At 44.7% G+C, this 109,248-nt stretch overlaps 1 protein-coding gene across 2 annotated transcripts; it reads right to left on the bottom strand.

The window, feature by feature from the left end:
* Positions 1-9,422: 9,422 nt before the first annotated feature.
* LPAR3 (lysophosphatidic acid receptor 3) lies at positions 9,423-64,379 on the bottom strand. 2 transcript variants are annotated; one of them, XM_029061946.2, is made up of 4 exons: positions 64,231-64,379; positions 56,576-57,332; positions 10,249-10,556; positions 9,423-10,115 (listed from the first exon to the last, which is right to left on the bottom strand). In XM_029061946.2, exons 1-4 carry the CDS (start codon positions 64,291-64,293, stop codon positions 10,065-10,067), a joined length of 1,179 nt encoding a protein of 392 aa, XP_028917779.1. In that variant the 5' UTR covers positions 64,294-64,379; the 3' UTR covers positions 9,423-10,064. The 2 variants fall into 2 exon arrangements, with proteins under 2 accessions (XP_028917779.1, XP_028917780.1); XM_029061947.2 differs by having other exon boundaries at positions 10,029-10,556.
* Between the last annotated feature and the right edge of the window lie 44,869 nt (positions 64,380-109,248).

Here is a 109,248-nt window from a genome sequence, read left to right as displayed (position 1 = left end):
TAAGACTTTGAAGTGGGCGGGAGTAATTATCAGATATGAGGAGGGAGGGCGTTCCAGGCCAGAGGCAAGACATGGGCAAGAGATCAGCGGCGAGATAGATGAGATCAAGGTACAGTGATAGGTTGGCTTTTGAGGAGCAAAGTGTGCAGGCTGGGTTGTAGTAGGAGAGTAGCGAGGAGAAATGAGAGGGGACAGGGTGATTGAGGGCTTTAAACCTGATTGTAAGGAGTTTGTGTTTGATGGAGAGGTGGCTGGGCAACCACTGGAGGCTCTCCAGGAGTGGGGAAGCATGGACTGAACAGTTTTGTAGAAAAATGGTTCTAGCAGCAGAGTGAAATACTGGCTGAAATGAGGACAGACAGGAGGCAAGAAGTTCAGCAAGGAGACTGATAAAGTAATCAAAGTGGGATAGAATAACTGCTATCAAACATGGCCATGTCTTCCCTATCCCTCTCTTGACCCACAACTCTCTCCAGTTACTCCCCTATCTCCCTCCTACCATTCCTCTCCAAACTCCTTGAGCGAGTTGACTCCCCCGCTGTCTTAAGTTTCTCTCCTCCAATTCTCTCCTTGACCCCCTCTAATCTGGCTTCCATCTCCTTTCCTCCACAGAAACCACCCTTTCGAATGTCACCAGTGATTTCCTTCTTGCCAGATCCAACGACTTCTACTCCATCCTAATGCTCCCCAACCTCTCAGCTGCCTTCGACATTGTCGACCATCTCCTTCTCCTGGAATCATTATCCAATTTCAGCTTCACTGACACTGTCCTCTCCCGGGTCTCCTCTTATCTCTCTGGCTACTCGTTCTCAGTCTTTTTTGTAGGCTCCTCCTCTGCCTCCCATCCCCTAACTATGGGAGTCCCTCAAGGGTCATTTCTGGATCCCCTTCTATTCTCTATCTATGCCTATTCCCTTGGAGAACTCATTTGGTCATATGACTCCAAATACTATCTCTATTTGGATGACCCCCAAATTTCCATCTCCAGCCCTGATCTCCTGCAGTCTCCTGCCTTCAAGACTCCTCTGCTTGGGTGTCCGGCTTTGTCTTCAAACTAAAATGTCTAAACAAAGCTCCTTATCTTCCCACCCAGACCCTATCCTTCCCCTGACTTTCCCATCACTGTAGACGGCACCACCATCCTTCCTATCTCACGAGCCTGTTACCTTGGCATTATCCTTGACTCCTCTCATCAACCCATATATTCAATCCATCACCAAATCCTGTCGGTCCCTCCTTCACAACTTCACTAAAATCCACCTTTCCTCTCCATCCCAACTGCTACCACATTAATCCAAACATTTATCCTGTCCTTCCTGGATTACTGCATCAGCCTTCCTGCTGACCTCCCAGCCTCCTATCTCTCTCCACTCCAGTCCATACTTCACTCTGCTGCCAGATCATTTTTCTACAGAAAGTTTTAGGCCACTTTTCCCGAGAACCTCAAGAACCTCCAGTGGTTGTCCATCCACCTCGACATCAAACAAAAACTCCTCACCATCGGCTTTAAATCACTCAATCACCTTGCCCCCTCCTACCTCACCTCATTACTCTCCTACTACAACTCAGCCCACACACGTCACTTCTCCGGTGCTAATCTTCTCACTGTGCCTTGATCTCATCTGTCTCGCTGCCAACCTCTCACCTACTGCCTGTCTCTGGCCTGAAACATCCTCCCTCTTCATATCTGGCAGGCAATTACTCTTCCCGCCTTCAAAGCCTTATTTAAGGAACATTTCCTCTATGAGGCCTTCCCTGATAAGCCCTCTTTTCCTTTTCTCCCACTTCCTAATGTGTCTCCTTGACTTGCTCCCTATATTCATCCCAACCCTTAGCCCCAGAGGACTTGTGTACATTTCTGTAATTTTATATTTATTTACTTATTGATATTTACATCTGTCTTCCCCCTCTAGACTGCAAGCTCGATGTGGGCATGGAATGTGTCTGTGGTATTGTAGTATTGTACTCTCCCAGGCAATTAGTACAGTGCTCTGCATACAGTAAGTACTCAATAAGTACAATTGACTGACTGACTGTTTGGATTAGTATGGTAGCAGTTTGGATGGAGAGGAAAGGGTGGATTTTAGCGATGTTGTGAAAGTTGAACCGACAGAATTTAGTGATAGATTGAATATGGGGGATGAATGAGAGAGATGAGTCAAGGTTAAGGCCAAGGTTATGGCCTTGTGAAACAGGAAGAATGGTGGTACTGTTTACAGCGATGGAAAAGTCAGTGGGAGGACAGGGCTTGGGTGGCAAGATAAGAAGTTCTGATTTAATAATAATAATAATGTTGGTATTTGTTAAGCGCTTACTATGTGCAGAGCACTGTTCTAAGCACTGGGGTAGATACAGGGTAATCAGGTTGTCCCACATGAGGCTTACAGTTAATCCCCATTTTACAGATGAGGTAACTGAGGCCCAGAGAAGTGAAGTGACTTGCCCACTGTCACAAGGCTGACAAGTGGCAGAGCCGGGAGTCGAACCCATGACCTCTAGCTCTGAAGTCCAGGCTCTTTCCACGGAGCCACGCTGCTTCCCCATGTTAGACATGTATAGATTGAAGTGATGGGACACTTAGATTTAGACATGATTTAGACATGTTTAGTTTGAAGTGACAGGAGGACATCCAAGTAGAGATGTCTTGAAGGCAGGAGGTAATGCGAGACTGCAGAGAGGGTCAGAGATTAGGGCTGAAGATGTAGATTTGGGTATCATCTGCAGAGAGGTGCTAGTTGAAGCCATGGGAGCGAACTAGTTCTCCAAGGGACTCGTTCTAGATGGAGAATAGAAGTGATTGAGGGACTTGAGGGATCCTTGAGGGACTCCCATTGCTAGGGGGTTGGAAGCAGAGGAGGAGCCTGCGAAAGAGACTGAGAAGCAGCAGCCAGACAGATAAGAGAAGAAACAGGAGAGGACACTGTCAGTGAAGCCAAGGTTAGATAATGTTTCCAGGAGAAGGGGATAGTCGACAGTGTTGAAGGCAGCTGAGAGGTTGAGGAGGATTAAGATGGAGTAGCAAACGGAGAAGCAGTATGGCATAGTGGATAGAACATGGGCCAGGGAGTCGTGGGTTCTAATCCCAGTCTGATGCCACTTGTCTGCTGTGTGACCTTGGGCAAGTCACTTCACTTCTAGGGCTCAGTTGCCTCATCTGGAAAAAGGGGATTGAGACTGTGAGCCCCACATGGGACAGGGACTGTGTCCAACCCGATTTGCTTGTATATACCCCAGTACTTAATACAGTACCTGGCACATAGTAAGTGCTTAACGAATATCATAATTATTATTATTATTATTATTTATTGTTATCATGGGGTAGAGATCACTGGATTTGGCAAAAAGGAGATCATTTGTGACCTTTGAGAAAGAGGTTTTTGTGGTGTAAAGGGGATGGAAGCCAGATTGGAGGGCGTCAAGGAGAAAATTGGTGGAGAGGAACTTGAGAGTATGTGTGTAGACAACTCACTCAAGGAGTTCGGAGAGAAATGGTAGAGAGATGGGGCGATAACCGGAGGGAGGGGTCAAGGGAGTGCTTTTTTTTAGGATAAGGGAGATATGGGCATGTTTGAAAGCAGTGGGGAAGGAGCCATTGGGGAGTGAACAACTGAAGATGGTGCTTAGGGAGGGAAGAAAGGAGGGAGCAGTTGTTCTGTTTAAGGTGCAAAGGGATGGGGTCTGATGCACAAGCGGAGGGGGTGGATTTTAAGAGAAGGCAGGAGATCTCCTCTAGAGATACTGCTGGCAAAGATTGGAGAGTTGAAGAAGGAGCTGGAGGAAGGAGGGACTGGGGAGGGGCAGGGGAGATTTTAGGGAAATCACTCCTGATACTTTCGATTTTCTCAATAAAATAGGTTGCCAGGTCATTATGGGGCAAGATGGGAGGCTTGGCGGTTGGTTATGAGAAGGGAGTTAAACATTTCCAGCAGTTAAAACCAGGGATTCATCAAGAAGGAATTGCTGTCACTTCTATAAATAATATGGCTGTACTTTGTCTACCTTTCTTGACAAATGACCTAAAGAGCAGAGTGCATGTTGTACCTTTCAGGACTTTACTGGAGTTTTTACTGGCTGTATTTTTGAATCATGATTTTTATGGCAGTATAACTGCTCTTTGTAAGATAAATAGACTAATGTATCTAGATTACTGACCTGTGATTCACTGGGTACACAATCCTGGAGAAGCAGTGTGGCCTAAATGGAAAGAGCCTGATCTGGTAGTCAGAGAACCTGGGTTCTAATCCTGCTTCTGCCACGTGTCTGTTGGGTGACCTTAGGCAAGTCACTTAACTTCTCTGTGCCTCAGTTACCTCATCTGTGAAATGGGGATTAAATCCTTCTTCCTCCTACTTGACCGTGAGCCCCATGGGCCTGAATCCAACCTAATTAACTTGTATCTATCCCAGAGCTTGGAATAGTGTTTGGTACAGTATTTATTCTTATTATTTTAGTACCCACTAAAAATCTGGCCTTGGTTCAGGACCAATTCCCCCCCGACTCGTAACTGCTACTGTGGACCGATGTTTCCACTAAAAAAAGTGTAATCAGGAACCAATTGTGCCTGAATTCAGGGGACTTCTTGTAATAGTATTTATTAAGAGCTTACTATGGGCTAGCAATCAATGACATTAATTGAACGCTTACTCTACCTAGAACACTATACTAAGTGCTTGAGTGTTCAATAAATTAGGCACAATCCATGCCCTTTTGCTATGTACTGTGCTAAACACTGGGGATCACCTTATTTATTTTGTTTATTTTGTTTAATGAGATGTACATCACCCTGATTCTATTTATTTGCCATTGTTTTTATGAGATGTTCTTCCCCTTGACTCTATTTATTGCCATTGTTCATGTCTGCCTGTCTCCCCCGATTAGACCGTAAACCCGTCAAAGGGCAGGGACTGTCTCTATCTGTTGCCGACTTGTACATTCCAAGCGCTAGTACAGTGCTCTGCACATAGTAAGGGCTCAATAAATACTATTGAATGAAAGAATAATGGAATCAGACACACATCCTTATGGACCACTGCTTCTGCTGTCTACTGCAATGTCTGCCTCCTCTATTAGGCTCTTAAGTTCCTTGAATGAAAAGATCGAGGCTATCTCCTCTATTTTACTTTCCCAAATACTTAATATAGTGCTCTGCACATAATAATGGTATTTGTTAAGCGCTTACTATGTGTCAAGCACTGTTCCAAGTGCTGGGGTAGTTATAAGATAATCAGGTTGGACACAGGCCCTGTCCCACATGGGGCTCCATTGTTCTTGTCTGTCCATCTCCCCCAATTAGACTGTAAGCCCATCAAACGGCAGGGACTGTCTCTATCTGTTGCCGACTTGTTCATCCCAAGCGCTTAGAACAGTGCTCTGCACATAGTAAGCGCTCAATAAATACTATTGAATGAATGAATGAATGGCTCACAGTCTTCATCCTCATTTTCCAGATGAGGGAACTGAGGCCCAGAGAAGTGAAGCAACTTGCCCGAGGTGACACAGCAAACCAGTGGCGGAGCCAGGAGCAGAACCCTGGTCCTTCTGCCTCAGGTCCAGGCCCATGCTCTATCCACTAGGCTATGCTGCCCTCAATAATTACCATCAATTAACTGATTGAGGACACAATCTCTGTTCTGCAGGGGGCTCAAAATTTAAATAGCTGGGGGGGCTCAAAATTTAAATAGCTGGCAGCATTCCATATCACACCGGCAGGGACATCGACTCAAAGCCCTGGTCTAGAGGGTGGCACTTTCAGGCTTTCTCTGTTAAGCTCTTGTGCTCTGAGGCAGACGTGGCCTCAGGCAGGATATTTTCAACACTGAAGATGGCTTACCTAATGACTAATGCCATGCTGTACCTTCAAGGATGAAGAGTTGGAACTAGGAAGCCGATGCTTGTTCTCTCCCTTGCCTCAGGCATCTTCAACAAAAATACGTTTCTTCACATCCCAGCAGGTTCCAGGCCAAACTGAGGAATACAGTGTCAGTGCATGAGTCCACTCCCATCTTTCTTGGCACCATTTCCTTCCAAGTGTCTTTTACCATATTCCACCCGCTGTCCTGGCTATATTCTCCCGTTTCCACTACCCAACCCCTCACAGTGCCTAGCCATTCTGAGTCTTCGTTCCCCTCCAGGTTACTCATGTGCTTATGCCCTCTTCCAAAACATAGCAGGGCCTGGGCTGGGGTCTCTGGCCACCTCAAATCTTCCTAATAAAGTCAGCAGGGCTCAAAGCTTCCCCAGAACTCCACTCATCCAATATGCCTTCCCTAATTAATTCCCAGAATCTCACTTCATATAACATTAATGGACTGTGTCAGGGCGCTATACTAAGCACTTGGGAGAGCACAATGCAGAGTTAGAAGACATGCTTCCTGTCCACAAGGAAGCTTACATTCTAGCATCTACGGTCACATTAACCCATCAGCCACTTCTAGTACTTTTACATTTCTTAAACCTCCTCATAGCTCCATTGTGTATATAAAATAATTGTAGTTGAATATTTTTATAGGTTCAACTGTACATTCATTATTTATTTTATTTACTCTAAGTACTTTAATACCCCTCTCAGGGTCTCACCTGGAGAGTTTCCAGTAATCTCCCACTCTTGACTACGGGAGGGAAAATCAAGCAGAGGCCTATCCGTTCCAGTCCTAACTTGGCCAGAGGCTAGCGGGTGGAAGGCAATCAGCTACAAGTCAAAACTCACCTGTGCTGGGCAGCAGTGATCTGGGAGAGAGTCGAGGGTGGAGATTCAAGTTTACTGTGCGGAAGAAGGCCATGGTAAACCACTTCTGACCAAGAAAACTCTCCGGATCCACTAACAGAACGATTGTAGATGGAGGTGGGGCATTCTGGGAGAGACACATCCATGGCGCCGCTGTGGTTCAGAGACAACTCAGTAGCATAAGACACTTAGTTTAATGTCCATCTTCATTAGGATAGAAGTGCCATGGTGTCAGTTGTTTGGAACATCCCAAGCACTTAATACAGTGTGTTGCCCATTGAGGTTGGGGACACTATGCACCGTGTATTACCCTCAGAGTGTGCTCAATAAATACTGCTGCTACTGCTGCTGCTCCTCCTGGTTCTAGAGTTGAAAATTATTTCTGAAATGGGTAGAATTGAGAATTTATCTGGAGTACCAATAGATGGATGCCAAGTGGATTCCAGCCTGGCTTCTGAATTGTTGACTGTATCAGGAAGGATACCCAAGTCATTCCACCCGTCACTGGGCAGGGATTGTCTCTATCTGTTGCAGAATTGTATATTCTAAGCACTTAGTACAGTGCTCTGCACATAGTAAGCACTTAATAAATACTATTGAGTGAATTCCACTGGATTCAGGCCCCCAGTTAGAATTGGGAGCTGGAGACAGAATACTGTTCACCTCACCTGGGCTTATTTTTTTTTCCAGTTCAGAACCTGTCCCGAATCCAGAACCACCAAGTTGTGGAGGACTTGACTCCTGTCACTTCCCCACTAGAAAGCCACTTCACTTGTATGGGAATCAATTGTTTTTGCTTTCTTGGCCAACTTGAAGACCAGGATGAAAACTCTAAACCTTCCACCTCACAAGCAAGAAGGCTCCACTCCCACCTTGGCAATGTGTCCTCCGGGAGACACCTCCTTTTCTCTCCTCATCTAACTTTACGATGAGGCTGATGGGCAGGCGAGGGAAACTGAATCACTCAAACAAGGACATGTCTGCAAACTTTATCGTACTGAACTATCCCAAGTGCTTAGTGCAGTGTTCTGCACACCACAAGCGCTCTGTAAATACCACGACTGACTGAAATCGTAATGGCTCAAAGATGCAATCTTTCCTCCTCCTCCCCACTTTAGGGTTAAAATGTATTAAAAACCCAAGCGACCTTCAGTTAATCTGGTTCTGGTTCATATTATCTGCTATTGTTATTACAGAACAATAGGGCCTCTGGGTGTCTGTGGAATAGCAGTGGCTTCGAATTTAGTTTGGGAGATTTTATTAGGCAGCTCCTGCAGATGCTGGGAGGAGAATTCTTCCCCAGATTTTGCCCCATACTTACAGTGATATGATTTGATATTATGAGTGTTCATGTCAAACTGTTCAACTTCAAATTTCCTCTGTCTCTCTCGGTATATTGCATATGTACAGGTTATGTGTATATATCTATATATGTAAATATGATTTTACCCCATTTTTTTTGCTGAATATATACATTCCTCTCTTAGATACTGCACTTTGAATCCTCTCCAGACACCAACCTAAATATGATGCCTCTGCTGCAGAGGAAAAAAAAGGTTTGTTTCCTCAAAATAAAACATTTAAAGATCCCTTAGTGGCTATTCAGGGACTGGAATTCAATTTCCATTCTCCACCCTTTGGCCAGCTGGAGCTTTGAAATACCTATCATAAAGCATCCAGAGAATGCACTCTACGGTAAACTGGATTTTTCATTTGCAACAGAAATGTGCTGAAGTTAAACCAGGATTTATTTTATTATTTTTTTTTTAATGGGAAGACAACTGTATCATTCACAAAAGAGAAGAGAATTGGGTTTTTTAAAGAAGACTTTTAATGTTTTTGGTAGCTTTGAAGATGAGCTTCAGCACAGATTTCCACAAACACTGTGTGGGGAGGGGGTCTAAATCCTGAAACTGGAATACCCTCATCCCTTGATAAGGCCCTCCCCTCTAAAAGCATCACTTTTCAACTCGTTTTTCACACCAAGCCAAAGAAGTACCCTTTGCACAAAAATCTTACATCACAATGGCAAAAAATGTAAACTTCTTCTGCAAATCACATAAATACTACAGTATCTGACTCAAAAGTCATTATTTATAATTACAATGCAACCTAACGCTTTACACCTCAAACTTATCTGTTGCCTGGGTTTGAAATGCTACATTACTTTGTAACATGGAACCACTGTCCACTTTTGTTCTAGGAGGAAAACAGTTCTCGATTCATCCCTGATCAACAATAAAGTCCACAGGTAATAAGAACACTAGAGAAATAGATCTGCCTCCCATGGTAAAATATGAGAAAGGGAAAGAAAGCAGGCCTCGATAGCCATTCGCTTGTGACCGTAACCATCACGGCAGGCCCAGGAGCTCGAGTCAGGAATGCGCATTTAATAATTAATAAGAATTATGGTACTTGTTAAGCGCTTACAATGTGCCAAGCACTGTTCTAAGCGCTGCGGTAGGTACATGTCAATTTGGTCAGACACAGTCCCTGTCCCCCACGGGGCTCATAGTCTAAGTAGGAGGGAATAGGATTTAATCCTCATTTTACTGATCAGGTAACTGAGGCTCAGAGAAGTGAAGGGACTTGCCCCAGGTCCTCCGACTCCCATCGGACACGGGGATGCCATCAAGAGGGTCTCTGCAAGGAGTGGTATTCGACTTGTTCATCAGCAGTGACTCTTGTTTTTTTCCTCTTTTGACTGCCACCCAGCACAGAAGCCTTATTTTGTAAAAAGATAATTTCAAATTCATAATTATCTTACGTGCATCCCCCCACGTTACTTTGAAAGAACCACAGGGTCTTTTTGAGAAATGTGTAACAGTTGACGTCCAGCTATCTTTTGGAACCTAGAAACCAAAATGTGCTTTCAATTAAAAGAAGAAATTTGTACAGTGGGTCCACACTGTTTTACTGTAGGGTTCATGTGGTACTTGTAGCTGCTGGAACTGGTTTCTTTTAGTGGGGGGTGGGGTTGAGAGAAAAAAAATAATCAACATCGAAGCATTTTTTTAAAATCAAAAAATGCATGCAGAAAGAATTACATGGACTTTGCAAGCAGACGTATAACACGATTCAAATGCTATTTTTTTTGCCTAGGCACCATGCTTCTAGGACAAAACAAGATCTGGGCAGTTAACCTTTCTAGCAGGTTAAGCACTGGTCCACTCAGTTGTCGCGCTTCCCCGCTGTCCGGAGAAGAGGCTTCCAAGTGCCTGTTTTTAGAGCACGACGTTCATGATTTGAAACTACTCTTGCGGCTGGCATCGCTTCGCGGGGCGCCATCTTCGGATAACACCGTAGTCGAGTTCTGGTACAGCCCAAAGTAAAAGATCTCTTACAACGATTGGCCAAAGAGACTCCCTTTGATGGGGACAAGTGTCACGCCCTAGAGATAAAACACAGAGGTTGGTTGGTAGGGGGAGGGAAGTCCAGAGCCCACCAGTCGATCGTACACGTCGAGCGCTCACTGCTGCGGAGCTCCGTACCGAGCGCCACTACGAGCTGCTTTTGGTACACACCGTCCCTTGGTCGATGCTGTCTTCCATGTACTGACTGGTGGTGTCGTTGCTCCTGCTGTGGACAGTGGACGGGAGGCGGGACGCCTGCCTCTTCCGGGCTTTGTCGGCGGAAAAGCAGCAGATCATCTTCCTCATGGTGCTGTACATCTCGTCGTCCTTGTAGGAGTAGATGATGGGGTTCATGACGGAGTTGAGCAGGGCCAGCAGGAGGAACCACCGCTTGACGTGCTGCACGCCGCAGTGAGTGCAGTTCAGACCATCCAGGAGCAGAACCACTAGACCTGGGGTCCAGCATACCACAAAGGCACCTGCAGAATGACAGCCACAGAGGGTTCATTCATTCGTTCATTCAATCGTATTTATTGAGCACTTACTGTGTGCAGATCTGGGTTCAGATCTGCATCTTATTTCCCTGCTGTTGGCACGGTCTAGTGGATAACAATAATAACTAATAATAACAAACACAAGTATTTGTTAATAATAATGTTTGTATTTGTTAAGCTGTTACTATGTGCAGAGCACTGTTCTAAGCGCTGGGGTAGACACAGGGGAATCAGGTCGTCCCACTTGGGGCTCACAGTCTTAATCCCCATTTTCCAGATGAGGTAACTGAGGCACAGAGAAGTTAAGTGACTTGCCCATAGTCACACAGCTGACAAGTGGCAGAGCTGGGATTCGAACTCATGACCTCTGACTCCAAAGCCCGTGCTCCTTCCACTGAGTCACTATGTGCCAGGCACTGTAATAATAATAATGATGATGATGATGATGATGATGGTATTTCTTAAATGCTTACTATGTGCTAGGCACTATTCTAAGCCCTGGGATAGTTGCAAGTTAATCGGGTTGGACGCAGTCCCTGTTCCCCATGAGGCTCACAGTCCCAATCCCCATTTTACAGATGAGGGAACTGAGGCACAGACAAGCCAAGTCACTTGCCCAAGGTCACCCAGCAGACACTGTAGTAAGCTCACTGTAGTAGCATTGTGGTGGACAAATCGGGTCGGACACAGTTCCTGTTTCATGTGGGGCTCGCAGTCCCAATCCCCATTTTACAGATGAGGGAACTGAGGCACAGAAGGGAATTGACTTGCCCGAGGTCACATAGCAGACAAGTAGAGGAGCCAGGATTAGAACCCATGACCTTCTGACTCCCAGGCCCATGCTCTATCCACCACGCCACGCTGCATGGGGCTGGGAGTCAGATGGACCTGGGTTCTAATCCAAGCTCTGTCACCTGTGGGCAAGTGGCTTTGCTTCGCCCCTCTAGACTGTAAACTTGCTGTGAGTGGGGAATGTGTCTGTTTATTGTCATATCATACTCTCCCAAGCGCTTAGTTTAGTGCTCTGCACACAGTAAGCACTCAATAAATATGATTAAATGTTTAGTGAATTCTCTGTGCCTCATTGACTTCATCTGTAAAATGGAAATTCAGACTGTGAGCCCCATGCGGGACAAGAGACTGTGTCCAACCTCATAAGCTTGTGCTTGTCAGTGCTTAGAATAGAATAGAATACCACAGTGCTTAAAATAGGGCTTGACACATAGTAAGGGCTTGACACATAGTAAGCGCTTAACAGATAGCATCAGCAGCAGCAGTGGGGAAGCAGCACAGCATGGGGAATCAGTAGGGCCCAGAAAGAGAAAGAAAGAGCCCAGGCCTCAGAGTCAGAAGACTTGGGTTCCAATCCCAGCTCTGCCCAGTGCTTGCTGTGTGACCACAGTTTCCTCAACTATAAAATGGGGATCAAATACATGTTCCACCCTCTACTTAGACTGTGAGCCTCATGTGAGACAGGGTCTGTGTCTGACCTAATTGACCTGTATAATAATAATGTTGGTATTTGTTAAGCGCTTACTATGTACAGAGCACTGTTCTAAGCGCTGGGGTAGATACAGGGTCATCAGGTTGTCCCACGTGAGGCTCACAGTTAATCCCCATTTTACAGATGAGGTAACTGAGGCACAGAGAAGTTAAGTGACTTGCCCACAGTCACACAGCTGACAAGTGGCAGAGCCTGGAGTCGAACTCATGACCTCTGACTCCGAAGCCCAGGCTCTTTTCCACTGAGCCACGCTTCAGGACTTAGAACAGTGTTTGACACAAGTAAGCACTTAAATACCACACAAAAAAGCACAGGCCTGGGAGTCAGAAGGACCTGGGCCCTAATCCCAGCTCTGCCACTTGTCTGCTGCATGACCTTGGGCGAGTCATTTCACTTCTCTGTGCCTCAGTTACCTCATCTGTAAAATGGGAATTAGGTTGTGAGCCCCATGTGGGACAGAGACCTCGTCCAACTGGATTACTTTGTATCTACCCCAGTACTTAGAACGAGTGCTTGGCACACAGTAAGTGCTTAACAAATACCACAATTATTATTATTACTATTATATGCTCCAAATAGCCTTCTTCAAATGCATTCTTTAGTCTGGCTATGAGAGAAATTTGCCAAATTGAAAAAAGAAACACTGCCAAAATAAGTTTGATCAGGCACTGTATTTCATAAGTTCTAAGTGAAATAGTTCTGAATGTCAATAAGGAGAAATAGAACATTGTAGAGCTTATACTTAAATTCAGGCAAGTTTATTTGCTGGACCTACTCAAAGAGACAGTCATACTACTCAGAGAATAAGCACTTAGCCGTAGCAGCATGAACTAGTGGAAAGAACATGGGCCTGCAGAGTCTGAGGACCTGGGTTCTAATCTCTGCTCCGCTACTTGCCTACTGTGACCTTGGGCAAGTCACTTAACTTCTCTGGGCCTCAGTTCCCTCATCTGAGAAATGGAGATTAAGACCATGAGCCCCAGGTGGATCGGGGACTATGTTCAACCTGATTATATTGTGTCTACCTCAGTGCTAGTACATCGCCTGGCACAAAGCAAGAGATTAACAAATACCATTAAAAATAGCATTTCAACAATCTGACTTTGCCTAATTAACTATGTGTGGTTTCTGTTAAGCACTTGCTATATGTGAAGCATACTATTAAGCACTGTGGTAGATAGAAGGTAATCAAGTTGGACATATTCCCTGTCCCACAAAGGGCTCGCAATCCGTGCAGATGGAAAACAGGTAATGAATCCCTATTTTACAGATGAGGAAACTGAAATATAGGGAAGGTAAGTGACTTGCCCAGGGTCACCCAGCAGGCAAGTGGCAGAGTGGGGATTAGAATCCAGATCCTCTGGCTCCCAGGCCCATACTCTTTCCACTAGGCCACACTGCTTCTCTGGTGCTCTGTTGACAAAGATGATCTGTTGAGTTACAGAGAATTTCCTGGTATTATGAAAGACTGATTCCATCGTGGCTTCCAGGGAAGAATGTGAACTTCCTATTTCTTGACTGTTTCTTTAAAACTCAAAGAGAAAGGGGCTAAACTCCCAACATAACCCGCTTGAGAGAGAGGAAGAACTGAAATTGGCATTGCTTTTTCAAGTGCAACCCTAAAAGGGAGATGCTTTTCTTCTTCAGGTTTCCATGGTCACGTCTCAATTTTGGGGACAGATAGCTAAATTAGCTGCCAGAAAAGATGCTTTGGCTCATTTACTCTTGGAACAGTTCAGTGACGTATCCGTCTACATGGATGGAACAGTGGCCCTTGCAATTTCACTGCATAACAACATAAATACTTTAGCCCTGAGGGAAAAAGAAATCTGGAATGGCTCAGTCAATTTCTACCCAATCCCACAATACAAATCATTTTTTAATCTAGAGGGCTCCTCTTTGAGACAAGCATGATATGGTCTGAGAAAGGCTTACCATGCACTACAGCCGGAAATGATTTTAGTACTTCTCCAGCCTAACTCAAACACTCTCAATTAGGAGACCCTGACCCCTTACAGCCATCCAATCAATGTAGACAGTGTTTGTCAATCAACCAAGAAGCAGTAAGCACTTAACAAATACCATAAAAAACACCCAGCAATTTTTGAGCACGTGTTTGCAGAATACTCAAAAGCTTCAGCTTTGAGGATATTTGATGGGACAATTGTACTGATTTACACCGAACTAAGATTAAATGTAAAATGAATCATTGCCACCCTAAATTCAGAGGCTTCAAAGGAAAACATGTGTACAAGTTGGCCAAGATCTTTGGCTAGGTCTCCAAAGGCCCAGGTCATCATGGCTGAACCAGATTCTCAAACAGAATACTGGCTAAAGATTTGATCAGTATTACAATCTGGGAAGAATACCAACAGAAAGAGGCAATTAAGGCTTACAGACTGCTATTGAAAGCCATTCAGGATTAAGGCTGCAAATACAAAACTTGATTGTCTGATTACAAAAAAACCCACAACAAACTACTTATAATGCGCTTGTTAGATGGATTTCCCTAAGAATGTTGCTCTGGAGTAGGGGACGGAAAGGTTTTTATGCCAAATAACCACATATTAATTCACTCTAGCCTCTTTTTTCACACCAGGTATAGCTTAAGTAGTAAGACAGTGATTTCACCACATGGAAAACTTTTTTCCAGCTGAGACCCAGACAGGAACCCATGAAGGAGTAGGGAAAGAGAGCACATAGTAGGACTCAAACAACAGCCAAGTGAGCCTTCTTCCTTTCTGTGTCACCTATACACTTGGGTCTGTGACCTTTAAGCACTTTGATATCTCCCCCTGCCAATATATCCTTATATCCGAGTAGGAACATGGCATAGTGGAAAGAGCATGGGTCTGGGAGTCAGAAGGTCATGAGTTGTAATTTCGGCTCTACCGCCTGTCTGCAAGTCACTTAAACTTCTTTGTGCCTTGATTACCTTATCTGTAAAATAGGGATTAAGACTGTGAGCCCCAAACAGTGCTTAGTACAGTGCTTGGCACATAATAAGTGCTTAACAAATACCACAATTAATATCATTATTATTATATCCTTATACTCTACTGCTTTCCCTATCTGTAATTCATTTTAATGTCTGCCTCCCTCACTAGATTGCAAGCTCCTTTTATATATATATATATAGTATATATATATATATTTAATATATTTATTGGTATTTAATTTATTATTAATTTATTTAATATATTTAATGGTATTTATTAAGGGCTTACTATGTGCCGGGCACCGTACTAAGTGCAGGGGTAGATACATATCAATCATGTTAGACTCAGTCCCTGTCCCACATTGGGCTCACAGCCTTAATCCCCATTTTACAGATGAGACAACTGAGGTACAGAGAATGAAGTGATTTGCCCAAGGTCATACAGCAGGCAAGTGGTGGAGCCAGGATTAGAAACCAGGTTCTTCTGCCTCTCAGGCTCGTGCTCTATCCGCTAAGCCAAGCTGCGCTGTAAAAGTGCTAAGGGTAAGGATTTACTGGGTGAACATTCAAGAGAAAAAAAAGATGTAATCTCTGACCTCATTTGAGTTTACAGTTGAATGCTGGAGAAAAGGCATAAATTGTCCAATGAACCACACCAAAGAGCCCCTGGAGTGTAGATGGCCCTGAGAGGGAATCTCTGCATCATTTCTGGTCAAGGGTGGGGCTCATTAGGATTTCCTATGATTCCTCTTCCAGGTCAAAAAACCAGGGACTTTATTTTCTGTGCCTCTTCAAGATATTCCCAACCTGCCATTTTCCCCAAAGTGGTATAACTGGACTCTCCCCACTTGGCTAATTTCATAATATCTTTGCACCTCATAGAGGTCTTCCCTAACTAAGCCCTTCTTCCCTTTTCTCCCAGTCCCTTCTGCGTCACCCTGACTTGCTCCCTTATTCATTCCCCCCTCTCAGCCCCAAGCACTGATGTACACATTGGCAATTCTATTTGTTTATATCAGTGACCATCTCCCCCTCTAAACTGTAAACTCATTGTAGGCATGGAACATGTCGGTTATATTGTACTCTCCCAAGCACTTAGTAGAGTGCTCTGCACACAGAGCGCTCAGTAAATACTATTGATGGACCGACTGACTCACAGGCTGAGCAGAGTTCGCTGAGAAGCAATGGGGTCTGATGGACCGAGTATGGGTCTCAGGCGATCTAAGTTCTAGGCCCCTTTTAGCCACGGTTCAAACAAACCGAGAAGTCTGTCAACTAAGGATCTCAGCTGTTGGTCGTTGGCCCAAGAGGCAAGCCCAGTGGTGTTCCGGGGGAGAAAGGATTAGAAAAAAGCAAACAAGGGCAGGGCATTTCCCTTAGTCCTGGTCTACAATCCAAAGCAGAGTGTTGAGCAATTATATATGTGCAGCCTACAGCCAAACCAGATAATTCCAGCTTTGAAGAGGAAAAAAAAAATAATTACATAATAGGACATGGAAAACAACTAGTGGACTAGAGTAACCCCAAAGGAAGAGGGAAGGAGTAGAATATTTCTCATTCAGTGGCCTGACTTTCTTATCCGGAAGTCATCAGCCAGTGCTGATTTTCTCTACCCGGCGCTCTACCCGGCCTAGACCAGCATGGCGTAGTGGATAGAGCACAGGCCTGGGAGCCACCTGGTCATGGGTCCTAATTCCGACTCCACCACTTATCCGCTGCACGCCCTTGGGCAAGTCATTTCACTTCTTTGGGCCTCAATTACCTCAGCTGTAAAAAGGGGATTGAGACTGTGAGCCCCACATGGGACAGGTGTTCAACCTAATTGCTCTTATCCAACCCAGCGCTGAGTACATTGCCAGGCACATAGTAAACGCTTAACAAATACCGCAGTTATTATTATTTAAGAGTGACCCACTTGGGAATTTTAGTTCGGATAAATATTTCAGTAAGACATTGATTTTTTTGGCCTTTGCAGTGCTACTTGGCAACACAAAACATTAATTTGCTGCCTGAAATGTTGATATGCCTAATCAGATCTTGTGTTGTGAGATGCAACATGGCCTGGTGGAAAGACCACCGCCTGGGAGTCAGATGACTTGGGTCCCAAACCCAGCTCCGCCATTTGCCTGCTGTAGGAGCTTGGGTAAGTCATTTAACTTCCCTGTATCCCGGTTTTCTCATTTGTAAAACAGGGGAAAAATACTTTCTCCTCTCCCTCTTAGACTATGTTTCATTGTCTCTTAACGACTGTGACCAACCTGATTATCATCTATCATCTATGTTTAGTAGAGTGCTTTGCACACCCTTAAGGGCTTAAAAATGCAACTATTATTATTATTGTACTGTCCATGATTTGGGACACGACTTCATATATGAAAATTTAATTTCCAAACGTTTGGTGGCATAAGTGCCACGAAAAAGCCTTGTAAACAATAAATTGTTTTTTAAATGGGATTTTTGGTGGATGTATTATATAGACCTTGCCTCAGCAGTAAATGAGTAATGTTCTCAAATAGGAGGTCATACTTTAAATATGCTCAGGATCAAAACAATCTTACCACCCCAGTCTGTTATTCTTTGTTTTTTAGTCCAAGAAAAAAATACCAGCGCAAAAACGATAATACTAACCTCACAAGCCACAAGGGCTGCTGACTAAAATAGAAAATTACATCTCTACCCAAAAAATGACACTGTGGACTCAATCCCGAAGAAATTTTAAAGAAATCTCCACATTCTTGTGTTTAAAATAAGAAGTATCCTTGGTCAGGAGGATGAGTAGATACTACCAACCATACATGTAGTTCAACATTAATATTTGTTCAATCGATAAACTGAGAAATAATTAATTTTCAGGTTGAGTATATACAAATGTTTAATATGCATGGTACTTTAATAAAGATCATTAACTTACAGTCATTAACTCTGATGAATAACTTTGTGTTCTAACTTAAATATTAAATCGGAAGCAGTGTGGCCTAGTGGATAAAGCATGGGCTTGGAAGCCAGAGGACCTGCGTTCAAATCCTCGCTCCACTGCTTGCCTCCTGTGTGACCTTAGGTACCTTGCTTAACTTTTCTGTGCCTCAGTTTCCTCAACTGCAAAATGGGGATTCAATATATGTTCTCCCTCCTACTTGACTGTGAATCCCATGTGGCACAAGAACTGTATCTGGCCTGATTAATTTGAATTTACACCACTGCTTAGAAGAGTGCTCGAAGCAGAGTAAGGGCTTAAATAGATATTATTAATATATATCTACATATATCTGTAGATATATTTCATATTTTAAATGTAGGATGGATGCTGAGGGACAATGATGATATTGTAACCAGCCTCCTGCTGTCACTGTGGAAGAAGACATTGGGTTGGACAGGGCATAGAGAAGCAGCATGGCTTAGTGGATAGAGAACAAGCCTGGATGCCAGAAGGTTGTGGGTTCTAATCCCGGCTCTGCCACTTGTCTGCTATATGACCTTGGGCAAGTCACTTAATTCCTCTGGGCTTGGTTCCCTCATCTGTAAAATGGGGATTAAGACTGTGAGCCCTATGTAGGATAGGGTCTATGTCTAACCCGATTATCTCATATCTATCAGCGCTTAGAACAGTGCCTTGCACATAGCAAGTGCTTAACAAATACCATTATTATTACTGATCTGATCCAAGTAATGACATTTATGGCCTTATGTCTTATATAAGGGGAAGCAGCGTGGCTCAGTGGAAAGAACCTGGGCTTCGGAGTCAGAGGTCATGGGTTCGACTCCCGGCTCTGCCACTTGTCAGCTGTGTGACTGTGGGCAAGTCACTTCACTTCTCTGGGCCTCAGTTACCTCATCTGTAAAATGGGGATTAACTGTGAGCCTCACGTGGGACAACCTGATGACCCTGTATCTACCCCAGTGCTTAATACAGTGCTCTGCAAATATTAAGCACTTAACAAATACCAACATTATTATTATTATTATTACTATTATAAGAATTAGAAAAAACATCGTTACATTTTTTTCTTCACAATCCACGATATTTATTGAACACTTAATATGTGCAGAGCACTGTATCAAGAGCTTATAAGAGTATACTTCAACAAAATCCTTGCCCGCAAGAAGCTTACAAAGAAAACAAGTTCACAAAGCAAGGAAGTTTTCAGTCTCTGTGCACAATAATGCCTTTCAAATGGAAAGATCAGAGGAACGTGAGGCTTTGTAAATAAATCATGATTCATTTAACATTGCAGTAGCCAGACTCGCCACTTATGACGCTACTAATTTCATACACTTGCCATGAGTTAGTGGTCAGATCTGGAAAATAGCAAATCTTGTTGCCAAAGGTTATGGTTTAAGACTTAGCGGAAACGTAAGTCACACCAGAACTGTAGCTCAGACTTAATTCTAGGGCTGGAAACCGTAGACTGCATAATTATCAACACAGCCTCCCCTCTTGAAGAACTTTACATAGAAAACCAACTAACAAAACCTTTCTACCAAGCAAGTGGTAGAGTCAGGATTAGAATCTTTTTCTTTATAAAAAAAAACGGTATTTGTTAAGTGCTTACTATGTGCCACGTACTGTACTGCACGCTGGGGTAGATACAGATAGTCTTTGGACACAGTCCATGTCCCAAATGGGACTCCATTTTGCAGATGAGGTCACTGAGGCCCAGGAAAGTGAAGGATCTGCCATCTTCAAAACCCTTTTGAAATCACATCTTCTGCAGGAGGCCTCCTCCAATTAATTTCTAAACTCTCAGCTTTATATCCCCTCACTCTCATTTCAGCACTTCGTAACATCTCTGCCCTTGAGTGTTCGCCTTCCCCAACTCCTCAGAACTTACGTACATATTTTTATCCTCTATTTCACCCTCCTATCTGTTATTTATTGCCCTCCATCCCTCAAATCCACCAGACCACAGCTCCACCCGCCTTCAAAGCCTTCCCAAAATCCCTACTCCTTCCCAAAGCCTTCCTCAAATAATTCCTAAATAATTCCCAGGTCAGGCCAACGACTATTCTGAGTCCTCTGTGTACTCTCCTTCTATCCCCAGCAGTGTGGCTTGGTGGAAAAGCACAGCAGTGAGAGTCAGGATGCCTACGTTTTCATTGAGAAGCAGCGTGGCTCAGTGGAAAGAGCACAGACTTGGGAGTCAGAGTCTAATCCCGCCTCTGCCACTTGTGAGCTGTGTGACTTTGGGCAAGTCACTTAACTTCTCTGTGCCTCAGTTACCTAATCTGTAAAATGGAGATTAAGACTGTGAGCCCCATGTGGGACAATCTGATTACTTTGTACCCCCCGAGTGCTTAAAACAGTGCTTGGCACATAGCAAACGCTTAACAAATGCCATCATCATCATCCCAACTCCATCAGCTGCCTGCTTGTGTGACCTTGGGCAAGTCACTCTACTTCTCTGGGCCTCAGTGACCTCATCTATAAAATGGGGATTGAGACTGTGAGCTCCATGTGGGTCAGGGACCGTATTCGACACGACTGACTTGTATCTACCCCAGCGTTCAGTACAGTGCTCGGCATATAGTAAATGCTCAATAAATACAATTGATTGATCCAAGGGCAGGGCAGGATCAGGACTGGAGCTGTAAAGAAAATTACAATACACGAGGATGCTCCTGGTGCCACCACATTCAAACTTATTGCAGGCTCACCTCCTCCAAGAGGCCTTCCCTGACTAAGACCTCATCTCTTCTTCCACTCCTTCCATGTTGCCCTTGATCTTGGATTTGCTCCCTTTATTCACCCCTCCCTCAGCCTCCCAGCACTTACGTCCATATTTATTTATACCAATATCTGCCTCCCCCTCTAGACTGTAAGCTTGTTGTGGGCAGGAAATGTGGCTACCAACTGTATTATACTGTACTCTCCCAAATGCTTAGTAAAGTATTTTGCACACAATAAGTGACAGAAAAGATGTGATTGCGTTTGTCACTGAAGTTTGTCTCTGTGTCAAGCTCACTGGGAAGTTTCAATTATTTGTAGCTGAATTGTACGGTCCAAATGCTTAGTGTGGTGCTCTGCACACAATAAATAAGCGCTCAAATAATACGATTGAATTAATGAATGAATGAATGTGTCAATAAATAGGGCCAGGTTCTCTGACTCTGAGCCACTAGGCCACACTGATGGTTGGTGGTTTAGATGGTTTAGAAGAAGCGTGGCTTAGTGGAAAGAGCCCGGGCTTGGGAGTCAGAGGTCATGGGTTCTAATCCCGGCTCTGCCACTTTTCAGCTGTGTGACTTTAGGCAAGTCACTTCACTTCTCTGGGCCTCAGTTACCTCATCTGTAAAATGGTGATTAAAACTGTGGGCCTCACATGGGACAACCTGATCATCTTGTATCTACTCCGGCACTTAGAACAGTGCTTGACATATAGTAAGCCCTTAAATACCATAATTATTAATTACAAATAGGTTCTGTTGCCAAGGGAAAGAAGGAGGTCAAATTGGAAACATCCCAATTGTAGCTTGGTGAGGGAATGATGATGAGAGCTCTGTATCACTCCTTTCTTATAATATAACCTTTTCCTATAAGTTAGCTCACACTATTTACCAAAATTTATTTAACATGGTGCTATCTTTAATATTTAAGTTTTATAAATTTTTCAGGCTACAAAAATGGTAGTTTCCCAAGTGATTTGCTGTTAGAAAGAATTATGTATCGGAGTAGGCGATGCAAGTTTTCTTTCCAACTCAAGTCTGCAGCCGGTCTTAAAAACCACCCTCCAGAAGCTCAATTTCTATCTGCATCTAGGCCAGAACTCACTCAGTCTCCATGTCTCTGTGCCAGACAAACACACACACACACACACACACACACACATTTTTCTGCCCTACAATTCCACTTGGGGGAGAAATACAAGAAGTAGAGTGTCAAGGAGTGTCAAGGAGTGTCAATACTATTGAATGAAAAGGAGGAAAGAGTGTACTGGGATCCTGAAGTTTTACCAGTAGGATTGCTGCTGAGCAACTGCTATTTATAGCTGGAGAAACTGAGGCATGAAAAGATTCAGGATTATGCCTTGAGTCAAAAATCAAACCATGACCTTTTCCTGGGGCAGAAACAGGAGAGTGTAATGATATAATAAGAATGATAATTGGGGTATTTGTTAAGCATTACTATGTGCTACGCCCTGTACTGAATACTGGGGTAGATTCAAGTTAATCAGGTTGGACACAGCCCCTGTCCCACATGGGGCTCACGATTTAAGGGGCAGGAGAACAGGTGATTCTAAGGGAAGTAGTGTAGTCTAGTGGAAAGACCTCGGTCCTGGGAGTCAGAAGACCTGTGTTCTGATCCTGGCTCCACCACCTGCCTGCTGTGTGACCTTAGGCAAGTTTCTTAACTTCTCTGTGCCTCAGTTACCTCACCTGTAAAATGGGGATTCAGTACCTGTTCTCCTTCCAACTTAATCCGTAAATCTCATGTGGGACAAGGACTGTGCCTGACTCAATTACCTTGCATCTGCCCCAGTGCTTAGAACAGTACTTGGCACATAATAAGCACTTAAGAAATACCATCAATAACAGGTATTTCATTCTCATTTGACAGATGAAGAAACTAAGGCACAGAGTAGTTAAACCCACGGTCACCCATCAGGCCAGTGACAGAGCTGGGATTAGAATCCAGGTCTCTGGCTCCCAGGCCCATGCTCTTTCTGCTAGGCCATGATCAAATCAGTCATATTCATTAAGCACTTACTGTGTGCAGAACACTGTACTAAGCTCTTAGGAGAGTAAAATCAGCGTGGCTCAGTGGAAAGAGCCCAGGCTAGGGGAGACGTCATGAGTAAAAAATCCCCGCTCTGCCACTTGTCAGCTGTGTGACTGTGGGCAAGTCACTTCACTTCTCTGTGCCTCAGTTCCCTCATCTGTAAAATGGGGATTAAGACTGTGAGCCTCATGTGGGACAACCTAATGACCCTGTATCTACCCCAGCGCTTAGAACAGTGCTCTGCACATAGTAAGCGCTTAACAAATACCAACATTATTATTATTAAAATACAACAGAGTTGGCAGACATGCTCCCTACCCACCACAAGCATACAGTCTGGAGAGGGAGACAGAAATAAATAAATTGTAGATAAGTACAAAAGTGCTATGGGGCCAAGGGTGGGGTGAATAAAGGGAGCAAATTCAAGTGCAAGGGCAACACAGAAGGGAGAGGGAGAAAAGGAAATGAGGACTTGGTCGGGGAAGACCTCTTGGAGGAGATGTGCCTTCAATAAGGCTTTCAAGGCGGGGAGGGTGATTGTCAGATACAAAGAGGAAGGGGCTTCTAGGCCAGAGACAGGATGTGGGTGAGAGGTCGGCAGTGAGATAGATGAGATTGAGGTACAGTGAGAAGGTTGACATTAGAGGAGCAAAGTATGGGGGCTGAGTTGTGGTGGGAGAGTGGCAAGATGAGGAAGGAGGGGACAGCGGGATTGAGTACTTTCAAGTTGATGGTAAGGGGTTTCTGTTTGATGCAGGAACCACTGGAGGTTCTTGAGGAGTGGAGAAACATGGACCGAACCTTTCTGTAGAAAAATGATCCGGGCAGCAGAGTGAAGTATGGACTGGAGCAGGGAGAGACAGAAGGCAGGGAGGTCAGCAAGAAGACTGATACAGCGTGGCTCAGTGGAAAGAGAACGGGCTTGGGAGTCAGAGGTCATGGGTTCAAATCCCAGATTCACCACTTGTCAGCTGTGTGACTTTGGGCAAGTCACAACTTCTCTGGGCTTCAGTTACCTCATCTGGAAAATGGGGATGAAGACTGTGAGCCCTACGAGGGACAACCTGATCACCTTGTATCCCCCCAGCACTTAGAACACAGAGCTTTGCACATAGTAAGTGCTTAACAAATACCAACATTAGTATTATTACTCAAAGCGGGATAGGATAAGTGTTTGGATTAATGTGGCAGCAGTTTGGATGGAGAGGAAAGGGCCGATTTTAGCAATGTTGTGAAGTGGTGAAGTTTGATGTAGCGTTACAGTTGAGGCAGGAAATCCTGATGCGAACAACAGATGAGAGAGAGAGTGTGTGTATTTGTGTGTGTGTATATACACGCCCGTGAACGCATTTGTGTGGGTGAGGATGTTGAGACCATGTCTACGTAAATTGGGGAAAAGCACATGTTCCTGTGCATGTAAACATGGGAGAGACATAAAGGATGAGTAAATTTTACCAAAGGTGATTCAGATGGGGAATATACAAGACGGAGGAAAGGTGGGAGGGGGAAGCCGGAGGGTGTAAAAAGGGAAAGTCAAAAAAGGGAAAAAACTCTTGGGATGTGATGTAGTCCAAAACCCTGAGAAGGTTCCTTGGAGCTCAGCTACTTATTTCTATTTGTAGACCCCACTTTCTTCACCCCACCCTCGGCCCCACTGAGGGTAGCACTGACAACTGGGAGGCTGTGGAAATAAATCTCCTTCATGAGAAGTGACAATAAACTGAGCCGAGGGGGGCGGGCCGGGCAGGAAGAGAGGGACTTGGGGGCAGGGGGAAGAGAGTCATGGGGTCTAATCGCGACTCTGCCACTTGTCTGCTGGGTGATCTTCGGTAAGTCACTTTATTCCTCTGTAAAATGGGGATTGAGACTGTGAGCCCCATGTGGGACAGGGACTGTATCCAACCCGATTTGCTTGTATCCACCTCAGCATCTAGTACAGTGCCTGGCACATAGTAAGAGCTTAATAAATACCATAATTATTACCTATGGCAGTCCCCACCTTGACGTGAATCTTTATCAACAAGGCCTGGGTGCTATTCACCAGTGTTTAGATGCCAGAGTAATTCAGACATGATGAGGTTCTCTAGTGATCAGTGATCTCATTTCATCCTCATAATATCCCCGTGAGGTAGAAGAGGCAACTATTATTAATCTTAGTTAAGTGATGAAGAAACTGAGGGTCAGAAAGGTGAAGTGACTTGGTCAGGTCATTCGACAAGGAAAGCGCCAGATCAAAACTAGAACTCAGATCTCCTGACTCTCAGCTCCATGGTCTCTCCATTAGATCATCAGCAGAGAATGCCACCAGATGGCATATCCCAATCAATTTCCAAATTGAATTTTTATATCAATGTAACAAATGAACTCATTCGCCAATGGCTCACTGTGATGCTTACATACTGGCTAGATTTGGTAATCAATGATATTCATTGAGCAGAGCCCTGTACTAAGCACTTGGGAGAGTACAACAGAGGTGGTAGGTATGGTCCCTCCCCACGACAAGCTTATGGTCTAGATGGGGATTTATTCCATTTTTACACTGTGGTGGAAGTCCCATCTTGTATGTGGTTCACAATCTTAAAAGGTAGGGAGACTAGATATCTTATCCCCATTTTATAGATGGAAAAAAAGCTCCAAGAGGTACAGTGACTTGCCCAAGTTTACGGAGTGGACCAGAGATGGAATCAAAATACAGGTCTTCTGACTTTCACCTACACTTAGGGTTCTTCTTATTAGTATTATTATCATTATTAATATTAATTATATATTACAATGGCATTATTAGATCATTAACATTACTTGTATTAATTATAGCATTAATAATAATGATTATGTTAATAATAATGGTACTTGTTAAGAGCTTACTAGGTGCCAAGCACTGTTCTAAGCACTGGGGTAGGGACAAGTTAATCAGGTCAGACATAATCCTTGTCTCACATGCGGCTCACGTTCTCAATCCTCATTTTACAGATGAGGGAACTAAGGCCCAGAGAAGCTAAGCAACTTGCCCAAGGTCACACCGCAGACATGTGGCAGAGCTAGGATTAGAACCGAGGTCCTTCTGAAACCCGGGCCCATGCTCTATTCACTAAGCCAAACTGCTTGATTAGGAGGACCTATGGTAGCCACTGTGGGCTAGAGTCACCCATACGGACTACCATGTTTGACACATAGTAAGAACTTAATAAATACCATTTAAAAAAAGATTGTACCTGGCGAGTTTCCAGTACTCTACCAGTTTTGGCTATGGGAGAGAGTGTCAAGCAGAGGCCTACCCATTCCGTTCCTAGCTTGGGTAGTGGCTAGCGAGTGGAGGGCAATCTACTATGAGTTAAAACTCACCTGTGCTGGGCAACAGTGGCATGGAAGAGAATCGAGGGAGGAAACTCAAGTTTACAGTGCGGAGGAAGGCAGTGGTAAACCACTTCCGTATTTTTACCGAGAAACCTCTATGGACACACTACCGGATAACTGCAGGTGGAGTGGGGAGTTGTGGGAGAGATGTGTTCAACTTGACAGTGTAAGACAAGCTTTTCATCCTCTCCTTTTTCTTTCTTCATTCTAACCAAATTCTACCCCTTAGCTCCCCATCTCCTAGCCCACGAAGGCAAAGAAGCAGCTTTATCCTGGTTGTGCCATAATCTCACCAACCTTCCTTGACCATCACTGCCGTCCTCTTGCTGCCCCACAGAAACTGGGAATCCTCCCCTCTACACTACTGAATTCTTAGCCAGGTGGCCATGCTGTCATCACTCTGTCGTCACATGGTGTCCCATCAACGATACCCCATATTGATAACACCGGGGGTGCTACGTATTAATCAACACCGAGAAAGCCTCCCAGTGTCTTGTCTGACTGGGAACATGGATCTCTATGTTCATTCATTCACTCAATCATATTTATTGAGCACTATACTAAGCTCTTGGGAGAGTACAATATAACAATAAACAGACACATTCTGTCCTCCAGATGGAAAGGTTAAAATGTCCCGCCCCAGCATATTTCCTCCAGAGCCTCACCACGGAGCTCGACAAACACTAGAAAAGTGACTCACAAGTGGTGCCGAACTCTCTGGAGTCTGTTATACAGTTGTAAAGTAAGTGGTGCAAAAACAAGCTCAGAAAGGCGCGCTGCACGCACAGCAAGGGAAGTCTGCCCACACTCCAACTAAACTTGGACAAATCATTTTCTAGGCCTTTGGTCGTCCAAAGGTTAGACCTCGGAATAATTATGGTACCTGTTAAGTGCCAGGGTTGATACAAGTTAATCAGGTTGGACAACAGTCCCTGTCACATGGGGGCTCACAATTTTAATCCCCATTTTACAGATGAGGTGACTGAGACCCAGAGAAGTTAAGTGACTTGCCCAAGGTCACACAGCCGGGATTAGAACCCAGGTCCTTCTGCCTCCCAGGCCCATGCTCTATCCACTAAGCCACGCTGCTTCTGGGAACTGCTTGATCTCCTCAATTCATAGAAATCCTCAGGGCAGACTTCCCTTCGCTTCTAGTAGAAGCAGAAGTTATGCAATTAATAATAGTCAGCTCTGCCCAGAGGAAACAGATACCGTAATTAAGAGTCACACTGTCCAGAAAGCAATCCAAAGAGACTATAGATTACTGGCATTAAAAACAATGCCTTTATTTGCCCTTTTTCTGTCTCAGATTAATCCAAGGAAGTTTGGCCAGAGAGTTGATTGTAAATCCAATTTTATACACATTTGCTAACCCCATCATCCAAAACACAACCTTCTCTGGTGCAATAAAGGCAGGTTGGAACAACTCACTGTGTGTCTTTCATGCAAAAGAATGGGAAATTATGTTGTGACTTGCACACGCTGGACTTGTTTCTTGCCTCTTGACATTCGCACGTTAAAATGAAGCATCTCAACAAAGCAACCCTAGATTAAGCTAATTTTTTTCCCAGAAAAAATGGTCTCTGTTCTTTTTTGCTTTTTCACTTCAGGTAAACTAGGCATTTCAATCAATCTATGGTTTTTACTGAGTTTCTTACTGTGTGCAGAGCACTGTACTAAGCACTTGAGTACAATACAACAGAGTTGATTACTAAATTACATTAATAAATCAAAATGTGAAAAACACTAATGAAAACAACTCCATAAACTATGAATCAAGGGTAATAATGAGCAACTAAAACCAAAATGATATTTGTATTGAGATCAAGACCCTTCCTAAAACCTTTCTTTAAATGAACACTTACCTCTAAACTAGAGACCAGATTATTTACTGTGAGCCCTGTATGGGACAGGGTTTGTGTCCTAACAGGTTACCTTGTAACTAAGCCAGGGTTTAGCACAGAGCAAGTGCTTAAATATCCGTTATCTACATTTATTGGTCAAAATTGTGAGAAATGGCTATACTGAGATGGTAGCTTTGAAGAAATTCCTACCAAAAGAAGATCACCTTAAAAAAGTCTTTCAATTTAAATATTAGTGCCAAAAGGATTTATTGAGCCTGACAAAGAGTCTATAGTATATGTGTCTAAAGCAAAAGAAAAGAAGATTATCTCTGCTCTTGAGAAACAAAGGACAGGCAAAAGTTAATGAATATAAACAATAACGTCAATTTTTTTTACGGTATATAAATACTTACTGTATACCAGGAACTGTACACAGTCCTTGTCCGACATGGAGCTCACAGTCTTAATCCCCTCTTTACAGATGAGGGAACTGAGGCACAGAAGTTTAGTGACTTGCCCAAGGTCACACAAAAGATAAGTGGGTTTCCAACTCAGATCCTTCTGACTCCCAGGCCCATGGTCTAATCACTAAGTAATGCTGTTTCTCATATTATATTCTGTTTCAGTCCTTTAACTGGGGTAAAACCTTGGGCAACTTGCCCCCTTTAGGAAGTAAGGAAGGTAAAATAAATTTTAGTTAAAAGGCAGCAGGTTTGAGGGAGACAAACTTCCTTCCCTTCCTTCAGCACAATCCAAGTGTGACAGACAATGAATGCCTCTCCTCAAGCTGATTCAGAGACCAGGATGGGTTGGTGATGTGCTTCATCCAGTTTTTGACCATTTCTGCCCCTGGGTGGATTTTATAAGGATTTCCTAGATCCTCTTTCCAGCGTCATAGAACAAAAGTCAAGACCTCCCACATGACTTATCGACATGCCCTATTTTTCCCCCCCCAGAAAATCTTTCTACCCAACAGGCTTGGCAAAGCTTCTTTTGAAGAAAAGTGGTTTAAAGTGGAAAGGTGAGAGAAACAAAGGGGCCGGGTTGCTTGGAGAATCGTGGTGTCAGCAGCACATTCTCCCCCTTTTTTGTAATGGTACTCATTAGGCACTTACTATGTACCAGACACTGTACTAAGCACTGGGATAGAAACAAGATTAATCAGTTAATCATCTTTATTGAGTGCTTACTTGTTCCAAAGCACTATACTAAGCACTTGTGAGGGTGTAATATAACAGAGTTGGTAGACATGTTCCCTGCTCACCATAGGCATACAGCCCAGAGGGGGAGACAGACATTAATGTAAATAAATAAATTACGGATATGGACATAAGTGCTCTGAGGCAAGATAATCAGGTTGTCCCACATGAGCCTCACAGTCTAAATCGGAGGGAGGAGGAGTTAATCCTCATTTTAGAGATGAGGTAATTGAGGCACAGAGAAGTTAAGTGGATAAAGCACAGGTCTGGGAGTCAGAGGACCTGGGTTCTAAACCCCGTTCCCCAACTTGTGTGCTTTGTGACCTTGGAGAAGTCACTTAATTTCTCTGTGACTCAGTTACCTCATCTGTAAAATGGAGGTTAAGGCTATGTGCCCCATGTAGGAAAGGGACTGTGTCCAACCCGTTTAGTTTGTTTCTACCCCAGTGCTTAGTACAGTGCCTGGCACATAGTAAGCACTTAACAATTACCACAAAAAAAGTAATCAGTAACATTTTGTGGAGACAGCAGTTGTGCAGCAAACAGAAAAACATAAACTCACAGATTTTCTTTTATCCCCAAACTCTCATTCTATGAACACAATGTTCCCTTAAAGAGGAACCTCTTGTCATCCCCGATTGAAATAGTACCCTCATGAATCGATAAAGGAGCAACATAGTTTAGACAAGATTGGACTGGTCATGACTCAGCTCCACACCCGACCACCATTTAACAAATCTCAAATTGCTGCATGTTTCCATCTCTCCACCAACTAGACCGACACAGATCTCTTATTCTTCCTGAAAACAACTCCGGGAGGGAACGTGAATGACGAACTTTGAGCTCCTTGGAAGAATGATACTATGAAAGGTTAATAACAATGATGATGGTATTTGTTGAGCACTTACTATGTTCCAGGCACTGTATTAAGCGCTAGGGAGTATACAAGCAAATCAGGTTGGGCATAGAACCCGTCCCAAGTGAGGCTCGTAGTCTTCATCCCCATTTTACAGATGAGGTAACTGAGGCACAGAGAAGTGAAGTGAAGTGACATGTCCAAGGTCAATGGTGGAGCCAGGATTAGAACCCATGACCTTCTGATTACCAGGTCCGTGCTCTTTGCCCTACTCTATGCTGCTTTGGGTTTTGATAATGATAAAAATAGGAACCTTTATATCTCAGGGCACAATCCAACTAGTCCCCCATTTTTCTTCTCCCATTCTTGTTCTTTTCTTGGAACGGTTTGCCTACACCTGATAGTTCAGCTTCCTCTCTTCCAGCTCCCTCCTTAATCTTCTAAATGGAGCACCAGCACGGCCTAGGGGAGAGTGCCCAGAATTGGGAGTCAGGGGATCTGTTTTCTAATCCTGGTTCTCCCACTTGCTTACTGTGTGGCCTTGGGCTCACCTGACTGACTGAACTTTTTCTTTCTCTGCAATCTCATGCTTCCTCCTTCCACCCCTCCACAAGCACCTCAAGGTCAATTTGTCCTCACCTTCCCCTCTAAATCCTCTCTTCCACCTAACTTTCCTATCTCAGTTGACAATAATAATAATTATGATATTTGTTAAGTGCTTATTATGTGCCAAGCACTGTTACAACCATCCTCTCCATATCTCAAACCAGCAACCTTGGCATTAACCTTGTTTCATCCCACTCATATAACCCCTATATTAATCATCATTGTGAATTTGTTAAGCCCATACTATTTGGCAAACACTGTGCTAAGGGCTGGGGAGTGTAGGAGGTAATCAGGTAGGACACAGTCCCTTGTCCCACATGGGGCTCCAAGTCTCAGAGGGATGGAGAAGGCGTACTGAATCCCGACTTTACAGATGAGGGAACTGAGGCACAGAGAAGTTAAGTGACTTTCCCAAGATCGCATAGTGGGCAAGTGGCAGAGTTGAGATTAGAACCCAGCTCCTCTGACTCTCAGGCCATGCTCTTTCCACTAGGCTACACTGTTTTAGTCTATCAGCAAACCCTGTCGGTTCTTCCTCCACATCTTCAGAATCTACTCCTTCTTCTCCATCCATGCCACCATAATCGCCCAGGGGCTTTTTGTATTCCTGCTTGACAACTGCAACAGCCTTCTCACGGATCTCCCAGTTTCTCCCTTCTCCAGTCCACATTTCATATATTTACATATCTCTATACCTTATTACTTCTTTCTATCTGTTATTTAAGTGTGTGTCCATTCCTCTAGACTGTAAGCTCCTCGAAGGCAGAAATCATGCTTACTGATTCTTCTAGACTCTCTCCAGAGCTTAGTACAGTCTTCTGCACATGTAAGCTCGAGTTCTCTGTGGGCAGGGAATGTGTCTGTTAGTTGTTGTATTGTACTTTCCCAAGATTTCACTATAATGCTCAGTAAACACGAATGAATGAATGAATGAGTAGGTGCTTGATCAATACTATCTCTTGAGTTGTCTTAAAAGTCCTCATCAAAGAGGCACTATTGAGCAGAAAAGAATAATTGTGATATTTACTAAGTGCTGACTACGTGCCAAACACTGTACTAATTAGATGGACGATAATCACATCAGAAGATAACATCAGACACAGCCCCTGCCCCACAAGGGGTTTCAGGACTAAATGCAATCCATCTCATCTTTAATGGAAGAATTCCACCGCTAAGACCAAAGGCCAGTGGCCCTTGTTGTGCCCTCTCCAAAGAAAAGCAGATGTGCTTCTCAAAGAAGAATGTTGTTTAGGAAAAGATATAACCAAATGTTTCAACACTGGGCCAGGATTTTGCGGTGTAAGTATTTCGTGCCTTGCCAGGGTCATTGTCTTCTGCTCTCAAGACTGTTTGGAACACCGGCCTTGTCTGATGAAAACAGTAGCCAGTTCTCCCCAAGGGAGCTCAAAAATGTTAAAAGTGTTACGCAGCCTCTCTCTGTTTCTCCTCCACTATAAAATCCAAAGGGCCTAGTATTATGATGGCCATTGCCTTGTTTAAAACTATCATTTTCACTTGAAATCTTCATGGGAAGAGAGAGTAATCAGCAACTTTCTATAACTTAAGTGATACCTTCTTCGGTACTATTTTTGAAAGGAATGGAGCTGTTTTTGTGGTCTTTTTTCATTGAAGTAGAGAAGAAATTGAAAGAGAACCCTGCCCCTTTTATCTGTAGTCAATCAAATGCTTGCTGAATATAACATTATTCTAGGCCACCTGGAGATCATGATTGTAAATAATCTGCTCTCTGATCCCAAGGAGTTTAGAGAGTCAGTCGGTTGGTCAATCAATTATATTTACTGAGCATTTACTGTGTGCAGAGCACTGTAGTTAGCGCTTGAAAGAGTACAACGTAACACTATAACAGACACATACCCTGTCCACCGAGAGCTTACAGTCTAGAGTGGGAAACAGGCATTAATATAAATAAATAGATTAAAGATATGTACAAAAGTGCTATGGGGTTGGGAGGGAGGATGAACAAAAGGAGCAAGTCAAGGGCGACGCAGAAGGGAGTTGAAGAAAAAGAAAAGAGGGCTTAGTCAGGGAAGGCCTCTTGGAGGAGATGTGCCTTATTGAAGGTGGGGACAGAGTCACTGTCTGTCAGATATGAGAAGGATGTTCCAGGCCAGAGGCAGGATGGGGACAAGAATTTGGCGGTGAGATAGACAAGTGAGAAGGTTGGCATTAGACAAGTGAAGTGTGCGGGCCGGGTTATAATAGGAGAGTAGCAAGGTGAGGTAAGAGGGGGAAAGCCTAGTGACTGTTTTAACGCCAATGGGAGGTAGACGGGCAACCACTGGAGGTTCTCATGGAGTGGGGAAACACGACCTGTACATTTTTGTAGAAGCAGCATGGCTTAGTGAAAAGAGCATGGGCCTGGGAGTCACAGGACCTGGGTGCTAATACCAGCTCCGCCAAATGCTAGCTGTGTGGCCTTGGGCAAATCACAACTTCTCTGTGCCTCAGTTTCTTCAACTGTAAAATGGGAATTAAATCCTACTCCCTACTTAAACTGTGAGCCCCACGGGCCTGATAAACTTGTATCTATTCCAGCACTTCGAACAGTGTTTGACACATAGGAATCACTTAACAAATACCATTACACCAAAGCAAACAAAACGATAAGAAGAAAATGGGACAAGGGGCAAGAACAAGAGTTGTGCGTAAAATGGAAAGAGAAACCTACAGCCCCCAAGGGGATGAAGCTGTCACTGAGAAGCAGCATGGCTTAGCGGGAAGGGCACTGTCCTGGAAGTCAGAAGATCTGGGTTCTATTCCCAGCTCTGCCAGTTGCCTGCTATGGGAAACTGGGCAAGTCACTGAACGGCTCTGTGCCTCAGTTAACTCAACTGTAAAATGGGGATTAAATATCTGTTCACCCTCCCCTTTGGATTGTGAACTCCATGTGAGTCAGGTGCTGTGTTGGACATAATAATAATAATGATCGTAGTATTCATTAAGCACTTAACTATGTGCCAGGCTCTATACTAAGCTCTGGAGTGGTTACAAGTAATTTGAACTGGACACAGTCCCTGTTCCACGTGGGCCTCACAGTGTCAATCCCCATTTTGCAGATGAGGTAACTGAGGCCCTGAGAAGTGAAGTGACTTGCCCAAGGCCACATAGCAGACAACTGGTGCCATCGTTCTTGTCTGTCCGTCTCCCCTGATTAGACCGTAAACCCGTCAAAGGGCAGGGACCGTCTCTATCTGTTGCCGACTTGTTCATTCCAAGCGCTTAGTACAGTGCTCTGCACATAGTAAGCGCTCAATAAATACTATTGAATGAATGAACTGGTGGAGCCGGGATTAGAACCCATAAACTTCTGACTCCCAGTCCCGGGCTCTATTCATGGCTGCTTCTCATGGCTGTGCTTCTCATGACTTTTAATGATTACTGTTATAAGTGCTTGACATACTGTAACTGCTTAACAATTACCATCATCACAAAAGGTATTTCTCATGACTTCTAATGATTATTGTTATAAGTGCTTGACATTAACAATTATCATCATCACAAAAGGTACAAGCCCTATACACAGCATTTGGGGGAGTACAGTACAACGGAATTGATAGATGCGTTCTCTGTCCCCAATTAAGTGCTAACTATGTGCCAAACCTTGTTCTAAGAGTTGGGATAGATCCAAGTTGGTTAAATTGGGTGGAGTCCCACAGTCAAAGTTGGAGGGAGAACAGAACTGAGGCATAGAGAAGTTAACTGACTTGCCCAAGGTCACACAGCATGCAAGTGGCAGAGCTGAGATTAGAAGCCAGCTTCTCTGACTTCCAGGCCCATGTTTTTCCCACTTGCCCCAGAACCTTACAGATTTCTCTCTAGACTATAAGTGCCTTGCAAGCAGGAAGAGTGTCTACCAACTCTGTTTTACTGTACTCTTCCAAGTGGTCAGTACAGTGCTCGGTGTACACAGCTATCTTACTGTTAAAGGCTCTCATAATATCCCGGCTGGATTATTGTGTCAGCCTTCTCTCTGATCTCCCTTCCTCCTCTCTCTCCCCGCTCCGGTCTATTCTCCACTCCGCTGCCCGGTTCATCTTCCTGCAGAAACGCTCTGGCCCCATCACTCCCTTTCTTACAAAACTCCAATGGTTACCTATCGACCTCCGCATGAAACAAAAACTTCTCACTCTAGGCTTCGAGGCTCTCCATCACCTCGCCCCCTCCTACCTCTCCTCCCTTCTCTCTACTGCCCACCCCGCACGCTCCGCTCCTCTGCCGCCCACCTCCTCACCGTCCCCCGTTCTCGCCTATCCCGCCATCGACCCCTGGGCCACGTCCTCCCGCTGTCCCGGGATGCCCTCCCTCCTCACCTCCGCCAAACTCATTCTCTTCCCCTTTTCAAAACCCTACTTACAGCTCACCTCCTCCAAGAGGCCTTTCCAGACTGAGCTCCCCCTTTTCCCTCTGCTCCCTCTGCTTCCCCTCTACCCCCCTTCACCTCCCCCTCAGCTAAGCCCTCTTTTCCCCCCTTTCCCTCTGCTTCTCTCCCTCTCCCTTCCCCTCCCCTCGGCACTTTACTCGTCCGCTCAACTGTATATATTTTCATTACCTTATTTATTTTGTTAGTGAGATGTACTTCACCTTGATTCTAGTTATTTGCTATTGTTTTAATGAGACCCCTTGATTCTATTTATTGCCAATGTTTTTGTCTGTCTGTCTCCACCGATTAGACTGTGAGCCCGTCAAAGGGCAGGGACTGTCTCTATCTGTTACCGATTTGTACATCCCAGGCGCTTAGTACAGTGCTCTGCACATAGTAAGTGCTCAATAAATACTATTGAATGAATGAATGAATAAATACCAATTAATACCTCTTGTGCAACCTTCAGGTAATCCATGCCTCCTTGAAGCTTGGTCAGTCAGTAAGTCAATTATATTTTTTGAGGGCTTAGTGTGTGCAGAGCAGTACTAAGGCCTTGGGAGGGTACAATACAATAAACAGACACATTCCCTGCCCACAACAGAATTACCATCTAGAGGGGGGTCTTAGTCACTCATGAGAATGTCAGGAGTAAAGGATTTATTCTGAGAGAAGAGGAGGACAATAAAGGTAGCATTCCTTCAAGAACCAGCTGTTGAGTATACATGACTGCTTGATCACCTTTCAAGCTCAAAAATCACATCTGGCATGGGTTGCGGATCCTTGCTATTGTTCACCAGTTCTCTCATTTGAGCAGTATCTTAGAAGAAATTCTGTGGGGGGACTAAAAGGTCTAAACTTCGTTTCAGCTCTCCCTAGTGGATAAAGCACAGGCCTGGGAGTCGGATGGACTTGGGTTCTAATCCCGGCTCCGCCACTTGTCTGCTGTGTGACCTTGGACAAGTCACTTCACTTCTCTGGGCCTCAGTTACCTCATCGGCAAAATGGGATTATGGCTGGGAGCCCCAAGCGGGACATGGACTGTGACCAACCTGATTAGCTTGTTTCGATCTGAGTGTTTACTTCAGTGCCTGGCACATAGTAAGTGCTTAACAAGCACCATAAAAGAGATTAAATTAAGAGGAAAATGGAAACAATCAAGTACCGACCAAGTTCTCTGACTAAAGCGACATTAGATAATTTCATCCTACAGCTAAAGGAGGAGACCCGAAAAGTAAGAAGCCAGTTGCTCTCTTTAGAATACAAGGTACCCCTGGTTTTTGCTCTTGCAAAGTGAACTGCAACAAAACCCAGGGAAGGGAATCTCTTCCTATCACTATATACACCCAGATTTAGCTATACGAGCTAGTGAAGGTGCATGATTTGTTGGTGAAAAAGATTCAATTTATTTTATAATTATGAGGAGGAGGGAAAGAGGGGCAGGAGGAGGGATGGAAAGAGAGGAGAGGTTAAAAGCAAGGTAGAAAGAAGTCTTCCTCCTCAGAGAAGCAGCGTGGCCTAATGGATAGAGTACAGGCCTGGGAGTCAGAAGGATCTGGGTTCTGTACAAGAAATTTTGTGGAGGGACTAAAAACTTTAAGATTCAGTTCCCTAGTGGATAGAGCATAGGCCTGGGAGTCAGAAGGATCTGGGTTCTAATCCCAGCTTCGCCACTTGTCTGCTGTGTGACCAAGGGCAAGTCATTTCACCTATCTGGGTCTCAGTTACTTCATCTGTGAAATGGGGATACCAGGTCTACCTCCCACTTAGACTATGAGCCCAATGTGAGACAGGAACTGTGTCTGACCTAATTCACTTGTACCTACCCCACCGCTTAGAACAGCGTTGGGCACACAGTTGGTGCTTAACAAATACCATTAAAAAAAACACCCAAAAAACTCTGGAAGACTTCAGTTTGATTTCACAAATTTAGGGTTTGCAAAGTGAAGTGCAACAAAGCACAGGGAAGGGAATCTCTTTCTAACGGTATATACACCCGGGCTTAGCCATTTTATTTTGAGATATACAGCAGTAGCTGCCATTTAATTCCATGGCAGCTAAATAGCCAACAGGTCCTGGGCCAAAGTCCCACCCAGTCTAACCCCAGAAGTAACTTCTACCCTTTAATCAGCTCTGGCTTGTTCATACTGAACCAAGAGGAAAGCACAGAGGATGTAGAAAGTGTAGCCCTAAAGGATAAAAACTACAGAATCTCCACCCAAGACTTCAGCTCTGCCACTCATCTGCTGTGTGGCCTTGGGCAAGTCGCTTCACTTCTCTGGGCCTCAGTTACCTCATCTGTAAAATGGGGATTAAGACTGGGAGCCCCATGTGGGACAGGGACTATGTCCAACTCAATTTGCTTGTATCCACTCCAGTGCTTAGTACAGTACCTGAAAAATAGTAAGCGCTTAACAAATACCATCATTATTGTGCTTCCAGGACTTTAGTGCTCAGGAGAAAATCACTACAGTCAATCCTCAATGACTAATACCTCTGCAAAGGCTCATTAGTGCAACTAATTAGTGCTTCTTTCCACTTCTCCCACTCCCTTCTGCATCGCCCTGACTTGCTCCCTTTATTCACCAACCACCCCCAGCCCCACAGCACTTACTTATATATCTGCAATTTATTTATATCTATTAATGTCTGTCTGCCCCTCTAGACTGTAAGCTCATTGTGGGAAAGGAATGTGTCTGTTTATTGTTATATTGTACTCTCCCAAGGACTTAGTTCGTGGCTCAGTGGAAAGAGCCTGGGCTTCAGAGTCAGAGGTCATGGGTTCGACTCCCGGCTCGCCACTTGTCAGCTCTGTGACTGTGGGCAAGTCACTTAACTTCTCTGTGCCTCAGTTACCTCAACTGTAAAATAATAATGTTGGTATTTGTTAAGCGCTTACTGTGTGCTGAGCACTGTTCTAAGCACTGCGGTAGACACAGGGGAATCAGGTTACCCCACGTGGGGCTCACAGTCTTAATCCCCATTTTACAGATGAGGTAACTGAGGCACAGAGAAGTTAAGTGACTTGCCCAAAGTCACACAGCTGACAAGTGGCCGAGCTGGGATTCAAACCCATGACCTCTGACTCCAAAGCCCGGGCTCTTTCCACTGAGCCACGCTGCTTCTCATAATAATGGTATTTGTTAAGTGCTTACTTTGTGCAAAGCACTGTTCTAAGCCCTGGGGGGCTACAAGGTGATCAGGTTGTCCCATGTGGGGCTCCCAGTCTTAATCCCCATTTTACAGATGAGGGAACTAAAGCACAGAGAAGTGAAGTGACTTGCCCAAAGTCACACAGCTGACAAGTGGCGGAGCCGGAATTCGAACCCATGACCTCTGACTCTCAAGCCCGGGCTCTTGCCACTGAACCATGCTGCTTCTCAATGGGGATTAACTGTGAGCCTCACGCGGGACAACCTGATTACCCTGTATCTACCCCAGCGCTTGGAACAGTGCTCTGCACATAAGAAGCGCTTAACAAATACCAACATTATTATTCAGTGCTCTGCGCACAGGAAGTGCTCAATAAATATAATTAGTGTTTGGCACATAGTAACTGCTTAACAAATTACAATTACAAATGAATGCTAAGGTATCTGGATGGGAGGCCTCACCTAACCATACCAATGGACTTTGAGAAAGGACTGAAAAACAACTGTTCCCCCAAGAGAGAGTTGATGTGCAATCCCAGTAGTCAAACCTTGGGCTCCCACTAGGCTGTAAGCCCCTTGTGGGAAAGGAGTGTGTCTGTTATATTGTTGTGTTGTACTCCTCAAGAGTCTTGTACAGTGTTCTTCACACAGTGCTCAATAAATATGATTGACTGTTTCAAAGTACTGTGCTGAGAAGCAGCAAGGCCTAGTGGAAAGAGCCCGGGGTCTGGGAGTCAGAGGGCCTGGGTTCCAGTCCCAGCTCTGGAACTTGCTTATCGTGTGACCTTGGGTAAGTCACTTGAACTTCTCTGTGCCTCAGCATTCTCTTCTGTCAAATGGGGATTTGATACCTGCTCTCCCTCCTATTTAATCTGTAAACCCCATGTGGGACAGACACTGTGTCCAACCAGATTACAAATAAATAAATAATTATGGTATTTGTTAAGCGCTTACTATATGCCAAGCATTGTTCTAAGCGCTGGGGTAGATACAAGGTAATCAGGTTGTCCAATGTGGAGCTCAAAGTCTTAATCCCTATTTTACAAATGAGGTAACTGAGGCACAGAGCAGTTAAGTGGCTTGCCCAAGATCACACAGCAGACAAGTGGTGGAGGCAGGATTAGAACCCACGTCCTCTGACTCCCAAGCCCGGTCTTGCCACTAAGCCATGCCAGAACTAAGAACACTGCTTGGCACATAGTAAGTGCTTAACAAGTACCAAAATGAAATTAAAATTATCATCACCTCTAGACCATAAGATCAATGTTGGCAAGGAATGTGCCTAACAACTCTGTTATATTGTACTCTCCCAAGTCCTTAGTAAGGTGCTCTGCAAACAGTAAGGGTTCAATAAATATCATTGATTAAATGAATGATCAGTGAATGATTGATCATCTCCAGGGCACTCAGAAATTACATTTGCTAGGCCCACTTCCCCATATATCATAGTGTCTGACTTTTATCAGAATAGAAGAGACCACCATAAATAATAATAATAGCAATGATATTTGTGGTATTTGTTAAGCACTTACTATGAGCCAAGAATTGTATTATGCATTAGGGCAATAATTATGATGGCATTTGTTAAGCGTTTACTATTTGCCAAGCACTTTTCTAGGCACAAGATACTCAGGCCCCTGAGGTGCTCACAGTCTAAGAAGGAGGAGAAGAGGTGAATCTCATTTTGCAGATGAGAGAACTGAAGGACAGAGAAGTAATTTGCCCAAGGTCACACAGCAGACACGGGGGACACATCTCTAATTGGAACATTATTCCTAGAGACAGGTCATTCTTCAATCAGTCAAAAAATGGTTTTGATTTGGCGCTTATTGTGTATATAGCACTGTACTAAACTCTTGGAAGAATACAATAGAGATGATAGACAAGGTCCCTGCCCTCAAAGAGCTTACAATACATATCTTAAGTATGTTGGCATTACTTTAGACTTCTGAAGTTTAAAAATCTCCATCTGATCAATCACCCACATTTCCTTTATATCTTCCTAGTTTGCCCAGAAGCAGTCTTTTTAAAAACATTCCTGAACAAAACCTTCATTCCACACTTTCTCAGGAGTACAATTAATAATAGGTTTGTAATTTACAAGTCGATTTCACTGTGTTCCCTGGTGTTAACTTGAATTATAATGTTTTTTTCTTTTCAGACCACACCAAATTATTTTCCATTCTCTAATTAGGATTTATTTGTGCCAGAGAAAACAAGATTTAAAACAAACTCAAAATGACTAATTTCAAACCACCAAAGTAGTTCTAGTTAAAAACACATCAAAACCAATTTCAAGTAGAATGACGGGAAGAAAAATGTATTTACTGAACAAAAGCATCTCTGCCTCTATTGAAAGCACTGAGGACTTGATTCTATTTATTGCCATTGTTCTTTGTCTGTCTCCCCCGATTAGACTGTAAACCCATCAAAGGGCAGGGACTGTCTCTATCTGTTACCAATTTGTACATTCCAAGCGCTTAGTACAGTGCTCGGCACATAGTAAGCGCTCAATAAATACTAGTGAATGAATATTACCCCTTTCAAGACCTGGGTGTAACTGTTAGGGTCACACAGTAAAAGGAGGCATTAAAATCAATTTCACTTTCATTAGCTGAAGAAATCTGTGTCACCCCAAAATGCTTTTCTGGCTGGCAATTCAGCCAAGATTGCTTTGGCCCTCTAGGTTGTTGGAAGCTCTTTGAGGGCAGGAATTGTGTCTTCTAACTTTACTGTACTCTCCCACACGCTTAGGACAGTCCCTCTCATTGTGGGCAAGGAACATATCTGGCCTCAGTTCCCTCATCTGTAAAATAGGGATCGAGGCTGTGAGCCCCACGTGGGACAGGGACTATGTTAAACCCGATTAGCTTGTATCCAACCCAGTGCTTAGTACAGTGCCTAGCACAAGCTAAATGCTTAACAAACATCATCATCACCATTTATATAATTAAGCTACATGAAGAGTGGGTATTTCCACTATACCTAAATGAGAAAAAACAGGATTTCTTTTACTGGAAGGCCAGAACAATATGCTCATATTCCATAAATAATAGCAGATAGGAGCAGAAGTAGTGTGGCCTATTGGATAAAGCATGGGCCTGGGATGAGAACAAAGATAATGAAAATGAAAATCTTACCATTGTTTTTCTAAGTTTTAAGGAAAACAAGCAACAAAATTAAAACTCATACATTATGACTCTAGAGGCCAAATAAAAAACGGAGGCACAGAGGAGTTAAATGACTTGCCCTAGGTCGCACAGCAGTCATGTGGCAGAGCCGGTCCTTCCGACTCCCAGGTCCGTGCTCTATCCACTGTGCCACTCTGCTTTTACTCTCCAATTCCTCCATCAGCAATTTTTTTTAATGCCTGTCCTGCACCCCCTCCAAACTGTAAACTACCTTGGGGGCAGGGAATGTGTCTATTAAAGCCTCTATACTGTCCTCTCAGAAGTACCTGGTTTTGTCACTTGTCTGCTGTGTGACCTTGGGTAAGTCATTTAACTTTTCTGTGCCTCAGTTAGCTTATCTGGAAAATGGGGATTAATACCGTGAGCCCCACGTACAACATGAACTGTGACCAATCTGATTAGGTTGTACCTTTCCCAGCATTTAGTACAGTGCCCGACACATAGTAAGTGCTGAACAAAGGCCTTGGAAAAAAGCTCCTAGTACAGTGGTCAGCACACCATAAACACTCAATAATAATAATGTTGGTACTTATTAAGCACTTAATATGTGCCAAGCACTGTTCTAAGCACTCGGGTAGATACGGGGTAATCAGGTTGCCCCACGTGAGGCTCACAGTCTTAATTCCCATTTTACTGATGAGGTAACTGAGGCACCGAGACGTCAAGTGACTTGCCCAAAGTCACACAGCTGACAGGTGGCGGAGCCGGGATTAGGACTCATAAATACCACTAATTAATTGAAAGTTGGTTCCTTTTCCTCTCTTTAAATCACTTGTTTTTTTGTTGGGGGGGGAGGTTAAAATCCCTGCTCAGAGATGGAAGGAGAAAGACTAGAGAAATAGTGTCCTTGGGGGCCACAAGAAACAATTCTATTTACTCATGTATCACGCTGTTCAGTTCTAGAAGGAGAGCTTCCTTCCCATAGTTGCCATTTCAAAGTTATAGAACATATCAAGAAAGTGGCTCAAACTAAAGTGTTCCGTCTGTTAACTACTTCAAGACAAATGGTACTAAATTCCCACCAGCCAAACAGAATGGCTTGTATTGTTTAGACTGTAGGGTGACAAAATGAATCAGTCACTTACCCTGCTACATCTCTCCCTAATAGCACGCATCAAAGCTCCAAGCCTGCTTATGTGACTCAGTGTTCCTTGGGGCAAAACTCAGCCGCCTGCAGTTTCTAAAACCCTGAGGCTATTACAACGGATAGCATCTAAGATGGAATCTCACTTTCACACTGCTAAATTCTTCTTACAAGGCCACAGAAACTCCGAGTACAAATGTTTCAGCTGAACTCGGGGTCTGGGCCAACTTCCCGGTCAGCCAAGATAAGACAAATTCAGGAGCCTTTGTTAGAGAGCCTTGGGTGGAAGTTGAAGCCTGAGATGTACTTCTGATTTTTTCCCTAAAAACATTTAACCTTTCTGTGCCGGGGTTTCCTCCGTCATAAGACGGAGATCACGGTTTGTCAGTCTTCAGTGAATCAGCAATGTGTGTTGAGCACTTAATATGTGCAGAGCACTGTACTAAGCCCTTGGGAGAGTACAGTAAACAGAATTAGCAGACACTTTCCTCCCTCATAATGAGTTTACACGTGGGACATGGGGAAGACATTAATTTGAATAATTTATAAAAAATAATTTAAAGATATGTACATAACTGTTATGATGTCTTCCTACATGGTAGGGACATTGTGGGGATTGCTGTTGCAGTAAATGGCTTCAGCTCAGGGCATGGAAGGCCAGAATGATATGTTCATAGTCCATAAATAATAGCAGATAATAGCAGAAGCAATGTGACCTAATGGATAGAGCATGGGTCTGGGGTCAGAAGGACCTGGGTTCTAATTCTAGCTTCGCCACTTGTCTGTTGTGTAACCTGGGTTGTCACTTCACTTCTCTGTGCCTCAGTTCCCTCATCTGTAACACGGGGATTAAGACTGTGAGCCCCATGTGGTACAGGAACTGTGTCCAACCTGACTGGATTGTAATAACAGTGCTTGGCACATAGTAAGTGCTAAACAAATACCATCATTATTATTATTATCAAGGTCTCAGGACAGTACTCAGGAATTGAGTTATTTAACGAATTTGTTAAATGGGTTTCAAAATTAAATCAAGGTGGAATCAAGCTTCCTCCTTGCTGGAAGTCAGTTATAGCTCATATTTCAGCTATTGAATTTTTTTCCAACTAGTTATCTTTCATCCTCAGGTTACTTAAAATCAAGTCAAATATTAACTCGCTTTATATTTCAGACAGTTAGATTTCTGGATCCCTTCCACTAGTATTTTACATTTTCTCTACAATTTAAAAATGATTCCAGGCTCTCATCCTGCAAAAAGCAAAAAATCTGGCTATTAATGAATTTAAGCATTGGGAAAGAGTGGAAAAGGAAAACAAGTATGTGGCAGGAGATTGACAGTGTTTGACTTTGTCAACTAAATTTTGATTTTTTAGAAAATAATTCAGTCCTGAAAAGATACTACTTTTTAGGTTGCCACTAACACTTACATAACTCCATCGTACTGCTGTCTCGGTCAATGTACGGTGGTCAGTGTCTTGGTACCCGCATTTTATTCATGAGTGCTCCAAAGAGTGAATAGAGTTATTAAAGTGGGAAATTAAGAGATCCGTGGGAGGGACAGTAAGGAGTGGAGTTTCTCGGCTCTAGCTCATTGGTTCTAGTCTAGTTCAGGTTCTCAGTGAATGAATGACAGCTCTGGAGATTGGACAGATGCTTTATGATCCGAGCAAAGGAAGCAGGTGTCCACATTGCTGAAATCCTTAGAGAAGCAGCGTAGCCCACTGGAAAGAGTAAGGGCCTGGGAGTCAGAAAACCTTGGTTCTAATCCTGGCTCCACTACATTCCTTGAGCAAGTCACTTAACTTCTCTGTGCCTCAGTTACCTCATGGATAAAATGTGGATTAAGACTCAAGTGTATATGGGGCAGGGACTGTACCCAACCTGATTATCAGCCCAGTGTTTCGCAGTGTGGTCTGGTGGATAGAGCACGGGCCTGGGAATCAGAAAGACCTGGGTTCTAATTCTGGTTTCACCCTTGTCTGCTGTGTGACCTTGGGCAATTCACTTCACTTTTCTGGGCCTCAGTTCCCTCATCTGTAAAATGGGGATTAAGACTGTGAACCCTGTGCGGGACAGTGATTGTGTCCAACCCAATTAGCTGGTATCTAACTCTAGCACTTAGTACAGTGCCTGGCACATAGTAAGCACTTAACAAATAAAAAAAATCCTTAGTTTCATTATGGGTTGGAAAAGGCCATCCAATTCCTCTTGAATACAAGGACCTGGGCAGAGAGGGGAGCATTGTTATTACCTAGAATGTATTTCTAGTATTAAAGAAAAGACAGGAGGTTAACATTCAGTCAAGTTTTGTATTTCCCATGTGCAGGCTTCTCCCTCCTACAGAAACAGCCAATCTCTTGACCCTCTCCTCTTACCCCAGACCACCATGTTATTTGAACTCCCTACTCAATTTCCTCTCCCTTTATGCACAAATACTATAATGATGATGATGACAAGAATAATAATCAGTTTATTAGATATGCAATAGAAGTGTCAACATAAAGCAGCATGGCCTACTGGAAAGAGCATGGTCCTGGAAGTCAGAAGACCTGGGTTCTAATCCCAGCTCACCCAACTGGTTGCTGTGTGACCTTGGGCAAGTCACTAAACTTCTCTGGACCTCATTTTCCTCAACTGTAAAATGGGGACGTGGCTCAGTGGAAAGAGCACGGGCTTTGGAGTCAGGGCTCATGAGTTCGAATCCCAGCTCTGCCACTGGTCGGCTGTGTGACTGTGGGCAAGTCACTTAACTTCTCTGTGCCTCAGTTCCCTCATCTGTAAAATGGGGATTAAGACTGTGAGCACCACGTGGGACAACCTGATTCCCCTATGTCTACCCCAGCGCCTAGAACAGTGCTCGGCACATAGTAAGTGCTTAACAAATACCAACATTATTATTATTATTATCTGTTCTCCCTCTTACTTAGGCTGTGAGCCCCGTGTGCTAGGGATGGTGTCCTACCTGAGTAATTGCTATCTTCTTGAGCATTTAGAACAGTGTTTGACACATAGCAAATGCTTAATATAATAATAAAGATTTCCATCCTCTTCTCTGTCTGCTTTTCCACTCTCCCTCACTGACCCCACCAAAACCCCCAGTGTCACCAAGCACCAACTATGATCGACCACCTACTTTAGCGACAAAAATCAAAATCATCAGGTGTGAGTTCCCAGAAATCTCCCCTTCAGTCAGTCAGTCAATTGTATTTATTGGGCACTTACTGTGTGCAGATTTCAGGAGAGTACAATATAACAGTCGCGTTCCCTGACCACAGAGAGCTTACAGTTTAGAGGGGGAGACAGACATTAATATAAATAAATTACAGACATTTACATAAGCGCTGTGGGGCTGGGTTGGGGGGAATTAATAAAAGGAGCAAGTCAGGGTGATGCTGAAGGGACTTGAAGAAAAGGAAAAGAGGGCTTGGTCAGAGAAGGACTCCTGGAGATGTGCCTTCGGTAAAGCTTTGAAGGGGGGGAATAATTGTCCATCAGACATGAGGAGGGAGGGCATTCCAGGCCAGAGGCAGGACACAGGCAAGAGGTCAGCAATGAGATAGATTAGATCAAGCTACCAGGAAAAGGTTAGCATTAGAGGAGCTAAGTGTGAGGACTAGGTTGTAGTAGGAGAGTAGTGAGGTGAGGTAGGAGGGGGCAAGATGATTGAGTGCTTTAAAGCCAGCTCTCTCCCAACAGCATCCCCTCCTTCTCCACAGTTTTTCAAGAGCATTCCCACTCTACCTGTACCTCTGTTCCCATCCCGTCTCACTTTCTACCTACTCTTTTCCCTCCCTGACCACCAACTTCAACCACACTCTCTCTAATGGCTCCTCCCCATCTGCCTTCAAACATACCCACCTTTTCCTTTCCCTCAAAAATCCTTTCCTGTAACCCACTGGCCCATTCAGGTATCATCCCAGATCCCTCCTCCCATTTCTGTCCAAATTCCTCAGACGGGTCAGTCACATACACCCACTGCCTCCACTTTCACTCCTTCAAGTCTCTTCTTGCTCCACAAGCGACTTCCACCCACTTCAGTCCACTGAGACCGCTCTCTTTGAAGTTACCAATGACTTCCTCCTCGCTAAATCTAACAGACTCTCTTAATTCTCCTCCATCTTTCAGTTGCCTTCCATACTATGAACCACTCCCTTGTGAAAACACTATCTTACCTTGTTTTTTCTCTCAGAGTTCTCTCCCGATTCTCATTTTACCCCTCTGGCTGAGCCTCCTCAATTTCTTCTGCCAACATTTCCTCTGCCTTCCATCCTCTGAATATGGATTTCCCTCAAGGTTCTATTCTGGATCACCTTCTCTTCTAAAATTTACATTTACACACCCTTGGAGAGCTCTTTCACTCCCTTGGCTACAATTACCCCTTCTGTGAATGAGAACAACTCCCAGATCTACCTCACTGGCCCTCAACTCGCTCCTCCTCTGCAACTCACATCTCCTCCTCTCTTCAGAACATCTCTACGTAGTTATCCTACCAGCACCTCAACCTCAACATGTCCAAGTATGCACACTTCGTCACTGCTCTCCAATCTCCTCCTCCTCCTAATTTTTCTGTCAGATATCGATACCGCTATCCTCCATCTCCCAGGCCTAGAGGCTTGGCATTCGATTCTTCTCTCTCTAGCTAGACTGTCATCAAATTATGTTGGTCCTTCCTCATAATTATAATTACTCTTACTATGGTACTGTTAAGTGTTTACTATGTGCCAACCACTGTATGAAGCACTGGTTTTTAAAATGTCATTTGTTAAGCGCTTACTATGCGCCAGGCACTATTCTTTAAGTGCTGGGGTAAATCAGGTTGGACAAAATCCATATCCTACATGGAGCTCACAGTTTTAATCCCCATTTTACAGATTCATTCATGTATTTATTCGATCGTATTTATTGAGCGCTTACTTTGTGCAGAGCACTATCAGCATGGCTCAGTGAAAAGAGCACGGGCTGGGGAGTCAGAGGTCATGGGTTCAAATCCTGACTCTGCCGCTTGTCAGCTGTGTGTCTTTGGGTAAGTCACTTAACTTCTTTGTGCCTCAGTTACCTCATCTGTAAAATGGTCATTAAGCCTGTGAGTCCCATGTGGGACAACCTGAACACCCTGTATCCTCCCCAGCGCTTATAACAGTGCTTTGCACATAGTAAGCGCTTAACACATTCCATCATCATACTAATCGCTTGGAAAGTACAATTCAGCAATAAAGAGAAGCAATCCCTGCCCACACCGGCTTTACAGTCTAGAAAGGTAACAGGCCCAGAGAAGTAAACTGATTTACTCAAGGTCACCCAGCAGACAACTGGTGGAACTGGGATTAGAATCCAGGTCCTTCTGACTGCCAGGCCCGTGCTCTATCCACTAGACCACACTGCTTCTGAAGATAACAAGATAATCAAGTTAGACACAGTCCCTGTCACACATGGGGCTCATAGTCCAAAGGGGAGTGAGAAGAGATATGCCATCCCCATTTAATGATGAGATAACAGAGGCAAAGAGAAGATAAGTGTTCTGCCCAAGGTCACAGGGAAGACAAGTAGTAGATCTGGGATTAATAATAATAATAATGTTAGTATTTGTTAAGCACTTACTATGTGCAGAGCACTGTTCTAAGCACTGGGGGAGATACAGGGTCATCAGGCTCACATTTAATCCTCATTTTACAGATGAGGTAACTGAGGCACAGAGAAGTTAAGTGACTTGCCCACAGTCACACAGCTGACAAGTGGCAGAGCTGGGATTCAAAGTCATGACCTCTGACTCCCAAGCCCAGGCTCTTTTCACTAAACCAAGCTGGACCCTCTGACTCCCAGGCCTATGCTCTTTCCACCAGGGCATGCTGCTTCTCAATATTTCCTCAGCAATATTTCCTGTATAAGACCATTCCTCTCTGTCCACATAGCCACCATACAGATCCAGATGCTCAGCATACCTCCGCTTGACCTATCAGCACCCTTGCTGAGGATAATAATAATCATGGAATTTGTTAAGCAGTTACTATGTGCCGGGCACTGTATTAAGCACTGGGGTGGAAATAAGCAAATCGGGTTGGACCCAATCCCTGTCCTGCATGGGGCTCACAGTTTTAATCCCCGTTTTACAGATGAGGTAACTGAGGAGCAGAGAAGTGAAGTGACTTGCCCAAGGCCACAGCCGACAGGTGGATGAACTCCCTGCCCCATGCCTCTCCCACTCTTCAGTCCATTTACACAGTACTGCCAGGATCACTTTTCTGCAAAACCATTCTGCACCCTTTTCCCCACATCTCAAAAACCTCCAATGCTTGACTATTCCTCTCTGCACTAGGCAGAAACTCCTCACAAATGGCTTTTAAGGCATTAAATCAGCTCTCTCCCTCCTACTCAGTCATTCTTGTCCCACTTCGCCCTACTTCTCACCCTTCTTTCCTCTCTAATAATAATTGTGATATTTGTTTGACACTTGCTGGAGTGGATACAAGCAAATCAGGTTGTACAAAATCCCCATCCCAAGTGGGGCTCACAGTCTCAACTCCCATTTTACAGATGAGGTAACTGAGGCCCAGAGAAGTGACTTGTCCAAGGTCACACAGCAAACAAGTGGCGAGGCCGGGATCAAAACCCATTACCCTCTGACTCCCAGCTACCCTCATTCTTTCTCACTGTTCAGTAATGTGTCTGTTAAGTTGTTGTGTTGTTCTTTCCCAAGCACTTAGTACGATGCTCTGCACACAGTAAGTGCTCAGTAAATACAATTGACTGATTGATTATCTCTCCCACCATCCACTTCTTCCTTATTTCCTCTCCCAGTCCCAAACTCCCTTCCCATTGGCATCTAACAAACCACAGCTCTTCCCATCTTCATCCCAATTATTCCCTGAATAATTTCTAATCTCCCCAGCAAACTACTGCTGTAGCCCTTTTACAACACTTAAATTTATCAGTATGCACAACTCCAGTCTCACTTATGTATGTTTCATATACTTGATTGCTTCCTCCTATTTGCAATATACTTTAAAGTCAGTCAGCTAACATCTTGACTTAATGGACAGAGCATGGCCCTGGGAGTCAGGAGGACCTGGGTTCTAATCCCAGATCTGCCACTTGTCGGCTGTAGGACCTTGGGCAAATCACTTAACTTATCCAGGTCACAGTTCCCTCACCTGCAAAATGGGGATGGAGACTGTGGGAAAGGGACCGTGTCCAACCCGATTAGTTTGTATCTACCCCAGGACTTAGAACAGTGCCTGGCACATAGTAAATGCTTAACAAATGCCACAGTTATTATTATGAGAAACTCCTTGAAGGCAGTGTTCAATTCCTTGTCTCCTAACTCTATTATACTTTCCCAAGTGCTTAGCATTTGGCCCTGCACAAACACACAAGGGAAGCACTCAAATACTCCCTACTGATTGTTTAATTAAATCCTGAGCAGTTATATATTAGATGGCCACATGCCCTTGTGGAAAGAGTTTGGACTGAATTCACTAGCCTAGAGGCTAATCTTTCACGGGGCTACACTCCCTCCTTCGTACTCAGTTTCCCGTCTGAAGTAGGAGGTTCTCACGGGGTATATTGTGACATTCAAGCAGCCACTTGAATTTCAAATGACCTACATTTTTCTCTTTGTTCAAAAATGCTTCCGTCCTCAAAAGGGAACCTTACCCCAAAAAGGAGAGAAATTGGAACATTTCAAAACACAAACCGTCGATGCCTTTCGACACTTTTCTTTAGCGTCTCAAGATGTTGCAAAATCGAAGACTGCTGCTTCTCAAAATCAATTTAATCTTCCTTGCATCCACAGCTCTCTTGAACTCACATTGTGTTTGACAATAGAAGGGGAGTTTACATTTGGACAGACCTGTGTGCCTTGACCCTTGGTTAATTAGGTTTATTTGTTTAATGTAGAGTATCGCAATACAGGGCTCTCTCGATCAGGATCTAAATGCCCTTTGGAAGGCAGATTCAGATATTTAGACGGACTTTAAGATGACCAAGCAGCTCTCCTGACAATGTGCTCCTAACACGAGAAGACTCAGAAGAGGAGGAGAGTAATGAATCAGAGGACATGGGTTCTAATTCCGCCTCTACCACTTAGCAGCTGTGTGACCTTGGGCAAGTCACTTCACTTCTCTGGGCCTCAGTTACCTTATCTGTAAAATGGGGATTGAGACTGTGAGCCCCATGCAGGACAGGGGCGATGTCCAACCGGATCTATGTGGATCCATCCTGGTGCTTAATACAGTGCCTGGCACATAGTTAGCGCTTAACAAATAATTATTATTATTATTGAGAAGAGACCTAGAAAACTATTTGACTCATGCCACAGGTGAACCCTTGCATTTATGTTCACAGCCCGATAAATACGAGAATTCAGTATGTGTTATTATCCCTGGTGTTTTCCCATCCATGTAGAAGGCTGTTGGGATTGTGTGCACAGGGCAAAAACACCCCAATCCCTGCTCTAATAATAATAATAATAATAATAATAATAATGTGTGGCATTTGTTAAGTACTTCCTATCTGCCAGACATTCTACTAAGCACTGGGGTGAGTACAAGCAAATTGGGTTGGACACAGTCCCTGTCCCGCATGGGGCTCACAGTCTCGATTCCCATTTTATAGATGAGATAACTGAGGCATAGAGAGGTAAAGTGACTTGCCCAAGGTCACACAGCAGACAAGTGGCAGAGCTGGGATTAGAACCCATGACCTTCAGACTCCCAGGCCCATGCTCTATCCACTATGCCATGCTGTTACTTTAGTCCTATCTATCCCACTCTGTCATCAGAGAGAATCACAAACCCTATCATATGGTACTTTCCCAAGTGCTTAGGACACAGGAAGCGCTCAATAAATACCACTGATGGATTGGTTGATCACAGGGCTAAAAGTGAGCTCAATGAGACATCTAATCCATTCTGCTGCCTCCAAAAATAGAGATATTAAATGTTCATCCTACTGTTAATTTTAAATAATAAAAATGGTCTTTATTAGGCATTTACTATATGCCCAGCACTGGACTAAATACTGAGGCAAATATATAATTACCAGATTCGACACAGTCCCTATCCCACAAGGACTCGCCATCTACAGATAGAAAGCAAATATTTTATCTCTAATTTTCACAGATGAGGAGACTGAGGCTGAGAAAAGTGACTTTCCCAAGGTGGCATAACAGGCAAGAATCAGACTGGGGTTATAAACCAGGTCTCCTGATTCTCACCCCCATACTCTTTCTACTAGTTAGATTCTCTCTCATGCTCTAAAATATCCTTAATCGGTCACTCTCTCTACTTCTAGTTGTAGGACCTTGGAGAATCAGCACGGACCTGTGAATCAGCTCAGTCACTTTTCTGCTGTGTGACTTTGGGCAAATCACCTAACTTCTCTGGGTCCCGATTTTCTCTTGTGTAAAATGTAAACTGTGACCCCTATGTGAGACAGAGACTGTGCTGACATATCCCAATCAATATTATTCTATTTATTACTAGTCAATCAATCGTATTTATTGAGTGCTTACTGTGTGCAGAGCACTGTACTAAGTGCTTGGGAGAGTACATTATAACAATATAATAGACACATTGGCTGCCCACAAAAAGTTTACAGCCTAGTAGTGGAGACGGACATTAATATGAATAAATAAATTACAGATCTGTACATAAGTGTCGTGGGGCTGGATGGGGGGGAAGAATAAAGGGAGCAAGTCAGGGTGACGCAGAAGGGAGTTGAAGAAAAGGAAATGGGGATTTAGTCAAGGAAAACCTCCTGGAGGATGTGCCTTCGATAAGGCTTTGAAGGAGCAGCGTGGCTCAGTGGAAAGAGCCCGGGCTTTAGAGTCAGAGGTCATGGGTTCGAATCCCGGCTCTGCCACTTGTCAGCTGTGGGACTTTGGGCAAGTCACTTCACTTCTCGGTGCCTCAGTTACCTCATCTGTAAAATGGGGATTAAGACTGTGAGCCCCACGTGGGACGACCTGATGACCGTGTCTACCCCAGCACTTAGAATGGTGCTCGGCACATAGTAAGCACTTAACAAATACCAACATTATTACTATTATTATTAATTGGCAGATCTGAAGATGGAGGGCATTCCAGGTCGGAGGCAGAACGTGGGCAAGAGGTCAACGGCGAGATAGATGAGACTGAGGTACAAGTGAGAAGGTTAGCATTTAGAGGAGCAAAGTGTGCAGGCTGGGAGAGGAGCAAGTGAGGTCAGTGGGGACACGGTAATTGAGTTATTATTGTCAATCCTCAGGAATGTCAGTTTGGGAAAACTGAGAGGCTAATGGTGGTCTCCCATCAGAGAGTAATTGTCTCTCAGATAATGAGGGAGAGTGTTCCAGGCCAGAGGCAGGATGTGGGAGAGAGGTCAGTGGCGGCGAGATAGGCGAGATTGAGGTACCGTGAGAAGGTTGTCATTAGGGGAGCGAAGTGTGCGGGCTGGGTTGTAGTAGGAGAGTAGCCAGGTGAGGTACAAGGGGGCAAGGTGATTGAGAGACTTAAAGCCAGCGGTGAGTTTTCTGTTTGATGTGGAGATGGATGGACAACCACTGGAGTTTCTTGAGGATTAGAACCCAGGCTCAAGCCATCCACAAGGCCATCCCGTTAATTAGAGAATATAACCAGGTAAGCTATCTGCTTAACCTACACACTTAGACTGTGAGCACTTCCACTCCCCACATCTAATCTGCTCACCTTCTAATTATCAAGGCACTTGGTCCATAGTAAACCGATGAATCTCATTATCACTACTGCTAAAAGTGAATGAGGATTGTGGAAGTGGGCCACCATCAATCTTTCTACTCCCCTTTTAGACTCTGAGTTCCTGAAGGTCGGGGAATACATCTAATTAGCCCCCACTGTACTTTTTTATGGTATTTGTCAAGTGCTTACTATGTGCCAGGCACTATATTAAGTTCTGGGGCAGATATAAGGTAATCAGGTCGGACACAGTCCCTGTCCCACATGGGGCTCAGAGTCTTAATCCCCTTACAGCTTAATCCCTTACAGCTAAGGGAACCGAGACCCAGATTAGTGAAGTGACTTGCACAAGGTCACACAGCAGATGTGCAGTGGAGCCGGGATTAGATCCCAGCTTCTTCTGACTTCCAGGCTTGTGCTCTAACCACTAGACAACACTGCTTCTCTTCCCTACTGCTAGGTATAGTGCTTTGCACACAATGGTGGTCAGTAAATAATGATAATTATGGCATTTGTTAAGTGCTTACTATGTGCAAAGCACTGTTCTAAGCGCTGGGGGTTACAAGGTAATCAGGTAGGCCCACATGGGGCTCACAGTCTTAATCCCCATGTTACAGATGAGGTAACTCAGACACAGAGAAGTGAAGTGACTTGCCCCAAGTCACACAGCTGACAAGTGGCAGAGCCAGGATTAGAACCCATGACTTCTGACTCCCAAGCCCGGGCTCTTTCCACTGAGCCACGCTGCTTCTTTTGGAAAACAAAACTTCTTTACAAATTCAAAGCAATAGTTCCTTTGATGCGGAGGGGTGGAGAGAAGAGCTTCTTCACTTGGCCAATGAGTTCATCTATCCAAGGTCACCCACTTTTGGAGGAAAACACTTTAATAATGGCTTTCAGTTTCCCTCCTCACAGCATGACCACTGGCAAGCCACCAGGAACGGGGGAAACACACTCTCAGATCTCAGCCTGCTGCCCTTCGCTTCCAGATCCCTAGCAGCAAAATGAGCCTGAGGTAGAAAGGGGATAAAAAAGGAAGCCTCCGGTTGAGGCTAGATGGGCAATTAGGCTTTTACCCTCAAGGGCCAGACCCAGGGTCCGTGGCACTTAAGCGCCAGGCAAAGTGGCCCAACCATGGTTAATATCTGTGTTATGTGAATCACCTCCGGTACTGAAACTAAAAAACAACAACAAAAAAAAAAAACAGTTTTCTCTCCAGATTGCCCCCGGCATCACGACATGATGCATTTCTCCAGGCGCACGTGCACTGTAACGCAGTAGCATCTGGACTGGGCCGGAAGCCGGGCACTCCAGGCTCCAGTCACTCCCCCCTGATGTGTGGAGCAGGGGCCAGAGCCCCCACAAAGAAGCCATTCTCCCTTCTCCCCCACCCACCCGACAGGGGCACAAAGCCACAGTTCGGTGACAGAAGGGCCGTGCGGCTGGCTTGCGTCTCTGCCTCTCGGGCTGGCCTCTCCCACCTGGGTTGGTATCTCTCCTTCGGGAAAACCCTCTCTGGCTCCCACCCCAAGCACCTGGCACCAGTGGTGGCAAGAAGAAGGGGAGGAGGGAGTGAGCGGGAGGGCAGATGGGCCACCTTGGCCTCCTCTTCCCCAGAACCAGGCTCGGACTGGGCCTCCAGTTACCTCCCGTGGTGATGCTGGCTCCATCCCCATTTTTAATTTCCCCATTTTTTGCTAAATTAGCCAGCAGGTAGTAGAAGGGGAAGTGAAATTTTCTGTTCTTGACCACTGCGGCGATGACCAGGGCATTGGAGATGAAAATGAACAGGCAGAAAAAGGTTCCAAAGCACAGAACGCTCACGAGTTTTGTCCCCGACCACTCATCTGCCGTGTCGGTGTTGCTCATGTTATAAAAAAAGGCCATGCGCTTATCATAGTTTTAATCCCCATTTTACAGATGAGGTAACTGAGGCCCAGAAGTGAAGTGACTTGCCCAAGGTCACACAACAGACATGTGGCAGATCCGAGATTAGAACCCAGGTCCTTCTGACTCCCAGGCCCATGCTCTATCCACTACACCATGCTGCTTCACAAGGGTGCCCTAAACCTTCTGTTTTACTTGTATTGGACCTCACTTCAGTCTCACTTTTCTCTCTTGGTACTCTCCCCTGAGGTAGAAAAAACAGGACTTCGGGATACACAGATCCAGATAGAGTTAGAAACCTTCTTCTTCTTGAAGAAGCACCATAGCCTACGGGATAGCGCAGGGGCCTGGGAGTCAAAGGGACTTGGGTTCTAATCCCAGCTCTGCCACTTGTCTGCTGTGTGACCTTGGGCAAATCACTTTAACTTCTCTGTACCTCAATGACCTTATCTATAAAATGGGGATTAAGACTGTGAGCCCCAAGTGGGACAGGGACCATGTCCAACCCGTTTACCTTTTATCAACCTCAGCAGTTAGTACAGAACCTGGCACATAGTAAGCACTTAACAAATAACACAATTATTATTATTCTTCCCCTACAATCCCACATTGCTCAGCTCGATGTTTTCGAGAGCAGGAAAAAAACGACAGCAGGGAAAGAAAGCGAGGGCTCAGCTCTGTGAACACAGCTGGTTCCTGATGAGTTCTGACCAAAAGGAAGGGGACCATCCCTGACAGGAGAGTTGATTATCACGGGGATATTGACGAGATCGGGATAAACGTTCATTATGATGCACTTTAAGATTCATTTTAATAAGCCAGAAAGCACACTGTACTCAAAGGTAGCCACTTTGACTGGACATTGAAAAGATTTCACTGTAAGGAGTCCTCTGTTAGGTATGTTGTATCCAGATTTCACCTGTTCTCCTCCTCCCTACTTCCCCTAAGAAGACAGCTCCAAGTTTGTAGAGATGGAAGATTTGGGGAAATAAAGCGCCACAATTCAATCACGGTCCAATTTGTTCAATGTAGCACAGGTAATCGCAAATGCTCCTTCAAGCCACTAGCTTCCACCGCTCCCCTCTCAAAACAGAAAGCATTAACTAGTTTGAGTTTCTCCTCCTCTCTGCCCTAGATAACATTTTGAAGAAGAACTGAGGAGTAGTAAAATAGCCAAAAGGTGAGCAGCAGCAGAGAGGATGAAGAGCAGGGGTAGCAAGAGGTCTACCTAAAACACCAGTCAGAGAAATCCATCCTGGAGCTACCCAAATCAGTCGTGATAGCGTCTCTAGAGCAATCACACCTTGTAGCGCTCTCCTCAAAAACTTAGCCTAGAGATCTCCGAGTGGTAAGCCATCCCCGAGTTGGCCGCATTTCGCCATCCACTCGGGCTAGGCCGCTTAGTATACTAGCAACACATGTGGAGACCATCCCTTATGGAATGATCTGAGTTGATCAGGAGACGAGATTTAAATCCCACCTCAAACCACCACTGTGGAGGGCTAGTGGATAAGGAGCATATCCGGGGATCTTTACTTCCATCCGCCCCGACATTCTGGCCTCCTCAGTAGGTCACCCTCCCGCCTGCTCACCCACCGATCCTTACCCAAGACCGTCATGACCGTCTTCATGAGCTTCATCGGCGTCCTCCGGCGGCTGATGGATCCGCTCGTGTGAGGAGACAAGACGTTGGTCTTCCTCTTGACGTACATGTAGATCCTCAGGTACACCACCACCATGACAAAGAACGCCACCAGGTTGGAGACGGTCCAGAATATGAGGTAACTTCTGCTGTAAATGGGGGCCAGGGAGGAGCAGGCCGAGATGTCGCAGAGGCAGTTCCAGCCCAGCGTCGGGACGGCGCCCATGAAGATCGCGATGGCCCAGATGAGCAGGATCAGGAGGGTCACCCTCTTCTTGGTGAGGTTGCTGTGGATCCTCATCCTCACGATCGACATGTGGCGTTCCACCGCGATGACCAAGAGGTTGGTCAGAGAGGCGGTCAAGCTGGTGTCCAGGAGGCCCTGGCGCAGAAACCAGCGATTGACGGTCAAGGTCTTGGAGACCGGACCGGTGTTGAACATGAGAAACACGTAAGCGATTCCGGCGAAGAAGTCGGCGGCGGCTAAGTTAGCCAGCAGGTAGTAGAAGGGGAAGTGAAATTTTCTGTTCTTGACCACTGCGGCGATGACCAGGGCATTGGAGATGAAAATGAACAGGCAGAAAAAGGTTCCAAAGCACAGGACGATCACGAGTTTCGTCCCCGACCACTCATCTGCCGTGTCGGTGTTGCTCATGTTATAAAAAAAGTCCATGCGCTTATCATAGTGACACTGGTTCATCATGGAGGATGGTGGGACATCCTAGCAAAAGACACAAAGGAAACAAGAAATAACCCGTGAATACGATCCAAACATCTTACCACCAAATCGGCCATCGCTATCACCTCCCACGGATGATGGGGCATTTGGACAGTCGGACACACCCTGGATTAGCCGTAACTTTGCTAATCACCTCTTGTGTAGGGCAGATTAAATTAGTAAATACGAGAAAGTTCTCAGGAATCAGGAAAGGAGGCTTCTTAAAATAGGAAGATCAGCTCTCTTAGAGAAAGAGAAATTTCAGGCAATCCTCCCCCAACCCCTGACCACCATTAAAACAAAAATACTCTCGTCTGCTGCATTAAAATTGTCATATAATGACAGTAATAATAATAACTGTGGTATTTGTTAGGCATTTACTATGTGCCAGGCACTAAGTTGGACATAGTTCCTGTCCCACATAGGGCTCCCAGTCTTCATCCCCATTTTACAGATGAAGGAACCAAGGCAAAAATAAGACTGGATTAATGCAGGGTCAGGGGGCTGAAGACCGAGGGTCCCAGGCAGAAAGGGGTCTACAAACACCTCATGATGCGACCTCCTGTTACAACCCCCGCCCCATGGGCCTGGCTGCAAGGAACAGAGCATTCCCCTTCTCATGGTAACATTTGTGGCATTTGTCAAACATTTACTATGTCCTGGGCACTGCAGTAAGCACTGGGGTGGATACCAGCAAATCAGGTTGGACACAGTTCCCGTCCCACGTGGGGCTCACAGTCTCAATCCCCATTTTACAGATGAGGTAACAAGGTCCAGAGAAGTGAAGTTACTCACCCAAGAACACACAATAAATAAGTGGCCAGCCAGGATGAGAACCCATGACCTTCCCAGGCCCTATCCACTACGCCATGCTGCTTCCAATAGCAGTAGTGATATTTGTTGTTCTCCTACGATGTGCCAAGTTCTGTACTAAACGCTGGGGTAGATACAAGATAATCATGGTGGGTTGTGAGTCCCTGTCTCATTTAGCTCACAATCTGAGTAGGAGGGAGAACATGTACAAGCAGCTTTATGGTCTAGTGGATAGAGCAGTCCTGAGAGGCAGAAGGACCTGGGTTCTAACTCCAGCTCCACCACTTGTCTGCTGTGTGACTGCAAGTCATTTCACTTCTCTGGGCCTCAGTTTCCTCCTCTGTAAAATGGGGATTAAGACCGTGAGCCCCTTGTAAGACAGGAACTGTGTCCAACCTGACTAGCTCATATCTACTCCACACCTTGATTTCTAGACTGTAAGCCCATTGTGGGCCGGGAATGCGACTGTTTATTGTTGCACTGTACTCTCCCAAGAGCTCTGCATACAATATGCGCTCAATAAATATGACTCAATGAATAAATGAATGAAAGGCCTTAGTTTGGTGTCTGGCCCAGAGTAAGCACTTAAATTATTATTTATTATTAAGTGCCATCGAGTCATTTCCGATTCACAGAGACTATATAGATACGCTTTCTCCAGAACGTCCTGTCCTCTGCCGTAATCCGCAACCTTTCTAACGGTTCTTCCATTATCTATCTAGCTGCTGGTCTGCCCCTTCCATGTTTTCCCTGGACTTTTCCTAGCATTAGTGTCTTCTTCAGAGAATTAGACCTCCTGATTATTTGTCCAAAACATGTTAATCTAAGCCGAGTCATTTGGCAATCCAAAAACCACTTTGGTTTAATTTGCTCTAAAATCCATTTGTTTGTTTTTCGGGCAGCCATGGTATTCACAAAAGCCTTCTTCAACACCATATTTCAAAAGAATCGATGTTCTTTCGATCCTGTTTTTTCACTGTCCAGCTTTCAGATCCACACACTGTCACCAGAAACACCATAGAATTGACAATTTAGATTTTTATGGTAATCGTTACATCGGCGTATTTCATGACTTAACAAATGCCATGAAAAAAAAAAGAAACTCCATTTTTACAGATGAGGAAACTCAGGCCCAAGTCACACACCAGGTAAGTGGTTGACCCAGTATTAGACCCAGGTCCCTGGACTTCCAGACCAGTTCTCTTTCCAATAGGCCATGCTGCCACCAGCTGCAATAAGGCTAAGAGCTCATTAATAATTGCTAATGGGAGCAACCCTGGGGGCACACACACACGCCATTAATCCCTCCTGGGAGAGAGGGAAGAGTGGCACAGGGGAGCCATTGTGGGGATGGAAAGGCTCTTAATTGGTCACTGATCAATTCAACAGGGGACATGGCTCCAAGGACATTAGATTGATGTCATGCATCACGTAGGAGGATGGGAGGAAGGGGGCGGCTCCCGCCAAATCCATCCACTAGGAGCATTCGGGGAGGGGGAGAGGGTTGACTCAGTCAGTAAATCGTATTTATTGAGTACTTACTGTGTGCAGAGTGCTGTACTAAGTGCTTGGGAGAGTACAATATAGCAATAAACAGAGTTCCCTGCCCACAACAAGCAGTCCTGGTCACACTAGAAATACTTTGGGAAAGCAGTTAAGACGTTTATCTCAACCTGGATGTCCCGGTGACACTTCAAACTAAACACGTCCAAAACACCTCCATCACCTTCCAATTCAAACCCTGTCCTCCCCGTGCCTTTCCCAACACTAGAGGATTCCACTCTCCTTATCTCCCAAGCCCCTAACCAACTTGACATCATCTTCGCCTCATCTCTCTCCTTTAATCCATATATTCAATCTGTCACCAAGCCTGTCAGTTCTACCTTCACATCAACACTAAAATCTGCCCTTTCCTGTCCATCCAAACCGCTACTACGCTGATCCAAACACTTATCATAACTCACCTTGATTACTGTATCAGCCTCCTCACTGACCTCCCTGCCTCCTGCCTCTCCCCACTCCAGTCCATATAAAACTCTGCTGCCTCGATCATTTTTCTAAAAAATAGTTCAGTTCACATCTCCCCATTCCTCAAGAACCTCCAATAGTGACTCATTCAACTCCGCATCAAACAGAAACTCCTTACCATCGGCTTTATAGCGCTCAATCAACTCCCTCCCTCCTATTTTACCTTGTTGATTTCAACCGATCAATATTTATTGAGTGCTTACTATGTGCAAATCACAATGCTAAGTGCTTGGAACACTACAGTATTATAGAGTTGGTAGATACATTCCTTTTTTTTAATGGTACTTGTTAAGAGCTGGGGTAGATATAAGTTATTCAGGCTGGGCACAGTTCCTGTCCCTCATGAGGTTCGTGCTCTTAATCCCTAATTTTACAGATGAGATAACTGAGGCCCAGAGAAGTCGACTTACCCAGGGCCACACATCACACATGTGGCAGAGCCTGGGTTAAAACCCAGGTCCTTCTGAATCCCAAGGCCACCTAGGTCCTTCTGAATCCCAAGACCGTACTCTATCCACTAAGCCACGCTACCCACGACAAGTTTCCTACTACAGGCCAACCACCCTCACAAATCACTCTAGATGCAGCTATCTTACTGTGCCTTGATCTCAAGTATGGTACTGTCGACCCCTTTCCCACATCCTCCCCTTCCGTATTCTACTGACCACCCATCTCCCCACCTTCAAAGCCTTATTAAAGCTGTGAGCCCCATGTGGGACAGGGACTGTGTTCAACCTGATTAGCTCGTAACTACTCTAGTGTTTAGAACAGTGGGCAAGTCACTTAACTTCTCTGTGCCTCAGTTGCCTCATCTGTAAAATGGGGATTAAGACTGTGAGCCCCACGTGGGACAACCTGATTCCCCTGTGTTTACCCCAGCGCTTAGAACAGTGCTCTGCACATAGTAAGCGCTTAACAAATACCAACATTATTAACAGTGCTCAGCACATAGTAAGCACTTAACAAATACCATTATTATTATTATTATTATTATTATTATTATTAAAGATCACATCTCCTCCAAGAGGCCTTCCCAAATTAAGACTTCTTTTCCCCTACTCTCTCTCCCTTACACATCACCTATATACCTAGCTCTCTACACTTTAAACATTTTATAGTCATCCCACTCCCCAAGCATTTATGTGCATAACCATAATTTATTTATCGTTGAGGGCAGGGACTGTGTCTACTAACTCTGCTGTATTGTACTTTCCCAAGCATTTAGTCCAGTGCTCTTTACACAGTAAGTGTTCAATAAATACCACTGGTTGACTGACCCATCGTGTGTCCCATCTAGCAAAGTTGCATTGCGGTGACCAAATCTTCAATCCCAGGAGCTGATTTTGGTCTAGAACTTCATGGTTTGTGATCCTATCTCGCCATTTTAACACTGAATACAGCTCACAAATGACATTGATGGAAATCTTCCAGGAGGACAACTGTGGTACTTTCCCAAGTGCTTAGTATAGTGCACTGCACACGGTAAGCGCTCAGTGAATACAACTGAATGAATGGTGTTGATGGGGTTTCACAGGTGGAGAGTAGACTGAACGAGTAGCTCTGTCGACCTTTAGTATGGACTGGAATCTAATACCCTGCTGAGCCCACTCTCTGACAGTCTCCCAAAGAATATGCTGGCCTTTGTCATTCTATTTAGTATTTATTTACCGTGGCATTGTTGGTCAGTGTGCTGCCTAAATAATAGGATTCTGGGACAGGGTTTAGCTCTGTGCTACCCCTATAAATTTTGGGTCGTGTATATGACTTCCCTGGTGCCGGATGACAAATCACTTCTGTTTTCTTTAGACTTCTTGTCCATCTGTAAGTGCCTGGATCTTGTTGGCCAAAGAGAGTAATGCGATACCTCAAGGATTGTCCTAATTTCATCTTTCATCTTTCTTCTTGACGATAATGATGATGTCAAGCAAGGAACATGTCTACTGACTGTTGTATTGTACTTTCCCAAGCGTTTAGTACAGTGCTTTGTACACAATGAGCCACAAAGAACACCCTTGATGGATCAACTGATGGTGTCTTTGAGATCCTGTGGCATATCCTCAGTGGTCCATATGCTGGAGGAGAATTTATTGACATGCTTAAGCAAGGCATTTCCTCCAGTCTTTTAGATCTTAACAGGTTTGACATTAGGTCCACGTGTTTTTCTGCTTTTCCTGGCTCTCAGTGCTGACATATTGGAAAGTTTATAACATGCTGCAGAGGCCTTTTCTTCAAAAGTACAAAGCCTGGTGAAGAGAACGTTGAGAGATTCTTACCATCTCTTCAGGATGTTCTCCTTGTCTGTGATGAGACTCTAGAAGTTTGTTATGGGCAGGGAACTGGTCTGCTACAGGAAGTAGTGTAGCCTAGTGGATAGAGCTTGGGTCTGGGAATCAGGAGAACCCCGATTCTAATCCCAGCTCGGCAACTTGTCTGCTGTGTGGCCTTGGACAAGTCACTTCACATCTCTGGGTAACTACCTCAGTAAAATGGGGATTAAGACTGTGAGCCTCATGTGGGGCAGGGACTATGTCCAACCCAATTTGTTGGTACCTACCCCAGCACTTAGTACAGTGTCTGGCACATAGTAATTGCTTAACAAATACCACAGTTACTATTATTATTGTACTGGACTCTCCCAAGCACTTAATATAGTAATCTGCATAACATAATGCTTAATAAATGAATACCTACTACTGATCAATTGATTGATGAGACTGAAACCCTCTTCACAGGTAGGATGGTGGCTTGTGCAGAATCATATAATGACTTTAGCAGTGGGTCTTAGTTCTTAGTTTCATGGGAGTCTTATGGTGCTAGACTGTAAGCTTGTTATGGGCAGGTAATGTGTCTGTTTTATAGTTATATTGTACTCTCCCAAGCACTTAGTACAGTAAAGCAAGCACTTAATAAATACAATTGACTGAAGCATCTCAGTACCTTTTACACAAGTTCCATAATAGTGATAATAATTGTGGTATTCATTAAGCACTTACTGTGTGCCAGGCACTGTACTAAGCGCTGGGGTGGATTTGAGCAAATCAGGTTGGATGCAGTCCCTGTCCCACACGGGGCTCACAATCTCAACCCCAATTTTACAGATGAGGGAACTGAGGCACAGAGAAGTCAAGTGACTTGCCCAAGATCACACAGCAGACAAATGGTAGAGTGGGGATTAGAACCCAGATCCTTCTGCCTGCCAGGACTGTGGTCTACCACTCCTCCATGTTGCTTCTTGCAAAGGTTCAGGCACAGTTGGAGTGCATGAGAAGGCAGTCCTATCCCACTTTTTATGGTATCTGTTAAGCGTTTACTATGTGCCAGGCACTGTTCTAAGCACTGGGATAGATACAAGCTAATCAGGTTCCACACAGTCCGTGTCCCACATGGGATTCTTAATCCCCATTTTACAGATGAGGTAACAGAGGCAGAGAGAAATGAAGTGATTTGCCCAAAGTCACCCAGCTGACAAGTGGCGGAGCGTCTTTTAGAACCCGGGTCCTCTGATTCCCAGGCCCATGCTCTTGCCATTAGGCCACTTTGCTTCTCAGCCTCCATTCGTGGCATTTGTGATCTGTACATCTTTGAGGTAGCTGGGCTATGACGGAATCAGTAAGATGCCACTGTTTAGAATGTGTCTGCATCCAGCTGCTCTCTTTGTTTGGTAGGTTTGGTAATCACAAGGTGCTCTTTGCCTCAGCAAAGCTGATACCTGTTGTCGAATCTGCCAATCTCACATGGCCCAATGACTCACTTCCATGTGCGGGTGTCACTTCCGACTGGCATGGAAATTCCCCATTACAGTTCATCTATCTGACTCTAAAGTTCTGGAGAAACCTTCTTTATCTTCCTGGCAGTTCATCATTGGAGGGGAAAGAGGACCACAGGAGCGCTTATGATGGTGACAAAAAGCCCTTCTGTTTCAGGGCCACCGCGTCATCCAACGGCTACTTTGCCTCTGAGCTGATTCGGAAGGTCCGATATGAGTCATTGCCCTATTGCCAATTCAACCCCGGGTATAGGTCTATCTGAAGAGAGAAGACCTCTCCGAAAGTGCACTTACCTCTGTGAGTTGTCCTCCATCCAGGAGTCTGGTCTCACTGAAATGTTGCGATGTCGCCTCCATCCCCAGCCACCAGTTGTGCTATCAGGGTTACTCTTCCTATCGGCCGAGGCCGATTTCGTTCCCCGGTGTCCTGGTGTCAGTGATACGATGGTTATTTTTTCAGCTTAAGACTTTTTCTTGGTTGTTCTCACAGTGGGGATATACAGCTTGCCAGTTGTCATCCACTGGTGGGCTGAGTTTAGGCAATGTTTTTAGGGACCTCTTTCCTGGCGAATCCCCAGCCCCTTTGGGGAGAGCAGTGCTAGGGCTCGCTAAGGCTGCTCAGATATCCAGGATGTCACCAAGCTGCACTTCTGCCTCTTCAGTGACCAAGTGACCACTAATTGGCATAGGTCTCGAATCCACACAGCAAAAGCGGGAAAAAGCCCAAGAAGAGGCTAAAACACAGAACTGTTATACCTCTTCAACTGCCCTCCCTCTTCCAAAATCCTAAATCTGACTCCACAGAGGGCCCTAAACCCCTTTTATAGCCAGGATTGACTCTATAATCCCATCTCCCACTCCTCAGCAAGAATCAGTCAAAGAGAACAAAGTGTTAACTGCTAACATTTAGAGGAAATCCCTTAAATCTGAGGATCACTTAACACCATCCTCGGTTTGGATGTCTTAATGTCCCGCCCTATCTAAAGAACTAAAACAGAAAGAATACCAAAATCTGTGTTCATAATTCAAAATGCCTTGGCTCTCCTTTTTTTTTTTTTAATGGCATCTGTTAAATGCTTACTAAGTGCCAGGCACCATACTGAGTCCTAGGGTAGATACGAGCCATGAGTCCGTGTCCCTCATGGGGGGTCACAGTCTCAATTCCCATTTTACGGATGAGGTAAATGAGGCTCAGAGAAGTGAAGTGATTTGCCCAAGGTCACTCAGCAGACAAGTGGCAGAGCTGGGATTAAAACCCAGGTTCTTCTGATTCCCAGGCCCATGCTCTATCTACTAGACCATGCTGCTTCCCTTCCTTCTTCATTCATTCATTCACTCAATCGTATTTATTGAGCGCTTACTGTGTGCAGAGCACTGTACTAAACACTTGGAAAGTACAATTCGGCAACAGATAGAGACAATCCCCACCCAACAACAGGTTCACAGTCTAGAAACGGGGAGACAGACAGCAAAACAAAACAATGTTTTCCCTCTCCTAGAAATATCCTAATGCTTTCCCTCTGCCTAGATCTGGGTTTGGGTCCAAAGTGGGTCCCCAACCCCACCCTTAATGATGATAGTATTTATTACTATTAATAATAATAATGATGGTATTTGTTAGCACTTACTATATGTCGAGCACTGTTCTAAGTGCTGGGGTAGATACAAGCTAATCAGGTTGGACATAGTCCCAGTCCCACATAATCATAATAATAACAGTGGTATTTGTTAAGTGTTTCCTATGTGCCAAGCACCATTCTAAGCACTGGAGTGGATACAAAGTAATCAGGTTGTCCCACATGGGGCTCACAGTCTTAATCCTCATTTTACAGATGAGGTAACTGAGGCACAGAGAAGTTAATTGACTTGTCCAAAGTCACACAGCTGACAAGTGGCAGATACAGGATTAGAACCCATGACCTCTGACTCCAAAGCCCTCACTCTTTCCACTAAGCCACGCTGCTTCTCATATGGGACTCGCATTCTTAATCTCCATTTTACCGGACGAAGTAGCTGAGGCACAGAGAAATTAAGTGACTTGCCCAAGGTTTCATAGCAGACAAGTGGCAGAGCTGGGAATAGAAACCAGGTCCTTCTGACTCCCGCGCCTGGCTCTATCCACTAGGCCATGTTGCTTTGCTTACCACCTATTAAGCAGTTACCACTGAGTGCTGGGGTAGATATAAGATAATCAGGCTGGACACAGTTCCTGTTCCACAGTCCTAGGAGGAGAACAGGTATTGAATCCCCATTCTGCAGATGAGGAAACTGAGGCAAAGATAAATTAAATGACTTGCCCAAAGTCACACAGCAGGAAGGAAACAGCACCAGGATTAGAATCCAGATTTCCTGAATCCCAGATTCACACTCTGCTTCTCAAATCCCATCACCTTCTCCTTGGGTGGCCCATTGTTAACATTTAGAACAACTCACTCAACTCCATGTCCCTTCAGAGCAGAGCTAAACTCATCAATTTGGATTTAAGCAATTTATATTAGAGTGCAGGAGAACACTCACACCCATAGACTTTTCCTCGACGTACTGAACTCATCAGGGGACCGACGTACTGAACTCATCAGGGGAGGTGGAACAAGTAAGACCTATGACCAAACACCTCTTCTACTAGAGTTTAAACTCTTTGTGGGCAGCGAACGTGTCTACCAACTCTGTTACATTGTATTCTCCCAAGTGGTTAATACAGTGCTCTGTACACGTTAAGTGCTCAAAATATACAATCAATTGGAAAACCTCATTAGAGCAGCCAGCCCAGAAGGAGTTTAAAGACCTCATTTTCCAGAGAGGGGCAAAGAAAAGCAGAGTGTGGTGAAATCAAAATAAAGTTTTGGGGGGCTTCCTTCTGCTGGTATTGGAAAAGCCCTTCCTTCCTTGTGCATATTTAAGTTTCTAGTCTGATATGCTCGTTCTGGGTGGTCTTTGTGTTTAGCCAATTTCCTACCACTAGCATTTTTCAGAATTTTATGGCCTCTCACTATATTGAGTTTCACCTGAATATACACGTAAAAGGAAGGAAATATTAATAAGAATCACTTCCCTGCACCAAAAAAAAAAAAAATCCATTATCCCATTCCGCAAGTCCAGGTTTTACTCCATCATGAAGACCATGGAGTTAATGAGTTATATAAAGCATGAAAATGGCAGCAGTAATTTGGAAAGCATCTAAATATTTTAATTTTGTGGTCCTTAAAATTTGGTGAATTAGTAATTATGTAATCCAATTACATAAAATCATAATAACAATAATTCTGCTATTTGTTAAGTGCTTAATATGTGAAAAGCATTGGAGTAGATAAAAGGTAATCATTTCAGACACTGTCCCTACCCACATGTCAGCTGTGTGACTTTGGGCAAGTCACTTAACTTCTCGGTGCCTCAGTTACCTCATCTGTAAAATGGGGATTAAGATTGTGAGCCCCACGTGGGACAACCTGATTCCCCTGTGTCTACCCCAGCGCTTAGAACAGTGCTCGGCACATAGTAAGCGCTTAACAAATACCAACATTATTATTATTATTACCCCACATGGGATTCATAATCTTAGTAGGTATGAGAACAGGGATTGAATCTCCATTTTACAGATGAGGAAACTGAGGCAAAAAGAAGTTAAAGGTATTTGTTAAGTGCTTATTATGTGCCAAGCACTGTTCTAAGTACTGGGGTAGTAATGTTGGTATTTGTTAAGCACTTATTATGTGCAGAGCACTGTTCTAAGCACTGGGGGAGACACGGGGGAATCAGGTTGTCCCACATGGGGCTCACAGTCTTAATCCCCATTTTACAGATGAGGTAACTGAGGCCCAGAGAAGTTAAGTGACTTGCCCAAAGTCACACAGCTGACAAGTGGCAGAGCTGGGATTCGAACTCATGACCTCTGACTCCAAAGCCCACGCTCTTTCCACTGAGCCACGCTGCTTCTATACAAATTACTTAGGTTGGACACATCCCCCGTCCCTCATGGGTTCACACTCAATCCCCATTTTGCAGATGAGGTAATTGAGGCACAGAGGAAGTGAAGTGACTTGCCCAAGATCACACAGCAGACAAGTGGCGGAGTCAGGAATAGAACCCAGGTCCTTCTTACACCCAGGTCTGTGCTCTGTCCACTAAGCCACGCTCTTGCCCAAGGTCACACAACAGGTACGTGGTACAGCTGGATTAGTACACAGCTACTCTGATTCCAAGGCCCAAGCTCTTTTCAATCACTCAGTCAACCAATGGTATTTATCGAGCGCTTACTATCTGCACAGAACTATATTAAGCACTTGGGAGAATACAATAGAACATTCATTCATTCAATAGTACTTATTGAGCGCTTACTAAGTGCAGAGCACTGTACTAAGCGCTTGGAATGTACAATTCGGCAACAGATAGAGACAATCCCTGCCCAATAACGGGTTTACAGTTTAACTGGGGGAGACAGACGGAAAAAACAAGACAACATAATCACGATAAAGAGAATCAAGGGGCTGTACACCTTATTAACAAAATAAATAGGGTAATAAAAACATATACAAATGAGCACAGTGCTGAGGGGAGGGGAAGGAGAGGGGGAGGAGCAGAGGGAAAGGGGGCTTAGCTGAGGGGAGGCGAAGGGGGGAAGAGGGAAGGAGCAGAGGGAGGAGGGACAGAATTGGCACAAACATTCCCTGCCCACATCTAGCTTACAGTCTAGAGTTTACACTAGGCCACACTGCTCCTCTGTTAAACTTCCATAATTAAATAGTTAAATAGTCAAACCATGATTCTCACTTCCCTAATTTGCAAACTCAACAGTTCCCATCAAAAACAAAACACAAACCCGGCCACCCCATTTTGACATTCCAACGAAAATTAGCTGGGAACAGAAAGGCTCACTGTACTAAAATCACATCTCGTACAACACACTCAACATCATATGAATAAGAAAGTTAAATTCCTCTTTAAAAAGAGCATTTGAATCCTAGGCCCTTAATAATTATCAACTAAATACACTGAGGGTGCTCACTGAATATTATTAACTGTTACTGAACGTATCATAGGCTTTAGTTATCAAATCATTGTCAGTCATTTACAAGTGATCAAACCAGTGAAAATAAAGAACATTTCATTCTCCTTTCATTTCAGACCCACCCATACTGAAAGCCCTATACAATTGTGTGGTGTGTTGGGGTGAGTGTCCGTTTGAAACCCAAGATCCAATAGGACACGGAAAACATAAAAACTCAGTTGTGAGAGTCTTGGTACTTCAACACAAATCTACACAGTATATACAAAGTGATCCATATTAACTTTAATTTTAATTAATTATAGTATTTAGTCAGTGCTTACTGATGAGCCTCATCAATCAGTCAGTGATATTGATTGAGCACTTACCGAGCACTGTACTAAGAGATTGGGAGAGTACAACATAGACTTGGTAGATAATGTTCCCTGCCCACAATGAGATTACAGTCTAATCATGGGTTAAATGCTGGATAGACAACAATCAGTGTCCAGGCCCTTGCTCTTCCCACTAGGCCGCCCTGCCTCCTGTCCTCTCCTGGTTCTCCTCCTATGTCTCTAGGATCTCTTTCTCTTCAATCAAACAGTTGTATTGATTGAACGCTTACTATGTGCAGAGCACTGTACTAAGCGCTTGGGAGAGTACGGTATAACAGAGTGGGTGCCGTAAACATTAAGCAAAGTCAGACCACTAGTCGGTCAGTCAGTCAACTGTATTTTTTGAGTGCTTACTATGTGCAAAGCACTGTACTGAGCACTTGGGAGAGTAATAATAATTATGGTATTTGCTAAGCGCTGACTATGTGCCAATCACTGTTCTAAGCGCTGGGGGCAGGAATTGTCTCTATCTATTGCCGAATTGTTCATTCCAACCGCTTAGTACAGTGCTCTGCACATAGTAAGCGCTCAATAAATGCTACTGAATGAATGAATTCAAGTTTATCAGGTTGGACAGAGTCCCTGGCCTGCATTGCGCTCACACTCTTAATCCCCACTTTCCAGATGAGGTAACTAAGGCCCAGAAAAGTGAAGTGACTTGTCACACAGCAGACATGTGGCGGAGCTGGGATTAGAACCCAGATCTTTCTGATTCCCAAGCCCTTGCTCTATTCACTAAGCCACACTGAGAGTAATAATAATGTTGGTATTTGTTAAGCGCTTACTACGTGCACAGCACTGTTCTAAGCGCTGGGTAGATACAGGGGAATGAGGTTGTCCCACATGAGGCTCACAGTCTTCACCCCCATTTTACAGATGAGGGAACTGAGGCACAGAGAAGTGAAGTGACTTGCCCACAGTCACACAGCTGACAAGGGGCAAAACTGGGATTCGAACCCATGACCTCTGACTCCCAAGCCCAGGCTCTTTCCACTGAGCCACTAACAGCAATATAACAGACAATATTCCCTACCCACAACAAGTTTACAGTCCAGAGAATTCTAGATTCTAAGATTCTGGGCCCCTTCAGCCTCCTCCATAGTCCTTCCACAGGCCTGTTTCGTTCCCAGAAGCCTCTGGCTCGCCCCAGTTCATTCATTCATTCAATCATATTTTTTGAGCACTTACTGTGTGCAGAGCACTGACTAAGCGCTTGGAAAGTACAACTCAGCAACAGATAGATACAATTCCTGCCCACAATGGGCTCACAGTCTAGAGGTTAGGGACAGTGAAGGTGACTTTCCAACCCTCATCTGCAAAATGGGTATTCGGGACCCATTCTCCCTCCTATTTCAACTGCGAGCCCCATCTGTGACCTCATTATCTTGTATCTATCGCAGCGCTTAATACATAGCCTACAGACACTCTCCTCATTCATTCATTCAATCGTAATTATTGAGCTTACTGTGTGCGAAGCACCATACCAAGCACTTGGGAGAGTACAATATAACAACAATGAGACACATTCCCTGACGTAATAGATAGAGCACGGGCCTGTAAGTCAGAAGGTCATGGATTCTAATTGCTGCTCCACCACATGTCTTCTGGATGACCTAGGGCAAGTCACTTCACTTCTCTGGGCCTCAGTTACCTCATCTGCAAAATGGTGATTGAGACTCAGAGGCCCACATGAGACAGGAACTGTGTCCAACCTTACTGGTTTGTATCCACCCTAGCACTTAGAACAGTGCCTGGCACACAGTAAGTAATACCACAGTCATTATTATTATTAGTCCCCACCTCCAAAGCCTTATTTGAAGGTACACTTCCTCCAAGAGGCCTTCCCTGACTGAGCCCTCTTTTCTTCTTCTCCCTTTTGTGTAGCCTTGACTTGCTCCTTTAAGTTATCTATCCCCCATGCCAGCCCCGTAGCACTTATGTCCATATTTGTAATTTTATTTATTTATATTAATGTCTGTCTCCCTCTCTAAACTGTAAGCTCATTGGGGGCAGTGAATGTATCTGCTATATTGTTATACTGTATTATACCAAGCACTTAATACGGTGCTCTGCACACAGTAAGCTCTCAATAAATGTGATTGATTGACTACAGTGCTTGGCCATAGTATGCATTTAACATGTGCCAATTATTATTTTTCCATTAACATTATTATTATCCCATACCATCTTTCAAATTAGCCGGGAGCTGGGCAAATAATAGTACTAGCAATAGTACCAGCAACGCTATTTATTAAATAATAATTAATTAATTATGGTATTTGTTAAGCACTTCTTATGTACCAAGCACTGTTCTAAGCTCTGGAGTAGATACAAGTTAGGTTGGACACAGTCCCTGTCCCACATGGGGCTCACACTCTTAATCCCCATTTTACAGGCTCAGAGAAGTGAAGTGACTTGCCCAAGGTCACAAAGCAGACATGTGGCGGAGCTGGGATTAGAATCCATGACCTTCTGAGTACCAGGCCGGTACTCTAGCCAAAATCAGCACAGGGCACTGTAGTAGGAGTTAGGAGAGAATACAGAGGTGGGAATTAGACAAGTCTCAGCGGGTTTATAATCTAAGAATTTAAGTGGAGGAGAAGGGATTGGAGACGGACGCATCAGGAGGGATGAAAACAATAAAAGCCAATGCAAATACACAAAATAGCATGCAAGAAAAAATCGCCATGTTCTGAAACTCAGTGGGAGGGCCGAAGGGGTTGGAGTATCCAAAGCAGTCCTCACTTTAGAGATGGCCGGGGATTGGACTCACTGAATGCAGGATGGCCATGCAAGGCTGCAAGCACAATGAGCTGCTAATTGTAGCCGAAGGGTGATAAAGCACGGGCCTGGGGAGTCAGCAGGACCTGGGTTTAGTCCTGGCTCCACCATTTGTCTTCTCTGCGACCTCAGGCAACTCACTTAACGTCTCTGTGCCTCAGTCACCTCATCTGTAAAATGGGGATTAAGACTACGAGCCCTATACGGGACAGGAACTCTGTCCAACCCTATATGCTTGTATCCGCCCCAGTGCTTAGAACAGTTCCTGGCACATAATAAGTGCTTAACATATACAGCAATCATTATTATTATCATTATTATTGTTGTTGTTAAAACCACATTAGACCACCTCAGAGGAGAATTCAGTTCACCATAATTTTAAGAAGCATGGAAATTGAAGTCACACTATGGGAAGCAGCATGGCCTAGCAGTCAGAGGACCTGGGTTCCAATGCCGGCTCCGCCACCTGTCTGCCGTGTGACCTTGGACCATCACTTCTCACTGCTAATCACTGCTAATTGTAGCTAAGGGGTGATAGTCCTGGCTCTGCCATTTCATTTGTCCGCTCTGTGATCTCAGGCAAGTCACTTAACTTCTCTGTACCTCTGTCACCTCATCTGTAAAATGGGGATTAAGACAATTCTTTCATCTGCCAAGTGGGGATTCAAATCTGTTCTGCCTCCTACTTAGATTTTGAGTGCCACAGGAGACCTGATAATCTTTTATCTATCTCAGTGCTTAGCACATAGCAAGTGCTTAGCAATTATCATTGTTATTCTTGTTACCCCTTTCATTGAAATGGGCCCACACCCTTTGTAATTTGGGGAGCGGCTTGGAGACCCAAGACTGAAACACTGAATATTTCTTTATTACACTTAAGAGACCGACAAGGTTTGAACTCTACAATCTCAAACAGAAAGTTGCTAAAGATTGGTCGGGGCTGTTACCGCAACTTCTTCAGGCTTCAGCAATTTTAGGACTTTGTAAAATTATGGTTTAGGAAGCCTATATATGGAGTCCAAAATGAAAACTTCATAGGCAAAACTTTCAATCTCCCAGGAGCTGTATTCTCCAAGAAAATGCCAGCCTCGTCTGTAACATGGAAACAATTATGAAAATTAAGACATTGGGAAACCACTCGGGCAGCTTTTAAATCGAGATATGTTTTGCAATTAGACTAGCTGTTGATTTGCTCTACTGCTAGTTCGCAAAAACACAACTTCTCTGCTTACTAACTTCTGCTATGCTCCTTGATGAAATGTAAAAAGTAGAGTTTGTTGCTTTGTTTTCCTTCTTCTCCACCTGAAAATATTCGAGGAGTAGGTCAGAAATATTATTCCAGCTAACTTCATTATTCAGGCCATGACAGGGTGAGTTTGGATAGGTGACATCCAAATAAATCCCCAAACCTCATTTTCACCTTTCCTTTTAATTTCTTTTCCCACCAAACCTCTTTACCCAAGAAATTACCAAAAAGTCCACTACAGAGGAGAAGTCAACCATCCAAAATTAATCCATAAACAGTGGTCAGACCCATCCCAGTAGAAGGTTGACAATCTGGGAAGAGCTTTAATTTCACAGGACAGCCTAGTAAATGCCAAAAACCAGCGTGGCCTGATGGATAGAGCACGGACCTGGAAGTCACAAGAATCTGGGTTCTAATCCTGGCTCTGCCATTTGCCTGCTGTGTGACTTTGATCAATTTCTCTGTGCCTCAGTTTCCTTGCCTGTAAAATGGGATCTCTGTTCTCTCTCCCATTTAGACTGTGAGTCCATGAAGAACAAGGGCTAGGTCCAGTCTGATTATCTTGTATCTACTCCAGTGTTTGCTGCAGTCTTTTGCTTTTTCAGTTTAAATGATAATTGTTAAGTATTTACCATGTGCCAGGCACTGTACTAAGTGCTGGGGTAGATACAAGCCTATCAGGTTGGACATAGTCCCTGCCCCACATAGGGTTCATAGTCTTAATCCCCATTTTACAGATGAGGTAACTGAGGACCAGAGACGTGAAGTGATTTGCACAAGGTCACACAGCAGACAAGTGGCAGAGCCGGGATGAGAACCCTGGTCCTTCTGATTCCCAGGCCCATGCTTTATACAATTGGCCATACTGCTTCTTGGGAATCACTATTATTAGAAAGAAAGTTCTAATATGATCTTGAAGCATCATGGCGTAGCGGACAAGCCTGGGAGTCAGAAGGTCATGGGTTTTAATCCCTGCTCTGCCACTTGTCTGCTGTGTGATCCTGGGCAAGTCACAACTTCTCTGTGCCTCAGTTACCACATCTGTAAGATGCGAAGCGAGATTGTGAGCTCTTCGTGGGACAGGGACTGTGTCCAACCCAATTTACTTATATTCATTCATTCATTCATTCAATAGTATTTATTGAGCGCTTACTATGTGCAGAGCACTGTACTAAGCGCTTGGGATGAACAAGTCGGCAACAGATACAGTCCCTGCCGTTTGACGGGCTTACAGTCTAATCGGGGGAGACGGACAGACAAGAACAATGGCACTAAACAGCGTCAAGGGGAAGAACATCTCGTAAAAACGATGGCAACTAAATAGAATCAAGGCGATGTACAATTCATTAACAAAATAAATAGGGTAACGAAAATATATACAGTTGAGCGGACGGGTACAGTGCTGTGGGGATGGGAAGGGAGAGGTGGAGGAGCAGAGGGAAAAGGGGAAAATGAGGCTTTAGCTGCGGAGAGGTAAAGGGGGGATGGCAGAGGGAGTAGAGGGGGAAGAGGAGCTCAGTCTGGGAACGCCTCTTGGAGGAGGTGATTTTTAAGTAAGGTTTTGAAGAGGGAAAGAGAATCAGTTTGGCGGAGGTGAGGAGGGAGGGCGTTCCAGGACCGTGGGAGGACGTGACCCGGGGGTCTACGGCGGGATAGGCGAGACCGAGGGACGGCGAGGAGGTGGGCGGCGGAGGAGCGGAGCGTGCGGGGTGGGCGGTAGAAAGAGAGAAGGGAGGAGAGGTAGGAAGGGGCAAGGTGATGGAGAGCCTCGAAGCCTAGAGTGAGGAGTTTTTGTTTGGAGCGGAGGTCGACAGGCAACCACTGGAGTTGTTTAAGAAGGGGAGTGACATGCCCAGATCGTTTCTGCAGGAAGATGAGCCGGGCAGCGGAGTGAAGAATAGACCGGAGCGGGGCGAGAGAGGAGGAAGGGAGGTCAGAGAGAAGGCTGACACAGTAGTCTAGCCGGGATATAACGAGAGCCCGTAACAGTAAGGTAGCCGTTTGGGTGGAGAGGAAAGGGCGGATCTTGGCGATATCGTAGAGGTGAAACCGGCAGGTCTCGGTAACGGATAGGATGTGTGGGGTGAACGAGAGGGACGAGTCAAGGATGACACCGAGATCGCGGGCCTGCGGGACGGGAAGGATGGTCGTGCCATCCACGGTGATGGAGAAGTCTGGGAGCGGACCGGGCTTGGGAGGGAAGATGAGGAGCTCAGTCTTGCTCATGTTGAGTTTTAGGTGGCGGGCCGACATCCAGGTGGAGACGTCCCGGAGGCAGGAGGAGATGCGAGCCTGAAGGGAGGGGGAGAGGACAGGGGCGGAGATGTAGATCTGCGTGTCATCTGCGTAGAGATGGTAGTCAAAGCCGTGAGAGCGGATGAGTTCACCGAGGGAGTGAGTGTAAATGGAGAACAGAAGAGGGCCAAGAACTGACCCTTGAGGAACTCCAACAGTTAAAGGATGGGAGGGGGAGGAGGCTCCAGCGTAGGAGACCGAGAATGATTGGCCAGAGAGGTAAGAGGAGAACCAGGAGAGGACAGAGTCCGTGAAGCCAAGGTGAGATAAGGTATGGAGGAGGAGGGGATGGTCGACAGTGTCAAAGGCAGCAGAGAGGTCAAGGAGGATCAGAATGGAGTAGGAGCCATCGGATTTGGCAAGAAGGAGGTCACGGGTGACCTTAGAGAGAGCAGTCTCGGTAGAGTGGAGGGGACGGAAGCCAGATTGGAGGGGGTCTAGGAGAGAATGGGAGTTAAGGAATTCTAGGCATCGATTGTAGACGACTCGTTCTAAGATTTTGGAAAGGAAGGGTAGTATCCACTTCAGCACTTACTACAATGCCTGGCCCATAGTAAGCGCTTAACAAATACCATAGTAATTATCATTATCTTCATTCTACATCATACAAACTCACAAGTGATGTTTCGTTGCATCATGACGGCAAGAATAGCTTTTACAGTCCTTGATTTTGTTTCACTGAGGGGTCAGCCAGTCAGTCATTCATATTTATTGAACGCTTACTGTGTAAAGAGCACTGTACTAAGCACTTAGAACAGTTCAATACAACAATAAACAGACACATTCCCTGCCCTCAACCAGCTGACAGTCTAGATGGAGGGGGGCAGGTGGAAACAGTAATATAAATAAATTACAGATGTGTACATAATAATTATAATAATAATGTTGGTATTTGTTAAGCACTTACAATGTGCAGAGCACCGTTCTAAGCGCTGGGGTAGATACAGGGTAATCAGGTTTTCCCACATGAGGCTCACAGTCTTAATCCCCATTTTACAGATGAGGTAACTGAGGCACAGAGAAGTTAAGTGACTTGCCCACGGTCACACAGCTGACAAGTGTACATAGAAGAATGCTTGGCACGTAGTAAGTGCTTAACAAATACCATCATTATTACTATTATTATTAAGAGGTGCTGTGGGGCTTGGGTGGGGGGGAAGAACAAAGGGAGTGAGGGCAATGCAGAAGGGAGTGGGAAAAGAGGAAATTGGGGGGGTGGGGGCTTAGTCAGGGAAGGCCTCTTGGAGGAGATGTGCTTTCAATAAGGCTTTGAAGAGGGGGAGAGTAATTGTCTGTCAGATTTGAGGAGGGAAGGCATTCAGGAAAGACGCAGGACTTGGGCCAGGGGTTGGTAGTGAAACAGGCGAGAGCGAGGCACAGTGAGAAGGTTAGCACTACAGGAGTGAAGTGTGTGGGCTGGGTTGTAGAAAGAGAGTAGCAAGTTGAGGTAGGAGGGGGCAACGTGGTGGAGTGCTTTAAAGCCACTGGTGACAAGTTTTTTGTTTGATGCGGATGAGGAGTTCTTTGAAGAGCGGAGTGACACGTCCTGAACGTGCTTATAGAAAAATGATCCGGGCAGCAGAGTGAAGAATGGTCTGGAGTGGGGAGGGACAGGAGGCAGGAAGGTCAGCAAGGAGGTTAATACAGTAAATCTAGGCGGGATAAGATGAGTGATTGAATTAACATGGGAGCAGTTTGGATGGAGAGAAAAGGGTGGATTTTATTCATTCATTCAATCATATTTATTGAGCGCTTACTGTGTGCAGAGCACTGAACTAAACACCTGGGAGTACAATTTGGCAACAGATCGAGACAATCCCTACCCAAAGTGGGATGTTGGGAAGGTGGGACCGACAGGATTTAGTGATGGATTGAATACTTGGGCTGAATGAGAGAGAGGCGTCAAGGATAGCACCAAGGTTACCTTGTGAGACATAAAGGATGGTGGTGCCATCCACAGTGATGGGAAAGTCAGGGGGAGGACAGGGTTTGGGTGGGAAGATAAGGAGCACTATTCTAAGAGCTTGGGGAATAATGATATAGCAGACACATTCCCTGCCTTCAATCCCTTCACAGAAATTTATGAGCACTGTAAACATCAATAAAAAGGTAGTATCTTGTTAACAGAATGCTTGTTTTCCATCAAAAGTAAGACTGAGAGGATGTCCTTTAAACAACTGGGGCTTGTCGCTCTGGACATGTTTAATAAACAAGTGAAATATATTGTTTTGGAGATGTTGCTGAGCTCACATCTCACATTCCGTATGCACCATAGCAACTTTGTTGAATTGAAAAATATCCGCAAAACCATCATGGTTTTTTTACAAGCCACTTCAACTGAAACGAAAGCAAAGTTTACCTTTCCTCTAAGACAAAAGTAAAAACAGAACTAGCCACTAAAAGTATGAGCTATGTCTGCACAACAAAGGACAGTCTTTGTGTGGACAGTTGGGTCAGCACAGTTGGCCTCTTTTGTCACGTACTCATCTGTAAGTGAATTTTACCCCCAGTGGCATCTTTTTCCAGTAGGAAGAACTACTTAATAATAATAATAATAATAATAACTATGGTATTTTTTAAGCACTTACTATATGTCAGGCAATATATTAAGCCCTGGGGTGGATCCAAGCAAATCATCTTGGACACAGTCCCTGTTCCATGAGGAGCTCATAGTTTCAATCCCCATTTACAGATGAGGTAACTGAGGCTCAGAGAAGTGAAGTGACTTGCCCAAGGTCACATAGTAGACAAGCAGCAGAGCTGGGATTAGACTCCATGACCTTCTGACATCCAGGCCCAGGCTGTATCCACTATACCATGCTGCTAGAGGTAGATATATAACAATAATAATAATAATAATAATAATGTTGGTATTTGTTAAGCGCTTACTATGTGCAGAGCACTGTTCTAAGCGCTGGGGTAGACACAGGGGAATCAGGTTGTCCCACGTGGGGCTCACAGTCTTTATCCCCATTTTACAGATGAGGTAACTGAGGCACAGACAAGTGAAGTAACTTGCCCACAGTCACACAGCTGACAAGTGGCCAAGCCGGGATTCGAACCCATGACCTCTGACTCCAAATAATAATGTTGGTATTTGTTAAGCGCTTACTATGTGCAAAGCACTGTTCTAAGCGCTGGGGTAGATACAGGGTAATCAGGTTGTCCCACGTGAGACTCACAGTCTTCATCCCCCATTTTACAGATGAGGGAACTGAGGCACAGAGAAATTAAGTGATTTACCCACAGCCACACAGCTGACGAGTGGCAGAGTCGGGATTCGAACCCATGAACTCTGACTCCCAAGCCCGGGCTCTTTCCACAGAGCCACACTGGGCTCTATCCACTGAGCCACTCTGCTTCTCTATATATGTAAACCTAATATGTAAATATGTTAATATAATGTAAACCTAAATGTGATATTTAATTTACTTAATTTTTCATCATCTAATTCTTCAGATTAAATCTGACTATGAAGTAAATACTATCTATACTTTGACCTGTTAAAATGTTAATATTATTCCTACCTTTCATTCATTCATTTGTATTTGTTGAGTGCTTATTATTTCTAGAGCACTGTACTAAGCACTTGGGAGAGTACAATACAACAATAAACAGACACATTCCCTGCCCCCAGTCTAGTGGGGCAGACAGACATCAGTATAAATAAATAAAATGGCAGATATGTACATAAGTGCTGTGGGGCTGGGAGGGAGGGAAGAGCGAAGGGAGCAAGTGACACAGAAGGGAGTAGGAGTTGTGGAAAGAGGAGGATTTGTCTTGGAAGGCCTTTTGGAGGAGATGTGACTTCGGTAAGGCTTTGAAGTGGGGGGATAACTGGTAGCATCAGTTATAGTGTTTAATAATTATAGTATTTGTTAAATGCTTACTACGTGCCATGCACTGCTATAAGAGCAGGGACACCAGATAACAGGTACCTTGATAGAAGATAATCAGGTAGATCCAAGGTAATCAGGTTGTCCCACATGGGGCTCACACTCTCAATCCCCATTTTACAGATGAGGTAACTGAGGCACAGAGAAGTTAAGTGGCTTGCTCAAGATCACACAGCTGATGTGGCAGAGCCAGAATTAGAACCCACGACCTCTGACTCCGAAGCCCCTGCTCTTTCCACTGAGCTACGCTGAGCATTTGGCAAAGTACCTGAAAAAGCAATGATATTCCTTGCCCATAAGAAACATATAATCTAATGGAGGAGACCGACAGAGTATTTAGAAATGAAAGAATAAGAATAAATAATTGAATGTACAATTAACCCTGTGTGTGTGTGTGTGTGTGTGTATGTTTTGAGAGGAGTACATGAGTTCTAGATAAGATTTGAAGTGTTGGAAATTGAGAAGCAGCTTAGCCTAGTGGAAAGGGCACAGGGCTGGGATTCCAAAGAACCTGATTTTAAATGAGGCTCTGGCACTTGCCTGCTGTGTGACCTTGGGCAAGTCATTTTAATCAATCAGTCAGTGGTTATTAATCAATCTATTTATCAAGCACTTACCGTGTGAACAGTACTGTATTAAGTGATTGGGAGAGTACAACAGAATATAACGGGGACATTATTATTATTATTATGATTGTACTTGTTAAGCGCTTACTGTGTGTCAATCCATCATATTTATTGAGCACTTACCGTGTGCAGAGAACCGTACTAAGGACTGGGGAGAGTACAACATAACAACACACAGACACATTCCTGCCCACAATGAGCTCACATGTAAAAGCTTTAAATGTCAAGATTTAAAAACTAATTCTGGAGGTCTTACTAGTGACAAAGAAGATTGCCTTTATAATAGCCATGACCATCACAAAGAAGATTGAATTTTTCATAATTATTAGAATTCTTTATAGAATGTATGGGATTAAATATAGTTTTAAATTACCAGTTGCATTCTTTTCCACATATCCTACCACCAAAAAAGTGAGAAATTCCAGGAAAAAAAAACCCAAAATCCCTCTACTCAGAAGCTGAACTAAGGTATGTAAAGTCCCTTAGGGCCTGGATGTCCAGCCTGGACTCTATGGATTGAAGCAGCAGGGTCAAGTGGAAGGATTTTGGGCCTTGAAGTCAGAGGACATGGTTTAAATCCCTGCTCCTCCACATGTCTGCTGTGTGACCTTGGGCCAGTCATTTCACTTTTCTGTGCCTCTGTTCCCTTATCTGTAAAATGGGGATTAAGATTGTGAGGTCCATGTGGGACATGGACTGTGTCCAACGTAATGATCTTGTATCTATCCCAGGGCTTAAAACAATGTTTTACACATAGTAAGCACTTAACAAATATCACCATCATCATTATTATTATTATTATATGTTCTTCGTGGCTTTGGCAATTTAACTGTTTATTAGAGATGTCCCAAAAGACAGTCACTCAGTGTGTAACTTTGGAGAAACAATTTACAGCTGCCCTGAGGCAGTACCTTTCAAACATGACAGCAGACAGTTTGCTAAATTTCTGAAATTGCAGAGTTGTTCTAAATTTAGTCGATGGAGCCGCCTAGCTCCACTGGGCTTCCCTTTCTGGCTCTACTCTCTCTCCACCTCTACATGACACAGCTCAATGTGGGCAGGGAACGTGCCTGTTTATTGTTCTTTTGGACTCTCCCAAGCGCTTCATAAAGTGCTCTGCACACAGTAAGTGCTCAATAAATATGATCGAATGAATGGTATGGGAAAAGCGGTGTGGCCTCATGGAAAGAGTGTGGGCCTGAGAGTCAGAGGACCTGGGTTCTAATCCTAACTGCCATTTGCCTGTGTTAATTAGGCAAATCACTTCACTTCTCTGAGCCTCAGTTTATCTGCAAGATAAATACCTGTTCTCCTCCCTCCTTGGACTGTGAGCCCCATGTGGGACAGGAACTGTGTCCAACTTGATTAGCTTGTGTCCATTCCAGCGCTTAGTACAGTTCCTGGTATATAGTAAGCGCTTAACAAATACCATTAAAAATATATATATGTTATAATCAATGATGATAGTCCTGAAAATAACAGCCTAATGAGTGATAATAACAATAGTAATTGTGCCTTACTATGTGCCAGCACTGTACTAAGCACTCGGGGGATACAAGTGAATTAGGAAACAGTTACTATGTGCCAGGAACTATACTAAGCACTCAGGGGGATACAGGTAAATTAGGTTAGACACAGTTTAGCAAAATGAAAGAAGCCTCAGCCAATGTGTTCTTCCCCATCCCTCCCTTCCTATTTCAGGCCTCCCCTAGGGCATTAAGAGCTCAAAGGTGTGCACTGAAACCCCTGAAAGTTAACTTTAACCTTCAAGTGCCAGAGGTCTATTAGAACAGTCTTTCATGCCTGCCACTCTGTATGGGAATGGCTAATAATAACTATGGCATTTGTTAAACCCTGACTACATGTCAAGCGCTGTATCAGCTACCAGGGTAGATACAACATTTACAGTTTGGAGTCAGTCTCTGTCTCACAGAGGGCTCACAGTCTAAGAGGGAAAAGAGGTATTTAATTCTCATTTCCAGATGAGGAAACTGAAGCCCAGAGTGAAATGAACTATCCAAGGTCACACAGGAGGCAAGAGGCAGAGCCAGGATTAGCACTCGGGCCCAGGACTATTCTACTAGGCTAGGCCGCTCTCCCCTTTCCCTGAGTGAAGCTGAAGCAGCATAGCCTAGTGGACAGACCACGGGCCTAGGAGTCAGAAGGTCATGGGTTCTAATGCCAGCTTCACCGCTTGTGTGCTGTGTGGCCTTGGGCAAATCACTTCACTTCTCTGTGCCTCAGTTCTCTCATCTATAAATTGGGGATTGAGACTGTGAACCCCCTGTGGGACAGGGGCTGTGTCCAACCAGATTTGCTTGTATCTACCCCAGTGCTTAGTACAGTTCCTGGCACATAGAAAGTGCACAATATCATTATTATTATTATTACATCCTTGGCTCAGACAGGAAAGGGGCCAGGATTTGGGCCTGAGCAGGATTCCTAATGGGAAATTGCCAGAAATGAAAGGAGGTAGAATGAGCATGTGGGCTTTTGGGGAGCAAGCAGAAGACATGCAGTTTGTTCACTTTCATTGCCGAGTTGGGATAAACTCCTGGGGTTGGAGCTCATTCCAGTGATCTTTCCTACCCAATCCCAAAGATCTGGTTTTATGAGGTGGGTCTCAACCACAAGTACAAGGATAAAGGCATGTAATGGATCACAGGACAGGTAACTATCCATCTTGAAATATTTTAATTTTTTTGTAATGTTATATGCTTATTTTGTGCTTGGCTTAGGTCGCCTGAGGCTTACAAGTCTATATTATACACACACACACATATATATAATATATATTATAAATTACTTATTTATTCATAATGTCTGCCTCCTCTTCTAGACTGTAAGCTCATTATGAGCAGGGAACATGTCTGCTAATTCTGTTGTACTTGTACTGTACTCTCCCAAGTGCTTAGTACAGTGCTCTACACATAGTAAGAGCTCAATAAATACAATTGATTGATATAGGCCCACTTTACAGGTGAGGAAACCGAGGCACAGAAGCTAAGTGCCTCATGTGGCAGACCTGGGACTAGAACCCAGGCCCATACTCTTTACAGTAGACCACGCTGCTTCTCGTAACTTCCTTGCTTTCTACTTCCAAACATTTCATACTGTTCAGCACATCCATTGGGAACTCAATAAGTACCACTACTCTAACTCGGTTCCCCTGCTTCTTGAAATTGAAATTTTCAACCCAATACGACTCAGATTCTTTCTCCAACAGTTCTATTTAACACAGCACTCTCATATGATCCTTAGGACACAATGTCTGTGTGCAGTGCTCTATAAACATACACAAAATAAAACTGTCTTGTCTTAAGCTGGCGATTCATCTCTGACCCATAGTGACTCCATAAATGCCCAAGTTAAAAGCCAAGTATTTAAACTTAAAATTATAGTGAGTCTCAAGTACTACTTTTGGAGATTAAAGGACAAAAAGAACAGTTTCTGATCTTTGTGTCCTTCTTTCAACAGGTAATAAAATGCAACCATAAGAAAACAGAAGCGCAAGAGTGTAACTAGCTTTATATATTTATGTAATAATGTTATCATAGGTTTCCAAAATATACAAAGAAACTATAGGTATAGGTCACTCATGATTTAAGTGTGAAAAATCTATCAATGAAAAATATTTCAATGAAACAATGGCTTTTGGCTACCAGCTAGAACAAAACTAGTCATATGTTCATGTGATTGAACATGTCTGCTAATCCTGATATATTGTACTTTCCCCAGCGCTTAGTACAGTATTCTGCACAAAATAAGCACTCAAAAACTCATTTATTTATATTAATGTCTGTCTCCCCCTCTAGACTGTAAGCTCACTGTGGGCGGGGAATGTGACTGTTTATTGTTTTATTGTACTCTACCCAGTGCTTTATACACAGTAAGTGCTCAGTAAATATGATTGAATTAGCAAATGAATAAGTGTGATTGATTAATTGAAGAATGAGACAAAAATGCAATCTTTAAATACAGGATGCAGAAATAACAATGAAACAGATATTGACTTCATCAGATTGATCGAGAAATTTTTGCAAGGGAGAGAAAGCTGTGCATCATTACTTATGAAACAGAAGGGATTTGACTAAGAAATTCTTCCTCCCTCCTCCCATCCCCACTGATCTTTAAGTGAACACTTCAATTCTAGGAGTCTAAAAGCCAGTGGAGTCTACCCAACAGGATGCGGACACTGGTTTTTGGAGATAATGTGGCCAGGCACCAAATAGCTCCGTGATGTATTTTGTCTACTTTTTCTTGGCTTTCTTTATTGAGAATTCTTAGAATCTGAGTTTCTAAAAGAATTTAGTCATTTTGCTAGAGGCAGAAGCTTCTGTTAGCAGAACACAGCGTTATGGAGCACAGAAAAAGGAGGCTAAGGGACTGAGCAGCAAGGCTAAGTGTGGGTGGGGCTGATGCAAGTCTTGCAGGCTAAAGATTTTTGTAGGGATAATGAATTTTGAACAATTTTGCAAGGCTATTTAATTTTAGTCCATTTTGTCTAAGTTCTTCAGAAATCAACTTACTCAAAAGTCTACTCTCCAGACTCGATCTCATCTATCTCACCATCGACCTCTCGTCCACATCCTGCCTCTGACCAGGAACGGCCTCCCTCTTCATATCAGACAGACAATTACTCTCCCCCTCGTTTAAAGCCGTATTAAAGGCCCATCTCCTCCAAGAGGCCTCCTTTCCTCTTCTCTCACTCTCTTCTGCATCGCCCTGACTTGCTCCCTTTATTCATCTCCCCTTCCGGCCCCACAGCACTATATACAAATCTGTAATTTATTTACATATATTAATGTCTGCCTCCCTCCTCTAGACTGTAAGCTTGTTGGAGGCAGGGAATGTGTCTGCTATATTCTTATGATTGTACTGTCTGAAGTGCTTAGTACTGTGCTCCGCACAAAATAAGTGCTCAGTAAATATGATTGACTGACTGCTTGACTTAGTTTGTATCTATCCAAGTGCTTTCATAAGGTGTGTGACACAGTAAGTGCTTAACAATCACAACAGTGCCTGGTGCATGTCACCTCCAGGAGAATAGCTCTGTGGGCCCCTCCTCAAAAATCTCCAGTGGTTGTCTATCAACCTTTGCATGAAGCAAAAACTCTTCACTCTTGGCTTCAAAGCTCTCCATCCCCTTGCCCCCTCCTAACTCACCTCCCTTCTCTCTTTCCACAGCCCACTCCGTACACTCCGCTCCTCTGCCGCTAACCTCCTCACTGTGCCTCGTGCTAGCCTGTCCCGCTGTCGACCCCCAGCCCACGTCCTACCTCTGTCCTGGAATGCCTTCCCTCCTCACCTCCGCCAAACTAACTCTCTTCCCCTCTTCAAAGCCTTACTAAGAGTTCATCTCCTCCAGGAGGCCTTCGCAGGGAAGGCCTGGGAAGGCCTCCTGGAGGAGGTGAACTCTTAGTATATATATATATGTATATATACATATATATATGTATATATACATGTTTATTATTTTATTATTCTATTCATTTTATTAATGATGTGTATATATCTATAATTATATTTATATTGATGATATTGATGCCTGTCTACATGTTTTGTTTTGTTGCCTGTCTTCCCCCTTCTAGACTGTGAGCCTGTTGTTGGGTAGGGATTGTCTCTATCTGTTGCCGAACTGGACTTTCCAAGTGCTAAGTACAGAGCTCTGCACACAGTAAGCACTCAATAAATATGATTGAATGAATGAATGGCCCCTTAGAGCCATGAGTCGGGCAGAGATGTTAGTCCTAGCTTTTGCTCACTGTTGACAGACCATCATTCCCAGCCACGGAGAAGCCAGTGGTATTCCTCCAGTCCTTGATGGGTTCTAGAACAAAGCTTGGGTAATAATAAGAATAACTGTGGTATTTGTTTATCGCTTACTATGTGCCGGGCCCTGTACTATGCGCTGGGGTGGATACGAAGAAATCGGGTTGAACAAAGTTCTTGTCCCACATCGGGCTCACACTCTCAATTCCCATTTTTCAGGGTAACTGAGGTAACTGAGGCACAGAGAAGTGAGTGGCTTACCCAAAGTCACACAGCAGACAAGTGGTGGAGCCAAAATCTCATGCTCAACAGGGCTAAAGTGGATGGGCCAGAGAGGCTTAATGCTTTGGAACTCAATTTTGTTTAATTTAGATTAAACTCCTAGAACATTGGCATCCTGTTCGTTAAACTTGTCTTGGAGCCAATTTTATTTTATTTTAATGCTCCTTAAACGCTTACTACGTGTCAGACACCGGGGTAGATACAAGTGAATGAGGTTGAAAATTGTCCCTTGTCCCACATAGGGCTCACAGTCATAATCCCTATTTTACAGATGAGGTTCCTGAGACACGGAGAAGTGAAGTGACTTGTCCAAGGTCACACAGAACACAAGTGGCAAAACTGGGATTAGAATTCAGTTCCTCCAACTCCCAAGCATGGGCTTTTTCCACTAGGCTTCACTTGCTTGTCCAATACCAGGATTTGTGCCTATTTAGATTTAGTCCTACTTAGTTGTTCTTCATTTCTGAAAAGGACCTGACTGACAGTGAGGCTCTAACTATGTGTGTTGTACATGTGTGTGCACAACTAAAGACCAATGTGTGACATTCCTGCCCACAATGTTTGCATGCGAAGCTAGATTCTTCCCGCTCGGATGGGTTTATCCAACACAGAACTTTTTTTGTTTTAGAGCCTGCCCATGTAATCCCAATCTTCCTGAAACCTTTGTAATCTTAGTGGATAGAGCACAGGCCTGAGAGTCAGAAGGTCATGGGTTCTAATCCAGACTCTACACTCATCTGCTGTGTGACCTTGGGCAAGTCTATTAACTTATCTGTGCCTCAGTTACCTCATCTGTAAAATGGGGATTGAGAGTGTGAACCCAATGGGGGACAGGGACTGTTTCCGACCCAATTTGCTTGTATCCACCCCAGCACCTAGTACAGTGCTATTATTAGTAGTAGTAGTAGGAATAACAGCATTTATTGAGCACCCACTTGGTACTCATGCCTGCACTAAGAGCTTGGGATGTACAGAACAACAGAGTGACATGTTCCCTGCCTACAAGGAGCTTACACTCTAATGGGGAACATAAAAATCTCTATGATATTCTCCAAATACATTGAGCAGATTTACCTACATGAGTGCTTAAGGAAGATGTAAGTGCCTAATAATAGTAATTGGTATTTGTTTAGGGCTGCTATGTGTCAAGAAGTTCTCTAAACTCTAGACTGTAGATGGTAATTTCTAGACTGTAAGATCCTCCTCTAGACTATAAGCTCCTTGTGGGCAGGGAACAGGTCTACCAACTTGGTTCTATTGTCCTCCACTCAATAAGCGATCGATAAATAGGAGCAGTGGGGTCTAGTGGATAGAGCACAGGCCTGGGAGTCAGACGGACCTGGATACTAGTCCCGGCTCTGCCATTTGTCTGCTGTGTGACCCTGGGCAAGTCATTTAACTTCCCTGTGCCTCAGTTACCTCATCTGAAAAATGCGGATTATGACTGTGAGCCTTATGTGGGACATGGACTGTGTCCCACTTGAATACCTTGCATCTACCCCAGTGCTTACAGTAGTGCTGGGCAGATAGTAAGCACTTAACAAATACATAAAATAAATGAATAAATACAATTGATTGACTAATTTCTAAGTGCTGGGGTACACATGAGATAATCAGGTCTCTCATGGGGTTCACACCCTAAGTAGGAAGGAGAACAGGTACTGAATCCCCATTTTGCAGTTGAGGGCACTGAGGCACAGGGAAGTTAAGTGACTTGCCCAAGGCCAAACAGCAGGTCGATAGCGGAGCCGGGATTAAATCCTATATCCATGCTCTTTCCACTAGGCCGTGCTGCTTCTAAGTGCTTAAGGGGAACACCGAATTCCTACAGCCAGACCGATCGGCTGCAGTGACAACACAAAAGTCCACTGCTATGACACAGTAAATTATTTATTTGACTCTCCTGGCTTGCATGGTGCCCCTCTTCAGTTCACCCCAGAGCAACTGTTTGAGCAAACCACTGCTAATTAGAAGCAGCTGTGGCCTAGTGGATAGAGCACAGGCCTGGGCATCGGAAGGATCTGGATTCTAATTCCCACTTCACCATTTGTCTGCTGTGTGACCTTGGGCAAGTCGCTTCACTTCTCTGGGCCTCAGTAACCTCATCTGTAAAATGGGGGTTAAAACTGCGAGCCTTATGAGGGACAGGTACTGTGTCTGACCTGATTAGCTTATATCTCCTCCAGCACTTAGTACAGTGCCTGGCAGGTGGTAAGCACATATATATATATATATATGTAAAAAAATTGAAATCCTGCTTTCATCCCGTCTCTCTTTTTTTTTTTCTAATTTGTCACATAGCAGGCAAATGTCGAAGCTGGGTTTAGAACCCACAGCCTTCTGATTCCTAGGCCTGCGGTCTAACCATCAGACTATGCTGCTTCTCCTTACCCATCCCACCCAGTGCGGCTGCTGCTGCTGTTTCACCGCTAGCACTGTTTCAGTGTCAGAGAGCTGAGGTCCTTTCAGAACCTCATTAGTGATCTTTTCCTGCTATTGGATGTTGCATGAGATTCATAAGTGCCGTGTCGCTGGGCTGGTTGTATCTTCTGTAATCGGTCCAGATCTCACGGCTCCATAGAAGGTCGGATGCCGCAACTCGGACGCAACCGATGCTAACCTCGTGGAGCAGTTTTCAGTTCTGGGCAACTTCTCTAGACAGCCAAATTGGCTAGCAGTTCCCAGGGCCCCGGCCAGCCGATAGAGTCGAATGCTTTCGTAAAGTCAAAGAGCACAGAATAAGGCCTCGGTGTTGCTCTCTACCCACTTCCTGTGGGTCATGACATAAAGATCACATCTCCCGGGCAGTATTTGGGCCTGAAGGCACAACTTTAGAAAAGAATTGTGGGTTTCTTGCTGCCCTGGGAAACTGACCTTTTTCGGGGGGGATGGGAATGCAGAAGACTAAAACACCTGCATCATATAAGAGAAATGGACCATCCACTCTTCTCTCACCCCCACCAATCCTCCTCTTATTTAGTGCTATACATTTTCTTTAAAAAACTGTAGAAGAAGACCTAAACAATAATTTGCGGAGGGAAACAGTAATAGAAAAAACAGTGTTGCTCAAATGAGAATAGTGTGCATTACAGCTTAGTAATAGAAGTTTCATATTTCTCATCCGAACACACATTCTTTGATATTTTGCTTTTGTAATGTTACATAATTTAGATCTTCCTGTACAACTTTTTTTTTTTAATAACGGTAACATTAAAAGAGAAGGGGGGAGAGGGGAAGGAAGTATGTTCTAAATATATTAAAGGTTATTAAAAGTCACTTCATTTTTAAACAAAGCTTCAAGAATCTGAAGTACCAAATTTTTCTGTGCACTACAAAAAACAAAGAAAAAAAGTCACACAAGCCAATTTCTCAATGTAGTAGAAAACACAGTGATGCAAATATATTTACATTTAATCACTGTCTCGTGTTAAAAAAAAAGTGATACCAATTTATCAAAATCCAGAAACATTTTAAAACGGATGTGTTCAGCTCAATAAAATGGTTAATGGGGAAAAATGATTTTCCCTGCCTTCTCAGTCTCATTCCTACTCATGCCCTTGCCAGAATGCAAATTTTTTTTGAAGGAGAATCAAGTCAATAGAGGGAAAAAGAAGCATGAATTATTAAATGTGTTTTGCTGTATAAAGAATAATAATGCATTTTCTTCCTTCATTCTAAATTCCTAGAAAATTTCTGCAGATTAGTTCAGTGATTATATAAAGTTAATTGTATTCTGGAACCGTTCAGCTAAAAAAAAGTAAGTTAGAGTTGATGTAATAAAGAAACTTTTCAAAGTTCTGATACTTAGATTAATTCATTGCTCAGATTAGGAATGGATGAGGTAATTAGCTAGATAATTATCCTTTGCATTTAGCTATGGGCCCACTAAGTTTTAGGTGCATATAAGGCCAAAAAATAAAAGATCAGAAGGACCAAAATGGTTTGTGTTTTTAGTGATGTTTGGAGAAGAAAAAATTGTGTCCCTGAAAGTTACTAATGTACAATCACTTCAGGCCGAAAGTCTATGCCAAGGCTAATAGCCACTGAACATTAAGACGATAATTCCTTCTGAAAGTTTAAGTGAAGTAGCAGGTGAACATCCATAATTTGCCACTTTTGGTCGGTATTCCCTGAATAGAGTAATATTGAACTCTAGGTTTGCGAGGAAGCAAACAACCTATAAACTGTGCTCATAAAGAAAAATTTACTTACATCTCCATGCTTATTAAAAAAAAAAATCAACAAAACTTCTAATAACTCCATTGACCTTTAAGCTTCAATAAGCAAAGAGCACTACACCAGGCTACTTAACCTTCTAAATAAATTATTTATCCTGCAAAAATGGGAAGGGAGAAAGGGAGGCGTTAACCTAGAGCAAATTACAAGAGAGGTATTTGGTAGATGTTAAAAATTCACCCCTTTCATGGTGGGGTTTTAATTATTGCCAATATTCTAGGTCATACACTTCTCTTCATATCACATTCTTGAAAAACAATTCTAAGTACTTTCTCCAAGAGTCATAACGTGTCATAGTCATGGGAAGCTGCCTTTTACTTTTAAACACAGAGGTCTGGTTTTCCCCCGAGACTGTGACATGGGAAAAACCTCGCCGATGTTATTAATTATTAATAACACCAGGAAGCCACAGTTTCTTAAACAATCAGTGGAGTTTATTGAGCGCTTACTGTGTGCAGAGCACTATACTAAGAATTTTGGGAGAGTAGGATATAAGAAAATTGGTAGACATGCCCTTCCCCACCCCCCCACGTCCCCCCGCCCCCAAGGATTTTATAATCTAGTAGCAGAGGCAGACAGGAGAATAAATTACACACAGGGGAAAGGGCGAAGTGTAAGATATGTACATAATGTTGTGGAGGTAGGGTGAATATCAAGATGTTTAAGGGGTCTAGACCCAAATGCATAGGTGATGCAGGGAGAAGGATGAATTTTAGGCCCTGGAGAGAATCTGGGAACGATATAAGGTGCCTTTACAGTGCTCTGCACATAGTAAGCACTCAATAAATACGATTGATTGATCTTAGGAAATCAATATGTTTCTATAAAAGAAGCAGCGAGGTCTAGTGGATAGAGCACTGACTTGCCACTAGTCTGATGTATGACCTTAGACAAGTCACTTCACTTCTCTGTGCCTCAGTTACCGCCTCTGCAAAATGGGGACGAAGACCGTGAGCCCCACGTGGGACAGGGACCGTGTCCAACCTGATTAGCTTGTCTCTACCCCAGAGCTCAGTACACTGTTTGATACAAAGCGCTTAACAAATACTATAAAAAAGGGCAGCTAGTAAACATGGTCACCTGTCTCCCTTTCCTGACGTAGTCTGGTGAGGCGTCTCCTAATTTTTTATAGAAGCAGGTGAGGAAAACAATGCGTCGAAAGAGTTAAAGTGATTTTCCCTTAATTTACACAGGAGTCAATAATAATGATGATAATGATGAGGAGGTGGATGATAATGACGGTATTTGTTAAATTCTTACTGTAAGCCAGGCACTGTTCCAAGGGCTGGATACCACGGGCATCAGCGTGGCTCAGTGGCAAGAGCCCGGGCTTTGGAGTCAGAGGTCGTGGGTTCAAATTCCGACTCCGCCACTTGGCCTCTGTGTGGCCTTGGGCAAACCACTTAACTTCTCTGTGCCTCAGTTACTTCATCTGTAACATGGGGATTGTGAGCCCCACGGGGGACAACCCGATAACCTTGTATCTCCCCCAGCACTTAGAAGAGTGCTTGGCACATAGTAAGCGCTTAACAAACACCGTAATAATAATAATATTCCTGGCTCCACCACTTGTCTATTGCGTGACCTTGGGCAAATCACTTCACTTCTCTGTGCCTCCGTTACCTCATCTGTAAAATGGGGATGAAGACAGTGAGTCCCACTTGGGACAACCTGATTACTTTGGATCTCCCCTGGGGCTTAGAACAGTGCTTGGCACGTAGTGAGCGCTCAACAGATACGCTCAATTATCATTATTAAAGCGTTGAGACCATCCAATGACACGTTAAAGACAAAGGCCCCGACCATCTGATTGATCGACTGAATGGTCGATTGATGCTCCATGGGTAAATGAGGGCCAGGTGGGACCCCGGGGGAGCATTAGCCCGGTCGCTGGTCCACTTGGGGTCTGAGGGCGCGGGGCACACAAGGACCGTCCCACGCAAGCTGGCAGAGCCCGAGGAGGACCAAGGTTTCCCCACTGCCCCTGGGTCCCCCAGACCCCGCACAGCCCCGGCCAGCGGGTCCTGTCCCCCTGGGACCTGCTGCCCCGGTACCCCCTGCCCCAGCCTCTCCCGCACCCCCAGATGGGCAGCCCCCCAGACTCTGCCCGCACCCCCAGATGGGCATCCCCAGGCTTTCCTCTCACCCCCAGATGGGCAGCCCCCGGCCCCTGCCCGCACCCCCAGATGGGCATCCCCAGCCTTTCCTCTCACCCCCAGATGGGCAGCCCCCGGCCCCAGCCCGCATCCGCAGGTGGGCAGCCCCCCGTACTCTTCTCGCACCCTCAGATGGACAGCCCCATCCGTTTCCCGTACCCCCAAATGGGCACCCCCCGACCCCTGCCCTCGCTCCCTAAATGGGCAGCCCCCCTGCCCTTGCCCGCACCCCCAGATGGGCAGCCCCAGCCTTTTCCCCTTACCCCCTAAATGGGCATCCCCGGCCCTGCAGGTCCCGCCAAATCGGCAGCCCCCAGCCTCTCCCCGCACCCTCAGATGGGCAGCCCCAGCCTTTCCCCGGACCCCCTAAGTATGCACCCCCAAAAGGGCAGCCCCCCAGCCTCTCCCCACACCCTCAGATGGGCACCCCCAGCCTTTCCCCCCACCCCCTAAATGGGCACCCCCGGCCCCTGCCCACAACCTCTAGATGGGCGGGCAGCCCCCCGGGTCTGTCGGGTCACTCACCAGGGAGGCAGGGTGGCAGGCAGGGGGTGGCAGGGGGCGGGTGGTCAGGCTCCCGCGCCCCGGGCCGGGGTCCCCCCAGCCGACGACGACCCCGCACCGTCCCGGGGCTCGGCCATGTGCGGGACGGGCCGGGCCGGGCCGGGAGCCCGCCTGCCTGGGTCCCTTCTGGCTGGCGCGGGGGGCGGGGAAGAAGAGCCCCGTCCTGCTCCAAGTTTGGAGGAGGAGGAGGAGGAGAGCAGGGCCCAGGAGGACCGCCCGCACCGCCCAGGGAATCCCGCCCCGCCCCCATCCCTCCCTCCCTCCCTCCCTCCTTCCCGGGCTGGTCCTGGCCCCGGGCCGTCTCCCCCCACAAGCTCCCCCGGACCCAGCTCCTCCATCCCACCAGGTGGGACGGTCGGGCCTTGTTCCCGGCCCTCCCTGTCCTCCCCCACGGGGGGCAAACCCCGAGGAGCGGGACCCGGCCGGGGCTGGTTCTGAGCTTAATAATGTTGGTATTTGTTAAGCGCTTACTATGTGCCGAGCACTGTTCTAAGCGCTGGGGTAGACCCAGGGGAATCAGGATGTCCCACGTGGGGCTCACAGTCTTCATCCCCATTTTACAGATGAGGTCACTGAGGCCCAGAGAAGTGAAGTGACTTGCCCACAGTCACACAGCTGACAAGGGGGCAGAATGGGATTCGAACTCATAACCTCTGACTCCAAAGCCCGTGCTCTTTCCACTGAGCCACGCCGGGGCTGGGGCTGAGCTCGGCTCCGGGTCTGGATCTAGTTCTGGGTCTGGTACTGAGCTTGGGTTTGGGTCTGAGCTTGGGTCTGCGTCTGGGTTTGAGTCTGGGTGTGAGTCTGGGCCTGGCTCTGGCTCTGGGTCTGATCTAGTTCTGGGTCTGGTTCTGAGCCTGGGTTTGGATCTAGTTCTGGGTCTGGCTCTGAGGTTGGGCTTGGATCTACAGTGTGGCTCAGTGGAAAAAGCACCGGCTTTGGAGTCAGAGGTCATGAGTTCGAATCCCAGATCTGCCACTTGTCAGCTGTGTGACGGTGGGCAAGTCACTTAACTTCTCTGTGCCTCAGTTCCCTCATCTGTAAAATGGGGATTAAGACTGTGAGGCCCACGTGGGACAACCTGATTCCCCTATGTCTACCCCAGCGCTTAGAACAGTGCTCTGCACATAGTAAGCGCTTAACAAATACCAACATTATTATTATTATTATTATCTAGTTCTGGGTCTGGGTCTGAGCTTGGGTTTGGGTCTGGGTCTGAACTTGGGTCTGGCTCTGGCTCTTGCTCAGGCTCTGGGTCTGATCTAGTTCTGGGTCTGGTTCTGAGCATGGGTTTGGATCTAGTTCTGGGTCTGGTTCTGAGCTTGGGTCTGGGTTTGGATCTGAGCTTGGGTTTGGGTCTGAGCTTGGGATTGGGTCTTGGTCTGAGCTTGGGATTGGGTCTGGGTCTGAGCCTGAATCTGGACCTGGAACTGGGTCTGGATCTGGGACTGGGCCTGGGTCTGAGCTTGAGTTTGGGTCTGGGTCTGAGATTGAGTTTGGGTCTGAGTCTAGGTCTGAACTTGGGTCTGGATCTGGATCTGGGTCTGGCCCTGGGCCTGGGCCAGAGAGGGCTACCCAACCATAATAATAATAATAATAATGTTGGTATTTGTTAAGCGCTTACTATGTGCCGAGCACTGTTCTAAGCGCTGGGGTAGACATAGGGGAATCAGGTTGTCCCACGTGGGGCTCACAGTCTTAATCCCCATTTTACAGATGAGGGAACTGAGGCACAGAGAAGTTAAGTGACTTGCCCACAGTCACACAGCCGACAAGTGGCAGAGCTGGGATTCGAACTCATGAGCCCTGACTCCAAAGCCCGTGCTCTTTCCACTGAGCCACGCTCCTTCTCCAGATCACCCTCTCGGACGGGGCTCCCTGGGGAGGGGCCGGGAAGGTCTCCCCGCCGCCGGGCCTCCCGCACTGACCAAGAGGTGCCCAAGCAGGCCGGCGATGTGTTGGAAAACCCGTGAAGCCCAGCAATTCCAGATTAAGCTCCCCTATGGCTCTCGTCTTCGCAGTCCATTGTACGCTCCCAAGTGCTCGGCCCACGGGGGCCCAATAAATATTATTGATTGATGAAGCTGACAACGGAAAGCCCTACCCTCTCTTCTGGACCCTCTTTTTTCAGGAGAATGAATAATAAGAGTGATTGTGTTCCAAACCCTGTTCTCTCCAGAGTGGTAAAACACTTTGCAATGAGATGCTAAAAGGGAAGGGAAAAATCGTAGGCACCGTTCTTAAGGGCATATTGTGACCCAAGAGAGGGTGAGACCATTACCAGAAGGGGCAGGACGAGGGGGTCTCCGTGAAAACTACAGTGGAACCCTAAGGCTTATCGATAGCCGAAAACCAGCGTGGGGTTTAGAGAAGCAGTGTGACCTAGTGGAATGAGCCCAGACCTGGGAGCCACTTGCCTGCTGTGTGACCCTGGGCAAGTCACTTAACTTCTCTGTGCCCAAGTTCTCTCATCTGCAAAATGGGCTTCTATACCTGATCTCCCTCCTTCTTAGACTTAACGTGGGACCTGATCTATATCAGTGCTGAGTACATAGTAAGTGGTTAACAAATATTATTATTGTTACTATTATTCTGAGATTCTGAAATTCTGAAATTCTCCTACATCCTAAAGTGACCTTCCAATGAATCAGTAATTGGTATTTGTTGTGTGCTTGCTGAGAGAAGCATTGTGCTAAGCAGAGGTAGATTGTAAACTCACTGTGTGCAGGGAACTTATCCACCATCTCTGTTGCATTGTACCCTCCCAAATGCTTAGTACAGTGCTCTGCAAAGGGTAAGTGCTCAATAAATACCATTGATTGAGAGATGCAAGCATGGCATTCTATCAGAGAAGCAGCGTGGCTTAGTGGAAAGAGCATGGGCTTGGCAGTCAGAGGACATGGGTTCTAATCCAGGCTCTTCCACTTGCCAGCTGTGTGACCTCGGGCAAGTCACTTAACTTCTCTGTGCCTCAGTTATCTCCTCTGTAAAATGGGGACTGAGACTGCGAGCCCCATGTGGGACAACCTGATTACCTTGTATCTACTCCAGTGCTTTGAACAGTGCTTGGCATATAGTAAGCGCTTAACAAATACCATTATTATTATTAATATTATTACCTCCAAGGAGTTGACAGTCTAACTGGACACAAACACAGTTATTTATAAATACTGGGAGCAGAAGGGAGAGCAAAGATACAATAATAATAACAACATTTTGGGTATTTGTTAAACATAACTATTGTACTAAGCATTAAGGTAGATACAAGATAGTCAAGGCAGACGTAATCCCTGGTGGCACCCACAATCTAAGCAGAAGAGAGAAGAGGTAATTAATCCCTAGTGCACAGATGGGCAAACTGAGGCAGAGAGAATATAAGTGACGTCCATAATCACACAATGGTAGACGTGGGATTAAAACCCAAGTCCCCTGACTCCCGGGTCTGTGATTTTTCCACTAGCCCATGCTAAATTAGCTGACACAAATTTAAATTCCTTCATTCAGTTGTATTTATTGAACACTTACTGTGTGCAGAGCACTGTACTAAGCACTTGGAAAGTACAGTTTTGCAACAAATAGAGACAATCCCTACCCAACAATGGGCTCACAGTCTAGAAGGGAGGAGACAGACAACAAAACAAAACAAGTAGATGGGCATCAATAGCATCAATATAAATAGAATTATATATACACATCATTAATAAAATAAATAGAATATGTACATAGATACCCAAGTGCTGTGGGGCGGGGAGGGGGGTAGATTAGAGGGAGGGAGTTGGGGCGATGGGGAGGAGAGGTGGAGCAGAGGAAAGGGGGGGGCTTAGTCTGGGAAGGCCTCCTGGAGGAGGTGAGTTTTCATAAGTGCTAAGGATAGGAACGGTAAATGGTGGGCTGCTGATGGGATATTTCTGGGGTGTTATAGATCAATCAGTGAAAGCTTCCTGGAAGAAGTGAGATTTTGGGAAGGCTGGGTCTGGGTGATCTGAATGGGGAAGGGGAGTTCCAAGTCAGGGGAATAGTATGATTTGCGGGGTGGAGGCAAGGAGAATTGAGAGCAAGATGAAGTTAGAAGGTGAGCTTGGGAGCAGTGAAAAGTGCAAGGTGACGAATAGTTTATATAAAGCCAATAGTAAGGGTTTCTGCTTGATGGGGAGGGAGATGGGTAGCTATTGGAGGTTTTTACCGAAATTATCGGGTGTGACCTCCCTAAAATCTCCCCTGCCCCTCCCTCGACTCTCTCGGCTTTCCCAGCAGTATCTCAAGAGGAGATCTCCTGTCTCATCTCAAAATCCACCCGTGCAACCCTCCCCATTCCTTTGCACCGTATCAAAACACTTGCCCCCTCCTTTCTTCCCTCCCTAATTTCCATCTTCAACTGCTCACTCTCCAATGATTTCTTCCCCACTGCTTTCAAACTTGCTCATGTCTCTCCATACTAAAAAAAACAAAAAAAACCCCACCCTTGACCCCACCTTCCCTCCTACCATTTCTCTCCACACTCCTTGAGTGAGTTGTCTATACCCACTGTCTCAAATTCCTCTCCTCCAAATCTCTCTTTAACCCCATCCAAACTGGCTTCTGTCCACTTCACTCCACAGAAACCACCCTCTCAAAGGTCACCAATGATATCCTCCTTGCCTTCGACTCAGGCACACACCACCCCCTTCTCCTGGAAATGTTATCCAACCTCGGCTTTGCTGACACTGTCTTCTCTTTATTCTCCTCCTATCTCTCTGGTCACTCATTCTCAGTCTCCTTCGTAGGCTCCTCCTCTGCCTCTCACTTCCTAACTGTGGGGGTCCCTCCAGGTTCAGTTCTGGGTCCCCTTCTGTTCTCCATCTACACCTACTCCCTTGAAGAACTCATTCACTCCCATGGCTTCAACTACCAACTTCATACAGATGATTCCCAAATCTACATTTCCAGCCCTGATATCTCTCCCTCTCTGCAGTCTCACATTTCCTCATGCCTTCGAAACATCTCTACTTGAATGTCCTCCTGTCACTTCAAACTAAACACGTCTAAATCAGAACTTCTCTTCTTCCCACCCAAACCCTGTCCTCCTCCTGACTATCCCATCACTGAAGATGGCACCACCATCCTTTCTGCCTCACAAGCCCTCCTTGACATTATCCTGACTTCTCTCCCTTAGTCAATCCACATATTCAATCCATTACTAAATCCTCTCGCTTCCACCGTCATAACATCGCTAAAATCTGACCTTTCCTCTCCAACCAAACTGCCACCATGTAAATACAAGTGCTTATCCTGTCCCATCCTGATTACTGTGTCAGCCTCCTTGATGACCACCCAGCTCCTGTCTCTCCCCACTCCAGTCCATACTTCACTCTGCTACTCAGATTATTTTTCTACAGAAACATTCAGACCGTGTTTCCTGACTCATCAAGAATCTCCACTGGTTGCCCATCCACTGCTGCATCAAAAAGAAATTCCTTACCATTGACTTTAAAGCACTCAATCACCTGCCCCCTCCAGCCTCACTCCACTGGTCTCCTACTACAACCCAGCCCACGTACTTTGCTCCTCTAACGCTAACCTACTCACTGCACCATGATCTCATCTAGCTCACCGTGACCTCTAACCCACGTCGTGCTTTTGTCCTGGAATGCCTTCCCTCTTCATATCTGCCAGACAATTACCCTCCCTGCCTTCAAAAGCTTTACTGAAGGCACATCTCCTCCCAGAGGCTTTCCCTGACTAAGTCTATTTTTCCTTGTCTTCCACTTCCTTCTGAATCACCTTGATTTGCTCTCTTTATTCATCCCCCTTCCAGTCCCACAGCACATATGTACATATCTATATTTATTTATATTCATTTCTGTCTCTCCCTCTAGACTCATTGTGGGCAGGGAATGTGTCTGTTACATTATTCTATTGTACTCTCCCAAGCGCTTAGTACAGTGCTCTGCACACAGTAAGACCTCCATGAATATGACTAATTGATTTTGTGGAATGGGGTGATCTGTGCAGCAGGGAAACTGGAGAGAAAGAAGGTAGAAGGCTGGGAGACCAGCATGGACTAGTGTAAAGAGCACAGACCTGAGAGTCTGAGGACCTGGGTTCTGATTCTTCTGCCATTTGCTGTGTGATCTTGGGCAAGTCACTTCATTTCTTCATGCCTCAGTTTCCTCATCTAAAATGATGGGGCAAGAGATTGGACTGGGGTGGGAGGCAGTTTGGGTAGAAAGGAGGGGGCAGAGCTAGGAAATGTTATGGAGGAAGAATTGATAATGTTGAGCAGTTGATTGATTATGAGAACTAAAAGACAGGGAGGAGTTGAGAATGATACCAAAGATGCAAGCCTCCTTTCTAGGACATTAAGAGCCTTGTAATTTCCTTGTGGGCAGAGACTGTGTTTTCCATTATTTTCTTCCAAATGCCTGGTACTATGTTTTCTTCACACCTTAGTACTCAATAAACACTGCTGGTTGATTTTTTAAAGATGCATTTTATAGCTGAAGACGGTCCTTTCCCACAAGTCTTTCCCCAGTCAATGATATTTACTGATATTTATTGAGCACTGACTGTGTGCAGAGCACTATACCAAGTGCTTGGAAAAGTATAGTTCAACAGAGTTGGTAGACACGGACCCTGCCCACCACAACCTGATGGTCTAGAGGGCTGATGCAGAGTGAAAAGACCAGCACAAAGGGCGAAAGATTTTCATAGTTTGAAGGCCAATGGTTCTCTATCTTGGCTTCTTACTTTTGACCAAACTACAACTCATTTTGATAGATTATTGATATTCAGTTTGCTCAAATGAAAAGTGGACTGATCACAGAGCAACACTGGAAATATCCTATTAGCTTTATTGAAAAAAAGGCTTTATTGAGCTTTTTTGAAAAAAGTGGTATAGATATGCTCTTTCATGTCTTGGCTTGCCCTGTGCTGTCGAGTCGCTTCCGACCCATAGCGACTCCACGGACGCATCTCTCCCAGAACGTCCCACTTTCCATCTGCAATCGATCTGGTAGTGGATCCATAGACCTTTCTTGGCCAAAATACAGACATGGTTTACCATTGCCTTCGACTGTTCAGTCAACTTGACTCTTGACTCATTCTTGACTCTGTCCCATGCCGCTGCTGTCTGGCACAGGGGAGTTTTGACTTGTAGCAGATTGCTTTCTGTTTGCTAGCCACTACCCGAGCTGGGTATAGTAAGGGGAATGCCTCTGCTTGACGCTCCCTCTCATATCGATGACTGGTGGAGTGCTGGAAACTTTCTAGGTGTGATCCTGAGAGGGCAATAAAATGATAGGCATCTTCAGGAAGGTCATGGAAATCTAAATTCTGCCTACTCCTGGAATCCTGAGTGCCTTTCTGATGTTCTTCCTAAAATGTGACACTGTATAACTCTCTGAGGGCAGGGCACGAGCCTGGAAGTCAGAAGGACCTGGGTTCTAATCCCATCCCTGCCACTTAACAGTTGTGTGACTTTGGGCAAGTCATTTAGCTTCTCTGTGCCTCAGTTACCTCATCTGTAAAAAATAGGGATTAAGATTTAGAACAGTGTTTGACACCAAGTAAGCGCTGAACAAATACCAAGCAGAGTCGGAGTGGCCGCGGCCGAGGTCCCGGGGTGACCTGAGGCTCGGGCAGGCCCGACTCCTCGGTTGGAAGACAGTGGGTGAGGGAACTGGGCTTGGGGATGGAGGGTTTGGGCCAAGAGGGGTCGGGGGGTGCCGGATGCAATAGGGGAGATGCTCTGGACAGTCAGTCTGTGGGTGGCAAGGAGGGAGGGATGTGTGTGTGTGGGTGAGGGAGTGTGTGTTTGTGTAGAGAAGCAGCATGGCTTAGTGTATAGAGCTTGGGCCTGGGAGTCAGAAGACTTGGGTTCTAATCCCAGCTCCGCCACTTGTCTGCTGTGTCACCTTAGGCAACTTCACTTCTCTGGGCCTCAGTTACCTCATTCATTCATTCCATTGCATACTTATTGCATACGCACTGTGTGTAGGGCCCTGTACTAAGTTCTTGAAAACAGTACAGCCATAAAGAGAGACAATCCCTGCCCACAATGGGCTCACAGTCTAAAGGCGAGGAGACAGATGTCAATACAAGTAAAACAGGCATCAATATAGATAAGTAGAGTTATTTACTCCATCTGTAAAATGGAGATTAAGGCTGTGAGTCCCACGTGGGACAACCTGATTACTTTGTGTCCACCCCAGCACTTAGAACAGTGCTTGGCACATAATAAGTACTTAACAATACAATAATTATTATTAAACACCATTAAAAGAAAAGAGACTGTGAGCTCCATGTGGGACAGGGACAGTGTCCAACCCAATTTGCTTTTTTTCATGACAGCACTTAGTAAGTACTTAACAAATGCCATCATTATTATTATTACTTACTATGTCTAGTTTTTCTCCCAAGCACTTAGTACAGGGCTCTGTATTCAGTAAACACTCAGTAAATACTACTGATTGATAAAGGTGGAAAAGATAAAGAAGAGGGAAATTAAAATGGTCACAAGATGGCAGAAATTTCCAGTTGAGGATAGAGTAACACACTAGGAGTCTTCAGTTTGGAAAAATGAAGACTGAAAGGAGACATCATTGAAGTTTATAAAATCATGAAGTGTGTGAGTGGGGTGAGTCCCAAATCCTACTACCGGAAGTGGGGCTTGAATCAATTAATCAATCATATTTGTTGAGAGCTTATTGTGGGCAGAACACTGTACTAAGCACTTGGGAGAGTACAATATAACAGAGCTCAAATATGGTAGGTTCGAAGCAGCATGGCGTAGTAGATAGAGCATAGGCCTGGGAGTCAGAAGGTCATGGGTCCTAAACCCAGCTCCACCACTTGTCTGCTGGGTGACCTTGGGCAAATCACTTGACTTCTCTGGGCCTCAGTTACCTCATCTGTAAAATGGGGATCAAAACTGTGAGCCCCATGGGGCACGGGGACTCCGACCAACCCAATTTGCTTGTAACCACCCCAGTGCTTTGTAGAGCGCCTGGAACATAGGAAGCACTTGACAAATAGCGTGGCTCAGTGGAAAGATCCCAGGCTTGGGAGTCAGAGGTCATGGGTTCGAATCCTGACTCCGCCGCTTGTCAGCTGTGTGACTTTGGGCAAGTCACTTAACATTTCTGTGCCTCAGTTACTTCATCTGTAAAATGGGGATTAAGACTGTGATTCCCCACATGGGACAATCTGATCACCTTGTATTCCCCCCCCAGCGCTTAGAACAGGGCTTTGCACATAGTAAGCACTCAACAGATACCACCATTAAATACCATTATTATTATTATTATCAAAGGACAATGCTTCTTCACACTGCAGATGGTAGGTTTTTGGTTTTTTTACTACAGAAAGCTTTTGCAATTAATCGATGGTATTTATGGAATGTTTGTTCTGTGCAAGCAGAAAATATCAGAAGGTCCACGAGTGATTTGGAGAAGTTCATAAATGAGAGAAGTCAACCGTATTTATTGAGCACCTATCGTAGGAGAATTTGATAGAATAAGAAGACATGATCTCTGCCCTCAAGGCTCTTGATCAATCAATCGATCACATTTATTGAGCGCTTACAGTGTGCAGAGCATTGTAGTAAATGCTTGGGAGAGTACAATACAACAGAGTGGGTACCTCCTAGCAGGCGAGACGCTAAAATAAGTTACAGATAGGAGGAAGTAATATAATATAAAGAAATCTTAGAGAGTGCCACTTTGGGGTTGTATGTCAGTGACGCGGAAGTGATAAAATGGCAGTGTGTGTGTGTGTGTGTGTGTGTGTTTAAAGTGGGTGGAGGGAGTTGAGTCACTTAGTCTTTGTCCTTCCTGCTTCTATGCCTGCATTCCCTGCTCAAAGGGTCACTCCCTATGGTAAATCCGTGTGTCCCTATCCCTGAGGATAACCAGCTGGCAAATGAACACTGTGGTGACTCAACTAGGACGACCACCTACTTACTGAATGTGAGTGTTGGGGGGAATCGCTGCCGATGAAGCCTAGGACCACTCCCAGCCCCACCACCCCACTCCACCTAATTTAATCAAAGACTACTCTATGTCGCATGTGAAATGTGTATATTTATGTATAATAATTGTGGTATTTGTTCAGCGCTTGCTAGGTGCCAGGCACTGTAAGAAGCACTGGGGGAGACAAGCAAATCAGGTTGGATATAGACCTTGTCCCACATCAGGCTCACAGTCTTAATCACCATTTTCCAGATGAGGGAACTGAGGCCCAGAGAAGTGAAGTGACTTGCCTGAGGTCACACAGCAGAAAAGTGGCAGAGCTTGGATTAGAACCCAGTGGTTTGGGAGTTAGAGGTCGTGAGTTCTAATCCTGACTCTGCCAATTGTCAGCTGTGTGACTTTGGGCAGGTCACTTCAATTCTCTATGACTCAGTTACCTCATTCGGAAAATGGGGATTAAGACTGTGAGCCCCACATGAGACAACCTGATTATCTTGTATATCCTCCAGTGCCTAGAACAGTGATTCACACATAGTAAGCGCTTCACAAATACCATCATTATTATTATTATTAGATCCTTCTGACTCCCAGGCCCATGCTCTACCCACTAGGCTATGCTGCTTCTCATCATATATGTACATTCTTGTCTTATGCCGTCGAGTCGTCTCCAATTCATAGCGACACCATGGACACATTTCTAGACTGTGAGCCTGTTATTGGGTAGGGGTTGTCTCTATTTGTCACCAAATTGTACTTTCCAAGCACTTAGTACAGTGCTGCGCACAGAGTAAGCCTTCAATAAATACGACTGAACGAATCTCTCCCAGAACGCCCCACCTCCATCAGCAATCGTTCTGGTAGTGGATCCATAGAGTTTGCTTGGTAAAAATAAGGAAGTGGTTTACCCTCACCTCCTTTCGCGCAGTAAACTTGAGTCTCCACCCTCGACTCTCTCTCGTGCCGCTGCTGCCCAGCACCCGTGAGTTTTGACTTGCAGCAGATTGCCTTCCACTGGCTAGCCACTGCCCGAGTGAGGAATGGAATGGACAGGCCTCTGCTTGACTCTCCCTTCCAGAGCCGAGACTGGTAGAGGACTGGAAATTCTCCAGGTGCCTTTCTGTGAGGGGATATATGTACATAGATACATATATGTGTGTATATATATATATATACACACATATATGTATATAGTGTATCTATAAGTGTCCTAATTAAAAAACGATGCTAGTTATGGTGTGATTCTCTATGAGTATGAATTTGGCTGATTAAAAAACAAGTTACTTAACTAAAAATCCCTCTGCTTTGTGGGCAGGGAAAGAATGTCCCAACTGCTTCACTGCCAAACGTTATCTGAATCTCTCCCTCTTGGTGTCAATCTTCCCCATACTTCTGCCCCCAAACTATTCCCTTATTTGTGATGTTTGGATGCCAGGTTGATCTAATAATAAAAATAGTGTTCTAAGTTCTGGGGTGAATAGAAGCAAATTGGATTGGACCCAGTCCCTGTCCCACATGAGGCTCACAGTCTTAATCTCCATTTTATGAATGAGGTAACTGAGGCACAGAGAATAATAATAATTATGGTATTTGTTAAGCACTTAATATGTGCCAAGCACTGTTCTAAGCACTGGGGTAGATAAAGGGTAATTAAGTTGTTCTATTTGGGGCTCATACTTTTAATCCCTATTTTTACAGCTGAGGTAACTGAGGCACAGAAGTGAAGTAACTTGCCCAAGGTCACACAATGGACATATGGAGGAGCTAGCACTAGAACCCAGGTCCTTCTGACTCCCATGCCTGAACTCTATCCACTATGCCATGCCACTGACCACTTTTTCCAAGCGCTTAGTATAGTGTTCTGCACATAGTAAGCACTCAATAAATACTACTGAATGCTTTACCACATCAGCTGAGGCTTTGATTTATTGTGTCTTTAATCCCACTGCTGAGGAGAGGAGACCTGTGTGAAGCCAGACAGTCTTTCATTACACTGGACCCATCTATGCCATCAGAAACTATTGTTTACATAGCAAATGCTTTAGTCAATTTGCAAAGACAAATATAAGATTACAAGATCTGATGATCACTCCTTGCACGCAATTACCTGCTGAGAAGTGCAATTTCTGTGTCAAACGACTCCAGACAGAAAAGTAAACTTCTTAGCTTTTGATTTTTTTTTTTTTTGGGTGGGGGGGCGGGAGGAGGGGGCTTCTAAATGAGCCAATCATCTTCTCTTCAAAAGGGACTGAAGGTTAACAGCTCAGGCTATCATTTTTTTTCTGTAGTGCATTAGTGTCCTACCCTACCTTGTTAATGATTCAAACTATGCCAAAACATTAAATATTCATCTGGCTGGTAACATCAAATGCAATACAAAAATCGGTACCAGAGATAAAAGCTCTATTATCAGATTACAACCTCCAAATTGCAGGCATTAAAAAAACATGTTCAGTTCATAGATTGCAGCAAATTCTACCAAATTTTTTTTATCCCCCTTTAACAATTTTCAAGAATAAAACAGATATCTGTCCAAGTCAAAGGAGGGGAGAAAAACAAGCTTGTTGAGCGGGGAAAAGAAAAACATAAAAATGCCAAGTTGAAAGATGTCAAGATGGTATTTTTTGAGCACTCACTGGTACAGATTCATTCCTTCAGTTGTATTTATTGAGTGCTTACTGTCTGCAAAGCACTGTACTAAGCACTTGGCACTGTACCAAGCACTTGGGAGAGTTGATAGATGTGTTCCTCGCCCACAGTGAGTTTACAATCTAGAGGCATGGATCTCATTCGCCTTCACTCGGCTAATGTGACCTGACTTATTAGCCAATTAGCAAAAGAAGAGTTGGTAACTAGTAGCCCAGTGAAGCTGAATAGAGCTAGAATCTGTTTTTGGAGACAAGGCAGGTTTGCTATGAGATGAATTCCTGACTGGACTATAGTCACACGCTTATCTGACAGCTGCTGCCTCTCGCCTGACACGGAGACTTTCAACATCAGCTAGGTGGGCAAGGGGTGGAGAGTTCCTGCGATGGATTCAGAGTCACTATTGAAAAGTCAGATCAGTGTTGTGTCATGCAGGTTCAAAGAAAAACAAGGTTGTCTTTAGAAAACTCTTCTCCCAAACTTACGCCTGTTCCAGGCAGACAAGGCAAGACAGACACCCTCACCAGCCTCATCAGCAAGAGCTTGGGAGTCAGAAGGAACTGGGTTCTAATCCCAACTCCACCACATGCCTGTTTTTGCCAATCACTTCACTTCTCTGTGAGTCAGGTACTTCATCTGTAAAATGGGGATTAACACTGTGAGCCCCATGTGGGACAGGGACTCTAACTTGATTTGTTTGTATCTGTCTAACCTGATTTGCTGGCATATAGTAAGCACTTAAATATTATTATTATTATTAACAATCCAACAAAGGACTATATTCGTGAGTGCAGCAGGGATGAGACGAATGATCTCCCACTCACCCTTCAACCACGTGTGTACCCACAGGTAATCTCTGTCATCAGAAGTCAACTTTGGATACTAAAACCAACTACTTAAATATCTGCACATGAGTGAAAAGCATATGCCAAGGAGAAGAGTTTAATTCCCCGCCCCCAAACTGTAAGCTCGTTGTGGGCAGGGAACATATCTGTTTATTATTGTATTCTCCCAAATGCTTAGGACAATGTGCTGTACATAACAAGCAAATGATACATATGATTGAATGAATTAATGAACATCATTGAACTTATGCTCATCTCAAGTTTCATGCTCTTTTTAGGGGACAAATAACCTCACAAACCCAATCCCCCAATAGTTAAGAAGAGGGATGGGAAGATGCGGAAGCGGCATGGGGTAGTGGGAGAGCAGCATCCCTGGGAGTTGGAGGTCCTGGGTTCTAGTCCCAGCTCTGCCACCTGTTTACCTTGTGGCTTTGGGCAAGTCACTTACCTCCTCGTGCCTCAATTTCCCCATTTGTACTTGGAACCTACCTCGCAAGGGTGCTGTAGGGAGCAAATTAAAATCACTAATTTAAGGTGCTTTGGCAATTTTTTTTTTAAAAAGCACCCAGTAGAAACTTGAGAAGCAGCAGAGAGTGAAAAGACCCCGGACCCGGGAGTCAGAAGGACCTGGTTTGTAATCCCGGCTCCACCACTTGTCTGCTGGCAAGTCACTTGGGCAAGTCACTTAACTTCTCTGGACCTCAGTTATCTCATCTAGAAAGTGGGAATTAAGACTGTGAGCCCCTTGTGGGACAGGGACTGTGTCCAACCTGATTAGCTTGTTTCTACTCCAGTGCTTAGTATTGTACCTGGCACGTAGTAAGCGCTTAACAAATACTATTTAAAAAAAAATTAGTCCATGCTGAGGGCTTCCCTAAACCTGAAGGAGCCCACAACATGTTTGCAGAGAAAAGACCCTTAGAATTCTAGTCGTGCTAGGTCTCTGTCACTTTCTGAGCATTGTGCATATGGGGTGACGGCTGGGGTGGAAGTGGGAGAGAGTCACTTATGAGGTGACTGAGGCACATTTAAAGAAAGCAAAAAGTTGGAGGGGGGAGGGATGTGCATTTGTGACCACTTAGAGATCTCATCTTCCTTTTGACCACTGGAGTCTCCATGTTCAATACCAGAGAGTTTGCCATGAGCAGCCACAAGAATATTACCTCTATCCCTGGCCACATTCCCAGATCTTAATCAGTTCCAAATAGCTCAGCAGTGAAGCAGTAGATTTTCATCCCACAGTAAAACCACAAATCCATTTTGCTAAGCGTTTTTCTTTTTGCTAAAACGTGTCTGTTTTAAGGAAAAATTGAATCCACAAGTCTGGGTTCGCCACTTTTTTAAGAACTGTAATACACATTTCCTCTTCAGTGAGGAAATGAGTGCAGTATTTTGATTAAAAATTAGATGATGATCTAGAACTGCTTCTTTTAAGTCTGGAGAAGATAACCTCTTTCGCTGATTATAAACTGAATCGAACCTCAGGTTCAACTTGTAAATAACTGGGTTTATCTGGTATTTACTTAATATTCAATGGCTTTCTTATTGCTTTCCACATCAAACTGAAAGTGCTGACCTCTTCCTCATCTGCCCAAGCCCGTGAGTAACCAGCACCACTCACTCTTCTACCGTCCATGCCAGGCTGAACAATCAGTAATATTTATTGAGCGTTGTACTAAAGCCCTCTTTTCCCTGACTCCCTCTCCCTTCCGTGTTGCCTCTGTACCCTTTGAGCACTTGACATTCACCCCACCCTCATTCCAAGAGCACTTGTGCCAATCCTCAATTTACAGATTTATTATCTGTATTAATGTTCGTCTCCCCCTCTAGACTGCAATCTCCTTGTGCACAGGGAACGTGTCTACCAACTCCGTTGTATTGTAATCAGTCGTACTGACTGAGGGTTATGTGCAATGCACTGTACTAAGCACTTAGGAGGGTGCAATATATAGAGGGGGTAGACATAGACCCCGTCCACAATGAGCTTACAGTCTAGAGGGGGAGACAAGATTCTATAAATACATAAATTACAGATATGTACATAGTAATAATGGTATTTGTTAAGTGCTTCCTATATGCCAGGCACTGTTCTAAGCACTGAGGTGGATACAAGCAAGTTGAGTTGGACACAGTCCCTGTCCACATGGGACTCACAATCTCAAGTGCTGTGGGACTGAAGATGGGGTGAATAAAGATTTAAATCCAAGTGCAAGGGTACAGCAAAAGGGAGTAGGAGAAGTGAGAGAAGGGGAAATGAGGACTTAGTGGGGGAAGTCCTCTTGGAGGAGATGTGGTTTTGAAGGTGGGGAGAGCGAGAAGGGTGAGAAAGTTCCGGGCCAGAGGCAGGATGTGGGTAAGGGACCACTGGGGAGATAGTGGTCTTAATGCAAAATGCTCTGACACAGTTAGTGCTCAGTAACTACCATTGATTGATTGATTGATTGAGTTATTAGACATGATTCCTACCCTCAAGGAGTTTGCAAGTGAGCTGGAGGAAATAAACACTAAAATAAATTACCAGTAAGAAGCAGCGAGAGTTTAAAGATACATACGTAAGTGCTATGGGGTGGGAGAAGGGGATGGAGTAATAATTATGATACTTGCTAATCGCTTACTATGTCCCAAACACTGTTCTAAGCACTGGGGG

This window comes from Ornithorhynchus anatinus, chromosome 4 (genome assembly GCF_004115215.2).
Source record: "Ornithorhynchus anatinus isolate Pmale09 chromosome 4, mOrnAna1.pri.v4, whole genome shotgun sequence".
NCBI lineage: Eukaryota > Metazoa > Chordata > Mammalia > Monotremata > Ornithorhynchidae > Ornithorhynchus > Ornithorhynchus anatinus.
The sequence above is the reverse complement of the archived record's forward strand: the minus strand, read 5'-3'. Positions and strand labels throughout refer to the sequence as shown.

What these genes read in the sequence shown, in the direction of transcription:
- LPAR3 (XM_029061946.2), bottom strand. Translation starts at nt 64,293, where the DNA reads ATGGAGGCGACATCGCAACATTTCAGTGAGACCAGACTCCTGGATGGA. An exon ending in ATGGAGGACAACTCACAGAG is followed by an intron (nt 57,333 to 64,230) that starts GTAAGTGCACTT and finishes GTCTTTTGCTAG; the next exon opens with GATGTCCCACCATCCTCCAT. An exon ending in GACGGTCATGACGGTCTTGG is followed by an intron (nt 10,557 to 56,575) that starts GTAAGGATCGGT and finishes GTCATTCTGCAG; the next exon opens with GTGCCTTTGTGGTATGCTGG.